The sequence below is a fragment of the Hirundo rustica genome, chromosome 13 (assembly GCF_015227805.2).
Source record: "Hirundo rustica isolate bHirRus1 chromosome 13, bHirRus1.pri.v3, whole genome shotgun sequence".
Lineage (NCBI taxonomy): Eukaryota > Metazoa > Chordata > Aves > Passeriformes > Hirundinidae > Hirundo > Hirundo rustica.
In genome coordinates, this window is record NC_053462.1 from 11555486 (window position 1) to 11677675 (window position 122190).

General features: G+C 39.5%; 3 protein-coding genes across 5 annotated transcripts; 2 read left to right on the forward strand and 1 right to left on the reverse strand.

Annotated features, from left to right (window-relative positions):
- The first annotated feature begins 62122 nt into the window (after positions 1 to 62122).
- Positions 62123 to 83152, forward strand: TMC3 (transmembrane channel like 3). The gene is made up of 22 exons (XM_040077664.2): positions 62123 to 62296; positions 63578 to 63721; positions 65025 to 65100; positions 67625 to 67706; positions 68086 to 68192; positions 69103 to 69201; positions 69285 to 69427; positions 70895 to 71042; positions 72310 to 72353; positions 72510 to 72657; positions 73422 to 73531; positions 73667 to 73745; positions 74243 to 74476; positions 76052 to 76180; positions 76866 to 76933; positions 77125 to 77253; positions 78085 to 78195; positions 78563 to 78688; positions 80107 to 80185; positions 80383 to 80425; positions 81000 to 81297; positions 82032 to 83152. The coding sequence occupies exons 1-22, from the start codon at positions 62187 to 62189 to the stop codon at positions 82870 to 82872; spliced, it is 3348 nt and encodes a 1115-aa protein (XP_039933598.1). The 5' UTR covers positions 62123 to 62186; the 3' UTR covers positions 82873 to 83152.
- Positions 83153 to 83925: 773 nt separating this feature from the next.
- On the forward strand, positions 83926 to 89082 carry STARD5 (StAR related lipid transfer domain containing 5). The gene is made up of 6 exons (XM_040077663.2): positions 83926 to 84040; positions 84176 to 84225; positions 84329 to 84461; positions 85851 to 85968; positions 86980 to 87073; positions 87600 to 89082. Exons 1-6 carry the CDS (start codon positions 83951 to 83953, stop codon positions 87745 to 87747), a joined length of 633 nt encoding a protein of 210 aa, XP_039933597.1. The 5' UTR covers positions 83926 to 83950; the 3' UTR covers positions 87748 to 89082.
- Positions 89083 to 91020: 1938 nt separating this feature from the next.
- On the reverse strand, positions 91021 to 121500 carry IL16 (interleukin 16). Of its 3 annotated transcripts, none has more exons than XM_040077277.2 (21): positions 121469 to 121500; positions 116979 to 117384; positions 109254 to 109390; positions 108470 to 108578; positions 106743 to 106836; positions 106063 to 106205; positions 104137 to 104247; positions 103638 to 103752; positions 103359 to 103432; positions 103053 to 103266; positions 101891 to 102008; positions 100584 to 100716; positions 99759 to 99846; positions 98532 to 99007; positions 96881 to 97016; positions 94542 to 95628; positions 93871 to 94054; positions 93559 to 93660; positions 92623 to 92875; positions 91631 to 91756; positions 91021 to 91382 (listed from the first exon to the last, which is right to left on the reverse strand). In XM_040077277.2, the coding sequence occupies exons 2-21, from the start codon at positions 117339 to 117341 to the stop codon at positions 91189 to 91191; spliced, it is 4257 nt and encodes a 1418-aa protein (XP_039933211.2). In that variant the 5' UTR covers positions 117342 to 117384; positions 121469 to 121500; the 3' UTR covers positions 91021 to 91188. The 3 variants fall into 3 exon arrangements, with proteins under 3 accessions (XP_039933211.2, XP_039933210.2, XP_058278353.1); XM_040077276.2 differs by having other exon boundaries at positions 96881 to 97019; positions 108446 to 108578; XM_058422370.1 differs by having other exon boundaries at positions 96881 to 97019; positions 103053 to 103269; positions 108446 to 108578; positions 121469 to 121499.
- Between the last annotated feature and the right edge of the window lie 690 nt (positions 121501 to 122190).

Sequence of the window (122190 nt, forward strand, 5' to 3'; positions counted from 1 at the left end):
TGCAGCACCAGAACTGAAGTTTAAAATCCCTTTTCCTCGGCACTCTCAAGCAGAAACAGACAAATGGGGCACAGGGCTGAGTTTGCCACTTCCATACATACTTGTGGATAACTTACTCTCAGGATATCAGATTTGCAATAACCTCAAGCCGTTAGAAATGGTTCATGAACATTCAGGCATGCATACATAATTCATGTTAACTGAATACATTTGTGTGCACGCTCATAAAACGGAAACAGGTTGCAACTTATTAGTGGAATAAATGGAATTGCTTCTTTATAGCGTGTGTTTTATGCTTCTCCCTAATTTAAACCTAGATAATTAAAATATAAAGTTGGCTGATAATTACAATAAATATTCCTATAACGTCTCTACTTGCCAGCTTGTACATAATCTTCCTTTGTTTCTCTTTAAAAACATTTATTCTATTTCATTTTGTTCAATATGTGCCATGAGGATTTAAAATCTGTGTACTGGTGGGTAACTAACTTCTAAATGAAGGCTTGAGGTAAAATATCAAGTTTTACCTGGGTAAAATTACTTTTAGTGGAGATTCGTTGAAAGGATTGAATCCACTTCACAATGGCTGTTGCTCTTGGCTAAATTCTTCCTACGTTATTAGGCAGCTTTACCAATGTTATGTCACTGTTGTCTAGAGAGATAAAATAACCCATAAACATATCTCGTGTTGAGCAGGAGAAATAGGGGTGGAAACAGGTGTTTCTTTTGCATAAAAAAATCTATATTTTATTTTTATAAAATATAAAATATCTATATTTTATTTATATCTTTTTATTTATGCTGAAAACAAAATAACTTCCGGCTATTTTATTCGACATGAAATGGTGAAGGACCACATCACGTGTGATATCCCATTAGGCTCAGAGAGATGTTTGTTTTTGGGAAATACTCTATGTGCCTCAGCACTATGAAGGAACATGCAAAGGCTTTTTTAGCACTGTTTTTTTCAGTGTTTAAAAATAAAAAGTCCTGACATAGCTACAGTTTTGAGCTTCACTGCAGTAAAAAATAATTTTCCCTATACTCAAAAATCAATGTATCTCTTAGGGCTTGATATTTTAGCAGATTTATAAGCCAGCATGGAAGTTTAAATCCTATTGCAGTCTGTGCAGGAAAAGTTGTCCCGTGGAACTTAATTTTCAGAAAGGCCTAGAATTTGAGTGTCTTAGGTGTCTACAATTTAAAATCTGTTAATTTTAAATAATTTAAATTACTTAATTTAAATAAAAGCCTCATTAACCATTTCAGATTAAAATTTTATTAGATGGATTTAGATCATAGTGATTTATATATTTGTAAATAAAAAATCCAAATACATTAATTATTTATTCTTCATAGCACTTTAGTACTACCTTATTTTTTGGAGTAAAGACCATATGAAGGAAGGTGAGTTTCATAGTCATAGGCCTTGCACCAAGAGAGGTAACTGAAGTTAGAGCAATTGGAATGACTTCTATTGATTATCTGATGTATTCTAATTTTTTTGCCACAAAGGGAAACAATTATAAATCTTAAATCTGTACACAATGATATGGGGAATAATGCTTATTTGTTCTTCTAATGTTCAAGTAATCATATTTGGAGGGTTTGATGTATGAAGTTTCTTATACCTCCGTCCTTCTTATTTTATGTGAGTTGAAATATCAATGGAAAGCAAAAATGCTCTGAGTTTTTTTAAGATCCACACAATGGGATGAAGCTTTTCCTTTTCCTTATGTCAACCTACATCCTCAGTATTTTCATCTTTGCTCTTCCTCCTTAGAATGAAAATACTTGTCCAGTTTTATCAAAGCCAACACCCAAAGCTCCATACTACACAGCTTTCTTGTTTAGAAGTGCTCTAAATTATCCTGCTTTTGTTGTGGGGTTTTTGTTGTTGGGTTGGTTTTGTCTGACAGAAATCTGTGAGCTTACAAATGCTTTCTCATGTTGTATTAATGAAGGCTGGATGCTACCTGGATATTGGGAACAGAAGACTGGAATGTTTCCAGATGAGCTTGGAAGTTTGGCTCTGGCACACAGCAATCACTGCTGTAATCACCCCAATTCTTCTTTGGCAGATTGTTTAATAGCAACCTGGGGTTACGTGGCCCTGAGTCTGATGTCTAGGTCAGACTGCCCAGGATGGTTGGAACTTTAATTCCCTTGCATTAATCCTTTTGCTGTACACCATGAAAGCATAGCCTGTAGCTGTCAAATTATATATGCACTGTTGGTGTAGTCTGTTTAAGTTCAGGAGTTAGCATCATGTATTCCAATTCAATTTATTTTTATATCTCATCTTTCACACAGAGGGTCTGAAAATGCTCAACAGTGAGAGACAGAATAATGAGATAATGCTTTACAGAACTGTGAAAAGTGACTTGCATATAGATAGCAAGCAAGGCAAAGGTTGGACTTGAGTGAGAGAAGACAGCTGTAATTTAAAAGCAGGAGTAGTATAAATACAGAGCAGTTCTGATAGAAGAGACTTGAAACATGTAGGGAAAAAGTTTAACTTCCTGTAAGGTCAGTAGTGGAATAGTAAAGCTTCTACATGTTCCATGATGAAACACGGTGCTAAATGATATTTTGCATTGCAGGAATTTGTGTCATTTGGATTGAACAATAATTGAAATGGCTAAATTTGTTACTTATGGGAGAAATAATATAAAGATGAAAAGGTAAAAATTTTTTTGATAGCATCTGGCTGATGATAGAGCTTCAACAGAGGGGCTGAGGGGCTTAATCAAGACATGATTAAACTGTGTGAAGGAAGGAAAAACATCAAGGAAGGGGGACATAAAGATTATTTTAGACAAAACTAATTATGGTCTGAGCAAGAATCATAACAAAAATATGGAAATAGGGGTAAACCTTCTGGTAGGGAATAGGGTCGAGGGGAGGTGATAAAAATATAGGTGTCTGTGGAGATGATTTAAGTACCTTGGGTTGGGTGGTCATCCCCAGATCACTTCACATGTCTTTCACCCAGAACATTTTCTCACTTCTCCCAACCTGCAGTATCCATCACTACAAAAGGAAAGTAGATTTTCCCATCATGGGATTTATCCTGGTGTTCTTTGCTAAAGTCTTTGTGACTTTCTTGGTAAGGTCTGAGTCTTGTGATGTTTAGTGAAGTAGTAAAACTGAGTTCTTAGCTGATGACAGTAGTAGTGGAATCAGAGAGAACTTTCTACCTTTGAACTCCTCTACAGAAAAAGACAATATACCAATAGTTTCACTTCCCCCACATTCCTGAACTACCTTAGTTGCATGCACACAATCCTGATGTAAACCAGATTTGAACTGAGGACCATAAATAAATTTACATCAATTGCATAAAATTGATGTACCAGCCTGAAAAAAGCATAGAAGCTGAGGGAATAAAAAGAGGTTGAAAGCACAGAGCCTTAAGCAGTGAAGAATGGCAAAGGTATACACAGCCTAAAAAAAGAAAAAAAGCTTCAAATACAGATTTTGCTCTTTGAGGACAGCATCAAAAGCTGACTGTTGGAAAGGTTTAGGAAGGACAGAGTATAAATAACCAGGGCTCTTCTGGTAACTCATCTCTGTTTGACTACGTGTAGGCTGCAGTCTGAGGTTTCTTGTGTCTCATGAGACTGAGTGAATAACTGATTTTTAGATAAAAAGCAGATGTCAATGTGTTATCAAATGGTTCATGGTCAGAAGTAGTTGGAAAAAAGTCATGGCAAAAAGATGAAGCTATGACAGTAGGAAAATATGTCATAAGGAAGATGTCAAGAAAAAGCAAATGGATCTTGTTGGGGACAAGGAGAGTCCTGCCTCAAAATTGTCAAGTGGATTTGGTTGGTCCTTGCTGACCTTCACTTAACTTCTGAAAAGAGCTGGATTTAGAAGGTAATCTCACTCTGATTTGCAGAGTCATGAGCATCTGTGTACAGCTTCCTGTAAATTTTTGATATAAACCTTAATATGCAGTGTAGCATGCTATAAAATTGAATTACTGCAGAAGTTGTTTTGTTTCCAAAGTGTGTTCCTTTAATATAAATGAGCTGGCTGGAAATAGTAGACAATTGTGGGGTGTTTCATACCCAGTGATGAATTTGTCATAGGACCACAATATAGCTAGTTATTAAATATTGTGAATATATTATTTACTAATAAGAAAGTCACGCTGTTTAGCATCATTATGCTAAGAAATCACAATGACCCTCAACATAAGTCCTGACACAAATTATTATTGTTTACACAAACCTCCCAGCAGCCTGCTAAATGCAGCTTGCCAGTCAAAGTTTTGTAACCGTGATGCCTCAAACCCTTTATTCTTTTACAGTACAGGGCTGTAGTGCAGATTACTGGTGTAGTGTATAAATAAGTCCTAATTTCTTCTCCCTTTCCACATATGTGTTATGAAAACAGAACAGATGTTTGAAATTGCCCAGGTAATTTGAGAGGATGCTATCTTGCACCTTCCCTCTATCCTTCTTATCAATAACTTTGTCACAGTTGGTGTAAAATTGTAGCATGTTGAGAAAGGTTTTGGATCCAAAAGATTTCATCACCTTTAAATGATAGTCAGTGGGGGAGCTTAACTGAGCACATGCACTTTCTGCTCTATGGAGTAGTTAATAAAATATGAACTTAGCACACAGTCTAATATTGATTTCTCTGGGAGAGACTGGATTGATATTAGATAATGATGTTGCATATGGACAGCAACTGACTTGAAAGATTTACTCAGCTTTTTGATATTCACACTGCATTTTCAGCGTATTCTGCAAATATATCAGAATATTTCTTATCTAACCAAAATGACTGCACCTGATATTTGTCAGAACATTCATCATTATTCTCCTTGTGCCTCAGTGAAATGTTTTAGGTCAGGTTTTGCAATTTAGGAGCTTGGTTAGAGAAAATGGTGATGTACCCTCTGAAATTCAGACAAGGAAGTCTTCCAATATACCTCAAAATAACAAGTGTTGACTTTCCTGTCTTCCAGAAACTGAGTCAAAGAATGCTCTGGCCATTCTCTGGGGAAAACAAAACCTTGACTTTCCATTCCCTGGCATTTGTAGCCCAGAATCTCAGCTGTATCTCTATAAAAAACATAAATATAGCCAAGAAAACATCAAGGAATGCAAAAAAAAATTGGTTAATATTAGGGTTAGGAAAGGAGGAGCTCTGTCAGCTACTATAGTGTGTTGGGTCAGTCCTTCAGTAGCTTTTGGTACTGAATGTACCCTAAGCACTTTCATTTATTAAACCACAGATCTAGTCAAAGGACCAAATATATTAATTAAAAAAAAAAAAAATCACCTTTGTTCATGTTATCTCTTTGCTGAGCTTTTAAGACTGTTGTATGGAATAATTCTCTGTATAATTGAGAAGAGTGCATCTCCTATTTTTGGATCCTTGTAGTTTTGCAGTAAACCCCAGCCAGCATTAGGGTACAGTACATTTAAAATAAATGGCTTAGCAGTGGATAATGAAAGCCTAGCAAAAGGACCAGGGTGGAAATGTGGACAAGAAGTTGGAGACTGGGCTCTGTGGCAAGTGGCATATGGAGGGGTGTAGTTAAGACTGGAATTAATGTTGATGCCAGGGTACCAATAAACTGTCCTAAATAGGGGGATGAATATTTTCCCTCAATAAAGTCTGAGTATCCTTTTGAAGAAGCTTCCATAGCTTAGTGTGAAATTGTGTACCTGATCCAGAAATAATTGAGAGGATGTTTGCCTTGTGGTATATGGTAGTCAGGCTAGATGATAGGAATTGTCTTCAATGGCTTCAGAAATATGACTGTTTTTCAAAGGATCTGCCTCATAAGATGATGAAGTCTGGTGATTTTTTCTTTGCCTTAAAGTTAACCACACTCAGAGTCTTCTGACATCAAATTCTTAAACATTCTTAATGCCATGGAAAGACATTTGCTTACCTTCAAGTATGGTAGCACAAAGAAAGTGTGAATATTTTTCCTTCAAATTAATTACACATTATATATATATATTGTTTTTCTTCTACTAACTTTTCTTTAAGATCCAAGGCTTAAATGACTGTTCACTAAGTTTATTGCTTTTTACATGAAGACAGGGTTTCTGAATGTAAGTCTACAGATAAAAAGCTGCCATATTGAAATTTGTTAAAAGAATGGCAAAAACCTACAGGTGGTTACCTATCCCATGGTGCATAATTATTTAAGGTGTGAGAACACCTTAAAAATCTATGTGCATTTCTAACTGCATACTTCATTCTTGGCATGTGGCACAAGTTCAAATGTTTTTGTATTTCCTTCTGAAAAGTATGTTTTTTTTTATTTACCACACCTTTAAAATAATGTAGACTGGGTTTTTTTTCAGAAGTTGGGGTAAGTTTTTTTAAAAATATTGATTTTACTTTCCTTTCATAATTTAAACTAATGTGAATACGGCCAAAAGGGAAAAGTTAAAGAATCCACCCGGGGATGTATTTAGTCATGAGGAATATCTCTGACAAATATTTCTCTTCCTGAAAGCTTTACTCTAGTGAGCCTCGGAGCTTTGGGAGCGGTGACGTGCTCTGGGAGCCGGGTGCTGATGTTGTCCTGGTTTGAGCCACCTGAACTGCAGGTGCCTCAGGAAACTGAGCCTTTTGCAGCACGGGCAGCACAAACCACAAAATCCCTGACCCTGCTGAAGTGACAAGAGGGAATCCGATGGGCTGCCACCCCCAGAAAAGGCAGCTCGATTGCCACTGATATTCTGGGAAAGAGATCTGGGATCTTTGACCTGGCGCGGTAAAATTCTCTCTTCAGCCTCCGCTTCTCCCCAGCCCATGCCGGGGTTTCCCAGCACCCGGTGCCCGGTCCCGCACCAACTCCAGGGGAACGCTGCCACCTACTGAACCCCACCGCAACATCTGTGTTCGCCAGTCCCTCTCCCCGGGCGGCGACCAAATCCTGCCTTTATTCATTGCAGGGAATGTGTGATGCTCGAGGTCCCCGCATGACACGGCTCCAGAGATCATTGGATGAAATTATTGCAGCCTGGCACTAACAGATGTGATTTTTCTTTTTGCTGCAAGCATTAGAACCTGTGTTCTAACACACGAATTATAAGAGATGGCGATGGAAGTGAAGATAACAACAGCCCACGTAGCGTTGCTGTTATCTGACCCTGATCTGAAGTCTCCACTGGAAGCGCTAAAATGCACTGCTAAGGATTTCTTTGGAAATTCACCATTAATTGGTGTGATAGTTCAGTCCCAGTCTCATAAAATTTAGAAGTGTCTTTAAAAAGAAGTAAACCAATAAGACTCCTCACACTTCCTACTAGATGCTCAAATGAATTTCATCAAAGATTGTCATTCAAAAAATTACAATTATCATTCCATAAATATGGATGAAATAAAGGATATATTTACCCCATAAACTCTTCTATTCTTTCCAGGATGAGTGAAATTTCAGATCTCTTCGTGGTTTTTCCTTCTAAACATCTTTCTTTCGGCAAGGCAGAAGGAAAGAAATTCCATTTTGGACATGTGCATATTCATTTTCAAAGGAAAACAGGACAACTTCAGTTTTGTATAAAAACCGAATCTCACTGAGTATTTTGGACACCTTTTAGATACAGCTTCAAACTTTTGTTTAAAGATGGTGATTTGGCTTCTCATGGATCATTTGGAGTAGAGGATGACTGTAGTAACTCCATGGAGAAAGATCAGTTTCTCCATAATATAAAGCTTTGTGTTTTGCATGCCTGTGCTAGGGGGAAAAAAGACGACACTGAAAAAAAAAAAAATTAAAATGGGAGAAATGAGGATCTTTCTGATTAGAAAAAATACGTTGAGAATTCTATAAAAGGGTTAGCTTATATGTGCATCACAGATTTGTGGTGACCTTGTATAAACAAACTTCAACATCTGATAGCTTGAGGCCTTTCCTTTAGGCAGCTTCTGGACCATTTGTAGAATTAAGATTCTTTATAGTTCCTGCCACACTTCAGCAAAATTATCTGCGGATGCTCCCTCAAAATCTGGCCGAAAAGAGGAAAATGGGTGGGGGGAAAAAACACAATAGAAAACAAAATTGCAGAAACATCAAATCCATATATTTTATTTTATTTTACTTTTTTTGATTTGCAAGACTTACTGTCACGGTACAAAGTAGGCAGCGCTGTTCTCTGCATCCTGCCTAGCAGAAAACCCTTGTTGAGCAAAATCAAACCTTGTGTCACAGTTTAGTTCCTGGTATTGTTAGACCACAGAGGTGACTCTTGGCCAGAAAATTCCCATTACTTCAGTACTCTCTGTAGTTACGTGTTCCTTTTGGTTGAGCGGTGTATTTCTTAAGAGCCATCACAACTCTTGTTGTGTTTTAGTGGAGGTAAAATCTCTTCAAGGTGGCAGGTGATTCTAGATATTGCAACATTGGAAATATTGGAAAAACCAGGCTGTGACTCAGTCATAGCAGATTCCAGCCCTACTCTTTCACCTCAGTTTTGCACTTGTTTAAAGGAATTATCTCATGGATTTGCTCTTTTTCCTCCCAGGCAATCAGAGCCCCTGCTGTAGCCCTTTACTCCAGGGATGGTGCGGATAAGACCTGGTACAAATTAGCCAAAATGCTCACTTGAGCTTGAGGGAAATAGGGGATCCAGCCCTGGTTTTTGTTTACCTACATCAGCACTGCTCCAGGCACCCTGAACTGGTTATTTAGCTTTTGGAAAAGAGCAACTGACATAATCACACTTATTTCGTGATGAAGCAGAAAATTCAGTAGAAACAAGCTGGTTTAATGTGCTTTTTAATGCTTTTTTCTTTGCCATCCTCCATAGTTTCCGTTCTTGGGTTCTTTTCAGGTGAGTTCTCCCACTCATAAATGATGACAGGTTTCAAAGGATGTTCAAACAGCTGGTTCTGATGCAATGCTTACCTTTTCCAGCACTGGCTTGAAACCCATCAAGGCTTAGCCATCTTTCTTAGGGATCAAGGGCTTAATTCTAGAAAATATTTAAGCATCCAAGCACTTGCGATTGCAGTGAGATTACTCATGGGCTTAATGTGCTTAGTACCTGGCTGATTCAGTCTATAATAGGAGGCTCTTTGTGCTGTAGAAGGCAATAATAAGAGGCTTGACTCTGCAGCTTGTTAGGTGAAGTTCAACAGTAAAGCTCTTATCACCAAATAGTTGGTATTTAGGGAATTATTCTATTTATTGTAGCCCATTTTCTTTGTTTTATTTCCTTGCACTATTTATTCAGAGATTTATCTTTTCTGATTATCATAAACATGTAGGTTTCTAGAGGTGCTTTTATATGTCATGCTTCTTCCTCTGTGCAAGAACAAACTGATGCTTTATTCTATTTGCAGCAAATTGTTGCTGAGTATAGATGGTGCAGAGCAGAGAACTTCATGTGTTTTCTTTGTTTCTTTGCAAAAAAATGAAGTGACAGGTGCTTAGCCTCATTTTTCATGCTAGCTTTGCCATGCCATTTTCACCAATAATGAAGGCAGCTGCCAGAGCTTGAGGAAATCAGGCGAAAAATTCAGCTGGCAGGTAAACCCAGTCACTTTAAGAAATGTAATCTTATGTTAGCAGATGGTAATTAAAAGGCAGAAGAAATAAAATTTTGTCTCAGTTTTCTGCACTGTTACATCAATTAAATCTGCAATAGAAATGCAAGCAGAAAATATAATTTATTTTCATGTGGCTACACAGTATGATTGTATGCAAATCTAATGATTTGTTTTGCAAAGACAATTGCAGGTTTTTTTGACCTAAGCAGAATAACTGATCATTTCCAGAGAGTTTGCGTGTGCAGTAAATCTTCAGTTTTTTAATATGCCTTATGCAATGAAAAGCATCTCCTTGTTTTCTTTCCGTTGTTAAACCTCAAATTATATTTTGCTCTCTATAGACTTCCAGCTTTCAGTAACACCAATTTAAATCTGGGCAGTTCAGTCTATCTGAGTGTGGAGAGCTAATCTAGCTCAGGCCTCAGCAGGGGTGCATCCTGTTAAAAGAGAATATCCAAAAAGTGCAAGATTGAACTGGGTAAGAGTGGTTATGATCTTGTAGGAAAATGATGTTTCAGCTCTGACAAGATTTCTAAGGATTTTCTGTTGTTCCTGCTGTTTGCAGACATCTAGCTTTGAGGGCAAAGCCTTATGAATTCTCATATGTTACTACTTATGGCTCCATGTGCAACATGTGCAAATCACTTGAAGTGTGAAATAATTACATAATTAAAGTTCATTATGGCAGAGGCGAAATGCTGGTGTAGCTATGTCACTGTTTCCAGGGCTGGCTGTCATTTGCAGGGCTTTTATGAGTCATGCACAAATATTCACCCAATTTTAGTAAAATCCACCCAGTTTTGAACATGACAGTATAATCAAACTTGAATGATATTTTAGTGCTGTTATTAATTTTTAAAAGACATAGGGTTATTTAGTTTAAAATTGATTGACCAGATGTTTATTTGGTATTTCTGCATATCCAAGCCAGGTTTGTCTATGGTGATGAAACCACACCTCCTTTCTTACCTCTCTTGCACCAAGTCTGCATTAAAGACAAAAAGAAATAACCTAGATCTGTTGTTTAAGAGTGCAGCTCCCAGTTCTGTCCATTGACTGATTGCTGATGACTTTGAACATAATGGAAATTTTATCACTGTAGATCCCATTCTAGTGAGACTGGCAGAGCAAGCAACATTTTTTTCAGTTTTTCTTAAGAGTTCAGTTGAGCAGAAATGCAAACACACTCCTTAAAGCTACAGTGATCAAAACATCACTTCAGACCAGTGAGTTAATTCTGGTTGTGTCTGATCAAATTCCTGCTCATTTCAACATATATAAATAGACGATCATTTAAATATCTGGGATTTTTATAAATCCTTATGAGCAACAATAAATATTAGTTTTGAATCAAAATTCACATTTATTTCACATTTCCCCATGGAGTATCTGTATGTGTTTGCATTTAAGAACATACGTAAGCATTTAAGGGAGAGATTTCACTTGAGCAATTCCAGAGAGAGAAAAACCCAGATGGGGGAAGTGAGGAGGGGGAATCTAATTTATTGAGGCAACCGTATCTGTCTTGCCAGGTGCAAACTTTCCAGAGTGGGATCACGTGCGGTAAGGAATGAATGGGATGGGTGTCAGATTCTTCACTTGATGCCACGCCCATCACAGAGAACTGCCAGGTAAAAGAGAGCAAATGGGGGGTCATCTTTATCTTCTGGCACGGACCCTGAAGTCGGCTTTTTCTGTCTCTTTCTTTATTCCAGGTCAGCAATTTGCCCTGTGGTCACTGGTGCTGAGCGCTGATGGGGGCAGGTGCAGCCCGGGGCAGTGGTGGAAGGGGAGCAGAGGCTGCAATTCCTGTCACAGCCCAGCCTCAACAGGCTGGCTGAGCATGGAGTGAACTTCAGCTTCTCTGGGGCCCAGGGGCTGCTTTTGTACATCAGGTAACAGATCCCTCAACACATCACTGAAGGGTGTGCAGCTGTGGGCAAGGAGAAAGTGGAGTGGTGGAGTCTGACTGTACTAAAACACCTCTGTTTGTGCACCTGGGCAGCAGCAGCTCGCTGAGCCTGTGGCTGGGGATGCCCCCTACAACTCTCAACATGTTTCCTTTGCTCTTGCTGCCATTCTGACCCAGAATGTTCTTGGTGGTTAAATCTTTGAGCTCCTGCTTTCCAAAGTCTGCAACTATTTGGATGTGGTGTGGTACTCTGAAACACATCTGTGTCCACAGAGACCACGAATACGTTTTCTCTAGAGACCCAGGCCAGGGCTGAATCTTAGACCTGGCTGAAAGGTTTGAGCATTTAACTCATCCTTTCAAATATCAGCTTGTAACTTCCATGTTTTTGTGATGTTTGCCTCACCACGCTGTTAAGCCTAAAATGCTTCTGAGTAACAGAGATTACAAAGCAACAAAATAAATTAAGGAATTAGTAAGGTAAGAGTACAAGTGGGAGAAATTTTCCCTGCCTGCTCTTTGTTAAATGGGAGAGAACCTGATAATGTTGGTTGGTATTATTATTTATTTTTTCCTTGGTAGCTTTATCAATGTAATAGGGCGTTGAGTAAGGTACTCCACCACTGTTAAGAATTTTGCTTTCTCTAGACTCTGACATTTAACCTCTAAGTTGTTCAGCTGCAGGTTTTAGATCTGGCAGCTCCATTTGTACCTGGCTTTGCAAAGGTAATTCTGTAAGAGACACTGAATGCCTGGGGTATCTGAGGATGTACATTGTTGTCTGAGAAGCCAGTGCTGCTGATTCTAAAATTTCATCTGTGCCCTCTGAGAAATGATCTTTTTATATACCCAAAGGATAAAAACCCTTCAGCTAAGGCCTTCCAAAAAATGAATGCTGTATTCTTCCCGCTGGGACTTTGTCCTGAAGAAGGAAACAGATGCTTCACTTGATTTCTCCTCTCACACAGAAATCAATAAAAAAGGTAATATGAAGTCAAGTTTTGAAAATGTGCAAAGCAAACTCAATGCATACGGCCACTGGGCATTCTATAAAAGACTTTAATGCCCTTAGGAATTTTGTGGCCTTATTCTTAGAGTGCTCTATGCGGGGCACTTGGAGAAACCCAATAGTCCTAAAATGCTGAATAGCCTTTCCTGATAAATTTGGGTTACTGGGTGTGTTACATCCATCACTAAAATCACTGAAAATAAATAAATACTGGCTTCAGTATTTATGCCCTGTCCCTTGTGAACCTTCTAAGCAGTTTCCTCCTCCATTTTCAGAGTTGAAAATTATGGGAGTGGTTTGAGAAATGGCAGTGGTGTTTGGACTAGGAAATGCTGTGGTCTGAAAATAAAATCAGAGGGTTAATCATGCTCTAAAAGAGGGAGGTGAAGTGAGAGAATAAGAAAATAGTTTGGATTCAGTTTGACATTTTCTTTTATCATACTTGCCCTCAGTCAGCTTGTTCAGCGATAGTAATTTCTCAGCACAATGTCAGGTACATAAAAGAATGTGACAGCCTTCTCTGCTAACCCAGGCTGCCTGATAGAAATTATCATTCATTATCATTGTTAGTGTAACTAACCAGCCCCAAGTCTGATCCCTTTCCAGTGGCACTGAAATGGCAAAAATCCCAGTCACATCAACACTCTAGGCTCAGGCCTGAAGCTCTATTATTTGAAGAAATCCAATGGTGATTACTGACTGGAGTTCTGTTATTTTATCTGGGATTTATGTTCTGTCTTTTAATGGAGTGTGTTAAATGAGAAGCTTTAAAAGACTAGCTACTACAAGAAAAATAATTTAATGTGATTTTATAGTTTTTGTATATGTTACCAGATGTAGCCAATCAATCAATAAAACAGCTTTTCTTTGAGAGCATTCTACTCCAGTGGCTAAACTTCCATAATTACCCTGCCACCATAATTACAAATTATCTAGACTCCTTCCTTCTAGTTTATTCAAGCTGATGAGAAACCGATAAGATGGAGTTTCAGTGCAAGTGACATCTTATCACTTGGCAACTTTCATATGCAGAGTATTTCAAAATCCAATCTCTAAGACTGCACATTACTTTGAGGAAATGTGTCAACAAAATGCTGTCAGCTCCTTGCCTCTTGACAAGCTGTACAGATTTCAGATGACTCTTAACCGTAACTTGTCCATCAAATCAGCAGATGTCCTTTTTGGCACTATTGGTAGCACAGTTAGAGTGGCTGGTGGCTTTTTTAAAAGGCAGGGAAGAGTTTCTGATTGTAACTGAGGCCTAAGATCTAGTTCAAAAGGAGCAGAGGAACAAGCAGTGCTTATTGCTGGTGTACCTGGCAACGGGAAGAAGGCAGCCCTGAAGACTTTGGCATTTTGCTCATTTGATCTCAGATAGGGATGGGGTGCCCTGTAGGACAAGAATGACTAATTGGAAGCTGCTTCTCTCAGCCCTAGAAAATGAAACAAATGCTCAGAGCACTTGTTGAGGCTGGAAAGTGTGACAGGTCTTGATGGTTTTTGTGGCTGTCACTGTAGTATGTGATTTCCACCCTTTCAAGAGGGACAGCACTGAAATAGCACCCATGTCCCTGTCTGAGGAAAGCCTCTGCTGCTGGCTCCTGTTATCCCTCCTCTTGTGGATTGGCTCAGCTGGAGAGGTCCAGCTGTTTCTATTTTCATTGAAAGGGGCTAAAATACACAGATTCAGCAGGTTTAATGTTTTACATGCCAGTTTAATAGATTGCTGGGCTGGAGCATCTTGTCATGGGTTGAGAGATGGTAGAGTGCCTCTCTCAGATTTATGCGTGTCCTGTGGGTATCCTCGTGCTGTACTATCCCAGTGCCTTTTTGGGCAGCTTTTATTCCCTGAGGCCACGGTGCATATGCTTCTCAAATAACACAAAACCAAAGGCTGTTTCTAGTTTACCAAACAGAGGTTTGTAGAAAGGAAAGCTGATCTTTTCTATCATATGGATTTCTCAGTTTCAAATTTAAACTGGTTGGAATACCTTTGAACAGTTACACTTCAAAGGATATTCTGTAAAATTTGTGTGCTTTGACTATCTTTGATTGCAAATTAAATCTGATTTCCTTACATTCTGTAACAGCTTACAATTTTGTTTTTCCTGGCACAAAAGCTCTTTCCGTTTGTCCTTCAGTTAGTCAAAGGTAGAAGGCTCTCCCTGAGAGAGAGATTAGTTTTTCTCACTAGAATTTTGAACTGCAGGCTGACAGTCTTCTCTGGCACACACTAAGCTCACCACCATCCTCAGTATACACAAAATCATAATCGAAGACAGATGCCTTTGCCTGTTATAAATAATCAGTGCTGCTTGCATAGACCAGGAATAATCCTTGTTTAGACTGGTCTTACTTTCTTTCTTGGACCTCTGTATTTCCCTTGGCCTTCCTTTTTTCTTTTTTTTTTTTTTTTTTTTCATCTTTTCTCTGTCTCTAATTCTAGATATTTGCCTAAGGAAATAAAAGGAATGGGGAAAGTAGATCTTGGCACTCTCCAAATTCTCAGTGGATTACCCTATGGAGTGAAATTAAATACACATGACATATAAAAGGGAACAGCCTTTTAATTTATAGCAAAAACCCCAGTTCACAATAAATCCGTTCTTTCCTGTTTGTTCATGTGCATGATGAGAACATGTCATACGCCTCTGTGAAGCTGATATAGGAGCTCTTTGTTCTGTGTAGGATTAATTTGTTTTGAATTGGTTAAAGGTTCTCTGTAAATATCAAATAGCAATTGTGAATACACTTTTAAATTGGTGATCAAGCTCACTTGCTTTTACAGCAAAACCCAGTACAGCAGCATCTATTTTAATAATTTCTTGTAAAGGCATTGTCCTGCCAACTATAAATTGGTGAGATTTCTGTCATGTCAGGGCTTGGATTAGAACCTCTTTTGGGGGAATATTTTCAGATCTCTTTGTGGAAAAATTCTGCTCTGGAGGTGGATGCCATTATGACTATTTTTAGCCCTGGGCAGTGCACAAAGCACTCCTGGTGCTGAGTTTTGGGTAAGGTTTTCAGCTGCAGACACCACCCCATCAACATGCTTCTAATTCAAATGTCCTAAACTTTTCCTGACTAAACTGTCTGAAAGTTTTGCTGTGGTGTTTTGTCCTCTAGGCTTCCAAATTCTTGTGCTGGTTAGATTTTTTAGGAATATATAGAGTGATAAGGCAGGGATTGTGAAAAGAGCCTCACACCACTAACACGTTGCTGCTACACAACCAGCCATGTTCTGTATTCTCATGTTCTCACAGGAGTTTTGCAAAGCCTGACTTTAAGAAATGAGAATATAATTTTGCTTTGTATTTTAATCCCAAGGGTTTACCACAAAAAAAAACAAAAACAAAAAACAACAGCAACAACAACAACAGCCAAAAAACCCACAAAACCCAAACCAACCAAACAAACAAACCAAACCCAACAACAACAAAAAACCAACCAAAAAAACCCCCACCCAAAAAAACACCACTGTCACTGTTTTGGTAGAAACCCAGGCTGATCACATTCCAAGAGATCCAGGTTTTTTTCCCCCAAAGGTCAGCTTGTTCATGGTAAAGGGATTGAGAAGCCTTTTTTTTCCTTTCTCCCTCCTTGGTTTTTGTTTGTTTGTTTGTTTTAAACATATGGGCTAATTCCAGTATTAACTGCTTCAATTCTTATTTCACCATGGAAAAAAAATGAATTGTTATAGTTGCTTGCCCATTACTATTTATAGCTTTCTCCTTTACTGACTGTTTTCCACCTCTGCACGAGACCATAAATACATTAAAGAGCAAAGGAAGGAATGATTGGTTTGACACATAGGCTTTCAAGCTTGTTGATATTAGTTGCATTAATTAAAATCATCTTATGGACTATAGGTTTTAATAACAGAAGCATCATCTGATTCAAGTAATGAATCCACTCCTGAAAAGAATACACACTGTTGGCATTAAGGTGACTTACTGATACCAGTGGCCACAAAAACCATGCCAGATAGGTCAGATGTGCTTAAACTGGCTCTGGAATTTCTGAGCAGAAATTCAGGCTCTTCCTGTCATAATTTTCCCTGATTTTCCACTTCTCTGGGAATTATTTAAGAATATAATAATACAAGTATAATGAGCTGAAATCCCTCTGCTTCAGCTGCCTTGGCCTTGGTAATACAATTTCCCCCTCCTCTGCAGTGAGAAGGATCTGACTCGATTCAGCCAATTTCATTTTCCTCTCACTGAACATTCCCTTGGCCAGCAGGGCAGGGAGTGTGCAAGGGAAGGTCCAAAGCAGTCTGCGTTTGCAAACCTGCCCTTTCATTTTACAGCCTGTGCAACTTTGACATTCTTCTCTTATGATACATTCTAGGGAATGAAAACCCTATGGAGCAAGGTACACGATCAAACTATCACTGAAATTCCTGCTCTATCTGGACTGCCATTGAGTCTTTCTGAAGCCTTTGAGTTAGGAAGTGACATGTTTCCTGAGAGCTGATAGTCTGTGTTTTGGATAAAGTCATGGCAGAAATGTCATACTGAAAATATCCCAGTGGATTTTTACACCCATTTAATCACCCTTTGGAGAAGAGAGGCGTGTATTACTGGTGATATGAATGCTGTGTATTGACTTTTCAGCTCTACTGGACATAGATTAATCATATTTGGTTAATAAAAACCAAAACATAAATTGTGCCTTGTTCTCTGGAAGTGGTTTCCTTTCTTCCCCCTCCTTTGTGTTTTCTTTCTTTCCACCCCGTTGTTTTATTTGTCTGTTTCTGATAAAATGACAAATTAGAATGAAAGCCAATTAATTAACTTTACAAGGGAATGCTGAATTATACTGTCTTTGGGTCACAGTTACAAACAGAAGCATCTTGTCCAGAAGCATAAATTTCACTAAAATGTTGCATAAAATCCGCTCAGTTAAGCCAATGTGATCTGCTTAAATGTTTGTTCTTGTGGATGAGGGAAAACCAGCTGATAAATATTTTAGGACGAATCGTGCAGTTACTACATTAAAGTGAATTAATATAATTTATACTTTTGCGATTGACCAGCACAAGCTATGTTGCTGTAAGCCACCTCTAAGCAGTCTGCACCTCCAGCCTTTTTTGAGGCTCTCTTTCATCAAAACCAGGCAGTTTTCCTGTATCCTTTGTCGTGGTCTGCATACACAAATAAGGCCATTGCCACTGAGAAAGTCCATTAGACTGATTTTTCAAGCACACAAAAAGCACTTTCTAGTGAGTAATTGTATATTTGACCTAACACACTGTGTTTGCAATCCTTGCAATTGATGTCAGTTGAAACTAAGCCCAATTTGTCCTTCCCCTCACCCATAGCAGGATAAACCAAAACCCATGCAACTATGATTTCATCTTAATACCTGTTACTCAGCTGAGAAGCTTGCCTTAATGCTGCTAACTGGTAGTCAGCTCATCTGTGTCAAAACAGTAAATGAAAAAAAAAAAAAAATTGCTGTTTGTGCAAAGGAGTGTAGCATCAAGGATTTCAGTGGGGATGCTGTAAATAAAAAAAGTTCCTTACAAAAATAACCAGTTATGAGCTATCTAAGGATATTTCACTCTCAGGCATGAGTTAAGTTAGCCTCTAGTAATTTATCAAAGCTCAGGTGTGCAGGACTCAATAATCCTGGTTTAGTTTCTCTAATGATGAGTCCACATCATAAAGTCATTTTGAAGAAGGAGGTTTTGGGGGCAAACACGAGGCAATAGATCAGAGCAAGGTGAGTGGCTGGCAGTGCAAAGGAGACCTTCAGCTCTGTTTTCTGGGAGGTGTTTGTGTGTGAGGTGTCAATGTGCGTATCTGTGCTTCAGAGGCAGGCGTGGCTGAATGGGGATGGCCAAGAGCAGGGACAGGGACAATATTACACTGTTGAGGTGCAAAGGTGGAAGGCAACATGGGATGTAACAGAAGCAAAATGGCTGTGAGCTGGACCAGCCTTCTTTTTCAGTTTGCTGGGATGTCCGGCACATTTCATTTTAGATCATGCCTGTCCTACTTTTTTGTAGTCTGCTTCTGCCATTTGCTTAGATATTGAAATGGCTTTTCTTACTTGTTCTTCATCTTGGCAGTTTTCACTCGGACTGCCAAAAAAACTAAAACCCTCTTCCTTATTCTTCGAAAGCATAATCAGGGAGTTAAGAAGCCAAGATTAGTCTTGCTAATGAATGTGTACAAGAGAACTCCTTTGGGGATTTCTGTTTTTCTAAGTATTTACTTAAAAGGATTATGAGTTTCTTACCCCCGCAGGAGATAGCTGGAGTTTGTCTCATCCTTCTCTGTGCTGTAGAAGGGAAGAGAAAACACCCAGTCAGTCGGGTCACTGGTTTTCCAAAACACCCTTTTTTCACTATTTTGGTGGTGGTAATGTTTTGCTTTCCAAAGACCCTACTGAGACACGGCCCATCCCCTGAGGAACTCTGGTCAATACTATCTGTTTCCTCCAGGGAGTAACAGCAGGCACGGTAGCTCTGTCAAATTAATGCGTGTCAAGGTCACCGTTCCTTGCAGGGGCTGACTGGCTTGCCTCGGAGAAAGGGCCAAGGGTCTCTAGGTAAACAGAAATTGCTGTGTGATAATGAGTGTAACATTCACAGACATCCAGAATCCTTATTTCAGGTTGCTTTAGGCTGTGTGAGAACACGTCTCAGCACATCTTTGTCTGATGTCAGCCTGTGCATTGGAAAAGGAGCAGACGTGAGCAGGTGGAATTTCCACTTGGGAGCAAAGAACGTGCACAGCAGCTCATCACACAGCATGTTAGCCTCTGTCCAAACAGGGTGAATGGATCCAGCCTGGTCAATGACTTTGTGCTGACTGCAGCCACTGATTACTCTGAGACCGTTCATAAAACATGGTTTAAACAGTAACATTTTTCAAGGGCTTGAAGCAATTAGGTGCATGGATTGAAATAATGCAGCGTCATGGTAGTTCTACATTGTGTGTCTGGAGTATGTGGTGTTTAGTCTTTGCTGTTGGAAGCCACCATCTGTGAAAACATTTTAACTGATATCATTCTGAAAGAAATTTGATGAGTGGCAGAAGAAAAAGAAGTTATTTAATTAATGATTTGGTAGCACATATGGACATGTAATCCCTGGCCAGGCGCATTCAGACATTTTGGGTCTTACATAAGCGGCATGGTTGGTCTTTAGATAGCCAATTACAGGCACCCACAACAAAGTTGATACTGCCAAAATCCCCTTTATTTCTGGAGGTTTTGGGGTGCTGTGCATGTACTTCATCCATCACCTCCTCTTGTGTTCCTGCTTTTGCCTTTTCAGTGCGGCAACAACCCCGTCAGCTGAGGCCCTTTGGATTGCTTTGATATAAACATTCAAAGAGATCAAAGAGAAAGCAAGGCTCAGCTGGTGGCCTTTCCCTTTAAAGCAGTGACTTTTAGGCCATGTCTCCTCTACAGATGTTTGCTGGCAGGACTGTGTCAAGCCAGGTTTGATGAGGAGTTTGATCCCTGTCAGGCAGATTTGTGTGAGCAGATGCAATTTTCTGGTTATGCTGCACGTGTTTGCTTGGCAGGAGTGAGCAGCGAAAGGGCCTGGCTGTGCTCATGGTGCAAGGACAACTTAGTCAGTCCAACAGGAATTTGCCCGTGGGGGACCCTGCCCCTGCTCATGCAGTAGTGCCCAGGCTGAACAGTGTCCATGGATGTAGCTGTGCTGCCCAGGAAGCAAAGCAGCTGAGCCTTTAAACTGATACTGCTCTGTTGGCAAAGACTCAGAAAGAAATGTAAAACAACTTTCTGGTGTTGAACTGTGCTCTGTTCTAGCAACCGGTTTAGCCTGTGCTGGCACAGAAACCATGTCTGAGGCAGGCTTTTTTCAGCTGGAATGGGTTTATCCTCTCTAGTTTAATTCTATCTCATTTGTTGGAAAAACCTTTCCATAAAAGCAAGACATCAGTTTCTCCCCCATAGTCGGGTTTTTAGTAGAAATCCTGCTGTGAAGATCAAGAAAGAGAAGACGGGCCTCTAAAATGGGACTGGCCTCAGAAGCCTTCCCATTTTTGTGGAAATGCAGTGCTTCAGTCTTTGCCAGAATGGATATACCCAGTGTTCTGAGATGTTTCTTCTTGGTAATGGCTTGAACGTGTCAGTAATTTAGGTACTTAAGAATTCCTTTCATTTTCAGGGTGTTGAGTTTGTAGTGCCAAGGAGATGCATTTTGGGGAAAGCAGCTTATTTCTGAATGACTCAAAATGGAATTATGGGCTGCTGAGAATGAGTTTGACAGAGGTGCTGCTTGGGACACACATCTGTTCCTACAACCAACATTCAGAACTGCACCTTCTGGAACAGAAAAAGAAATGGCTCTACTTTTTGCAATGAGAGCTGCTCTTGGCTTGGTCCTTCAACAAAATTTAGGCTGTGACACTGTTCTCTCCTGCCATAATCTAGACTTAATTATTTTTCCTTTTATTTGCTTTCTTACTGGTTTTGTGGTTTTTTTGGTTTGGTTTCTCTTTTGTATAGGCACCAAAAGTGGTCCAGGTTGTGAATTACATGTGAACTTCAATGCATATTACTGAACTCCACTACTGTGAATTCAGGTTAAGTACTATTCAAGCACAAATTTTGCTTGGTTGGGTTTTTTAGTAAGAGAAATTACCTTTACTGAAAAACAGGCTTATATGAATAATGTTCTCTAATGCCTTCATCTTTTTGAACACAATTGGAATTTACCCCTTTCCTAGACATTTTTCCTTTATTTTATCTAGTGTTTTAATTTTTATACTTTTGCTAGGTTTATTGAGCTTCCGGTAAAGGATTTTTTTTTTTTAATATTTTTCAATAATGATTTGAAGGTGTGGGGCTTTTTTTAAAGTATGGTCTTCAAGCCTACTTTTGCAACAACCTACTCAGCTGGGGGACTGATCCAAAGATCACTAATATCAATGGCAAATCTCCAGAAGGTTTCATGAGCTTTGGCTGAGGCCTTTTTTGTGAGCATGACAACGAAGGCATTTTTGGTTTTTACTGTTGCATTCTTAAATCTGAATAAGCAGAAAATTGGATTTATTGCTAATAGAAGCAGATCTACAAAAACAAAGGACCTCTAGTTCTCTACCATAAGGGATATGGTTTGGCAAGATGTAGAGCAGGTAGCTCTTACAATGTGAAAAATGTAGACAATTGGAATTAACTGAAACCAAATGTACCCTGGAAGCACGGCTGTAATTTATAATGCAGTCAAGAATGCACTGCAGACTCCTCAATCGATAAGCTAATGGGAAAAAAGCCTGCAATTAATTAAAAATCAACTGGGTCAATATCCTTTAAATGAAAGATATGAAATTGCTAACATTTGGATGGAACTTCTTTGCCAAGTATATTTATAAACCTCATATAAAATATGATATTTATAAAAAGAATAAAAGCTCCTTTCACTGTTAAAAGGCAGCACTCTGAATGCCTGATTTCCTTTTGCTCTAAAAATTCAACTGAACTGATTTTATTTCAACAAGATTTCTACTGTGCATAAAAGAGCTGAAGTAATCTTTTACCTTTAATTCAAGACCTTACAGCAGAGCACATGAGCTATAAATAGTACTCCCAGGGTGATGCTGCCCATGACTTCATGGTCAAAACATCTAAAATGATGAAAGTTTGTGGCCAAATGGTTCTCTTAGTAGATGTCAGGACGTGAAGCATTCTTACTGGTGATCTTGACAATCTAATATTTTGTTATATTTACAGAAATAGCCCCAGAAAGGGCAGTAGGGGTAGGAAGAGATGGGCTAATGCTGGCATTTGAAAGCAGCTTGTTGTCCGTAGGGTCTCAGCTTCAAACAACTCTGGGCCTTTACAATTTGCTAAACTGGAGTGCTACTTACCCTGAACATTTTTCATCTGGCATTGATCCTTTTTTCCATATATATTCTATAACACTTCTGCTTTTTATTAAAAAGGTACAGGAGAATCATTGCCAAGGAGGAAATAATATTACTAAACTTTTGAATCTCTACTTACTTTTTTTTTTTTTTTAAGATAAGTTTGTTTCATTACCTTGCTTTTTATTGTAATTTTGGGGGGTAATGGAAATTAGAGGATTGCATTGTAATTATATAACATTCATGAGGCTTCAACTGAAGAGTGACTACTCTTGAACTGTAACACATTCATTGATAGTGGAGAATTTTTTTCAAGCAGGTGGATAAAATTCCCTAAAAGACATTGACAATAAAGGAAAAGGAAGACAAGTTTCGGGCTTTATGACTTAGTTTCTGCCCTGTATCTTCACTGTAGAGGCTGCTGGATTTAATCTTTATAATTACAGATTTTCAGAGATATTACTAGGCTTCCTAGGTTGTCTGAGGTTCCTAGGTTTACTTGTTCGCATTAAAATATACCAGTCATCTTTGTTGCAGAGAAGAGCAATTTTTTTTCAACATGCAAACAAGGAAATCAAATTCTGCCCACACAATGCTCCTGGGTCCACCATGGAAGTCCAAACCACAGTATCCAGGGGAGTTGCTGAGACGTGATGTGTGAACAACATCCCTTTGTTTTCTCCATTTTTAGGGTAGAATGAGGCTGCACCTTCCAAGTCAGTGAATGAAAATATGAACATGTGGAAAGAGGATCTGGAAGAGCACACGGAAGTGGGTGAGCACTGACCCATCAAAAGGGGGTCTTTACCCAATGGCAAATGTCTGGAGCAACCCCTAGCAACAAGTACATGAAAAGTACGCCTCACATGGCTTCACCTCCAGACCCTTCACCACCATCCTTACAGTTCTTTGGATACCCTCTAATGTTTTATATTGCAGTGGGAAAAACTGCACATGGTGTTTATGTTAAAATTCTAGTCTGCATCTTGTAAACCACTGGCTGCTGGTTTAAAACACAAGAATGTGTGATACAAAAATATGGTAAGCCTTGAGTCTCACAGGCAGGGCAGGACGCACAGTCAACCACACAGGTGAGGGATGCAGTATTTTGTGATTTTAGAGAGGAATGTTTGACAGCTTCCATCAAATAAGGTGATGGTATTTGACCACTGTCATTGCACCTTCTGTCGTAGCTCTATCTCGGTGCTTTTTCTGACTGCAATGCAACTATCCTCACGTCAAGAATTCTGTGCCAATGTTTGAGCAGCATTGAGTTGCTGCTTTTCCACCTCATGAATCTTTCTGTTGTCTCCTCCTTCCCAGACTGTAATGGCTAAGGCACGGTGTCCTCATCTACCCAAATACCAGTCCCGAAGGACCGCAGTGAGGGGAGCCTTTTTGGAGCCTTGGCTGCTGCGTGGGTTTCATGAAGCTTCAATAAAACATCTTCAACCTGGGCAGAGAATTTCTTTTCAGGTAGCACATTGCTGAGCTCGGCTATCTCCGGCAAGGCTAAAAGCACTAAATCACCACCAGCTCTGTGATATTTTAGGTAAGCACGGTCTGTCTCAACATGAATGACATCCTTGGCTCGCAAAACACTTCTGCTACTTGGAACAAGAATGCGATCTGTTTCCAGTCGTCTTCATTCTTTCTTGTGACACAGTTTTTCTCAACATCTTCCAGCAAAACCTAGGGAGTTTATAATATATAATCAAACATAGACATGTTGGTGTATTATAATATGTCCATTAGTACAAAGGTAGGAAGTAAGAAAACCATGACAACTGCTCATGATTCCATCAAACAAGTCCATTTTGGGGGTACAAATTAGGTCATGATGATTGTGTGTTATCATGGAAACCAGAAATTCCTATACTATGTAACCCTTTCAGTATATTTTATATACATCCCAGAAGATGTCATGCCACTTATTTTTCACCTCCAGACTTTTAGTACTTGGTCATCTTTCATCTTTCTGGAGACTGAGTTCTGATTTGTGCTCCTATTTCTCACTTGCAGTGACAGGGAAAAATATTGGTCAGCCTCACCAAGAAGAGAAATTTATTATATAAAAGTTCAGGTTGTTTCTTTATTTTTTATAATTTCTTATATATTATATAAATGTCTGTAGGCTCCTTAAAAAAAACCAAAAAACCAACAAACAGAACATTTAAGAAATTCCCAAATGAATGAATAAATGAATGGCTGATACTATTTTAATAAAAGATAAAATTAATACAACACTGACAAATATATCATTGGTTTAGTCAAAATGTTAGCAGCATCACCGGTGATGATACAGACACATGCAAATTACCAGAGAAAATGTCTGAATTTCACATCTATAGAGATAGCTCTGCAAAGCTAATAGTGCTCTTATTCCAAACACATTCCACTTGCTCAGGAAGTTGAAGATTTCATCAAGATTAGAAATCTTGATTAAATCTGTACAACAAGAAATTCTGTTACAGTGACATTAGCTGATTTCCCTTAAACCTGCAGAAGCACAGCCATTTTTTGTCTGCATTTTCCTCATTATATATTCAGTATAAATTAAACATATGATACCTGCATTATTAAGAATGTATTTTTTATTAAGCTACAGAAAATAATTGTTACCAAAATTTCTTTTCGCATACAATTCATGAGGTTAAGTCTTTTGAAAATTAAAACACAAAACAAATACAACCAAGAAAAATCCAGTCAAACAAAACCTACAACAGTTTTACATAGAGATATCTGCATTTCTAGTCAACCAAAGAATGCTGCCTCCACAATTCTATTGTAGGTCATGCTTCATTTCTTCTGACTTTCTCTTCAGTGAATCACTGGGTTTCCTAAATACAAATGCATTACGACAATAATCAGGTTTTAATTTAAATTTAAATGCATTCCTTAGTGTATCAAGTCAAGCTGTCTTCCTTCCTTCTGATGTGGCTTTTTGGGGAAAGTGAGTGTAACTTCATAGAATTTTTTTCTGTCTTTTTCATTCTTTAGTCAGTCATTCTTTCAGAGACAGACTGAACCTTTTACAGTCATTGGCGTGGTGAGGCTGTTGGCATTGACTGGTGTCATGGTGGGAGTGAAAAAGGGTTGTAGTATAGTGAATTTGTGATTCAGCGCGGAAGAGCTGAGAGAGCTGGGAAGGGAAGACATCTTGAAAAACACTAAGCTTTAGGTATTTTCTTGTCTTCTGCTGTATGTTGCTATTTCACGAAATAGCAGTGATCAGTTGTTTAAAAGAGTAAAAGGTAAGAAAATACTTATCCCAGTATTGCAGGCTGCTTGTGCTCGTTTATTTTAATGACTAAAATTCTATGACATACTACAGTACTATCCTTCAATAGCTGAACAGCTGACAAAATAGAAAACCAGTCAAAGCAGCTTCTTTGGTGGGTTAGTTCTCACCATACAGGTGTGTCCAATTATCTAAATTTCAAAGGTAGTGTACGATTTTCTTCTTTCAAAAGGCTGGAGCAGGGCTAATCTACACCTTGTATGGCCCTTTTTTTGTTGTGTGTTATTTCCAGCAAGGGAGGTGGCTTTGCTTAATGCCAGCTGCCAACACAAGAACTCAAGCTCTGGACAGCAACAAGCCTCTGTCAGAAACATCTGCTGCGTGGGGAAGGCATGAAGTGGGGAGTGTCTCATGTGTGCGCTTATACCCGGTGGCCTGAGTTCAAATAAATAATGAAACAGCATTTCTTGCTTTGATTTCCAAGCGTGCTGTTACTTCGTTCCATCACCTTGCTCAATTCAGTTCAGTGTATCTGTATGTAAAATGCATTCCATAATATTTGCTTGATTTATTGTGATTAAATCCTCTGTTATTAGTTTAGGCCCGCTTTCTTCTTGTTACTTTATACATCATAAAAATCAAATTTTCTTCTTTGGAAGGAAGCATTACCTTCATACATAATGTAAACACGGTAACAAAGTAACAAAATTCTAAGAGGAATTCGGGGAAGCTGGGTAGCTGGGAACACAGAAAATAGCATGGACATTATTTGTAAAGAAAGCTGGAGGTGTTGGGTGATGAACCAACACCTGGGAATCCATCAATATGTAGATTATCTTGTCTTGCTTCTAAAGGGGCTAATCTGATTTTTAACAATTTATAAAAGCATTTTAGGAAACCCTTGAAAGCTTCCAAAAATAATTATATAAACCAGATGTCTTTAGTGTGAACTGTACAAAGTGAGCCGTAAAAAGCAATATCTGGTAAGAGTGGGGTTTTGTAAATGTGTATTTTATCAAATTGACAAATGAAAAACTTTGTTTTTTAAATTAAAATTTGTCATGAATTTTAATATAAACTAACTCCTGGCCTTTCCTCCTTGCATGTCCTCACAGGATTTCTGTAATTGGTTTTAGCAGTTACATGGAGTTATTCAAGTGCTTTATCTGGAATCAAATACGCCTTTTGATTTCGATTTAAGTTTAAAATACGCACATTCTTGATGTTAAGCCAGCCTATAATACAGCTCAGTTGTTTGGCTCTTATGAGTCAGCAGTGTAACAGCGCTACACGTGGGTTTCTTGAAACCAGCTGCTGAAAGGTGTGCTGCACACAACATTCTCCTGGATTTCTGATAACTGTTTTAACATCCTGACACAGTGCCTCACTGGTATAAACTGCTGCCAACCGTAGATTCAAATTTAGTGTGTCCCCAGCCTGTCTTGTGAAATAATGGCACAACGTGTTGAAACTATGCCAATTCAGGATACATGGAAAACTGCTGCTAGCTCTGGCTTGCTACTGTATATGTAAAACATTAAAATGATGATTAATAGGAAAATGATGGAATTCAGTCCTGCCCAGGGAGACCTAAAAGGGAAAGGAGACAGAAACAGGTATCACGGTTCTGATGCTTGATTTGTTTTCTTGGAACTTGATTCTCCTCTGCCTGAAATCTGCTATAAGTTAGGGAAGATCAATAGCATTTGATTGTGAGACTTAGGCAGGAAGGAAGTGCTCTCGGTTGTGCCAACACAGGATAATTTGAATTTGATGATATTTTTCTTCTCCTCTCTTTTCTCCTCTGCCAAAATCACCTTACTTTGGCACTGTTTGGTCTGTGACCTTTTCATCTCCCTTGTTTCTGGGGTTTGTTAGTTATTTTCCTATGTTACCGTCATCATCTAACCCAAGCACTTGCCACTGCTCACACATCTTTCTCCAAAGGCAGGAATCAGAATTCAAATCCAGGAGAAAGTGCCTGGACAGCATCAACAGCTGAACCTCAGCTACTGGGTAAAAGTTAGTAGACTGAGGAGTTGCTCAACACACTTTTCCCAGTTTTTTTAGCTTAGTTATATGGCAACTTGGAGACCTCTCGTGTCACAGGGAGACAGGTGAGAGAAGAAGGAAAAGAAGCCTCTTGAGAGCTTCACTTTAGTGTCTGAAAAGCTGTGCTTACTCTTATTTTGTCCCTTTAACTATTTCATCCTCCTTCCAAATGCCTCTGTTGCTGCCTCTTGCCTTCCTCAGCTGTAAAACAGCAATAGCACATCTGTTACCTGATGCTGAGGTGATTCTTGGTTTGAAATTCCTCTGAACACACAAAGTGTGAGGATTGCTTATCTGTTACTGCTTATCTGTTATTATCCTAGCAAGATTCCACCATGGGCATTAATTTTAATTGATCAATATATTTATTCATCAGAAATCCTCTCTCCCCTGTAGTTTGGAAATGGGGATGTATCTGAATGACATACAAGCAAAATCTGACTGGGGAAATGCTGGTATGGACTGGAGGTATGTTGATTTGTCCCTTTAGTGCAATGTTTATGACAGGTGAATTCAAAAGAAGAGAACAGTTATGTCACTTATGCAGAAGAGCATTCAGCAGAAAAAGATCTTCCCTAAAACTGCCAGAAATACCCACCATTTCATTCTGATCACATTAATCCCTCTGTATCTGGTACTTTTTTTTGTGATTGTGTTATAGCTGTGCAACAAAATTGAAAAGAAATAAGTAGCATGCTTGGGGTGGATTTCGTATCATTAAATTGAAGCATATCATTTCCTTAAAAAAGTTAACAAGGCAAGAGATTTAAAATGTGTGTTAATTTTAATAGATACAAATTACTGTAATCACATCAAGAAATAAATTACTATAATCATGTCCCCTTAAATCTTTCAGTGATTATAATGCCCTTGTTTCAGTGTCATGTTTCTAACAAGATATTAATTTCTTGTGGTGCATGGTCTTTAAAGGGTATAACCCTGTGTCTGAAAGCCCATTGCTCTTGGGTGTGACAACTTTCAGTGGCAGAAAACAAGATGGGCAAGGGCAAGAAAAGTTACAGTAGGTGGATGTGCCAAAAGGATAACTCTGAATCCATCCTGTCCTCTCCACTGGAGTGCCAGGTCATCCCTACTCCTGCCTTGGAAACATTTGTGGTGATTGCACAGGGATACTGGAATCCAAGGAGGCATCTAATGCCAACATTGATTTCTCCCAGTTTAATGAAAAGAGGCGTGGGGAAGGGAAAATCTCTCAGCCAGGGTATGGAGGACCCTGAGATCTGTGTGATTTGAAGGGTTTTTTTCCCTCCACTGCTGTAAAAGCATCCTGGAATTTACCAGGGCATTGCACACACAGTACACAGAGATCCTCTGTAGAGAAGCCTGTGCCCACGTTACTGTGGGTATTTATAATGTCTTGAGAAAATTGCTATGACACTGGTGTTTTTTCTACAAATTTAAGGGTAAAATGTTATTCTATTTAGCTCCTGTTTTCATAAAAATCCGTGTGGAATTTTGTAAATTAAAACAAGGGAAAGGAGTCTGCTTTGTAACATTTTTGGGATGGGAAAGAGAAGAGGAACTGTTTTGCACTTGAAGCTTCTGCAGCATAATCAGAGGGGTGTTCACAATTTATAGGTGTTTCCTGTGTCAGGGACTTTACCCCTCTTTCTTTTGGGTAAATTTTCAGGAAAAAAAAAATTGAAAAAAAAATGGAAGTGACTTTCAAACTTCTGATTTACTTTTTGTCAACTCCTTGCTTGATAGCAGCTTTGACCACCTATAAATTAAATAACGGTACTTTTGAGAAATATATAGTCCAGTGAAATATTTTTCTTACTTCTTCTTAATGACTGGGACTGTTCATTGAGAATAAATTTGTAAATACTGTTATTACCGTGGAGGAGAGTTAATAGCCTCTAATGGCTTAGAACCTGTGAACAATCATGCCCATGAGGATCTCCTTACACAAATAGCCCTGGTAAACTCAACAGGAGTCTTCATGTGGTAAAATTACTCATACAAGTAAATGTTTGAGAGGAAAATGTCATTGTTCCTCTCCCACATTCCTCCTGTTCCTCCATGAAAGAAAGCCAGCACATGAACATCAGAAGACATTTTTGGTCTAATATATCCCAAATAAGGATTTAATCTAGACTAAACAACTGTTTTGAATATTTGCTGTAACTATTATTGAAAATGTTTTGCATTTTTCTGTTCACTTTCTAGTTGTTGGTTTTTGATTTAAATCATCTGTAGTGTTTCTATTTAGTGTGTTCACTTGGTATTTAATGTTTAGAACGTCTGTTTAGTACACTTTAATAACCTCTACAGTTCAGCTGCATTTTACTTAAAAAAGCATTCTTTACTCTATAAAGGTTTTGGAATGAGTGATTCATCAAAGAAGCTAAAATAGCTCAATCTTGTGTCCTGCTAACAAGACACAAGATATTTGTTTAATTGTAAGTGCATATTCAAAGCATTTGCAATTAGCTGTAGTGCAGTTTTGAAAGAAATACTGTCTAGAAGGAGCTGTCATTTTTGGCTGACAGGAGGTTACTTCAAAAGTCACAATTCCCCTGCAGATACTGAAGTGATCCGATTGCACTTCTTGTTTGTTTATTACAATTAGTGTGTTTTGGTAGAGGTTTTTCATGGAGAAAGGAAAACTAGCTGATAAAACAGCAAATTTCCTGAACCAGGTAATAAAACTGATCACAGTAGACCTGTGAGTTTTGGGAGCAGGTGTGCAGAATTTCCTATGTGGTTTTACTGGGGTTTGTTTGTTTGGGGTTTTTGTTTGGTTTTTTTTGTGCATTTGGGGTTTTTTGTTTGTTTTTTGTCTACTGCATAATCCTTGATCCTAAAGGTAATGCAATAAGTAACTGCTTTTCATTTAGGCTGATTGTGAGTCAAGTCTGTATCTGCTGAGGAAGAGTTACCTGATGCACCCTCTAATTAAGTCTCTGCAGCAGCTTCCTCCTACATGAATGGGCAGGTGATTCCTGCTTGTTTTCCTCTGGTCACCAGCGCAACTGAGGGACCCAGGAGTGACAGGTACTTGCATTCATCTGGAATTTTTAATCACAGCTTAGCACTTGTCGGCTTCAAAGTACACACTGTAGGGAAATTAGTGTCACATGTGATGCAGCAGTTGTAGGGCTGCAAAGAAAACAGATTGTTTGATTATTTTTTTTTCTTCCATGGCTAAGGTTAACTGTCTGGACAGCTGTGAGTCAAGCCTTCAAGGCACGCTGCTTTATCTGATTGGTCTCAGTCTTGATCTGGCACATGAAAGGAAATGTGAGGAAATTTCCAGCAGAGATCATTTTGCAAGTCCAAAGATAAGGGCAAGGTCAAGTTCACTTGTGTTTTCACAGTATCTCTTTACAAACATCAACTCAAGTGCCACACAGACAATACGAGTTTCCTCTGGCAGTGGTTTGCACCTTCAGGAGATTTGTGTTGCTGGAGTGTTTTTCATTCTGTTTACCAGCATCAAAAAGACCCACCACGGTAAAGCAAGAGCAGTTGCCTTTCTCAAAAGGTGACTTTTCCTTCTAGGGACCAAACGCGTGGTGATTTTATCCAAGTTTTGATGTTTAACTTGCACAGGTGTTGCCAGCCTCTCACAGGGCTGCAGGGAAAAAGTTAGTGTTTAGTTAAGGAGTAAGTTGTCATTATCTGTGTTATATTATTTTAGCCCATAAGGTTTCTCCTGTAGGAAACTACCATTTCTTCCATGCCTTCAGAACTGTGGGAGTTACTGCAGGAATATAGGATATGGAAAAATAAAGCGGCTTTTTTCTTTTTCAAATTTATTTTTTAACCGTGTCCTTTACGGTTATTGTGAGTAGTGTGTGAAACTTGAGACTTGTGGCCTGAGGGTGGAAGGAGCTGTCTCTGCCCCATGAGGCTCACCAAAAACATTCCCTGAGTTATGGATGAGCATTGCCTCACAAACCCCAATCCTACACACTGTTCTCCCTCTGAAAACTGTTCCAGTCTCAGTGCTGGCTCCTCAATTTGTAAAAGTTTATCTTAATTCCACCAAGGTCTTGGTGAGATTTCCTAACTATCTTTTAATTTCTTAATTATGTATGTTGTTATGCTGCAATGCTTTATGTAATCAGTTTTTCTTATGGCAGAGTTGTTGGCTAGCGGTGCACTTGAGTGAAAAACCACAATTTAAATTTTCCTCTTAGCTGTTGCTACGAGCAGTAAATTCTGTGGTTAAAGGAAGCAGCATACTTTGCACTCTTCCATTCAATCACCTCAAATGCTGTTTTGTGGACACTGTGCATGAGGAACAGGTCTGCACACTTGTGACTGCAGTGTAATGTGATAGTTCTCAACATCTTCCACAGAGGAGCAGAAGTCGTGAGGGTTTTTCTCTCCTTTTTCTGAGGTCTGCATTTGTCTTCATTTCAAAAAGGAAAGTTGTCACCCCACAAGTTAAAAATCCATACAGTCAAATCAGTTGGCCTTCTTTCATTAAAGTGTTTGCTGTATCTACCATGAAAACAGAAGATTATAAATTGGCTATAGAATATCTTGATAGCTGTCATGTAAATTATTTTACCATTCACATCAATAAGCACAGTCAGTACACTGGGTAAAGAGATGCTTTTCTGAATCTTTCTGGGATCTCTTTTCAGAGAGACAATCACAGTGCTGTAACCTATAATATAATAGTGAAATTATGGTTTTATTTTATTGTAAATTCTCCAAGGTTCTAGTCTGTTTTTGGATTTTGGAATGGGTGGGTGGTGGTAGTTCTTTTGTCTTTGGAAATGCATCTTTTATAAAGAGGCACCGCCCTGGGATGCTCGGATCACTTGGATGGTTATTAGGGAGAGCTGTGTGCAAGCTGGCTCTAAATTAAACCCTCAGTCCAGATCCCCACTGTGCTCTGAGAGGAGACTCATACTAAAAGGAGCATGTCATGTCCTCATGTCTCCTTTGCTGACGTTAATAAGGGCTGGGATGATTTCCTGGGGAATAATGATAGGTGCATGTCCAGCTATGCACAGCAATCAATACAGAAGTGTCCTCCCTGGGAGCAGAGTGTGCCCAAAAGGTTCAGTGCTTGGTGTTAGGGCAATTCCTGCACCATTTTTATCACTTCCTTTATTTTCAAAAACGGCCTGTTTCAAAGCATTTCTCTGCTCTTCTGTTCTGTTTTCATTTTTTTTTCCTAATACCATGAAACCGTGTTTAACTTCACGTAGTGCTTTCTTCCAGGGAGAGCTGAACTCCATACAAATTTATCCTGATCAATCTGTGTCCAATCTGTTACTGGCTTGATCAGATAGAAATGGATGATATCAGTGAAGCTGGCACATTGCTCCTAACCTTTCCTGATGGTTTATTCAATACTTGAAAATACCAAAAGTCTAAATTTAAAGGAAGATCTATAAAATCACTGTCCCTTTTCCAAGAGATATATAATATGTATCTCATGTCTCTAAAAGTCCTAATTTGAAATCATGTGGTCTTTATTCCCATTTAATGACTAGGGTATGACATATTCCCCCAAAATATACCCCTAGCTTTCAACTTTTCCTCATTATTTTGCATGCTTTTAAAAATAAAAGTAATGAGCATTTGCCTTTTAGTGAACTTGTCCTTCCTTTTCAAAACAGTGACTTTTTTATTATTGACTTTCAAAGAGCAAATCAATCCCACTAAACTGCCACACTTTTATCCTAATTATTTTTTCAGTTGCTGCATTTCTTATTCTACATCTGCATTAGTATAACTTCGGCTTTTTCCCTTTTAAGTGTAGCATTAATACTCATTTATGTCTTTTTACTTTCCAGCTTTATGAAGCCACTATTGACTCTCACCTTTGTAAATGTCTGCCCTCGATGTTTTAAATGTTTGCAATAAACACACAATTTTGCTGCTATCATTAGAAGCCATTAGCCATAAATTAGCTACTTCATTTCAAGTTCAACTTTCATTTCTCCTAAAGTATCATTCTTTCCTGACCAGTATTACACTGGTAGAGTAGGGAGATCAATTTCAAAATTTTGAGAACTGCATCAGTGTAATTTTGACTGCACTCAGGAGAATGTATTTTCTTCCTTTTTCTTGGCTAGTGGAAATCCTCTGGATATTTCTGACAGTGTGTGCCCCCTGGAATGTCTCTGCTAAAATATCCAGACATTCCAAGACGTTGGTGGCAGGCTCCTGAATCATAACTGTAGTAAATTTCTGGTGGGTGTTGCTGCCTTTTTAGATCTCTGTGGAGGTTCACGCCTTCCATCCGTGCAATCAGACTCTGCTGTCGTGACTGTGACTGTGCGTGTGAAGAATCAATTGTCCAGTAAGACAATTCATTTCAGTGATGTGTTCATGTGACCTGCACAATTCTGAGGTGAGAGCACTGACAACAAGGAGAATCTGGCTAGATATGAGCTCTTATTTTGGTCCTCAGATAAATATGGCAAGTGTACTGTAAGCATGGGTGGACTATATGAAAGACAACATTGTTTGTGTTTCTCTGATAATCTGCAGTTTAGGTTCTTCACTGAGTTTGAAAAGCAAAGATGAGAAGGAGATTGTTTTGGAGAGAAGTGATGGCCAATCCGGGACAGGAGTCAAGAAAACCTCAGTGGTGTCATGATTCAACCACAAGGAGTTAAAAAAAAATCCGTCAATATCTTCCATAGAAACCAAATTTATATTTTAGAATTTCTGCATGTTCTGTTGTTGATTTGCAATTGATAATCAGCATCCACACAGGTTTATACCAGGTGAAGAGCAGAGGCTGCCTAGGTCTCCAGGGAAAGCCCACTGCACAGCGTGTACAGCAGCTTTACCTCCCTGTAATTCAGTTTTCCATCCCTTTCCTCTCAAACCTGTGTGGATTCCTCACCTGCCATTTGTGCTACAAATGTGTATCTTTTTCTAAATTTTGAGAAGACAAGTGGTAGCATATTCTCACTGGAACAGGAGAGATACTTGTTTGATACTTGGCAAGGTGATCTCAAAGCTTTAGAATAAGATTAAAAAACTTTGGTCGAAGTGAGGCCAGAGCAATACCGAGTCATCTTAGAAGACCTGACTTTAGTTACAGAGCTCTGCTACCCTCAAACACATTGGGAAACCACACTGATAAGCTTTGTTAGGGTCAGTCTGTGGGGAGGTGCTGTAACATAGGCTGCTTCAGAAATCCAAATGTTTTGTTCTCTGATTTTTTTTTTTTTTTTTTTTTTTTGCATTCTACCCAAATTAATAATTCCTTTGATAAAGCTGCGCCCGATTTGCACACAAATGTGCCAGTCCCCTTCTGTCCCTGTCTATCTTAGAGGAAGCATGAGGAATTCAGATTTTCCTCACTCAAGTTTTAGTAAAACACAATAATTATTTTTAAATAGAAAATAGACTCAGGCTAGGGATCTTGCATTTTGAAAGGCACCATTTAAAAAAACCAAACCCAGATGGTCTCTTGTACCCATAATTTCTTCTTATAAAATGCAATTTGAGTTATTCGCAGTGGGTTCACAATATCTTTTTCTCTAGGCATAAGCCATTTTTTTTCCCCTCCAGCTTACAGAGGAATCTACACTAGATAATAAATACTTGATGCATGATTTTTTGTTCACTGTGAGATGCCTCTTAAATATACACATTGTTTACATGTACATATATTGCAAGCTAACCATAATGCAAGCTAAATTGTCATGTGCATTATTCAGGTATTTCAATGTATAGAATCCAATAATTCTTTTACACAATTGACAGAAAAAGTTTTAAGGGTGCAAATTTCCTAGTAAATTAATCCTTCAATATTTCAATACATGCTCCACTTATGGCCAGTAGGAAGGATAAAATGCAGTGGCCTTGCACTGGTTTTAGGACAGCTGTTGTCTGTGCTCTGAAGGTTGATACACATCCACATCTGTCCTCATGCTTTCACAAATTGTTCAATCCCAACGTTCGTGCTGTATTGGACTTTTTCATTTTAATAAGATGTAAATGTATTTTTAAACAGCAATTGTGTTCAAGGCTCTCCTTTTTAGAGGTTTAAAGCCTCTGAAGGGGCTTTCTGGCCCCTGATTTCTCCAGGTCCTGGAAGCTTAAAGCCAAATGTTCCCATTAGGGTGGTTTAGGTGGATATGGACTCTCAGGAGGGATGTTCACATGTGTTTGATGTTCAGCAGTAAGGAATGGACACAGCACTCATGTCTCTAAGCCAGTCTTAGCCAGCAGGCTCTTTGCATGGGCTGACTTCTGTGCGGGGTAAGCATGAATCCCGGGACTGTTCCTTTTGGTGATAACAGAAACGAATGTTGGGAAAATTAATTCACTGTATTTCCTTCTGGGGCTTTTTTACATCTCTGAAGGAAGATGGAGGAAATCCATACATGAAAAATCTACCAAGGGATATTTAAAAAAGATAACATCTGACTGTCCCTGAGCCAGGAATTGCTGGGACTTGGGAGAGGACACCTGGGAAAATGTTGATTACTCTCCTATTACAGTCTTCTGTGTTTATCTTTTGTCACACAAGATAATCTGGCTTCAACTAGTACAGCTGTCTGCATGTCTTGCAATTCAGATTTATATGGAATTATTGATACATAGTGGATATTCACATGTCCATTTTAACTACTATGCGGTGCAGTTCTTCCTAAATCCTCTTTAGAGCCAAAGGAGAGAAAAATATTCACGCAGAAGGTGTTTCAGAGAAACCTTGGGTTCTCTTTGTCCAGGTAATTCTCTCTGCAATGGTAGCAGAGGGAGATAAAACAGCTGAGCTGGCTGATATATACTGCCTAGTGTTGTGTGGTTTCCACACTGAATGTACCCCCTTAACACAGGCCATGCACAATCTGTGGCAAAGTCCTGAGCAACGAAAATTCGTTTTGTGCTGTTTCAAGATACCACATCGGCTTTAACAGCTAGTGACAGTCATAATGCAATCACCCTTTCATGGCTACCAGGAGAACAGGACACAAAGGGGCTTTTCGCTGGGGGCTCTGTGGCTTTTCTGTCACCGTTAAGCTGCAGTGTAAAATTCTCTGTATCCCTTAAGCCCACGAGGGGCATCTCCTGACCCTCCCTGGTGCTCAGCAGGGTGGATGGGCAGCTCTTTGTGCCCGTGAGCAGCTGCCATCCCGGTGGCACAGAGCCCAGCGGAGGAACAGCGTGCAAGGATTCACCGGAGCAGGGTGGGGTGGGAGCGAGGTCCCGCAGTTTGGTGGCTCTGCTGTCAATGTTTGTGACAGAACTTGCCCCTTGAGCTGTGCTGGAGCTGCCACAGATCCTGGTCCCATGGGCCTCCAGCCCCACCTGTTTTCTCACTTTATGAGTGTGAAGCAGCAGAATAACAAAAGAAAATTTCTGACACTTTTCACTGGGGTTTTTTCCCCCTCTCTCTTTGTCTGGGATTATGCTGACTATAACTTAAGCCCTAGTGCCCTCTTCTGATCTTGAAATAGGTGTCAGTTCTCAGCACACCTGTCCCTGCAGCTCCCGCTCAGCAGCCAATTGTTTGAAGTTAGGCAAGCATTTGGGGACGCAGATATTTTAATTTGTAATCAGCTTTAAAGCTTTCAACATTTACTCTGATCAGAAACAGGAGCTTATGCATAAATTAGCCTTTTCTATTAAAAAAAACCACCCTTTTTTTTTTTTTTTTTTTGTCTCCTGGCAGGAGCTGTAGGCTTGATGTGAAGTCCACAGAAGTGAAGGGATAAACCCTTATCAGCTCTGGCCCAGCCCTTCACACAGCACGTCCTCTGGCCAGTAGAGTCACTTGGGCTGAAAGAGGTAAACTATTACAAGATCTTCAAGGAACAAAGACTAATTAAGGATAATCTTGTAGAAAATGTTACCTTTTTCTGGGTGTATTTAACGTGCGATATAGTGGTGGTAAGTGATAATTGTGCAATTCCTTGGCTTTTCAGTGCTAGTTACCCAAATTTAGTTTGTGTCCTTATATGCAGACATGCGTAATGTATATTAGGTATATCTCTGACACTCAGCTGCAGACTGTATGAATTAGTTCATTCATCATTTCCAGGCTGCCACCTCTGGGATGGAAGGCAGCAGCTGGCAGGGAGCACACAGCAGTTCTGCACAGCAGCCTCAGAGCCAAGCCAGAAACCCTGCATCCACTTTGTATTGAAGGGTGGTTCCACACACGGGGAACTAGAAACCTCTTCTTTACAAAAACACACGTTTGCTTTCTAAAATTGTATTTTTAACTGATAGCCGTTGGGGAAAAAAACCAAAAAACCAAACAATATTTGCCCATAAGGCACACGATATACCCAAAGAATGCTAAATGCTGCTAAATCTTCTAACACTAAATTGACTGCAAAATAAGGTTATGAATTAATTTTCACAGTCCTGGCTTTCCTAGACTGTGGCTGTTTGCTTATGTTTTAAGCAGATAATATTCTGCAAACTGAGAATTGTGCAACTGCAAATAAACATCCTCTACTGACCAAACTACTTGTTGATAATTTTAGATGGGAATTTTTGAGAGACTGATGGGCAGATTAACACTAAAGGCCTCTCTAGCAAGCGGTTTAACAACACATTAAGCAACAAAAGGGATATTTATAGCACTTTGCTGAAGTATGCGTTTTCCAGCTCTCTATTGCCATCTTGAGTCCCTGACTGCCTTCAGCAGAAATAACAAATTGGGGCGTGACACCGACAGAGACAAAGGGAAAATGCATTTCCACTCCTGATGACCGGAGCCTTCTCCAGTTATTGGGTGAAAGTCATCAAGTATAAGAGAAACAGCATTATTTACGTTAATTGAGATTATACACAGTGCCACACTACAGGGAGAGCTGAAGGGAAGCGCCAGGGCAGCGGGATGTTAGCGCAGATCTGCTCCAAGGGGGTGCAGAATGAGGTTCTTGGAAAGCAGCTGAGCTTAGGGCCCCTGGGGGATTCTTGGACGTGTGCATCCTGCAGACACCTCTGGCTGTCAGAGTAGCTAGTAAGAGTTTAGAGTGTGTTTGCTGGTGGATTGTAAAATTCTGAAAGGACTATTCTTCCTCCTGTGTAGAGGTTTTGATACCATCCTCTTTGTCCTATAACTGTCCTTCACAAATTTCTCACCTTCCTCTGAAAATCTCTAAGGTGGGAACTGCAGTACCTGATCCATCCTATGATATTTTAGTATGTGGATCCTAAAGAAAACCTATGGATTTCCAAGTTCTTTGGGATAGGTATCACCAAAAGTGGCCTCAGGCCTTTCCTGTGTGGGCATTTCTCTAACACCTCCTGCTTTCTACCTTGCAATGTTCAGACTCCTTTTCATTGGTTTATAACTTTCAGAAGTCATTATTATTATTATTATTATTATTATTGCCTATTCTCTTCCACTGCCTTACCTCACACTTGGTAGCAGTGTTTTCAGCCAGTGCTCAGAGCTCAGTATTTTATGAGTAATGAGTGTCCCAGGCAGCAGAAACACATTGTGAGATCATTGTTACTAATTGAATACTTGCTGGGGGATCCCTTCCCCTCCAATGAGTGCTGGACATAGACTAAAAATAGGTTGCTAAAACTTGATTCTAATAAAATCTACTGTCCATAGCCTATTTTATAGTCTGAAGTGTATTCGGGTGTAATATTAGTAATCCCAAGTACTTTCCTCTTCCAAACAAAGGACACAGTTTTAAGGTGCCATTAAAACTCCTTTTTACTAAATCTCAGAGCAGCAGCTGACAGTAACACAGTTTGAGCTGTGGTCACACAGGGTTGGATTAAACCCTGAGGAGAACAGCCTGAGCTGGATTTTCCACCCTGCCTTCTGCTGCTGCTGTACCGCAGGAAATGTCGGTGTCCCCTCTTGCTTTGCTGGCCTGGGCGTTTCTGCAGCGCCAGGCTGGCACAGAGGGCTCCCAGACCCCCTGCCCGGGGCTGGGCTGAGACAGAGGTGCCATTGCTCCATGCCCAAACTCCAGAAAAACTGTGCAGGAAGTCAGGCCTCTAGGCTGTTACTCCATAGAATAACTGGCACAAGTGAAAATTGTGTGTTTTGTGAATATTTTGTGCTGGCTGCGTCTGAACAAATGGGTGCTTCCCCAGGGCTCTGGAAACCTCAGGTGATGAGGTTTTGTACTCATTTCAGTACTTGCTTTGCCCTCCTAGGATCTGGGTGGTTCTTCAGGTGTTGGTAATTTATCAACCTTAGCATTTCCTCAAAAGAATGGTCTCATTTATTGGATTGTGCCTTCTGTACTCTGCTGGCAATGGCCTTCCAAAGAGGTGCTTTGGCACACCCATCCTGGGCTCCCAGAATTCGTAGAGCTGATTATTTTTAATGACATTCTTGGAATAATCTCTGGATGGTGTATATTTGCATTTGTATTGATGTCATCACGCTGCTGCAGTTCTGTCTTCAATACTCCTTTTTATATATTTCCTGCAAGTGCCACATTAAATGATCATGGGATTCTTGGAAAAGCAACAGGAAATTATATAATGGTGCCCACAAGTCTGTGTATTGACTTTTCCACAGACTTGCTGGACTCTGAGCCTAAAAATTGTTGGTAAAACAAAGATATTTGATCTTATTTTCTGCTCTTGATTCTTACTATCTGAGAAGTTCTGGTCTTTTGCTGTTCTATTACAGAAAAACAAAAAAGATAAAAAGAGCTAATTTTAGTGATTATTGTAGATTTGATTATAAGGATACTTGTTTAATTTAGTTGCTTTACATTCTTAAGTAACTATCAGCAGGAATTCAGATGGACACACTCTGTCATCTGCAAGTAAGCTGCAGCTGGCACTGAGACGAGCAGAAATGTCTGCAATAGGATCATAACTCTGGTATAAAACTTGTAGGACGCTGAAAGAAATTATTGCCTTTTAAGTCTCCTTCTAAGTATGTTCAAACCATAAAGCAGAACCTATAAAAATGGAGGAAAGCTGCAGGGAAAACTGTGGCATTGTTTCTCAGTAACTTTACACAGGTCATAAGCTGGGGAGGACAAGGCAAAGGAAATTTGCAGAAATTCTACAGAATTGCAAAAATCTACAGAAAATTGTAGAAAAACACCTGATGCCAATCACACAAACAGGAACAGCTTTGAGGTCTGGGCTTTTGGTCATGTCTAAGGGGTTCTCAATGTGCTTTGTGGAGTATTTTGAATATTTATAGCTGAGAAGTCAAAATCCTTCTCTTTGTTGGCCTGAAAATAGCTCTGCTTTTGAAGATACAGTGACTCTTTCTGGTTTATTGTGGTGATTTTACCAAATAACTTTGCCTCTTACGGGTTTAGTTTTTATCTGAGGGATAATAGATGCCCTAGATGCTGGAAATAAACAACATATTACATTGCTTAGAGCCTTCCAGTCTCATTTAGATAATTCCTTCAGTAAATGCCCTTCTCATCCGGGATGATTCCTCCATCAGTTTCCCGGGCCAAGCTGGGTTTTCAGCACATTCCCGTACAAGTCTCATCACTGGGTGAATCCAAACCCGTGTCTGTTGTATTTCTATTACACCCCACGTCTCAGTGCAGGGCACTGCGGGGTGGTGAGAGCTCAGTCCCTTGTGACCTGCCAGGAGCCCTGGGTGCTACAAACGAGGTGCCAACCTGACAGTCACAAACCCAAGGGAAGCCAAAGAACAGTCAGCCTGCTCTGAAACCTGCAGAGAAGCCTTTCTATGTCAAAATATCTCCGGTACCAGGAACAGCCTAATCTTACCAGGGCGAGGTCAGGAAGCGCCGCTTTACCCTGCAGCACAATACTCGACTCAAGCAGCAGATGAAATTAATCTCTCCTGATCTCTCCATTGGGACTGCTGGATGGCTTCCAAGGCTCGAGCAGGCCTGTGGAGCATTAGCTCGAGCACTTCGGGGTTCCTGTGCTCTGAAAAGAGGCACATCCTAGAGATGCTGCTGCAGTTCTCCACTCACAGCGCTGGCAGCTCTGCAGAGAGCGGAGCACAGGATGCTCAGACCTCAGCGCCGGAGATATTTTTTACTGAGCCTCATCATAGGACTCAAACCTAGTGCAGCTGTCCTGGTTAGAGCTCACCAGTCCCACATTTCACCCTCTAGAACAGAGACACTGACAGTTGTCCTAAATCATTCAGCTCTTACGTGGTAATTTAAACAAACAAACAAACCCCAAAGACATTTGGGGTGTGACTACTGAGAGTATTTTAGCTCTGCAGGTACGAAATTCTCACACCTGCTGTAATTCCTGAGATTCCTGCTTCACAGTTAATTGAAGCTGGATTTTGATTTGTGTTTTCTGAATGAGAACAGCCCCTCTGGCATTTATTTTGTTAAGACACACAACTTTCTGCACAAATTTGGAAAAACCCTGACACTGGCTCAGTGCAGTAATACACTGAACAGAAAATTTACTGAAAAATTATTAATTTTTCCCCCATCCAGCACAGAACCCCTGTTTTACTGTGCTACACAAGCTATTTTCTCCCTTCTCCCTACTCCCTTGGGAGTTTAGACTGCTTGGAGAGACTGTGAGCGAAAACAAAAGGTATTGGAAACCTCTAGTGTATTTCCTGAAAAAGTAATCCTCTTTAGTTGTTTACTTAAATCTTTTCCCAAAGTAGATTTTTGTAGCCACATTGCTCTACTATCAAAAAGATTTGATTCAGCAGAGGAGGAAAATGAGAACAACGTGTTTTGTCATGATTGAGAATGAAGAAAAATTAAGCTTCTTTCCATTGTAAATATTTACACGTTGAATAGTGTAAAAATTTACTTTGAGGTATTTACAGTAGAAACACCTACTGTTTTTTAAACAGCCATAATGTTCTGAATGCTGTTGCTAAAGCTTAGTTACTCTTTCTCCTTTGTTTTCTGACAGATTGTATGATGAAATGTCAGGTAATTCACATTCCGAGCACGAACCATCATCCTGTTTTATTGGTTTAATCAGTGTGAAAGGAATGATTTAATTCACTATCCAATTACATTCCTGAGTATGTTCATTTTAATAGGCTCAGTATTTCCCTAATTTATCTGCTAATCATTAGAAATGCATTTGGCCTCAGCTCAGGGGCTGCTGTGTCCTGGGTTTCAAGCTGGGATTAGCACAGTTCTGAGGAATCCAGAGCAGGTCTGTGGAATGGAATCAGAGCATTTCGCACACACTCAGGTGAGAGCAAGGGGAGCTGATGGTTTGTGTGCTGAGGGCTGTGTGTGCTCATCTCCACGGGCACCCACAAAGGTCAGGATTGTCCCTGGTTGGTACAACTTCCTTAGCAGGGTTTAATTACCAGAAAAAGTGCGCCCAATGACAGAGAAGTCAGTTTATTATGCAGTTAAACTGGACTTGCACTTGTATGTTTTCAAACTGGGTGAGTACTTGTAAGTACTTTGATTGTAGTGGCTGTACTGTAAGCATATTCTGTATCTTCTCTGGAATAAAAATTATTTTTCTGAAAATTTGCCACCTGGTAGGAGTCAGGAAAGGGTGAGATTTGCTTGTAGAATTATCACAAACTTGTTCAGCACAAATCTGAAAATTGAATTTATAAATCAGAGATTAGTTTTGCTAGGGTACTTTCCCCACAGCAAATTAAATGCCTTGAAAACATTGCTTATCCCTCTTAACTAACAGAAAATACCCTTAGTTATTATTTATTTATGGAATTATGAATATTATTGATTTCTACAGTGTTATCTATATAACTAGATGTTTAACAGAAATGAGCTAAGCCCAAGCAGTGAAATTAAAGTGATTTTTTTAGATGTCTAAAATTTGATCATGTTGTTTGGACCTGCTATAAAAACAGTACCAAGATTTCTAATAAGTCTCTTATGTACACTGCTATATAAGAACTTCTCTTGAAAGTAATCTTTTTTAATATATGATTAGGTAATTCCATAAAACCTTGAGTATTTATTTCCCTACAAAATGCAGTGTTTGGACATGATATAATGCTCTGTTTCCTGTTGGTTGTAATCAGACCAAGAAAGCCAAGCTTCCCAGACCCCTCCGGAAACAAGCTGATTCTCAAAAAGAAAAACTGTCAACAAGAGTTATTAATGTCCCCAAAAGCAAACTCCTACCCTGCAAGATAAATAGAAATAGTTCAGTCTTCTGCAATAGTGTCAGTAGAGTTAGATAAGTTAGAGAAGAGTCAGATAAGATCTGGGGTCAAGAAGAAAAGATAAATTACTAAAAGTTACCCTATAGTCAATATAATATTTTGTTACAGCTACAATATTTAGCAAAGTCCATATAGACACAACACAGTTTTGGTAACACCCATGAGAGAAATGATGTCATTTTAACAGGGCTCCTTTAAGTGAAATATCTGTTTTGATCCCCTCTTAGGGAAACACATTTTCATATTCCAGGATGAAACACTTGTTGCTTTCAGCTTTTTATGTTTCTAGATCTGCAGCGAGAGTTGATTGACAAACAGCAAATGCCATATGCCTCCTCCTCACCCTGCAACCAGAAGGTTGGGGTTAAAAGTGAGAGGGAAAAATGGGAAAAGAATAAATGAGAGCACAAGAAATTTGGCAGCATCATAAATCTGTACGTACAATGAAGTGCTGAATGACACATTAAGGCAAGTCAGCTTAATTATAAATTATATGTGGTAAATTTCAGGATAAAAGCATTTTGGAAACTAAATCCCATATTGGTATGTTGCATTATCCTGAAGTGACCCTGGGCAGCCAAATGTTCTTGCAGCCTGTCCTTGGCTCCTTTTTGCGTTATTCAGGTTCCTAAGCCAAATTTGCAAAGTTAAACATCTGAGCTGTAAATAAAGATCCCTAAAGCCTACTGTGCTTTCCTTGTTCTAAGAGTCCCTTCACAGTATGGCCTCAATTCAGCTAAGTACTTAATATGTACTTAAATCCCACTTAAATCAATGGGATTTAAACATTTGCTTAAATGCTTTGCTAAATCATGGCCTATTAAACTGTCTGTGTTGGAGATCAAACTGTAATTTATATTGCTGTGATTTCTTCTTCTGGTGTTAAACATGAGACTCCAAACTACATTTCACTGTAGTCTTGCTTGACTGGAGCTCAACTGTTTAATGGGAATGTGAGCAAGACCTGTACTCCTCATGTGTAAGAAACAGGTTTTATTTATTTTGGTCATCAGCTGTTGGAAACTTATGTTCCTGATAACGTGAAGTCAAATAAGCTCTGTTAAGAGGCTGAATGCTTCTCATACACCATCATTTTCCCGATGAATAGCACAAATTTTTTCTTTTTCAATGATGAGTGCAGCTCCTGGTTAAACGTGGGAACATACAGTTATTTGCACAGAATGTAGATACATAAAAATATTTGTAGAGGAAGGGGGAAGATTTTTATTCTTTTGCTGATTTATTGGCAATCTCTTCCTGGCTTATTTTTTTTTTTTTTTTTTGCAAATGCAACTATGGTTGACAAGGAAAAGAGCCTTTTGTAGCTGAGGAGGCAGCAAGAGAAGGAGTTGCCAAAAGAGCTGTCAAGACTCTTTAATTTGATGTGTGGAGAAAATATGTCAAAATTACTGCAACTGTATATAGTATAAATTTTTTAGAAGAAAGTCAGATGTCCCACTATCCCTGGGATGCCCATAGAGATTACCCTGGCCTTATCACAGTTTTTTTGGAAAAGAGTGAGGATGAATGGTGGGAAAGTGAGGACACTTCTTGACTTCTTCTCTTCTCTGCTTGTAGTGGAAATCAGCCAAAAATACAGCTCATATGCCAAGAAAGCCCAAATGAAGAGAGGAGTGGAAAATACCAGATGCTTAAATTCGTCTTGGATTTTCTCAAAACTGCTAAGCTGGTTTTCTCCTTAATTAGCCAAATAAGGGATGGAGCGCATTTCTTTTTCATGTACAGATAATTTTTGGATCCTGTGAGTTAACCACCTCTGGGGCACTGCTGTCAGAGGAAGAGACAGATGTTGGTTTCCTAGACACCATCAAGAGAGATAAGTGCTGCAGAGGACATCCCATACTCCTCACCCACAGCACTGCTGCCCACCCAGGATTCCCCCAAGACGGAGATTCCTGAGACTGCTGTTGTCTGGAAGTCACTTTACATTGTTGTCCTGAGAAGGAATTACTCTCAATGCATGATTTTTTCCAACTAGACTAGATTTATCTTCAGTCCAAGAGCTGTCTTTTGTTCAGTGCTCAGTTTGTTGTGTCACTTGTAATGACTACAGTAATATCTGGAAAAAGAGAGAACTAGAAAAGCCGACAGCACTTGATTAGTCTGCTCAGAATATCTGTTACAGCCCTTTCAGACAGCAGATGAAGGTACTATGAACACATACAATTTCATAGTAATCTTAATATTCTTGTTATTTCCATAATTTTAGATGATATTCAGATATATTAATAATGATGTCATACTTAGAAAAATGAAATATATGCAGGATGGCTTATGGTTTAAAACAAATGGGTATAAGGGTAACATTTATATTCATAACATATTTGAATATTAATTTACTACTACTATTTAAAATCCATGTGTCATCATTTGAAAAAGAAATCCTACTTCAGAATGTTAAAAATTCCAAGAAATTTTGAGTTCATTACTGATTTGAAATTGCTTGTTATGTATTATGAGCTTGTTAAGTATTTATATACATATATATATGTATGTATGCATAGATAATAAAATTGTTTCTTAGCAGGTTTCTAAAACTCTACAGTTAACCATCACAGAACTTCAGTGAAAAGGAGAAAATGGTAATTTTTTGAGCAGGGTAAGTAACTCTTTTCTCATACATTATCTGCTGTTACGATTTCTTCAAATCTGTGTGTTCATTGAGAAATCTTTCTTTTGCAGCTTCCTTTGTTCCCAAGCCTAGATAAAAATTCTAACTGCTTTTATCTTAGAATGCTTCAGCACACTTTGTTTCACCTCAAAGGCTGATTTTTGAATTGCACATGAAAGTGTTCTATGTTTTCACGTTAGTTTTTTAAGATTTAAAGATTCCACAAATATTTACAACTACCCACTCTTTTCTCACAACTATAAAAAATTTATCCCCTCTGATTTTCACATTTTTTATCACATATTGAATTAAATTAGAAGGGAAAATGGAAAAGAAATTAAATTGCAATTATATTACTTTCTTCAAATGATCATAATTTGATTTAATTTCAAATAAAATATTAATCAAGTGCTAACTTTTCTTGGTGGTAGATGCCATTAATGGAACAGTTTCCCAGGGAAACAGAAGCAAAGTCATTAATTGTCCTTTCTGCTTCAGTAATGAGATCTCTCTAAAATAAACAATTTTGCCTGGTTTAGTATTTGTCTCATGTATTTATGCCCAGTTCTAGAACCTAAACCTATACATGGTATGTTCTGGACCTTGTTTAGGGTCTCGTAACTCTCTGACTTAATTGTCACACTTTTTAGAGGTTTTAAACTGCAAGCAAGCTACAAGAAAATCCGTTTTAGATTCTATAATAAGAAATAGAGGGGAAAATCATACACATGTCTAATTTCAGTGACACAATGACTGAAAGTATTTTTAAAAAAATAAATGTGAAAGATGTCCATATGCAAGTTCTCATGAAAAGATTTAGAGGTTCAAAATTAGATAATTTTAATGTACTCTTATGGTTGGTTTTGAGTTACAAAATTGAACTCCAGAAATGTCCCCCTGGCTAAATGAGGCTTTTGCAATGTTGAAATTAATCAATCAACTTTACAATAAGAGCCAAGCCTCAAATCCACAAGCATGAAACAACAGCTAGTAATGGCCATGTGAATTGATTTCAGAAGGTTAAATGTGCACATTCAGTGCTTAGAACAAAGTCCTTGTGGCCTTATTCAAAGGGGCTATCTATGTGACTCACATACTTTGCAGACACTGTAATAATGAAAATTAAGGAATTGGGTCTAGATGAGGCCATGAAGGTTTATTCATGGTAGAAATTTAGATCAGAGTTGGTTTTTTTTCTGATGAACAAGGTCCATGGTAGTCTGTCACTGAATAATTTTTTTCCCTCTTGGGGAAGAAAAAAAAAAGGTTGCAAAATCCCAAATGTACTAAATATATGTGTGATGGTAATGCCTTAAGTTTTAGCTTTTATGTTTTCCAGATTCTGTACTGCATTAGTATATAATTCTGAACTTCATATAAAGTGTTACCAAGTTCTCCTCACAGTTTAGTTAGACAGAACAATCCTTTTGCAGCCTGAGAACCAAGGACACCACTGCAGCTTCAGGCCCAAAAAGTACAAACAGTGAATTGAGGAGAGAAATCTGGGGGATGGGATTTCATAACCTGAAGCTGTAATTGGACAATTAACCCCAATATGTAAATGGACCAAAAGTTATAAAAGTGTGAAAACGAGTGACCTGTTGTCCATCTTGGTGTAGCCTTGGCCAGGTTCTTGTACTGCTCAAAGTCCATCCTTTGAAGGCCTTTTTAATAAATGCCTGCTTTATTGCTTTAACCCTTCTAGCCTCTGTTCTAGGTGGTTTCTTAAGGCATCAATGGTAGATTTTCTTCTTTTTTTATTGGCTAATGTTTGGGCACATTTAAAGGATAAAATAGGACTTTTTGTTAGACCTAGATGAAAATTAAAATGGACAGCAGCAAAAATTGTTGGCTTCTATGCTGAGGTTGTGGTTGAGGCTGGCATCAATTGTTTGTTTAAACTTTAGAAGAATCCGTCCAAAAAATGGGTTCACGGTAAGAAGAGAATGTAAATCTGTAAGTAGTCATGCCTGAAGCCAGGCTGGGTAGAAATAGGTAGGGTTTGGTATACTGTTCAGCCAAAGTTTGCTCCAATATTGGCATAATTAATGGATTTGAACAAGTGTAGCAATTCTGAAGGGCTGAGAAATTTGACAATGAGCTAGGCTTCAACCAAGAGTGGGATAGAGATGGATTTTGGAGAAATCATATGTTGGTTTTCTCTGTGGGACATTCTAAACTAAGGCTGTTACTAGATATAGGCTAAAAAAGGCATTCTGGGTTGTTTGGCATTTAATATCTGTTACAGAAGAGTTTACCAGGCTAAAATCAGCACTATGTCCTTCAGACCTCAGAAAATTACAGTTACCATAAGGGCATGTAGACCTCACGGACTGAAGTGTTTGTGTTACCCATGCTAAAACTGTTTCAGACAGATGAGGTAGAACTTGGATTTCAGCTGCTCACACTCCGAGGGAGTGGGAGTCCTTGGCTGAGGTTGCTGTCTAGGTGCTCTTGATCTTCCTTGTCAGGGCAACGTTTCCAGGGCTGGGTGACCAGCCAAGCTTTTCCTGCTCTAGCTTGTGTTTAGAATTATGCATATGTTCCTTGGCTGAATTGGAGCTTAAGACCTTCAGGTGGTGTCAAGCTAGGAAATGGGCATGGCCAGTTACCAAAAATCCAGAATGAAAAGGAATGGGTGGTGTAGCGAACAGGCACTGTGAGCAGTGAATGGCAGCCAAGCATGGGAAAGATGGAAGGTTTGACCATCAGCATAGTTAACACAAAAAGCCTAATTGCAGAAAACAGAGATGCAGTGGCTTCAAAAGAACTTTCCCCCCAAAAAAGACTGATTTCAAAAAAGCAGAAAGAAAAAATAATCTGATGCTGATGGTTTGAATTGTGTGGAGCATACTACCAAAAAACGAGCAGAACAAAATGCCAAACAGGAAGCGGAAAAAAAAAAAATAAAAATCTAAAACCCAGGCAAATTATTAAATTCAAATTTTTTTAGATAATTTTTAATGACAAATGTCACAAGGATTTGCATTTTTGAAATACGGAATTTTTGAATCTTGCAGTGGCTGCATGTATTCGCGGTACTTTGAGACCTTTAGCTGCGGGCTCTGCGATGCCACAGCCTCTGCAGCCATCTCGTGGGGACAGTGTGCCTGGGCACCCAGCAGAGCCAGGCTGGGCTGGGACACGGAGCTGGGCAGCAGCACAGCCTGGCTGGGAAAGGCTCAGCTCTAGGCTTTGCTTCCTGCCCACTGAGAATTTCTTCTAGGGCGCAGTAGGCAGAGTCCTGCAGCACATGCCAGCGAGTAGTGACTGCAAATACTGGTAGGCGATTTCCCATTTACATTCAAATCCTGGGGGTTCCCCCCCTCCCTAATCACCACAGAGTTACTGTAGGAGGAAGCATGCAGAGCCTGGGGCACTGGCTGCAGAGCAGCTGAAGGTCCCTCTCATGCTGAAGCTCCATCTATTGTGCTCTGGTAGAACACAGGACTTCCCAAAGGAGCCCTGGAAGGGCTGGCTGTGCTGGACAGCAGCAACGATAAGCTGCAAGGCTGAACAACCCATTTCTGTTTCCTCCTCTTGTCGACTCAGATGCCTTCTCTTATCCTGTTCTCTCTGATTATACCCTTACTGATCCCATCCTGCCAGCTCAACCAGCCAAATTCAACTTGGGGGCCGTATTGCCTTTTTCATAACTGTTTGACTGTCTTCCTCTCTATGTCCTCTTGGCAATTTTTTGCTCTGCAAATCAGTGAAAGAAAGGCTGCTCATTTCACTGGAAATAGCTATCATTTTCCTGAGGGTTTTGTTTATTCCTCTTACAGAAAGGCAGAGACCAAGCAAGCTGATGTGTCCTGACAGGATCAAGTGATGGAGGTACAGGCCGTTCACTTCATGGATCCTTCTCTAAGGATTATTAATGCCTCTTGACTGAGCTTATCCCACAGCCAGCAGTCAGCCTTTTGCCCCAGCAGGTGCTGTTAAATATTCCAGGTGAAACTTCCCTTTCTGCTTCTGTTTGGGACTCAAAGGTATCACAGGCTGTTCACCCAGGCAGGTAGAAATCTCTTCACCACACCCAATACAATTTCTCTGAATTCCTTAGGGGAAGTTCCTGCAGATCCTTTGCAAGCTGGCCCACCACCACCATTCCCAGGTGAGCTGGCCATGTTTAACCAGCCACTTGACAATGGGAGGATTCCAGTCCCCAGGTTTGGTTCTTAATGACTTTGTTTCCTTGGCCTGGTGGGCAGAGTGGAAATGATATCTTGGTGATGACAAGTGCCCGTGTATGAGAGGTCATGGCAAAGGGCTTTGTGAAGAGCTGAGTAGCTGCACAAGCTGTAGCCTTTGTTGCCTTCAAAAGTCCTCTGGCTTTGGTCCCCCATTGAAATTTTTCTCTCAAATGTGCTTCAGAAATGTGCGCACAGAAGAGAATTTAAAAAGAACAAAAAAACTTTTCTTGCTGTTTGATCAGGGAATTGCAGTTTATTGTAGCACACATTAAAATGTTCAGAGACTGTTATCCCCAACAGATGAACTTGGAATGAAAAGGATTAAACAGCCAAACCACCTATGTTTGTGTAAAAAGCACCATAAATTGATTAAGCAATGTTAACTGGATCTGACGTGTGGGATAAGATATGAAAGCTAAATTGAAGTGTAATTACCAGAGGAGTAATTATTGATGTTTTACTACAGATTTTCAATTTTTTTTTTCTTTTTTTTTTTTACTAAAAGAAGATCTTTAGACATCTCAACATTTCCCCTATAACTTCTGTTCCTAGGAATCTCTCAAGAATTTTCCTAACCTGGCAATTTCTCTTCATGTGTCACTCGTGTTATTTGCTGAAACACACGTGGCCCGTGAACAACCAGTGAAAACTCATTGCTAAATAATCTTTTACATATTCTGAGATCTGGGCATTTAGACAACATCTGTTTATCACAGCAGTGTCTCAGAAGGATTCCTTTCAGGCTGCTTTGGATACAGTGTGAATCAGAGCATCCTGGGTTCCAGCATTAGGTCTGATGAAAGCTCTTCCCCTCCAGTCCTTCCTGTTGCTGTCTGCTTGCTGCATTGCTACATTTCCCACTTCGATCAAGTTGTACTTTGCAGACACTTTCCCAAGTCAGGGGACAAATGCTTTAGGCATTGCTTTCATGCCTTGACTTTTCTTTCCATTACAGAATTTCCTGCGAGGTGCTGCAGTGATCACAGGGAGAATATGACCATCAGGGACGGGCGTTGGAGAACTTTTACCTTCTAAAATGGAGATTTATGATCCAGTGAATTGAACCGTTCCCTTTCAGGTGTTCTTAGTTTCTAATCAATCTACAGCAAATCACAATGATGTGCAATGTTCCAGGAAATCAGTGTATATCATCTCAAATGATAGAATCTTGTTTAGCTACATTCATCTCAGATTCCAGTTGTTTTGTCTCTGTGCATGTCTGTGGATTTATTCTGTTGGCTTTTTTTTCCTGAGAGAATACAGGTTCCTAATCTCATTGATCTGGTTTCTTCATTTTAGGTCATGTTACAAATTTCAAATCAGGTTAAAAGAAAATCAGATTAGTTTCTTGTGCTTAAACAGAACACTTAAATGTCTGGACTTGGTACTTAAAAATTTATGTTTTACAGAACTTGTCTGCTTTGGGTGTGCAGAAGGAGCAGAGAACTCAGTGTTGAATGCACCACCCCTTAATTTTATTTCAAGAAGACTTTTTACAATAAATAAACAGTGGATTACTAATAATCTGAGAAAGTAATTTTCAGAGTATGCTCTGGCAGTTGAAATATCAGTGCTATTGCAACTGTTTCATTTACCTTCTTCAAAAAGGGCTATGAATGTGACAAACCACATGTTCTGCACTCCAAGATTGTTTTATGTTCTGACACTTCCCATATATTGATTTTATTATTCATCATTACAAGAAGAAAGAGTTTTATGAAAATTAGACAATGGAGTCACATTTCTAGGAAACATTACTCATTTGAATCACATGCCTCTCTTTAGTATCAAAAACATCTGATTACTTATGGGAACTTCACCTTTCAGCAGAAGGTTATTTCTGTTATTTCTCTAAATAGGAGCCTAAATATCCCTTCTCTTTGATTTTTTGTTGGTAATCGTTAATAACAATAATATTTATTTTTCTAGCCACCTGTGCATATTGAGCACTTAATGTGGCACTGTATAGTTATGCTATACTGAAGTAGCAGTGCTTAAAACGTTCACTGAAGATTTAAGCAAAAAGGTTCAGGTAAAAAACCATTCCATTCTTATTGCTTCTGATATTAATAAGTAAAGAAAAAAACCTCCAACCCTAAGTGAAAAAGTAATGCAGTTTATATATTTCAGAGAGGAAGAAGGAAAATAAAAACATTTTGAGTAATATATAGGGTTGGGGGTTTTTTTTCCTAATTAATTGCTCACAGCTTCTTAACAAATGAAAAGAATTGTCTCTGATTTTTAAATTCTGATATGGACTTCGAGTGGGGATTTAACAGCTTCTAGACTTTTACATCATTTTCCTTTAGTGCTCTCCTCTTCCCATGGTCATCCTATGCTCTGCAATTAAACCAGATACCCATGACTGTATCTGGAGCATTTATTTAAGAGGGTTTTTTCTTAGCTAAAAACACCTTCTTTTCGATGTTCTGCTTCTTTCCCAAGAGTTAATCTAGATTTTCTTGGAGGTAAAACACTTTTCCCAAAGGGCCCCCTTAGCTCTGAGAGCAGCCGTGTACGAGGGAGCAGCTTGGCCACGCGGTGGAGCGTTCGGCTCTCTGCAGGGAGAAATCCAAAAGCTCCTGGCTGCCAGCATCCTCCAGCAGAGAGGGATGTTGCAAGTCCTCTGAGTTCTCCTGGGAGCACCGATCTTTACTGTGATTTATGCTCATGCGTGCAATAAGAGGTGGGAATGGCTTTTGAGCCCTCCCAGCTCTGGAAACAGCATCTAATGGTGAAATTAATTACGGGGGCGTTTAATTCAGGCCAGCAAATCCACTTACCCTCAGCATTAGGACTGCACTCTTAGCCTCCTGTTGCAGGTGAAGGGGTTCTCATCCTACTGATCACCCCTGGATGCACCAAATTCTTTACACACACACATTGATGTTTCAGAGAGGAGCAGACATGTACACATTGATGTTTCAGAGAGGAGCAGACACATACACACACACATTGATGTTACAGAGAGGAGCAGACACATACACACACACATTGATGTTACAGAGAGGAGCAGACACATACACACACACATTGATGTTACAGAGAGGAGCAGACACATACACACACACATTGATGTTACAGGGAGGAGCAGACACATACACACACACATCGATGTTTCAGAGAGGAGCAGACATGTACACATTGATGTTACAGAGAGGAGCAGACACATACACACACACATTGATGTTACAGAGAGGAGCAGACACATACACACACACATTGATGTTACAGAGAGGAGCAGACACACATAGATGTTTCAGAGAGGAGCAGACACATACACACACACATTGATGTTTCAGAGAGGAGCAGACATGTACACATTGATGTTACAGAGAGGAGCAGACACATACACACACACATTGATGTTACAGAGAGGAGCAGACACACATAGATGTTTCAGAGAGGAGCAGGGTGCTGTCCTCACCCTCTTCCCCCATGGGGCTGCTGCCTGCAAAGCTCATTATGTGCTTTGCGCTCCTCCAGGCTCACCCTGTGCAATGCTTGACTTGGATCACACTGTGGGGAAAGGCTAAGGACCAGCAGCAGATGCAGGAACATCACTAAATAAATTGCTAATACATCCTCATTAACATAGAAGCCTTTCCAGAGTGGATATGAAGACAAAGAGCCTTTGGCATTTGTGCAGATTTAAGGGAACATCTGTGTTTGTGATGGCAGAAGATTCATTGTGTGATAATAGAAACGGAGCCTCAAAGGAAAATCCTTTCACTCATAAAAAGTAAGACTTCTTATAAGAACTTTAACTCATGTTCTTTTTGTGTTTTTTTTTTTTTTTTTCCAGATGTCACCACTTTCATACCTTTTTCATTCCTTTTGATAGACATGTTATCTAGTTATATATATATATTTTTATATATATATATATATATACATCCTGAAAGGACTAATTCAACCATAAACAAATATTTTCAGTAGTTCTGTTTTCTTGTTCACCTTTATGTGCTTTGAGATACAATACAAATCTAAAGGTCTGCACAGGCTGAATCAAATACCTTCCTACCTTGGAGTTGGTTTAGTCTAATTCTTTAAGCATTAAAACCAGTTACCCAATTAAATAAATCGGTATTAGTTACAGCTAAGATGATTTACAAGCTACAAAGAAATTGCACTCATTTAATTAAACCTAAAAAAATATTATTTAATTCTGTTGATATATTTTTTGCATTTAGGTGTCACCTTAGAAATATTTTTAAATTGTGAAAAGAACTGCACATCTTAAAACCTTGAGAAAAATATATGTTGCTGTTTAAAAGTGTGAAAATTAAATACTGTAATGAGAACTTAATGATTGTACCATAAGCAGGAAATACAAGAAAGTGGAGTGAAAAAAAAAAAGAAATCAGACTTAGTTTGTTATGTAATAATAATGAAAAGCTAAATATTAATGATCGGTTGTGAATCATAATTTTCTTATTAAGATTTAAACTGTTTTGTTTGAGCTGAACCTTAGAGGCTGCCCATATGTATCTTCATAGCACGTCTCAAATCTTAGATGGGTTAATTTAGCAAAGCCCATGCTGGTTATTAAAGAGCTTTCTCAAAACATTCCACCTACAGAGGAAATAAAATGTACCATGAGACCAGTGAACACAATAGATGAACTTACAAAAAGCAGCGTGTGTTTAATGTGTGCTGGCAGGAAGGAGATCATTACCACAGTAACTAAGAAAGTCTCTTCACTGCTTTATGATTTGAGGCTTTTCTTGTAGCTTTTAGCCTCAAACACTTGATGTCCATAACCTCAGCGATAATTAATTCAGCAGCAGATAAAAGTATTTGCATGGGGAGATCCTGGGAAGAAGGGGCTATTTGAAATATATGTATCAAGATTTTGTTAGTGTGTGCCTAATGTTTGTAAACTGCATTTTATAGTGTTTTTATAATCCTTTTGCATGAAAGTGGCACACATAAAAGCGCCCCCCCCCTAAATGCAAGCAACAAAAAAGTCCAAGATCCTCACTTGAAAAAATGGGTTAAGAAAGGATCCTCCCTTGAAGATGTGAGTGTTCCATGTGGTCTCCTAGGACCTGGGCTAGGAGCAAAGGCTTGTGGGGCTGATTTACCATGCACTGAAGGCAGGGAAAAAATATGATTTTATTCATCATTGCAGAGTTCCCACTGTTCAGCTGAATCCCATCAATTCAGAACACTCAGAAGTTCTGTAGCTTGTCTTTTCCTTTTGAGACTGAAAAGCTATTATGAGAAAACTTGTTATATTGAAAAAGCGAGGGTGCTAATGGATTATTAAGTGTCTGGGTTAATCTTACTAGAGATGTTTTCATTGGGATAACTCAATTTAATATAGTGTAATAGAATTTTCTAGTATATGTGAAAGTCCAAATGGTGATGTGTAAAAGCAAAGATGAAAAGTCCCTTTGAGAAATCTGTTTGAAAGCTGATTATTTGAAATGGCTGTAACCTTATAACTGCTTATCCTAGTGATGAGATAATGATATAATTTAGAAGTGGGAGGCTTAGTGATATATGTTTCATTTAGATTCTTCCTAATAGGTGACATTTGTTGAAAGCTGACTCTTGAACTGTGCTGTATGCCTTTGCTATCTATCTGCCTTGGAGCTGTTGGAGACTGTAATTGCATTTTGCTTCATTTCCTGTATAATTTATGTGAAAATCCCTCAGTGGTAGGAAAGTACAAAGTCCAGATAATGACTACGTGACAATAAGATTTAGGATGGTTCTTTAGGTTGCAGCTTGAACTGCCCGTGACTCAGGCACTTTGAAGGTCATCTGATATTTAGTAGGCTCAGGCAGCACAGCGCTTCTGAGACTGTTTAAAATTAATAACCTTTTGCCTACTTTTAATAAACATCAGTCTGAACATCCTTATTTTTAGCTGTAGAGGTGTGTCTTTGGGGTAGGCTAAGAAGAAATGACCAATTTTATTGCATTGAATTATTACAGCATTTAGCCACTATCACATTGTCTTTGTTTGAAGAATATTAAAAATATTTTTCTACAAGGGTGTAATATTTTGAAGTCTCCAAAGCTTTTCTTTTTTCAGAATATCTCCTTCATAGTTTCTTGGTCTATTTCTAGATCTAATTTTTTTTAACTGATGTGTTAGGTGCTGAATTCAGGTGATCATGTAACCACAGCCTGGTACCCCCAGCTTTCCCAAGTACAGTGTGGATGCAATATCCTGGACAGCAGGAGGAATAAGCTCATCTCTTAGCAGACAGTAATTTGAGTAGCTCCATTTGTGGTTTTTCCTTGGACAAATGATTATTGCTGTTTGCTAATGAGTTAAGTATTGTGTACCTAAACAACCTCCTAGCTTGTAATACAATTAGTAACATTCCTTATGCAGTGAATTAAGCTCACCTGAATTTCCTTGCCTGTTTTTTATATCTACTTTGTGAAGATGTTAGTCAACAGCTGTAGGTGAACTAATCCTACTATTCTAATGCCAAACCCTCTACAATGAGGGTGTGATTTTAGCCTGGGAAATTGAGTGGATGTTACAAAACCCAAGGAAACTAGAAATAGATTTTTATGGATGTCTGCTCCAGATACATCCCAGCTCTTCCAAGCTTTTGACTAGCAAGGTTGTCCCAGATATCATCACTCTGGAAAGTCCTGGTTATTCAGTGACTTTCTGCCATTGTCAGTTCCTGGAACTCTTCCTCTCTTCTTCTAAAATGAGAAATTTATTCTTTTTTTTTTTTTTTTTTTTTTTTTTTTTAAATTTATTTATTAAATAGTCTAAAATTATCGTCTTCATTTTCACTGACTCCTAGGTCTGGCTTGTAGCGACTCACGCAAGTCTGGAAAATAATTTGGTTACAGTGCTTTCAGAAAGGTCCCTGGTGAAATGCACACGTCCGTGGGATGCACATCATACTGCTGGGTAGGCAAAGCTGCACAAAATACTGACTTCCTCATAGCAGAAGAAGCTGCAGCTTATGTATTATTCTTGAAAAATCAGTTTTCTGATGGTGCTTAATCACTTTTTTGCAACCTGAACATAGAGAGCCCCAAGTCCCAGGGAGCCAGGCAGACCAGGGCAGGGCTGCAAGCCAGGGCATCAGCTGGACTGGCTGTAAAAGTGTTAATGCCTGTTCTGCCCCTCCATGGGTGCTTGGCTTGGCATGGGGCTGTTTCTGTTTGTCTTCAGCCCCTTCGCTTCCTTTGGTTTTCTTCCGCAGCCTCTGTCTCAGCAGTGGTCTTTAAAACACTCCTGAAAATTTCCTGATTTCAATATACTCTCTTGTGAGTTATACTGTCAAAGAAATGTGTATTTTAATAGTCATGATACTCATCCAAGAATAAAAATAGTCATCTTATGATGCTGTAAGATCAGTTAACTGCACAGGAGAAGCTTTTTAAATGGAATTTTTTTTTTATGTGGGATGTGAATTCACAAAGAAACTTGAACTACAATGGGAGCATTCCCCTTGATCCAAGTGTGATAAATGTCAGCAAGAGTTATGAACATGCTGAAATTGAAGAGCAGAACCTACTGTATGAAATTAGACTGTCCAAACAATCTTAGGGAGAGAGAATGATTTACCAGAGCTCAGTAGATAATTTTTATTCTCAGTAAGTGAAAATGATGGCTTTGGCACTGTTACCCTGGAAATCCCATAACTGCTCTTATGTCCAGCTGCATATCTGTGTTACCTCTGGGGACTAAACAGGTGGACTGAGATTGCAATTTGAGAATGAAATGCCTCTCTTTGAAGTCTAACTGTGCCTTTTGATCTTAGTTCTTTCAGCTCTACAAGGAAAGGTCCTCTAGCTAGGAGGAGTTTCAGTGTTTTCACACAAACTTGGACTCTCTTCAGCATGATCACCTATCACCGGGGTCTACAAATGTTTTCAGCATTAGTGATAATTAGTTCACTTAAAGATATACAAGCTGTCTTGGTCAGTGTTTCCAAATGCTTCTTCCCCTCTTTGTTCTATGTACTTCAGGATCTGGAGGGATAGTAGTCTCTTTTTCTTACAAAGATGACTGGAAAACTTGTCCCTTTCTTAATTTTTTTACCTTGAAATTGAGATTAGTGATGTTTTGAATCTCCCAAGCAGGGAGATTTTTAAAAGGTCCCAAGCTGAATTGCAGTGCTGGAATGATGGGTAAAATTTAAACTCTACCTCTAAGGGAACAGAGTATATAGGAAAGAATAAAGCCTACTGTTTCCTTGAATTTTCAGTAAGCAGAGTTCACCAGCTCAGCTCTTTCCTGGGTAAGTGTTTGAAAATGCAAAATGATCCTATGGATCAAATGTGAGTCTTCCTATTACACACAGAGAGCTGAAAGTTTTGCAGTAAAAGGCTAATGTCCTGTTTTACATCCTGTTAATAGCAATTGAAATCAAATCTATAACCCCTGTAGCATTCACTCAGACTAAAAACAAACCCAAGGAGGTTTCTGGATTCAATAGAGCATATTGAAATGGGCAGCTGGGTGTTCTGGTTGCTGAACTGCTGGCTGAGTTGAAAAGCAAAACCAAAACTCTTTGTGATCTGAGTTAACACTTGAATTCTTTAAAGAAGTTATTGCAGGCATCATGGACAACAGAGGATGTTGCCAGCTTCAGGGCTAAGCTCTTGAAGCCTGCTCTCTGTTTTCCCTGCATCTTTCTGTCAGATGGGCTTGGAATTCATAAGTCTCTTGCTGCTCATTGTGCTTTTAGTGTTTGGTAGTAACTTCACAATGATGTATGTGCCCCAAGCACTGGCACTATGAGAGCTGTATAGATGTCAGGCTTAAATTGTCCCTTTGTTTTTTTTAGACTCTCAGCCTTCTTTTAACAAAGGGGAACAAAATTTGTCGGCCTTGCTGACATGTTAAGCTACACTAGCCTATTAAATCCATGTAAATCAGTAATGTTAGTGTTTTAATGGGTTTGGTAGTGCTGTAATGCCATGACATTACAGGATACTGCTCTATTTGTGAAATAGAGTCATCTCTAGGAACTATAGATGATGTTATATTTTAATCTCTCCACTGTGGTTCTTTCAGATGAAAAGTAGGACATCTAAAATCTCAAGGGAAACTATGAGGCAGGAATGGTAGTACAGAAGGAGGGATATCTGTGTTTCTCTCCTGCAGATTTTGGAGATCCAGCTTATGTCTTCTGGGGAATTCAGGCCATTATTGTGTCAAAACAAGCCTTTTGGGGCATTTCTTTAGTGAGTGTTTATCTGCAATAGGAAATAAATACTTGTGCACATAGCTGGAATAAGCAGGGAGCTAATGGACTGTGGTGGAGTGGCCTGACTAGAGGGGCACCTTTCCTCATGAGCTCAGGCAGCAGAACCTGGCCCCCAGTGCTGAGCCACTGGCTGAGATGCAAAGGAAAATAACTACAGCCAGGGAAGGGCATTTGAACTAACGGATTCCTGCTTTGAAATGATATAATTGAAAATGTATCTTGTGGCATGTCAAAAAAAGTGGTGATGTGGGTGTGTTTGCAGTTCTCTGAGCATCAAATCTCTAAAGGGCGTTCCTGGCATCCAGAATAGTTCTTTTGTTTCTCCAGCTGGGAAGAGGTGATAAGACTTTTAATGGAGATGTGCTTCTGGGTTGATATCTATTCCTTCTGGCTGTTTGCTCTCACTTGTTGAATGGTCTGACAGAGAGAGGGTAGTGGGATGTTTCCTTTGTCATATGAAATGGAAGCCAAATAGGAAAGCCAGAGGTTTGAGGATTTAGGAATGGTACAGAAAGACAGATGTCAAAGCTCTTAAGAGCATTTGTTTTACAGACTTCAAACGAAAAATAATAAAACGTAGTGCTGAAAAAAGTAAATTTTTATGTGATCCATCCATGGTAAGATGAAAATGGGAGTCCAGAGGCTTTAGTCTCTATTGTGGCTACAGGAGATAGGTGTAAGAGATGCTCAGAGTGAAGTTGGGACCAGAGAGTTCAGTTCACAGAAAAACCCACAGAGTAAGTGGGTTTTAGCAGGTTTTAATAGTCTAATAGTTTAATAGCAGGCTTTAATATGCCACATTCTGTGGTGCAGACTGCAGCTGAACTCTGAATAGGGGCATTTTTTTTACCATTGTGCTTTGTGCTAATGGAACTCACGGATTTCTGGGGAAGCTTCAAACCAGAGCAGAAAGCAAACTCTGTTTTATTGTGAGATACATTTTGGAATTGCAGAATCATATTTATCTGGTCCTTAATTGTCATCTCAGAAATTAAGTGAATTACACCAAATGGACTTACTCTTTCAATACTGTATCAAAAGACAAGTCTTGTGACTACTTAGCCCTCTAGTTATTTAACTAAATAAGTCTAGGACAATATACACTAAAAAAGTAAAACTTCTCAGCAAGTAGGAAGAATTTAGCTTAACTCAGGATGGAGAGAAAAGCAGCCTGTGCTATTTTCTACAGGAAATTTAGAAGAGAGAACTAAATGTTCTTTTTGTCAGACACTGCAAACAAAAGTTAACTACAACAGACCATTGATTTATGCAATCAAAATTGTTGCTGCACTTTGTGCAGAGCTATTAAGGCGAGAAAATACCAAGTTAGGAACAAGTGAAAACTCTCTGCAAACTCTTCCTTTCACTCCCACTTTCTGGGCATCAAATTATGGCTGCAGGAACTATTAATATCTAGTATTTTTGGACCATTTTGCTGGGTTTTAAGAATGGGACCAGAATATCTGTGACTTCTATGATGGAGGGAAGCACTGAAAATTCACTTCCCTGGCCCCAGCAGAACCTGGAGCAGTTTATTCTATCCTGGAACCAAGCCCAGTATCACAGGGATGCTGACAAAGAGGCTGTGTTGGTGCTGACCATAGAAAGGGTGTCAGGGGACTGTCCACCATTAAAACTGGAAACCCTGGGGGAGAATGTCATTGTGTGTTTCTGTCACCGTGAAACACAAAGAAATCACACGAAGACAAGAGATTTCTGCAGAGGTTCTTCTGATCCAGCTTCCAGCTGAAAGGGCGGAGAGAAGAGACCCCTTTGTTTATTCTTTTACTTTTATACATTTGTGGGTCTAGCAGAAGATTGGCTTTTTGGGGTTTCCACCCCTCAGCCTCAGTGGCCAGACGAATTGTCAGTTACAATTGTTTTCAGGTTAGAAATATGCAAACAAAGGACAAAGAATGAAAAACAAAGGGTTTGTTTATATTACTTCTGTGGGAAAGGTAGAAGAACTGCTCTAATATTCTACAGTAACTAAAAGATCTGACTCCATTTATGAAAATCAAAAGGCTAATAAAGAAACTCAGAAAAACCAGGGTAACATGTTTCTCTGTTACTGAAGGCCAAAACACAAGTTTTTCCTGAGCAAGAACCTTGTTTCAAACAGAGGAACCAGAAACATCAACTGCAGGTACAGAGAGGAAACACCACCCAGAGCGGGCCAGTGCCGTGTACTGGGATGGCACTTGGAGGGATGTCCCTCAGCCACAACAAGAGAAATTCAGCTGTGAATTTAGGGTTGTAGCTGGGCCGCCTTTGAACTCTGCTTCCCACCTCCATCTGGGCTCTGGGGCAGTGGCGTGGCTGCCGTGTGCTGCGGCTTTAAGGCACTGCCAGGCAGCGGTGGTTTCTCCAGGCTGTGGAGCACCAGGCAATGATCCCCTGCTCCACAGAGCTCGCAGCACTCGCTGCTCTCTGCTTAATAACATTTGGCTGCTGCTGAGACGCCTGAGCAGCGAGCTCCAAGCTGCCTCCCAGCACGGCAGAGTCCCACCTGCCACCATGGCAGCAGCGCCCGGCTCCCCGGCGCCCAGGGCTGCCAAGTCCTGCAAGAAGCAGCGCACCGTGAAGCGGCAAACCGGCATCTACACCTACCAGGAGCCACCCCACAGGTAAGGGATCTCCCCTCTGCTTTATCTAGCACAGCAGTGGGATCTTGTCTTTTCACTTTTGTGCAGACAGAGCGTGTGTCAGACCGGAGAAGCTAGTCTGTTTTGGCTAACAGTGTGGGAGCATGGAAATGAGAATAAGGAAAATCCTTCTCTGTATTTTAAGATGTGTTTCAAACCTCCGTGGTTTTTCTTTTATTTTGTCAAAGTCACATTTCATACTGAAACATAAACGCTGTACATAAAGCAAAGTAACTCCAAAGAGTTCAGGGTACAGCATGGTAAGAAGTCTCTTATTCTTTTCCTGCGTAATTATAAATTTCCCTTGAAAGTCCCCTGAGACTGAAGGGGCAGGACTGCAGACCAATGGATTAGTGGTCTGATGAAGTATGTCCCCCAAATATTATTCCATGGCATTGTTTAGGTTATGATTTATTTCTATGTGATTAAAAGGCTGCCTTTTCAGATAAACTGCAGAGAACTTTCCCAACAAGTACATAGTAATACAATTGGGAACTTCCTGGCTGGTGGTTGCTGCAGTACTTCAGATCCCTTCGTCATTCAGGGAGAAATGGTCACCACAGGTTTTTAGACCTAAGCCTAAGAATGAATATTGCTGCTGTTCCATAGACCAACAGGGAATTGCAAGAGCTGCAGCTTAGCAAACGTGGTGACAACATCAGAAAAGATGATTTAATAATCATCCACAGAAATCTACATCAAAGCACATGAATCTTTTCACAGGGACAAGTAATTCTTGGTATGTGGGGTCCCACACCCCTGTATCCCTCAGCAGTGAATAGGATTAAACAGTGACCATGGCTGAATCACCTGCTTCCCTCATTCTAACAACAAAATATTTTACCATTATTGAAATAAAGGTAATAGGTATGAGTAATAAATGAATGTTATCTGCTCTTTCTAGAAATGTTTAGACAGCACCATGTTCCAGAAAAATATACAGAGAATCTTGCTAGCATGATGTACAAAGTGCATGCCTGGAAATGCTTGGAGAAGAAAGACTGAGATTCATGGTCAGGAGTGGGGATAATTTATGACTGAACAGCAAGTGGTGGGGAGGGAAAGAGTTATGTCCTGGAGATGGAGAAACCATCCAAATTGTGAATCAACTTTAAAACAACTAGGTCATGTGAGTTCCCTAGCTCCCTGTTCTTGCAATGCTCTAATAGGTTGGATCCTGTGCAAATCAACGCCTCGCTAGGAATCCAAACGGGAATAACTTGTCTCCTTTTTCCTCTCGTGGGGTGTGTGCTGGGCTGCCAGCAACTCGGATGATGACGCTGGTGAAGAGAAGGGTGAGAGCCATGACCCAGAGCAGATCTTTCAGAACATCCAGTACCAGAAGGAGATTATGTCCAACATCCGCTGCCGGCCGTGGCCGATGAGGCAGAAGCTGAAGGCGCTCAGGTAAAGGTGCCTGCACAGAGGTTTTCAGGCTCGCTGACTGTGACAGCACTTCCAGCCTTTTCAGCGTAAGATGGAAGGGTTTGAGCACAGGAATGATTTAGAGCTGCTAGGAAAGTGTTCCACGAGGATGCTCTGGGGAGATCTGAGGGCTGGCTGAAGGCAGCAGACTCTGGGTGGACAGTCTGTAAGTGAAATTGTCTCTGGTGCATGCCTATGGCTCCCTTTGGAGAGTCACAGCAGAAAGAGAGCAAGAAATCATGCTTTGGCTATTAACTACTAAAAGAGACTGTCAGCTATTCAGTGGTCTAAAGGAAAGCTGTTGGTAATGCTTCTTAAGATATTTTTAAGTTAAATTGTTTCACAGTGTCCCAAAAAGGAGAACCAGTCTGCCTTTTTAAGGTAATTATATGGCATGAGAGCAGAAGCTGGTCACATCTTCAGGCAACATACTGTAAACACAGTAAATAATGGACACTTGTAAGTTTAAAAAGTATGGTCAGTGCAGTAAAAACATGTTTCACAGTTTAGGATTTCAGTTATTATAAATCCAGATTTCCAATGAAAGAGCATGTGATTTACTCTCTGGGACACCTGTCTAAACTGTGTCAGGTCTTTCACCTGATGATCTGTGTGATGCTTGGGGTTTTTTGCCCTTTTCATCTGCCATTTCCTCTCAAGACCATGCATGGTGCTCAGATGGCAATGCAGCCATGAGGAATTCCTACACTACCGAGCCCTTATGTAATCTGGGAAGCAAAGAGAGGTTTTTCTCTCTTGTGCAGAGTCTGTGTCTTCCTGCTTTCCCGTTCCTTTTGATCAGATCTTGGTGGTCCCAATCCACCTTCTGCTGAGGACAAAGACTGTGTATGACCAGATGAATATGCACCTCTTTGCATCTCGCAAGACAGCTACTGCATACCTGCAGAAGAGGTGTCAGTATCCACAGAAGATTACCAGACTGTAAAGGGGATCTTGCTATTTTACTCATTTGGCTTCTACCATTTTAAAAGAAAGACTTTGAAACAAAAGGACAGAAAAATAAATAAGAGGGACAGAAAACTCTCCCTGCAGTCAAACACTTGAATGCTGAGTTGTCTCAGAAAAAAGTCTGAGTGGTTTTAAAGTATCAGTAAAAAGCTCAATAGTCAGAGACATAAAGCATTGCCGGGCTTAGGGGCTGATGGTGGGACAGCCCAGGGCTGTATTTCAGAGCATTTGACCCCTTTGGTAGTTGTGCTTGTGCAGAACAAGAGATGTGAGCAATGGGAGCAGTGTAGAGACTGAACCTCCCCCTCTTGTGCAGGCAGGCGAAGGAGATCGTGCTGAAGTACGAAGGGAGGCTCACGAGAACGAGAGGTTACCAGGCTGCTGGGGCAGAGGTACGGCTGCTTTGTCCTAAATCTCTCAAATTTCTTGTTCCCACCAATAACATTTGCAGCTCTGATTCAGAGAAGTGTGTGTTTGCTATGCACTCCTGATGCTTCAGCTCAGGATTGCAGAGGGAGAAAAAAGCAGTTAAAAGCTTCTTTATATTTTTTTTCCATCTTTTCTTTTTTTGTTTTTACTGTAATTTTAGTAATTACATTTTTGCAGACTAATCTCATGTGTTGAGTGATGAATATCCTTTATTAATACAGTATAAGCTTTCTTTTCAGACAGTCTCCAAGTATTGATGCCTGTTAGAGGGGGTGATGTGAATGGGACAGCAACAAACATGATGCAGTGTTCTCTGAAGAGCAATTTCAACAAACTGGGGCCACAGTTCAATAGCTTAGTATGAAAAATGTGTCTAGTTTTTAGTTTAGAAGACAATTGTACAATAGCTTATATTAAATACATTATTAAAGAAGGGGTTTTGCTTGCATAATACTCAGAGAATTTGAATCGAATCTTAGCAAATCTATATACACCACTGAAAATACACACTGGCCTGAGTTTCTGGAAATTCATAATATGCAGGAAATTGTATTTAATAACCAACCAAGAGAAGACTTCTTTAGTCATCTAAGCAGTCAAGAATATTTTTGTCATCATAGCAAGTAGACTTTTAATTACTAATTTATGTTCATTCAAAAAGGCAGGGTTAGGCCAATAGACCATGCATTTTATTCATGTGATCAAGTGAAGAGCTGCACACGTTTCTGGTGCCCTGAGATGCTGGCCCAAAGAAGCAACGTACTCTTTCCAAGTTCTCCTTGTTCCGTCTTTCTGTGTGTGGTAAATGCAGTGGAAGTAAAAATGTTGCTAAAATAAGCACTATTATTTGCCTTTGATATAAGAAGAACTAGGATTTTAACTAGAAAGAGAAGTGCTAAATCAGAATGTCAGTAAATCAAAGACTGCTCAGTGCTTGTTCATATAATTCTTCCTATACAAAACCAAAAGCTTTTATCTTAGAGTTCACAGTGAGTAAAAGTTTGTGCCTAGTCTAATTGCCTCTATTGTATTTGCTTGAAGACATTCAGCACAGGGATGTAATTCAGCAGTTAATTAGTACCAGTCATTATGTGTAGGGGATCTGTATTCTTTCATCCTAGCACAAATTAGGGGCTATAGCCTTTACCAGTGGGCTAAATTCAGCAACAGCAAAAGAATGAGCTGCCTTTTTTTGGTGGTTTTTTGTTTTTGGAAGAGATATTTTTTTCCCCACATATTTTTTTAGAAAACAGCACGGTGACCAAGGAAACAAAAACTGTAGCACAGCAAAACAAGCACTGCATCATCAAAATTAAGACATGTTTGACATGTGCTAAGAACAAAATGCAGCTACTAGTTGTATAAGTGTTTACGTAAGCTTTTTAAATTTTCAAAATATATAGTGTTCATGATTGGATAATCCACTTATGGTATTACTTATGAAAATTGAAGTTAAAATACATTTTTATTATCTCGACACTGAAAGCAATTTTCTTTTTTCAATTCAATTATTTTACACTTTTTACAATTTCTTTGTGGTTGTTTTTTGGGGGTTTTTTCCTAATTAAATCCAGATGCCCATACTGTGGGTTCTAAGAGTATAAATTATCCATTCAGATATGTAGTAGGGAAGAAAAGAGATGATAGCTATCAAATGATAATTTTAGTAAATTTTACTTCACTGTGGGCACATTGGTATTCTTTATAAATCTGTAGCACAGCTGGCACAAGGTGCTTGGGACCTTTCTCAGCCCTGTGAACCCTGTTTTCAACAGAAAGTTGCAATCCCAGCAATTCCCATGTAGTTCCCAGCATCTACAATTTCTTCAATTAAAGTACTTCCCATTCATGTAATTAAATGCCCATATCATCTTAAATATTAATTAATTTTGGCCAAAGAGACTGATAATATTTTCAGTAATTAAAAGGTTATTTACTCCTCTTTAATTTTAGGAGATGAAATTGCATGATAGAATATTGACACTGTTATTAAAAATGCCAAAAGTATAGGTGGGATTTTAATAGCTGTACTAAAAATACTTTATAATGCCTGGAATACATTTCTTTTTTTCCTGTCAATACTGTAAAGTTATAGCTCTAACTCAAAAACTGCTCTCACTTTTGCACAGGTGGATTTTACTTTTTCTCCCACAAGTGTACAGTGTGTTCAGGAAGGTCCTTTGACCATGCAAAAATGGAGGTTGAATAAAATACAAAATATAACAGCAGGATTTCTGCAGGTGTTGGCTGCAGTACATTGAACGGAGAATACAGCAGTAACATTTGCTGCTGTTGAATAAAAAAGCTTACTTTTCCTCTAATAGAATTTTCTCTGAGGCATTATCCTCCTAATAAGACCTTAGTTATCAATGTTTGTAACAATTCTTGTGATAAAAGATAAGACATGAGCAAAATGCTCAGCACTTCATTTTTAATTTTTTTTTTCCCATGTGAAGAAGTATCATATTTCTCTGCTTTTTTTCTCAGCTTTGGAGAAAGTTTATTCGCCTTGCATATAATTTTGTGGTAATCTTTATTCCTTGGGAAATGAGAATAAAGAAAATTGAGAGTAAGTATAAAGATTTCATGGTATTAGTAAAACACTTGCTAAAGTACTGAGTCTTATGATGTATTTGTTTAATGTACTGAATGAAATAATATTTTGGAGGGAATTATATGCAGCAGTGAATTCTTTATTTAAAACTTTGCTTTTTAATCTTTTCCTGGTGCCTCAGAAACTGCACAGTTCTCACTGATGGTCTTAGTTGGGGAGTAACTTGAAAATTCAGTTTTCTCCCTTTGGGATTCTGAAAATGAAAAAATTCTCTACTTTACTGAATAAGAGAGGTTTTCCTTTTTGGCCTGTTATTCTAACACTTCATGGATAAATGATACAAGCTTTTATAGACTGTTCAGGTCTGGTAAGCGGTTTATTTTTGTGGTTTAAGGTCATTTTGGGTCTGGAGTTGCCTCTTACTTCATCTTCCTGAGATGGCTGTTTGGAATCAATATTGTCCTTACCATAATGACAGGAGCATTTGTAGTCCTACCAGAGGTAATAAGACACTTAATATTTACAGAGAAACGCTTACTGTTGCACTTTCCTTTCTCAATGGAACAAATACCACACTTAAAGTCATGCATCAGTTTGAAATGTACACTGTAAAATTAATTATTTAAAATAAGTACCCCTATTGAGAGGTTTTTCTCTGCCAAAGGGTAACGGATTTTTTTCTGTTAGTGTTAAAGATGGTATTTTGTCAACGTGGTACTAATGCTTTTAGGGAATATGTTTTTATCTGATTACTAAAATAAAGAACCCATTCTTAAAAGACGTAGCGGGTGTTGAGTACATCCAAGCCCTATTAGTGTCATTTACAGGGAGAAAAACGGAGCATCCCTCTCCAGACTCTGAATTATTGTCCATTAGAAAGCATTTCCTACAAGTTCTGAACGGCCACAACTTTGTTTAGTTCTTGCACATGAGTAAGGCAATTTGTTAACTTTGTTAAATTATTCATAAACATTATTTTACATCACCTACTCTGTGCTTTAATAATTTTATTGGAAAACATGAGAATACCTGATTTTATTCTCACTGAATGAAATAAAAAATACCACTTGAACAAATAAAAACTAAACCAGAAATAAAAAGGTATTCATGTTCACTTTTTAATTTTTAAGGAAAAGTAAATTTAATCCTGAACTATCATTTTGAGATCAACCACTGCCCCATTTAATTTAAAAATGTTCATATTGAAAGCACAGTTTTAAAGCTGGGGCAGTGCTGACCCAGTACCTGCTGCCCTGGGAGTACCACCCCTGTGGGCAGCTCTTGCTGGGTTCCACTGTGCAGCCCTGGCTCAGATGGGCTTGTGCAGCTCCTGAGACCTTCTCTCTCTTTCCCATCCTCTGAGACCTCCTCTCTTTTCCGCGTCTCCTGAGACCTCCTCTCTCTCCCGCAGCTCCTGGCCGGAGCCCCATTCGGCAGCACGGTCAGCAAGACCATTCCCAAGGAGCACATTGCATCTGCTCAAGACCTGGACACCATCTGGTCACTGGGGGCAAGACTCAAACCACTCCTTATTTTATTGTTCTGTTGTAATTGTTGGTTACTGCTCGTACTGATGGGCTCTGGTCTTTGCAGGGCTACCTCCAGTACTCTGTTCTGTTTTATGGCTATTATGGTCGTGACAGGAAGATTGGGAAAGCTGGATACAGGCTGCCACTTGCCTACTTCCTTGTTGGAATGGCTGTGTTTGCTTACAGCTTCATCATTCTTCTAAAAAAGTAAGAATGCCCGCTTACTGCTGTTCATAAACTTGTGTGTTCAGGCAATCAGCAGTGGTATTTTTACTCCACTTCCTCTGTATTTATTCTTTGTAGTTCTATTAACATGCTCACCTCTGCTAGTCTGATGGAGACAGACTGAGTTCAACTCTAGACTGCCCTTTATCTTGTGATAATTTCCACTCTCTCTTCCATTTCCCAGCCTATAAAAGAAGGGCAGCACAGATCATCTGTGTGCTTTGTCTTTGTGCAGTTTAAGGCCTGACACCCGTGGAAGTCCTTTCCCCTCCTTTCTGTTACAAATATTACCATAACAGAAATTTATATTTGAAGTGGAATGCTTTCAGCATTATAAATATTCCCCTCTATTGAAATACAAATATAGAACTACCATCCTAGGTGTAATATCATTTGCATTGCTTTAGTGGATATGTGGCATCCCACTGGAATGTGAGCATAATTTCTTTGCTGTGGAAGGGCCAGGAGTAAGTAGGAGTTACTTAGCAGAGAGAGCAAGACTGCCTGTGCTGACCATAAATCCAGGGATGTACAACGCTTGGAGAAGGGGCAAGGTCACTCTATCCTCTCGTGATTTGCTTTCTCTTCCCTTCTGGATACCTATTTATCTGGCACAGTGCAGTCCAGGGACGTTTTCAGTGCTGTCTGTAATAACTCTCAGAGGTCAAACCTTCCCTTTTCATTTATTTTTAATCTACCTGCTGGGTTGTGCCAAGGGTCACTGGTACATTTCACACCAATCCACACATCTGCAATTTCTAGATATGATCAGCTCTTCTCCTTCTGATTTAGCTCAGTGATTCTTTGCTTAGCTGTGTACAGCTCCCCTTTAAAGCTGTCCTTTCAGATGCCCTTTCTCTCATAAGCTATTAATCTTCATTTCATTTCCTATGTTTTGCAATATTCTGCCGCCTTGCTCACCTGACATGAGTAGGAGGGGTTTTCTTTCTTTTTCCCAAGGTGTGTAAAATGGAACAGGGTTTCTATTTGACAATGACATATATATTTTCAGGATTAAAACCATACAGCAAACAAACAGATCTTGTGCACAATCACTAGTTATGCTAAACTAGATTTAATTCCAGTAACAGTGATCTTAGTGATGATAAATTCCAGCTGAATCCTACTTAGAAGTTGTAAAACTGAACTAGGTATAAGCTCATAGTTCTAGCAAGATTTATTTGCTTTATTTGTCAGTTATAAAGACTGTAAATATTGAGATGCCCTTCCACAGTGAGTCATTTCTCTCTAGATGTAAAGTTCATGAGCTGCACCTCACCCTGTTTTATGTTCTTCCGAAAGCTGCCAAGAGTGATACTAATTTCTGCAAACCTTTGGTAGCTCTAAATGTATAAACAGCTGAAAACCATGAACCAAAGCAGTGAATTCCTTTATTACCATCTTCACATACCAGAAGCAGTTAAATACCTGTTATTTTTTTTTTTACAGAATGGCAAAGAACTCAAGAATGAGTTTAGCAAGTGCCTCTGATGAAAATTACACTTTCTGCTGGAGACTGTTCTGTGCTTGGGACTATTTAATAGGAAACCCTGAGGCGGCAGAGAGCAAAGCTGCTGCCATAGTCAACAGCATCAGGGTGAGCAACTGACCTTTGAATAATTTCAAGTTGATTTACTTGTTAATCTGTAAACCACGTAGGTTTCTCCTCTCATCCCCTTGCACTTCCTATTGGTTTCTCGTATTTATTTACAGATCTATTTGCCTAGGGAAGGGCCAGTATCACATCAGTGTGGTATTACAGGCACATCATATTCGCTGACCTGGAAAGGGGACCTTGTGTCCTTCCTCAGGAGAGTTTTATTTAATGCACCTGTATGTGTGACAAGAAGTTAGATAACTAGAAACAAATCTGCTAGTGATGAAATTTCATTGAGTGTTGAAATAAAATTTGTGTTAATAATTGATTTGGCAGGAAAATAAACAAATTTATAGAAGGTAAAATTGTTTATATGCAAAGTAAGTGCTTTTATGCCTCAGGGAAGCCATGTACAACAGCTCATATTTTACAAGATGCTTTTTTACATGATAATAAGTTTTATATCTCTCTCTTTGGTTTATAACTTCCTGCACACAATTTATAGTTTTTTTCTTCTTTATTTTATCAGCTATTAATCAAGCTCCCCAGGGAAATGGCCATGGCATCAAGCCTGTTGGAGTATCTGGATGATGCTTTTAGTCAAATGGCTTAGTTTTAAGTATTCCTCTGAGCATCAGGAAGTTGGATTCAATGGTCTTTATGGGTCCTTTTCAACTTGAGATATTCTACAATTCTATGGTTTATTTCATCTCTCCATAACAAATGGAGGGACATCTTACAGGCCTCTCAATATCAGAAGACTGTTAAAAATACAGATGTTTTGCATCTAGAATTAAAGAGTATATGTGGTTTTATCAGAAGTAATTTATTTCCCAAATTTGGTGTATTATCATTGTCAAAACAAAAATTCCTTCAAATTGTGCAAAGGATAACTTAATAAGCTATGATATTTAGTTTTTTCAATGACTGAGGATGACTTTTGACAGTACTGTATTATATGAGTGACACCCAGATTGTAAAGGCACATCCTGCCAAACCATCTGGAAGTGTGACCCTTTTGTTGTATCTCAAACGTGCATGGCTGAAAGTGCCTGAGTGTCTGATTACCGTGCATTTGTTTCTCTGAAATCTCCATCACTTTTTAATATCACATACGAGTGCTACAAATCAATGAGGACAGTGGTACTTATCTGCTTCCACCTCCAGGATGTGATTTTTTTTATTAGTATACTTTAATTTCTGTGAAAGATATGTGCATTATTTTTGCTGTACATTATTAAAATGGTAATGCTGTGTTTCTTTCAAGGAAGCTATATTGGAAGAGCAGGAAAAGAAGAAAAGCAAAAACTTGTATGTATTTAAGATAAGAGATACTTTTCAAAGCACTGTTGCAATGCAGATATCAGTGCTAATCTGCTTGTCTTCTGCTTCTAAACCCTGTTCAAAATGACTCCTGGTGTCATAAGACAACCTGCTGCATTGGTTGTATCTTTCTTTTTTTCCTAGGGCAGTGACCATAAGCTTAAGAATTATTGCAAACATCCTGGTGCTTCTCTCCCTTGCGGGAAGTATTTACATCATCTACTTTGTCGTGGATCGATCCCAAAGGTTAGAGCGCACCAAAAAGGAATTGACTCTTTGGGAAAAAAATGAGGTACACTGTCTTTATGCCACCTCTGTGTTAGAAGCAGGATTGCTGTCTGGGAGTTTTCTGTAGCAATATTAGGCACAGAGGTGAAAGGAGCAAGAGATGAGACTGGAGAAAGGAGGAATTAGTGGGCAGATCTGGATCTGCCTTGGTGAACTTGCTCCCTCAGCTCTCCAGCCAGGTGTTAATGCAGCTGGACTGGACAGAGGGGGGTGCAGGTGCTCATTTCACAGACACTGCAGTTCTAGCAGGTCCCTATTTTGTGAGCACAAACCTTAATCTCTCCTGTCACTTATAAATCTACTTTTTCACCCAGGACTGAGCTGAGGAAACACTGGGCAAATGGAAAGGAATTGACTTTGATAACAGCGATTGATCCGGTATCAGGGGATACTGAATGTTCTGTGACTATTTCCAGTCAGAGGAATGAGTGAGAGTAGGAGGTGAACAGGAATGAAGAAGCCACACCCCCATTTCAGAGGAAGATCCTAGTGTCATATTTCCTACATGTCAACTTTTAATTTCAATTAATAAAGTAGAACTTTGAAGCTACAATATCAAGAGTAAATATCCCAAGTGGTATTCCAGACCTATAATTTTTGATCATAACTACTGTTATTACTAATGTCAATAATAACTTTTTAAAGCATCCCCTCCAAGAAAAGCAATTGCTAAAACATATGCCTCAGCAGTATTTCAATCAGCCCTCAAGATTCCACAAAAGTCCTTCATCAAACTCTACAAAAATGCTGCATGTTTCTGTTCCGTAGGTCAGCGTAGTTGTGTCGCTGATCACAATGATCGCACCCTCTGCTTTTGAACTTGTGGCAGCTCTGGAGATGTATCATCCAAGGACCACTCTTCGCTTCCAGCTTGCCAGGTATGGGCATTATTCAGTGTAAAAAAAATACGTGGAGAGATGTGTCCTGGTTCATGTTTTAGTACAGCCAAACCAGAAAACATATAAGAAGTCAAAGGTTACCACTGCTGGTAACCCGTATTTTATTATTTTCAGGGTTCTTGTCCTATACTTGGGAAACCTCTACAGTTTAATCATTGCTCTCCTGGATAAAGTGGACAGTATGAGTGTCACTGTAAGTTCAGCTTGATGTTTTCTGATGTGTAAAGCTAGTAGACTTCATAGGCAGAATTCTATTTATTGTGAAATATACAAAGTCAGATGAAAATTTGTTTGAAATTGATTAAAATATTATGGCTTGATAGGATTGTAAAGTTTAGATAGTAATGTTTATTTACAACTATTTATAGGGTCTTTTTAATTAGTCTTTAAGGATAACTGGATCCATATGATTGCTGATGTAACAAGATAAATTTCTGTGCATTGCTGAACTATTAAAACAAACAAAAAACCTCATGACTGCAGGTCAAATATTTCTACCTACTGAAATTAGCTTGAACTCCTGCCCTTTGGTGTTCCATTTGACTCTGTCTATTGACAGCTGTTCAACAGTTGCCTAACTGCTCCTTGGAAATACATGAAGATATGTCTGTGTGTGCATGCTGTAGAAGGTGCAAACATCTGCTCCTATGTACAGTTAAAAAGTACCTTTTGGGGCATTTATTATTTCAGGACTCTGATGTGAACAACAATGCAAGTAATTCTACCACCTCCTTAGCAACCAACACCCTTTCCAAGGACGATAATTTAACCATTCCTAATGTACACATTAAGAGAAATGGCTTTGTCACATCGGAAGAGCATCACACACAAGGCCTGACCGTCTCAGACTCACTGGTCAACCAAACAATTTCCTTTAACACCCAGAACCCACAGGATCAGTGCTGGGAGACATATGTTGGCCAAGTACGTAATTGTTTTATTGTCACCAGCTTACTCTACTTAATTCACATTTAACAAAAATTTAAAATCATGTTGTGCTCTGTTTAATTTAAAACCTTTTCTTTGTATAGATTCCAGAATTTAGCTAAGGATGATGTAGGAAGAGCAAAGACTGTACAAAGTGCTATGGCCATGGATACAAGCTTTAGGGTTTGTTCAATAACTACAGTATGTTTAGTGCTGCTCAAATGGGTTTTTGTCAGGCTTTGGTCTCTGTCTTCAGCTCTGCACAGGCAGATCTGTACAGATCTATGATATGGATCGTATTTTAACAGGGTGCATCCTTCTAACCCCTACAGAGAAACAACACTATAAAGACATATAGGGAGCAACATGCACTCTGTGCAGATTCAGATTGCTGCCTCAAGAGATGGAGATGCAGGCCTGAAAGAAGCATGAGATTGTGCTCTTGGTCATTTGTACGATATCAGAAGTCTCTATTCTTTCTGTCTCAATAAATCTCTAGACAATCAAATGCTCTTCACTTTTTCAGAGAGAGAGAACAACAACACAAAGTTTCAAAATCCCATCAGTTTGTAGAAATGGGGACAGTTGGACAGCAGTGTCATGTTCCCACATTTGGGGTGCAGAAAATCTGCAGATTTAATACGATGCCTTTTGCTTCCCTACGTGTTAAGGCTACATTAGTTGTGACTTCCATTATTTGTCTAGAGGGAAATTTTAACCACAAAAATGGAGAAGGTATCGCTGATCCATCTGACACTGTGGTCTCTGACAGTGTCACACTGATGTCTAGGCCACTGGATTAAGAACCATGTGCTTCTGATTTTCTGAGCTTCTTGTTCCAGAATAAGGGATATTAAAGGTCTTTGAACATCAGGAGGAAAAGACCCCTCCGAGGTTTATTAGCCTGACTTCCATTCTTGTATCTCTCTTTAGCACAATATCATGGAAAACAGAGGGTTTGAATATTTGCTTTTTTCCCCAGAATGGCCTAGAGATGTATAGAACTGCATTTTTTTCTATTTTAATTGTGTATTTTTAAAGCTCAATTAAATACAAGTTAACTGCATTTTTTGTAAGCACTAAACAATTTTTTTTTTTTTTAATATAGCTTGATGGTCCTATGCCATTGGGTTGTGGGTTTGTCTGATAATAAGATTTTTCTCATTGTGAAACACTTTGCAAATATGTATTACAAGAGTTATCTTAATAAAATAATGGGTGCAATAGAAAAAAAACCCAACCCATTTCAATTTAGCTAGATACATTTTTAGAACATTGAAAAGAAAGTCATTAAAAATAAAGTTTGATACCATCAGGACTAGAATTTTACTGCTGCAAGCAATAAAAGGCACCCTGGAAGCTTGATTATATTTATTCTCTTTAACAGAATGAAAACAAGTAAGGAAAAAGTCAAACAAGAAAATTTTAAAAGGAAATTATTTATATAGTCAATTTGTATTTTATCAGAATACTAAGCTTGAGCCAAAAATACATGTACAAATGCAAAAGAGCCATATGCAGTCCATTTGCTTTCAGAATGACTCAGTATGTGTGAAAAAATGTGTATTTCAGGAGATGCTCAAGCTTTCAATTATCGACATGATTTTCACAGTCGCAAGCATTCTGCTAATTGATTTTTTCCGTGGACTGTGTGTCCGATATTTGAGTGATTGCTGGTGCTGGGATCTAGAAAGCAAGTTTGTAAGTAGAATCCTTATTTTATCAAGCTAAGATGTTGAAGATGGGTAGGCTCCTTCCCTCAGTACTAAATGTCCTTAAAGTCTTTCCACAGGATGAATAATTTCTCGGTAGCATACATCTGTAGAGGCACACTGAGTTTAAATTGGAGGGTACAGGGTAAATGTTGAGATTAATGTTTTTCTCAAGCCTACTCACATAGCTGTGGTGCAAAAATTTTTGGTTTACACAAGATCATAAAGCAGTTCCCACAGTCTAAGGTGACACAGATGTGTTCCCCACATCCTCTTTTCTGCAGCTGTAACACCTTTACCTAACCTAGATAGTGGTCCAAGAAACAGTAACCAACAGCAAGCAGCTCTTTAAGAAAATTACTTAATTTTCTTAATTGGGTAATACTTGCTTAGCAAGAAGCTAACCAAGAAGCAAGAAGCTGGTGGCATGAAAGGCTGCAGACTGTTCTTTGTCCTTAAAGAGGTGAAGTAAACTAGAGAGGAATAAATTAATTTAATCAATGGCTGCAGAGAAGGTTTTGCTTTGTTCCCACTGACTGCCAGCAGTTGGGATTTGATCTGGATGTTTCAGGCTATGTACTGTCTGCAAACTGATTCAGTCAAATGCGTAGAATAAATGGTCTGAAAACAAGATTAAGACAAAGGTATTCACCATATACTGTGTTTTTTTGTAGCCAGAATATGGAGAATTCAAAATTGCAGAGAATGTATTGCATTTGGTCTACAACCAAGGAATGATCTGGTATGCAGTCCTTACGTGTTTTTTCTTGTCCTTTGCTGGCTGATTGCTAGGTCAATCTGATGATTTAAATGAAACCTATTAAAGTAAGATATTGACAGCCTGGTGTGGGGTTTGGGTTTTTTTAGTCTATTCTATTGCTATCAAAATGACTTCTCACAACACTCAGCACTGACATGATATGATTTTTCCAGGATGGGAGCTTTCTTTTCACCTTGCTTACCAGCATTCAATGTACTCAAGCTGATCGGCCTCATGTACCTGAGGAGCTGGGCTGTGCTGACATGCAATGTACCACATCAGCAGGTTTTCAGAGCATCTCGGTGAGTCAAAATGAGAACAAAAGATAAGGAAAAAATCAGATGCAGGCAATGGAAATATCTTTCATCAATATGAAGAAAATAACAGGAGATTTTAGCTCTAAAAGTTGGCAATCAAATTTCACACCGACTCCTGATAGCAAAGGTCTGAGGAAAAAATACATAGTTATTGAGAAACTGGAGGGCTTGTGAAGTGGGGTAGTTGAAGATGTGCAAGAACTAAAAAACATGTCAGGTAATATTCCTAAATAGTTATTTTGGCCTAAAATAAATGCTTTATTTCCATACAAGTCTGACAGTGCATAATTACCTATGTGTTAACTGTTGTAAGTCCTATTTCTTGATGTCTCTCTCTTTAAAAGCTTTGCAATATCTGCTTTTTGTCTGTTGCATTGCACAACGGATTTCCTAATTTTTCTTCTATCATGATGAATATCTTAATAGTTTATTCAAAATTGAAATAATTTTGGACATCTTTAATTCTTAATCATCAGTTATTTCTAACATTTTTTTTTTTAGATAAATTGACTTCTGCTGCTGTTCTTTTTCTCCCCAACACAACTTGGCAGTAAGGGCAGCCTTTGTCAAAGGGTTCAGTAACCAGTTCTCTGGCTGCAGCAGTGGTATCTGGAAAGCAGTACAAATAGAATTTTGATCATTAAGAGTCTGATTAAACCAGCTCTGTTCAGACTTTCTAATTATAGAAGAATGATTTTAATCTCTCAGACATGTTGATCTTGAACTGGATAGGTAGATTCAGACTTGCACCTTTTTTGTTGCCTCTGGTTTTCCCTCTGATTAGTATAATCTGAAACATGTTACACCTTCTTGCAGATCCAATAATTTCTACTTGGCCATGTTGCTGTTTATGTTGTTCTTGTGCATGTTACCAACAATTTTTGCTATTGCCCGATATAAGCCATCCTTAAGCTGTGGCCCCTTCAGGTAACGTATAATGGATTTTATTTCCCCCTCTTAAAACAAACTTACCATGTTTCATAATACACAAATTACAGATGTAAATTCAAAACAAGCTGATAGAACAATGTTTTTCTGCTACCAATATTTTACAGTTTAAGGTTTAATCAGATGAATAGGTCAAAGTTATGAGTTGATTTGCTTTATATACATAATTTCATTAGTTTATATTTACATAAAGTGCCACTGAGCAATCTCCCAAACATCACGGTCTTGTGTCTCCATTCAAGAACCCTCCAAGCTTGTTTTTCATTCAGTGCAACACTGCTTAACAAATATACTCAGGATTTCTTACAACTTAATTTTACCTTTTTTCCTCCCACATCTCCTATAGCGGTCAAGAAAAAATATATGATATTGTTTCTGAAACGATTCAAAATGATTTTCCCACATGGTTCAACACAGTGATTACTTACATCAGCAGTCCTGTGGTTGTCCTCCCCGCACTACTACTGTTATTGTAAGTACTTTGATTTTCGTAGGCAGGTTAAATTGATTGTATTAATACTGGCCTTATCTCTGGAGAGTCAAATGTAGATACTGAGGAACAAACTGCACTGTTGTAGTTTTATTAGAAATAACTGAAAAAAACAATTCCAACACCTCACTGAATGTGTGGTATAAGGACCAGATAAGAATGAAAGTATGTTAAAAAGACTGTCAAAAGGAATTTCTCATTGTGGGATACTTTGTTGGAGCAAGTTCACTGTGTTGTGTCAAGGCTCGCAGTGCTGATGGTTCCAGGAAGCTTAAGAACCTTCTACCCTCTAAAGAGTTCCTCAGAAATAAATTTTCCATGTCTTCATGGTCATTAGTTCAGTTTATGACAGTGAACAGGGCTCAATCTGTCATTTAAAAAAGCTGTTCAGTCATGTTGATTTATGACAAGATAAATCAATTATGAAGTTGTGCTCTTAAGTGTTAATGTAATATAACTTGCTCCAGACTCTCCAGTGGAAGTCTTTTCTTACTTGGGTTATAAATAATTGTTCACAGTTGGGAAATAATATTGATTTTGAGCTGGTTGAAATTCACTTTGCTTCTCTGAAAAGTTCTACTTTGTTTTGTTTGTAGCTTTGTACCCTTTTTTTCCTGTGTAAACTGTAGACAAAGGTAGACTTTGTCCCACTGGTGGCTTTTCAAATCAGAAAGACCAAAGCAACATTTCCTACTTGTAACTTTTTTCCTCTAAGGTCCCAGCCATGTAATATTTACAAATTTAAGTATTCCTGTTGACTGCTTCAAACTGATGGCTAAGCACATATGTAATTGTTTGTGGTATGAAGTCTAGCTATAAGACTGTCTGAAAGCCAGTGCAATCCATTATGTCAGGCCATAATCTGCCATGATCTAATCTCATCTTTGCCAGGGTAAACAAGGTGTTATTTCAGCCAGCCAATAAAATTACACTGGTGTGGTTGTGCAAACTCAGATGTAACTCTGATGTCCCTATTCTGCAACCTAGGACAGGAAAAAAACCCAAAAAATATCTGTCAAAATGATTTCTCCAGAATTAAAAAAAAAAAAAAAAAAAAAAAAAAAAAAAAGTAATAACAATAAAAAAACCTTAACAAACAAAACAAAACTAACTGGAAATGCTTCCCAGGTTGCACACACAATGAAAAGACCTGAAAAAACCACCCCCCAAAAAAACAAACCCAAAACCAGGTTAAATTTGAAATTCTGTTACATCTGTTTTCAGTGTCATTTCTTTCTTTCATCTATATTTGCTTCAAAGAAGGCTGTAATCCATTATTACAGTATAAGGAAATGCTACACAGCAGCAGCTGAATTTGCACATCATTTTGACCTACAAACCCTCAAAAAGAAACTGTCAAGAATGTCTGAAGTCATTCATATCACCCCTTTTACTTCTAGCATGCTAATCTACTACCTACAAAGTATTGCAAGATCATTAAAATTCACCAACAATCAACTGAGAATGAAGATACAAACAGTAAGTATGGTGAAAAGAACTTTTGCATGTAATTTGGGGAGTCTTCAATAAAGTATGAGCCTAATTAAATCTCTAAAGTCACTTCTAGTGTTTCACAACGTAAAACAAATCCTCTGTTTTTCATCCTTACACAGCAGGGGATTTACTCTCTAATCCATAACAATTTACAGATTCTCATTCTTCTGAATGTATTTTAGGAAAGAACTGAAGATAAGAAAAAGGTAGTTCAGATGGCAGTAGGTAAGTTGGTGACCTTTAGAAATGCCACTATTAATAAAGCATTTGGACCTAAACCCATTTTGATTTCTCATATATATAGGGAAGTACAACTACATTTTTAAAACCGTAGTTCCTGTAGAATCCTCCTTTTAGATGGTTTCTGAGCTAAGTTTGACTCAATCTTGGCAACACTGAAAGACACTGTGCGTAGTTTAAACCTGAGTTCACTTGGAATCTTTGGAGTGGGTATTTGCCTACTTTTATCACCAACATGGAAGAACCTGGGATGCATTTTTGATGATTCAAATCATCTCAGATTTTGCATGCAGTTCTGGTAGGCAAAAGAAAAATTTGCTTGCCCATTTTGGAATCCTACAGTTCAACATTCAGTGTTTTTTCTGTGTCTCCAGTACTCCATCTGCTATGTACTGTAGAGTGAAATCTACCTCTTTGTCACCAAGTCTCCCAATGTGACACAAGTTTCTCTTTTTTGAATGCAGACAGAGGGTTCTATTGGCCTTGGATCCCTAACTAAAGGGGGAATTTGAGCCACTGAATTTACACAGCAATTTCTATAATCATTTCTGTTTTCTAGCCAGAATCCAAAATCTGGATGCTAATGACAAAAGACCAGAGCAAGAAACTGATATTATCAGCCAGGAGTCCTCCGTTCGGTCCTCAACACCCCGAAAGAATGGCAGTGTCTTGAACTTTGAATCTCCTGTGAGCAAAGGCACCAGAATACAAACCATTTCCCAGTCTGTGCCCCAAGCTGTTCCATCAACTGATGCTGTGAGACCTGCCAATGCAACTCCCACAACTTCAACCTCTTTAACACCAGCTCCCTCTGCGTCAAGTGTACAGAAACCAAGGAATGATCATATCACAAACAGGTAAGACTGCTTTGATTTTGAAATGGTATTTCTTCCAGCAGCTCCATGCCATACCTGTTTATTTACAAAAGAGCTGTGCATTCAGACTGTCTGGAGCTGTAAGACAGCTGTAAGAGGAATTTTTTAAAAGCAGATTCATCCACAGGTATTACTGAAGTAACTGGTGACACCACATCCTTAACTCTCCCTTAACAGAGATGGGATTATAGACCCTTTGAAATTATGTAGCTGATGGAGTTTACATACAGCTCAAGCAAAGGTAAATACTGGACTTGCCCTCAGGCACATAACTAAAATAGTTTGGGCAGGATACCATCTCCATGAACAAAACAAATACAGAGTGAAGAAACTCTCTGCAGAATGCCTGTGCAGCTTTAGTTGTAAAACAATCAGTCTGGCATATCAGTAGATGGATGCTTTAAGCTGTCTGTTGGGGTTTTTTTTCAAGTGGATAAAGAACAATTCTCAGAACAATAAGAAAACAGAAGGGGAATATAACTTGAGAACAATTGTGTCACCTTTTCTTAGAGAAGAACAAATATATATCCTTATTTCTAGGGTATGTTTCTCAAAATGATTCTAAAAACTTGGAACAGTGGAGATATGATATTCTCCACTGTTTCAACCTAGTCTTTGACTACCAGAGTAGTGAATTCTTTTATATGTTTCAATTCCATTAATTGATAAGTGTGTATATCAATATTTGCTCTCTTCTTCTTTCTTCTTTCCTAAAGATACCCAAGCGTTGTTCATAGGAGCACGAGTGAGCTGTGCAAAACAAAGCCCTACACACCAGTCACTTTCAAAAAGCGCACTGAAGACGTTCACTCTGACCCTCTCTTCAGAAAAGCCATTCGGCAGGTAAATTCAGATGGCCTTGGGGCAGGGGCTCCTGTGTTTTTGGGATGTAGACCATATGCTACCAGGTATTTTCTGGTTAATGAAAACGAGTCCCGCAAAAAATCGCTCCGTTCTACCTCCCGACTCCAAAGGCATTTCAGAAAGGAGGAATCAGGAGACATTATTGAGTTGTATCCACGCCACGTCAGAAGATATGTGGTTCGAACACCACACCAGATGTATTCCCCTCATCCCAGTGAAGATGAGGAGGATGAAGAAGAACTTGAAAGAGAATTCATGAACAGATCCCATCGCCCTCGCTCACTGTCTGACCTTCGCCCAGCACCACGCTTTTACATTGGGGATCGCACTGATGGCCACATTCTAATGGGCAAAGATCTAGCCAGAGTGCATTACAAATCCTGGGATGAGGGTTTTGAGCTGGACCTGGACAGGCCTCCATATGCTTACAAGAAAGTACACCTGAACTATCCTGAGCCACATGTGAAACCAAAATCAAAGCAAAAGCTGGAGCAATCTCTAACAGAATCTGATTCCATTTCCATTGCATCCAGCAGTGATCCACAGAACAGCAGCAATGACCAGTACATCCAGGTCATTCATACCAAGGACAAGTATCCAAAAGCTGGGGCAAAACTTGCCAAAAAGAAATCTAAAACCAGTGTTGATCTAAGTATGTCTGAGCCTAGTGAACTGGTGTGCTCAAATGTCTGAGAAAGTGCCCCAACCTTGTATTTTGAGCCAGTGTATGTGCAGTTGTACTTTACTTGCTGTTTGAGGTCTATCAGAGTAACTGGGATGTAGTTTTTGTAAGAATCGTGTATGCAGCCACTCGAGGTGTGAAAAGCCTTGTGTTTTACTCTTTATGGTACCTTGCTTTGATATCACAATTGATGTCGCAAATTTTAGAAAAGAAAGTTATTCCAATTTATTCCTTAATGTTATGCCCTCAAAACCCAAGATCTCTGCCTCCTGGAAAATCAAAAGCTGTGTACTTGGGGCACTTCAATTAAACCAGTACAAAAATACATCAGATGAGGGTCTTTTTATCTGCTACAGCCAGAGCTGAAGATTCTTCCTCAATAAATTCAGCAGGGAATCCGCTTCCTGCAAACGGTGTTGCTACTCAAGAGCAGATCTTTGTGTGCCTCGTTTGAATGTGCTGTGGCCCAAACAAATTAGGAAAAACGGTTAACTAGAGAGAATTGTGAGTTTCTTTAGCGTGTATCACGTGGGCAGGGGAGTTACTTGACAACGTGAGTCAGATTTCTAGATTAAATCCTAGTCCTCTGTTAATTTTCTGGTGGGCATCGGACCAGCCTGGTAAGATTCTCCGTGGTAAACTTTCCATCCGTGGCCTTTAAAAGACTCATTTCATTACTCGCAGTTTCTAAATTCTATCCCGTTTTTCACACACCACTGCAATTTCGCACTTCCTTTAGATACTGAAAATTGGTTGGTTGGTGTTTCGCTTGTTTCTCTCAGCGTCACTGGGACCGGGATTACACCAGCGACGAGCGCGGGGCGGCCCTATCTCCGAGCAAGCACCGCTCCGCCTCCGATCCCACACACGTTACCACATCCCCGCCGTGCCGTCCCCCCTGAGCCAACCCCGCTGTGCCATCCCCGCTGCCCGGGCTCTGCCCGTCCCCAGCCCCGCGTTCGCTGTCCCGTGAGGCGCGGCCGGGCCGGGCCGGCGTCACCCTCAGGTGAGGGGCGGTGCCGCCATCGGCCCAGGGGCGGCGCGGCGCGGGCGCTCAAAGCGGCGCCGCAGCGGCTCCGCCCGCCCGCCATGGACTGCGTGGAGCGCGCTGAGGCGGCGGCCGAGCAGCTGCGGCTCTACCAGAGGGACCCCGAGGGCTGGCGGGGCTGCCGCAGCACGGTGGGTCACGGCGGGTCACGGTGGGTCAGGGGGCTGCCGCGGCGCTGCCGCAGCACGCTGGGTCAGGGGCTGCGGCGGGGACGGGCGGGAGCCGGCCCGTCGCAGCCCGGGGTCTGAACGCTTCCCGTCCCGCAGGGTGAGGTCGCGGTGTCCTGGAGACCCTCGTCGGAGTTCGCTGGCAACCTGTGAGTACGGCTCGTTCCCGGGGCGCGGGGTCCTGCCCGCCCTGCTGCCGCGGCCGGGCGAGGTCTGGAGCAGCGCGGTTCGGTTTCGTTTCGTGCCCCGCAGGTACAAGGGAGAGGGCATCCTGCCCGCCAGCCCGCAGAATGTCTGGGAGTGCATAAAGCCGGTGGCCGGCGGGCTCAGGACAAAATGGGACCAAAACGTGAAGGACTTCGAGGTCATTGAAGCCATCAGTGATGTAAGTTCCTTTAAAACTGTTCCGGCGAGATATATGAAGCGTCGGGCCTTATGAGACAGCCGATGGTACGTGCAGGGAGGTAGCGAGTTAAGGTGTACTCTGTTTCTGGCTGGATCAGCTGAACGATACTGGGATAAAAACCCTTTTCTCCTTTGTGGGTGTTTTTTTTTTGGTGGGGTTTTTTTTTGGTTTTTTTTTTTTTTTTAATTTTATCTTTTTTCAATAAATTGTATGCATTTTATTAACATATATATTTATATAGATAATAGCTTACCTTTCTGAAAGGAAAGGAAAATCGTTCTTGGCTAAATACTGTGTACTTAAGTATGCAAATGTGTAACGTATCTGTGTATAGGTATAACATTAAGTATATAACATTAAAGATTCTTGCACAACATTGTTAATGCTGCAAATCAAGCTAAGCATGATTGTTTTTAGCAAGCTCAGTGTGAGGGAAGAGAAGGTTTAGCAAGTACATAGACTTAGCTAAGCAGTGAAGCATTCACATCATCAGCCATCAACTCAGTTCCCATCTTTCACCATGGTAGCAGTGACACTCTGCCCTGCACATCACACCCTGCCTTTAGCTGGCCTCAGCACCCAGTGGTTTGCATGTCATTAAAATGGAGATGCTACACTTTGAGCAGACAGATGAGCAGGGCTGTGTATGAGCAGCAGCTTCTACTGCCACAGTTGCACAGTCTAATTCCTTTTCTTTTTAAAGCATGTTGGAAAATTAAAAGAGCATTGGATTTAGATCCCCAATCTGAAGTTGTATGTGCTTGGAGGCAGCCAGGTGCAAACACAACCAGTCCCAGAAATGTTTGCTGAAGTTCCAGGAAGTTTGTTTTTCTTGGGGGAATCCTCTAGGCATTTAGTATTCATTATGGACAACTTCAGGAATGCTGCAGCCTGCCACTTGAAATTCACAGATGTGCCAGCACCTCCCAGTGTGGTAAAAACTTCTGTTTTGGAAGCCAGTCAGGGCAGTAGATGGTAGCATTAATGTTTGTGCAGTGTAACAAACGGGGTTATCAAGTTGTGTCCTGTGTACACTACACAAAGTTATCTTTGCTGGCGTCCTGGGGAGGACAAGGGTTTTAACTGTCCTGGGAGCACAGGTGTGCTAGATTTGCATTTCAGTATCCCTTGTGGTATCTGTCCCTTCTGAACATGGAAGCAATGCCTTATCACTGTTTCTTTTCCTGTCCTTCATTGATCATGATAGTGCCTTTTGACTGTGCTGATTGACCTTTTGTTCAACAAAGGATGTAGAACAGCTCAATGGAGTTTAGAAGGTATAACTAAAAGAGTGCCAGAAAGTACAAGGATTTTTCTGTTCTACTTTTGAAAACATCAACTAACATAATTCTGTTCTGTGATTTCCAGACTGTCTCTGTATGCAGAACCACAACCCCTTCAGCTTGCATGAGGATTATTTCACCAAGGGAATTTGTGGATGTAATAGTAATGAAGCAATATGAAGATGGGACAATGCAGTCTGCTGGTAAAGCACTTGTGTTCTGAACAGGTTCATGTTATATTTGGAGATAACCAGCAGCTACTGAAAACAACTATAAAATAAAAGCTACCAGAAATAAACAGAAAATTAAAACTAAGTAACAAGCTGTTCAGTAGTTGTTGACATGATCTTGATCAGAAGAGAAAATAGTAATGTCTCTACATTGTTGTTCCCAGAATATCTAAATCATCATAATATTCAGATAATGATAAGGCTGGCCTATGGTTTATTCCCTTGCCATGCTTTTGAGATTAAATAAGTATTTAATTTACTGCTAAATTCTAGGGTATTTTGAATGGGATTATTTTGTTGTCTTAAGAGTCTATAGAACTTTCTAAAAGGAGTCTCATTTAGGCTAAATCCTGTTTTAACATTTTCTGCACAAGTTTCAGTGAAGCCATTAAATAAATGTACCACTCCTGGATGTGAAAATAATTGGTTTTATGAAAACAAAAAGGGCTGATTTTTAAGGAACTGCCACTATATAGAAGGATTTTGGTTTTATTTGTTTTTTCACTTTCATTCTGTTGTTTAACTGTTACAAGTCTGAGATTTTATTACCCCACTGTTCAGGTGTCCTATTTCCAGTTCAGAAAAGCCTTGTCAGGAATTTATATACTTGGTAGAGTGCAGCTTGTCAGCAGCCAAGTGATGTATCTGTGTGACATGGATTTGTTGGAAGTGAACCAAATGACCTCTCAAGAAAAGCAGTGCCCTCACACAGCGTGGGTTCGATGAAACTGTCGAAGTGCCGATGCTTCCTCTTCAGAGTTCAGTAACAATTGCTTCTAAATTCAACGCTTCTTTGATTTCCCCATTCTAAGGCCAGAGTGGTCTTTTCTGACCACTTGTCAGCCCCACACTGAAAAAGTTGTACTGTTCTTTTTAATTACATTTTGAATAGTGAGTTTGCTTCCCATCTGGAGCTTTGTGTGCCAAAGACTCTTTCCTGTATTCTGGAAGAATGACCCTTTCCTTCAATGCTTTTTCTTTCAGCCACCAATGTGGAACACCCACTCTGTCCTCCTCAACCAAATTTTGTGAGAGGTTTTAATTATCCCTGTGGCTGTTTCTGCATACCTGTTCCAGGGTAAGAAACAATCTCTTTGAATGTTACAAATTTTAAAGCCCTCTATCCACTGTGTGGTGTCTTTATGTGCATGATTGCATGTGACCTGTAACCTCTTGGCAATGGTATGTTTCTGCCTTCTCAGTAATCATTGTGATTGAGTGCCCTTCTTGTTCTCATTTTTGTGCAATGAATTAGTTTATCGTCATTTCCTGGAGGGAAGTTCAGTGTTACAGAAACTGTTATCATGGTGCAGTTCTTCCTGACCTCCTTAAATTCAGAAATTCAGCAAAACATACAGATGTGGTCTTAATTTTTGGTAAATAACTATCTGATTGATGTGCCATAATTTGTAGACAGAGTCATGTAGCTAATTAGGGCCTAGATAAACTTAATTTTGTAGCTATATTCACTGAAATTTATCTGTTTGTTTAAAAAAAAAAGAAAAGCTTTTGGAAGTATCTACTCTAATGCAAATAAGAGTCACTGGAAAGTTCTTAATGCTCTTAAAACACAGGCTATAAAATCACTTTCATTGTCTTTGCAGGGAGCCAGACAGGACTGAGCTCCTCACTTTCTTTCAGACGGATCTTGGTGGCTATCTTCCCCAGACAGTGGTGGATTCCTTTTTTCCATCTAGCATATCTGGATTTTACAGCAACCTGACCAAAGCTGTTAAGGCATTAAAAGCATGACAAGATGAGTTGCTGACATCACCAGCTGAGGGTAGGAAACAATCTGTCAGCTTGTGGGTAAAAAATACAAAGTTAGCCTCAGGCTTTTCTATCCACTAAGGTAGAAAAAAAGATGACATGAAACAATGAACTGAGTACAATACATTTTTAGAGCAGCATTTTCTACCTGACTGCATGCAGAACCGTATATTCTTGTGTAATATGAAATTCTTCACTTTAATGATCAGAAAAATTCCGCACCAGAGGCTAGCAGAATCCTGGAGGCAGCAGTGGTGACTGTGCAGGGAGAAGATGGACTGGATCTGTTCTTGCCCGCTCTTTGTCAGTGTCTGTGAGGTGAAGCATTGCTAAAATCCACTTAACACCACAGCCAGGTGCAGGTCAGCTCTGTTTGGTCTCTGAAGCTCCCTGTAGATTCCTGAGGGAAAATGTTTCTCCCCCAAAGAAGATGTATTCCTCCTGCTGCCAGCACTCCTAGAGCTGCTAAGATGCCTCGGTGGGTCCAGCCAGCAAATTGTGAAAAGCCAGAACAAATGGGATTATGTAGAGGATGTCACTTGTTTGTTCCAGCAGACATCAATGTTGATGGTAAATATGCCGTAAGTGCTTTTTTTTTTAAGTCAGGGTCCAGCAGTGCTAATGAATGCACAGGTGTGTGGGCTGGCAAATAGACACACTCCCTTTCCCCTCTCTAGTACCAAAACCAGTGGTTTCACAGTGTCATGGAACAAACTGAACCGACATAGAGGCAATAAATAAAGAGGATTAAGCACTTTACTTGCTATTTTTTAAAAGGCACATGCAATGACCATTTTGAATTGTAATTGAATGTTTTTTGGTTTCCTGTGGTGAGAGGTTTTAACGGGTAAATCATCTTTTCGTTAGCTTTGCCTTGACAGGCCATAAGGATGATGCTTTTTTCTAGGACTGGTTTGCCTCCCAACTTTACATTGGGAAATCAGCGCCTGATTTTGTGTGCCAAGATGTGTCCGTTTTAAGAGATATCTATGGTTGCTGCAGGAACGTCAGACATTACTATGGATTATATATAATTACAAAAGTAAAAATAATTGCTGAGTGAGGAAGTTGAATGCAGGTTGTGATTTTACTGTGATGACTTGATTATTTAGCAAGGTTAATATGTTCTGCTTTCTGTCCCTGTATTTTTTTACCTTTGGTATAGGGCATGGACTAGCACAATATGTTTCCCACTGTAAACCTCACCCCATGGATTAGTTTTTTAAGAAGACAGTTTTTAGTCCAGTCTCCTTTGTATACAAAGATGTAAAAACTTGTGTGAGTGTGGTGAAATAAATATTTTTGTGCTACATCTTACTGTTTTTCCTGAATCATCCTTTGAAATGGTTCCTCATACACCTGTTCTGACATCAGGGAAGCCGAAGAGCAGCTTAGAGCTCCAGCATCTCTCTGAATTTTAGGAAAACAGAGGGAAAAAGCCTTCCCACTACCTTAGGAAGAAGAGTTTGGTGAGAACACTTACCCTCAAGGTTCTTTGCCCTTGGTTGGTTCTTTATTTCCAGTTGCTGTTTTATTTACTTAGGAAGAATAACAAATTCACTGAGAAGAGATGTGGGCCTTGATACTACAGAGTCTTAGACATATTTTTAAGTGTACTGAAGTTAGGTGTGAATTACAACATCTTGGCAAATCTTGCCAGGATTTATATGAATTTAATTAGTAGAAAGTTCAAGAAGCGCAGCCGAGGTCACCACTCATTATTTCCACAAGTAATGCAAATTATTTTTGCAGATAATATGGCTTCTTATTAGCTATTTATAAGGGCTTTTATTGCTTAGTGCAATAAAGGTGGTGGGACCAGACACTTCACTGGAATAACTTCAAAACCCCTTTTCTGAGTGCTCAACACCTTCTATCCAGGAATTAAGAACCCTTCACGTTCAGCCTTCTGCCTTGCCAAATTGGAATTGGAAATGTTTTGGCAAAGACTTTTATGTAGGTAAAAAAGTATAAGAAGTATGTAGTTCAAAAAAGTATAAGATTTACTCTCATATTTTTCTCTTATTTTGGTTGCCACCCAACTAATAATTTTTTTGTTTTGAGACAGAAGTTATTTTTTGGGAAAGAGCTCTGCTGAGTAAATGTTTGGAAGTGTGGGGACAGATGGCTTGTCAAGAATTTTCTTTCAAGGATTAATTTACAGTTGTCTTGTGAGAAAAGGCCACGGCAAGTTCAATGTCTGGATTTAATTAATACCTTTTCCTGCCTATCCTCCTTCCCTTTCTCTTAATTGCTGGTTTTGAGGCATTGTGTTAAGTGTATGGAAAACAGCCCCTGAGCTTCTTCGCTTCTTCCTGGTGAAACTGGGTAACTGAAGAAGGGTACAGAAAATTCCCATCTCTGGGAAGGTGAACAGCCAAGGACAATAACCAGATCAGCCATGTGGCTCTCAGCTCGGGAGTCACACATCCATCCTGCCCTTGCATCTCTCTCCCTTTAATGAAGCAGGTCAGAGAAGACCAAGTGGGTCCATGAGCCCATCTTGCCATAGGTACCTGTGCTGCTGGTAGAATTCCATACAGTGCATGTAGGAATCACTGAAGCGTAGATTTGTCTCCAAGTTATTTAGCCTTTTCAGAATAAACATTTCAGTTCAGAAGTACTTGGATTCACAATTACGCTTGCTGGTACTTTCCCTTGCAAAATTAACACATTTAAAAGAAAAAAGTGTTGTTAGAAGGTGAGATTTTGTTTTGAATGGCCTTGTTATTGTCCTGCTGAAGTCCTCTTGAGACCTCTGACCAGGGGAAGACTGGGAAAACTTCCACTACATTGCCCTCAGCTTCCTGCCTCCCCTTTGGAATACCATGAGAACTCCTTTCCACCCTGTGTTTGCCTGCTGCATTGAGATGGCTCTGTCAGCTGCTAGTAGAAAGTCACTTTTACAGGTTTTTGGCTGTCCTGAATGGTCTCTTTTTAATAGGAAAGCTATAATTTTCTAGGGAATGTTGTTTTGACACACAACACTGCAACCCATTTCTCTGCCCTATCCATTCTCTAAGGCAGTGTTTAGCTGTAGACTCGTAGACACATTTCTTGTTTCTGGGAAGGTAGGGAACAGGACTTGGAGAGTAACACCGAAAATTTAGCACAGGATCTGCTTCTGATACTTGTTAAGTTAATAGGTTAAAATAGGAGAGTACTACAGCTGTCACATATTTTATTACAACCAGTATATTATTAACAAAGTCATTGTTTTATAATTACAGGCTTTGTAACATCTGTTTCTGAAGGTTGAAATTAGTTAATTTTTAGTTAATCCCAGACAGCTTTCTCTGTAACTGGCAGTAAGATCCAGTATACTCCTCATGGATGCTTTCTGAGTATCTTGCTGTGGCAGCCAAGTGCCTGCAAGTAATAAAATCCTTTGTTTGAATATTGGCAGTAGTCTAATCCCTCCTCTTACAGAGTTTTGGATGACTTGCTGGTAACAGAACTGCAATTCTTCCTCTTGATGATGGCTGTGATGGGCCCATCAGGTAATGCCTTGATTACATTCCATGCCTCAAAACGAGTGAGTCCTTGCATGGCAGTTGTGTGCACTTGTAGGAGCTCATCGCCAGGCTGAACAGGGCTGCTCTGTTCCAGTGCGGTCCCTGGGGACAGAAAATGAATTTCCTTTCATTCTTTCTGTGGAGGAAACTTTAATGGATCTTTCACTTACTAGTGAATGGATCAACAGCCTGTTTGTTATAAACCACCTGGTCCCAGCAGGCAACAAATTGCTGGCACCCAACAATATAATGCTGCATTTGAAAAAATAACATTTCCATAGTTATAAATCAGCAGTCAGTTATGAATCCCACAAGCCTGTCTGAGTTGGGAACATGTTAAGTGTGTTTACCTTTAAATATCCTGTTGATGATGATAGGTTTATCTCCCTGAATAGAGCCTTTCCCTCCTTCCAGACTGAATCCTAAACCAGCAGGTGTTTTTTGTAGAGTTACAGTGCAGATTGTATCTCCAGTGGCTGGAAACAAATGGAAAGTTACGACATGGATAGCACACAGTCTAAAAAGTTCAAACATCTGTTAGAAAAAATTAACTTTTGGATTCTTTGCAAAGGTCCTATAAACTGCCAAATTAAAGAGAAAACTAAAGCTTTTAATTTCTCATTTTGTCATTTTAAGGCCCTCTGGGAAGCTGGGGAAAGAAAGTTATGTTTGAATTACTGGAAGAATGGAAACATAAGGCATTTACAGGAATTATAAAAATCTGTTAAATGAAAAATCTAAGGGAAATATTTGACTTCATATTATTTACTAGTTATTGACTACAAGGCTGCTAATTTGCAGTATGGAAATAAAGCTACAGATGTCCACATCATGCTTTAGGAAAAAAAAAAAACAAACCAAAACACTGAAAGTGGAATATTCTGCAAAATTTTGACCTAGCTGTGTTTCAGACATAGCCACCTGCTATATCAAACAATAGCACATTGTTTTTCAAACTGAAATTCTCTTTCATGGAGAACAAGTCTTGTAACAATATTAGGATAAAGAATCACTGTTCACTGAGTTGTCATTATACCTTCAATTACATGTGTTGCTACAATAATGATCTTTGTACAGCTACAGAAATTCACATAGAGACTCACACCTGCTTGGGTTTTTTAAGGAGTTCTTTTGTCTTAGAAATCCATTAATTCTTTCCCTTTTCAGTAAGGTAATTTCAAATATTTCAATGTCTATTTCAGGAATGTTTTATTAACTGTGTTGTCTTTAATCAGGGTTTACAGATTTATGCAACCAGTGTTGGTTTTAGGAACACCTGAATTTCAGGTAATGAATAAACACTTACCAGGTGGGGGCTGCAGGATGATGCCACTGAACTTACCAGACTCTTGTGAGGCATCACTTGCTACTGATGATGTACTAGAGCTGACTGAAACACTGGGATTTTTTTCTCCATCTTTGGATTTTCTGGTGACAACAACAGCTTGTCTGGGTTGTCGTGCCTGTCGCATGACTGCTGAGGCGTCACTGTGAGTCACACCTTTCAGAGACTTCCCATTAATGGAGAGTACTTCATCTCCTTTCTGAATAGTTCCTTCCTGACAGGCCAGTCCATTGGGAAATACTTTGTGAACCTATTGAAGAGCCCAGTCACCACACACACACAAGGGAAGAGGAAAGAAGGACAAGTCACTAAGTCTCCTAGTTAACACTTTACACTGTGCATTTTTCATTTTTTGCCAGGAACAAGTTGCTTCTATGACATTTCAGGATGGAGGACTGAATGAATTTGCATGGAGAAGTTTTCCTGTGCACATCCCTCCTCAAGCAGCCAGGGGAGCAGTTTGGCCCTGGTACCAGACAGCCTAAATCTGTGCTGCCTGCTATGTATCTTGCATATTCTATTTCCTGACCCTCTTGCTGCTCTGCTTATGAGAGGAAGGAGGTGTGAGACTTAGCTCTAATTTCCAGACCCCTGTCGTGTTTTCACCCACTTCATTCTTCCAGGCCATCCTGAATAGTCTATAAGCATGTGTGTAATATGTTGGTTATTTCCTGTGAGGGCTGTGTGTTCTGCCTCAGCTTTCAGAGCTGTTGGGGGGGAGGTGCCCAAGGAAGAGGACACTGCTGTCAGACACCTGGAGAGGCAGCTCTGTGCAGAAGGAACCTGTTTTCACCCACTATGGTCCTTCCAACCCTAGCAATACAGCTGCCTGCTTTGATTATCTAAAAGCCAAAAACTGTAGTAGAAAACCTTCAAGGTATGTATTTTCAGATAGAGCGTTGATTTGGGAGTATTTTTTAAGATTCTACTTACTGTTACCACTTTGTTTTCTAGATCAATGCCCCCTGCCAGACTGAATCCAAGCCCAGTATCTTCTTCTTTATGCAAAACTGTAACATGAATGTCATCAAATTCCTAGGCAGAGAAAGGAATAAAGTCAAGAACGTCAAAAAAGTTATGTCAAAATGATTGGAAAGTCTGTTGTGTGTTTTATAATGAGATTTAGTGGCATAAGCATAATATTAAGTTGCAAAGATTAGCCAGATACATTCACTCTACAGCTTTCTGAAAATCATGCACAAAAAAAAAAAAAAAAAAAAAAAAAAAAAAAAGAGGCAGATTTACCTTTAAAGTTTCTTCATCTAGGGCTTTGACTTCCTCTATAAGTTTTGCCAGCTCCTCAGGGGAAAGCAGAGAGATGACTGACTGTCCCAACACACCGGATGCTTGAGGTGAGCCCTGTTCCTCTTTGTCTTCCTCCTTCCCTTTGTCTGCCAGGCTCACTGTGTATTCTCTCAGCTCCGAGAGGCTGTCCCATTGTGACAAGAGCAAAAAAGAAACCTTGAGCTATGAGAGGACATACCCACTAAAGTAAAAGGCAATTTTGTAGCAGTCATCTTTTCATCTTCTTAGCATGTAATTTGGGGGGTAACTCCTACAACTATTATAAATATGGGCAAATGGAAATTAGTCGTGTTAACTTAAAGGAAGTAGAATCCATTGCATAAAAGAATAAGAATAATCTCATGGCCTTAGGCAAAGACACTTAAATCTGCTTTATCATGGAGATACTAGAAATAATGCTCCTTGAATAGGAGGATGTTTGAAATATGCATGTACGTATATAATACAAATTAAAACCAAAATTAACAGTCATGAGTCATTTAACCTTCATGCTCTAAAAAGTTCTTAACTTAGTCTGTGCTTTACTTCTGTGTTCTGCTGCCTTAGAACTAATCTGTCAGCTAACCAGTGAAGCTGATCTGTAAATCTGAGTTTTAAATATGATATCTTACTTTAGGGAAAACCCAGTGTCCAGGTGATGATTCTCGCTTGCCGGTGAGATGGAAGCCCCATCCTCCTCCATGGAGGACTGAGCCACTGTGTCCAGAGTTTCCCATGCACTGTTTCCAGAAGAGGCTGGGAACTGAGGAAGGCAAAGCAATGATTTCATTAAAGCAGATGACACCTGACTGCTGATGGAATAGATTTTGCTACACTTCTCATCATACGGCTTCATTATCTCACAAGCCTGGGCAGCAGTAAGAGGGAAGCTTCGTGACCTTAGGCTGTGTGCTTTTGCTACTGACACAAGATGGGAGTTTGCAATGGCTCCTGGAGTTAAGAGACTTGGTGACTTTTCAGTGCTGGCATTGCTGCTTTTCTCTGAGCTGGTTGCAATCCCCTCCCTGCGAGAGGAAGATCTATCCAGGCTCTTTGTGGCCACAGCCACAGGTGGCTGTTGGTGGCTGTTTTCGTGATGTTGGAGGAAGGGTTGGTTTGAACAGACTGGAGCTGCCTCTGCCCCTGCTGCAGCGGGAGAAGGTTCTTTCTGCACCGACGGTTTTAGGCTCAACCTTCGATGGGTTTTTTCAGGTGACTGTGGAGCACTCAAGGATTCAAATGAGCTTATTCTTTGTTTTATTGATGATCTTCCAGGAGACACACGTGTTAAGCTGGATTGCAGTTTTTGGCTAGAAGTACTGTCATGGTTGGCAGGACTTTGATCTGCCTGTGGCTTGAGATCTGAATTTGCTTTTCTCAATCCTTTCAGACTTTGGCGGAACCAGGTGGGCTTAGGTGCAACAGGAGGACCCTTTTTCACACTGTCATTTTCATCTGATTTTAGCACTTTGGAACCAACTAATTCTGATTCTGATTTCTTCAGAACTGTCTCTGAGCTGCTTCGATTTTGATTCTCTTTTTTCTTGTCTATGCCAGGTTGCAAATCTAAGTGGACATTGTTTTCACTCATGGTAGGATTAAATAAGCTTTTTATGCAGTCAGAAATTTTAACCCAGGGGTCTTCTGTTGTATCAAGACTATAATCTACCCGTGCTTGTCTTTTAAGCACAGGCCTTTGTATTGATGAAAGTGGTGTTCCTGTAATAAAGAGACATCGATTATAAACAACCATCCATCCACTTCTCCAGCCCTTCTCACTGCATCATTATTAATTCATTAAGCTTGAATTTCATTCAAGCCTCTGATAGATTTTTTTTAAAGTTTCTAAAAGGTTTAAACTTTTTAAAAATTCATAATTCTTGATGTATACGTTCTGAATCCAGAACTGAAATTAAATTAAAAACAAGTCTCTTGTCCACTTAAATACAAGATTGCTTTTTTCAAGGGTTTACAAATACTGAAATTCTGGGGTGCTGAAATCTTGATACAGGCTGTAACAATGCAAAGAGAAACTTAAAAGTGCAATGTTGCTTGCAGCCTAGAGAAAAAGCTGGTGTTACAGTAAATTCTTTTCAATAACATTTTTTATTTTCTACATTTATAGGTATATCCTACTCTAAAAAGACTATCATAGGAAGATCTTTGATATTTATGCTTCCTCAAATTTCCTCAGGCATTTCCAATTGATTTTTCTGATCTATAAAAGCTTGATTCTAATATGGGAATATTTTTTAATTCATAGAGGCATAAAACATTTTAATATTAGACATGGTGGAGCTGAATGGCAGCAAACTTCTGTTTGTACAGCTGCACGGGCACTGTTTTCTGCTTCAGTGTGAACTTTTTTTTTAAGGTAACATTTTTACTTTTTTTAATGATCTGAGCCATAACTTACAGAAATACATAAACCTTCATGTTGTAAGAGACCTCTTGAGACTGTCTTGTTCCCTTAACACTAAATTTGCTTAATTCTAACTAGCACAGCAGGAAAGTAACTTAGCAGTGGTTTGTACTATTGCAACACTAGAGCCTTAAAATTGTGTGTAAAAATATCCTTAGAAATGATAAAACTAAGGTTTAATATCAGATATTCAGTATAACTAAGCAGCTTCATCTGAAGCGATGCAGCATTATTGTACCTGTCCACTAACAAATTTACAATAAATCATTTCTTATGCTGCTTTTTATCTAGTTTGTCTTTTATACAAAGATTAACCAATAATTAAAAAAATAATAAATCATCTCTTATGCTGATTTTGATCTACTTTCCCTTTCTTTACAGAGATTAATCAATAATTTGAAATTTCATCCATTCACCCCAGCATTTACAGATATGGTTTGAAGACTACATTTAAAGAGAAAGAGAAGTCAGCTCAATACCCATTTTGGAATCCAAACTAAATACTACACACTTAGTTGGGGAAAAAAAAGTTCATGGAATTAAACATACCGAATTTTTCTCTTCTTTCTTGATCTCTGCCCTCTGGAGCAGCTGTGTGTTCCTTAGCATATGCTGTAGGAGAAGTGGTGAAGACACTGTGGGTTACATCAGTTTGATGTCCCTCTAGCATTGGCTCTCCAACTTCCTGCTGAACAAACAGGAAAGAGAAGTGTGTCAGAATGCAATTATGCAAACCACACTATATATGAATTTGAAAAAAAGGTCTGAAAAAATACATGAATGTGGAAAAAAACCAGAAACCCCATTTAAAATTGTGGTATGCAAGCCTCAGACAGGCTAATACAAATTTGTGGGAAATAAAGGTTAAAAAAATTTTAAAGCACTGATAAAACCTTCTCTTAATGATCTGAAATACATTCTGACAAGAAACTTTCTCTCTTGGGTATATACAGATATACAGAATGTCTTAATGGAGGAAGTGGTCTTCCTGAACAGACCTTGATTTTTCATGGATTTTATTGATCTTGATATTTAGTTTTTTCTCGCTGTCATTTAGAATGACAAAGTATGAAGATCAAGAAGTTGCAGGGAGAGATAAGTTCAACAAGTACTTATTTCCCTTAATTTTACTTCTGAAATTTGATTTTCTAGCTGTAGTTTCTACCTAGGGGATGGTAAAAGTGACCTTACCTAATATGCTTAACTGAAATTTTCTTGGATACTAACATTATCTGTGTACTTCAGTTTGCTCTGTTTAATTTTGTATCTTTGTATCTTTGCAGCTTGGGAACTGTTTGGGGGCGTTTTGTGGGTTTGTATATTTGTTTGTTTGTTTTTTTCCTTTGCATCGCATTGAGAACAGTTCATTTCTACTGGCATATTACTAAACCTGGGGAAAAGAGGTTTCAGTTTTAAACAAACCACAATTTTGTTTCAACATGCAGATCTCACAATCCTTCACGCTCATGCAAAAGTGAAACACTCTCTGTTGTCTTAGACAAGAGAGGGAACTGAAATTTAGTAATGTACAAATGTACACTCTTTTCAAGTACTGTAGCTCATAAACTAATACGTACGTGCACCACTGTTTAAATGAGTTTATTTAATACCTCTTGGTCTCAAGAAATGTATCTGAGGCCAAGATTCCCTGCTGTACATAATGTTAATGCTTTCTTCCAAGAAAAATCCACTACTGAAACAAAGAAATTATTGCTTCATGACTACTTCATAAATGATATGACTCTGTGGCACAGGTTGTTGGGGTCAGCCACGCCAAGCTGGCATCAGAGGCTGTGTAAATCCCTCCAGTCCCAGCCGAGGGCATAACCCTGGTACCAGAGCATGCTCAATACCACCAGTGGCACATGCTCAGGAAGAGGGGCAGGGACTCATGCATTCATGCAGCTGCTCTCACTGGGATTTTAACTCAGATACCTTAGTATGGAAGATATCCTTCAGACAATTCTCTGACTTCTGACCTTCTTTAAACATAACATTTTGTACTAAACTGGCTTCACTGATACACACCTTATTTTCAAAACAGAAGAGCCTCATCTTCTTCCCCCAATTCTCACACATATATATATTTTCCCTTTTTCCTACCCCTCTTCCTGCTGCCATGCAAAGCCACTTTGCCTTCCTCCTTCCCCTGCCTCACAAATATGCAGACACAAGAAAAATGTTATAAATCTTTCTTTACCTGAGCACTTGCAGAAGGTGATACAGCCACTTCTGATACAAGATTTTCTTTCCTGTCTGCATTACCCTGGTCACCACAAGCGCAGTCCTGCTTGAAGTATTTCCTTGGTGGAGGTTTGGGCTTTGATGATTTAGGTTTTCTAACGAGGATCTCTGATGATTTCTTAGTGTTTTGCAAGGCTCGAGCGCCTTCGCTGCAGGACGGAGGGGAATTTCTCCCTGAATTACTGGCAGAGAATGAGTACAGCAGCCCAGGTTGCTGGGTGATTGGTACATCTACACTGTGTACTCTTGCTTTCAAGTCTGTGAGCTGGTGCACAGCAGCAGTGGCACACGAGGCCCGGGGGTTGCAGCTGCTGTCGCTGCTGGAGCGGGTCATGAGCCGCTGTGCCCTGCGGCTGCAGTAACCCGCACTCCTGTCCATGTGCTTCTCACAGGGGTGTCTCCCGTGCCAGCTCACTTCCAGCCTCTTCACACCTGGATCAGGAACACGTTCAAAATGTCTGTTCAGTGCAAGCAAAGTGCTCACTTCTAAGATTTAGCTGATTAAATCTGCAGCTAAATATCATCCTTGCTGGATACAAAGGTATGATTTATGCATTGAAGGCTTGTAGGGTCAAAAGTCAACAGCCAAGTTCCTGAACACCCAAATATTTTCCCTATATATAGGTATGTCAGCACTATAGTTTTACTATACTATAGTTTACTATACTATATGCTATACTTTATGACTGTACCCATCGGTCCTTTAGAAGACACTCAAAGGAGTATCATTCAATACATTACTGGGAGAGGATGTCACATCAGAGCTGGGCAAATGGCTCCAGCCATGACTGCATATCCTTTCCTCACAAATAAGGGATTAACAAGGTTTACCCTAGGACATCACCTTCATTGTGCAGTTCCTTGTTGTCATAGTCCTGTCACCTACAGTTGTTTGAAAAGCTCTGAGCAGAACTTCTAAACCAGAGAGGATGAGTAACTGTGAGAGGAAGTTTGCACAAAAAAATGCTGTCGGTAATCAGACAGACTTGGTCTGTTCTCATCTCTCTGGTAACATAACATTGGAGACACGTTAGGAGAGTTGTCCTGTGAGGTTTCCTCTTCTTTCTTTCTTTCTACTCTGGGTTACTTTATGTTTTCAAGGCTTCTAATACAGCATGTACTCATCTTTGACATCTTTTAAATCAAAATTACCATGTCTCAGTGAATGCATTTATTCCCTTACCTTCAGTACTCCACTGGTGTCTCTCCTTTCCAAATCTGTTGCTCTCCACAGCTTGTGCAACAGCTTCCTTTAACTGTTGCTCAGACACCTAGGAAATATCATGTCATTTTACTCCCATGAGGTGAGTTAATTGCACACCATTATATTTGTACATATCCCAGTATATATTAAGTATATCTATGGATGTGCTGGTTTTAGAGGATGTTTAGGTAAAATGGGACCTTTCAAAGATATACATTCCTTTGCAGATTTCACTAGAAGTGGATTCCTGGATTTACCAGTATAAGGTAATTCAACACAGCATAGTTTATGTAACATTTTAAACTTGATAATAGTTTATACAGTATTTAGTGTTAGGAAGCATTTTGTAGAAAAAACCTTGCAAGAATAACATTGCACTTTAATATTAATTTAATTACAAATATTGGCAGGAGAAGAACTAAATTTTAATTACTGAAGACGATTTTATAAACATTTATTTCTTTTTGGGAAGGTATGTTCCCTCTCTCAAATTATTTACTTCTTATTGTCAATTTTTTCTTACATGAGAACTATGTTTTGGGTTATTTCTTAAATGTTGTTTCTGTAGTTTCCTTATTCACTGCGTAGAACCTCGTGTAAGACTGTCACCAGTGACCTTCAAATCTTAGATGATTCTAGTTAAGATGGTGCATATCTCAGATCTTTTTGTGTGCAGTCATGATCATAAAGAGATCAGCATCTTTGTAGTCAACATTTTCCCACTTGTGTTAGATCAGCACTTGCTCCCCCTTAGTTCTCAATATGTGCTATATTGAAAGTCAGAAAGAATACGGACTCTGCTACCTGCGGTTCGGGGTGTCTGCTAATAATGATTTGTACTGCACCAGGATCACAATGGCTTAGCACAGCATAAACTTCATTAAGGGTTGTATTTTGTACTGAAGTTTCATTAATTTCAAGAATTTCATCTCCACACCTAGACAGATATTAAAAAAAAAAAAAAAAAAAAAAAAAAGAGGGAGGATGTAAACAATGGAGATTTTCTCCTGACCTTGTCTCACCCATGTGAAAACATACAAAAAGCAAATTCATAAGGTTGACCTCTAATTTGCTTACAGATAAAATCTGTCTTTCTGTTCTGTTAGAGAAAATGGAATGGGAGTGAGTTGGATGTCAAGGGGTTTTGATGTGCCATGTTGCATGCAAACTCTGAGCTTCCTGCATGTTCAGCTGAGCACACTTGGTGTTCTTTCTGCTGTCTGCAGCTCAGCTGCTGCTTCCACCTACACCTTCCTTCCTTCCTTTCCAGTTAACGCTTCACTTTTAATGTCTTTATATTATGTTAGTGCTGTTTAAGTCCAGAAAGGATGTTATTTTTCTGCTACATATGTGAATAACTCATTAAAAGAAAAATTCTGATGACAAATTATCAAAGTCTACTAAGCTGGATCTTTCTTGATGAAATCCAAATTTGGCTCACATGGAAACTGAGATTGCCTTGCTCTGCTCTAATTCTCTCACAATTGAAGAGTCTGACTGAAGGCACTGATTTGTATCATGCAAATATTCAAATAATTTAAGACTATAGTTCTTTCAGCTAAAGTATTAGAGAGGAGGGTTACAGAACACTGAAACCTAAAAAAGACTCCATTGAAAATGCTGCATTCTGTTCAATTCTCAATATGTTCAAAACTACTATCTGGTCAAAAATCTCTGAAAGTGAATTTCTACACTCTCACTAAGGTCCATTTAAGCAAATTTGTTTTTCTATTGGGTAAGAAGTGATAGAATTTGAGGAGCTTGTATCAGAAAAAAATCTAGTGCTCAAACAAGCATTATGCCATATGCTTAGTTTTTTCAAAATACTTTTTTGTTTGGAAATCTCCTCCAGTAGCAATGCTACAAGCTTGTCTGACCTTTAAAGTTAGCCCAACTTGGGCGAGAGGCAGTGATTTCACTGAGTGGCTGTATTTCTGGAAACCCCACAAATCCTAAAGACACATGCACAACCCTGAGAAAAGCACACATGCTTTAAACCCCAAATTCCCAGAAATCAGTATTTCTTCCTGCCCAAATAGGTCAAAAATAAACCCATAAAAAAGATCAGTGAGAAACTTGTGGCATAAGACAGGCAGCCTTTCTCATCCTACCTGAGTCTCCCATCCATATGTGCCACTGAGCCTGGCGAGAGGGTGTGAATAAAGATCCCTGAAATACACTGGAAGTAAGGGATGCTACACAACCCAATTCCAAGGCCAACACCTGGCTCTGAAAGAATCAGTAATAATTAAAATAAAATACATAAGAAACAGTCAAAACAAACCATTGAAAAACATTTTAAAAAATTAATTAAATTTAATATTCTGCACAAGCCAAAACCAAACTCTCATGTTCATGAATGTTGTGCATTCAGTATTTGTTGCTGCTTCCACTGCACTTTTCTATACCTTTCTATCATTTAATTGTGGGGTTGTTATGATGGCTTTTGTCTCCCTTATGATTAAAGTGTAACAGACACAATGGAATGCAAGTTTATTTTGAAAAATTATCTGTCATTACAGAAGAATTTGAATGACTTTACAAGGAGACAGAATTGGAAAAAAAAATAAATCAAGGAGCTAAAATTAAGAGGAAAAACAAGTTAAAATTAAGGATATCTGGCTACTACTAGCTATAAAATTTCAGTCCTCTCTCTGTTTTATATAATACAGCTTAAGATTTCTGTGAGTTTACCCTCTTTGTTCTGGACAGTCACTGATGTCAGATCCCATACTTTCTGTTCGGTAAGTGACTGGTACCTCATAGGGACTTTGCTTTGTTTGTTGCTCTGATGTTCCCGTATTTAAAGTTCATTTCATTGTGCCAGTGGTTTTTTATAAATGGAAGGTTATGACATTTGGAGAGGAGGTGAAAGAACTATAAGAAGATCTAGATACTTATTTTATTTGGTTTTAAGCCTTTTCAAGAGTGAAATTAACTGCTTGCATAATTACGGGTAAGAGTTGCACAGTCTGCTCAATAAGAGCCATTTGTTGACAAGAGCTTTACTTTTTCATGTGAAGGATATGAATGTGACTCTAATGCCTGAGAGAAAAAATACCTCAATAATTAGCTCTTGAGGACAGATGGTGTTCAAAATCCTGCTGTTGATAGATACTTGTTAGCACTGACAGGCACCAAGATCTAATTTAGAGTATTAAAAACCATAGTTCAGGAAAAGAATCAGGTTAGGAAAGACATTCAGAGAGCAAAGGAACAGTGGTTTGTCAGCCAGGGCTTTGTTGGCAGTGCTCAGTTAATGTCAACGCTCACCTTTGTTTAGGGTAACTTCCATTATGACCCTGTCATTGGGCTTTGTAGGGTTTAATGAGAATGCTGCATTTTCTGAACTGAAAGAGCTGTTCTCCTTGGTTATGCATGTACTGGAGCTCAGTGACTGACACAAGAGGGGTGACTGACAGCTGGAAGCAGAATGAGGTGTGCTGAAGCTTGTCCTGACAGTAAGTGTCAGAAGACCCTTTTTGGCCTGCTAGAAAGAACAGACAATGAGTGAATGGGTTGAGCTCACGTGCACGTTGTGTCTAAAAACAGAGGTTGTTCTGGAAGAGAGTACATAACCTTGAATTTCTGTAAAGCATCATAATGTGTTAATCCATGCATGGATTCTCCATTCAGTTCAAGGATTTCATCACCTGTTTTGAATGAGAAAAAAATTATATTATTAGTACTGTATTGTGCAGTAAGTTACATGATAACATACATGCACTCAAAAGGACTCTTGCAAATGCAAAAATCTATGCAGGTGTAAAAGACACTTATGGCTTATTTCAACTTCAATCTGTCTTTCAGTGTCATTTTATGGTAAGTGGGAAAACGGAGAGAAGGGGTATTTCCCACCTTCTTGTAGCCTTCCATCAGCAGCAGCAGCTCCACCAGGAAAGATGGTTTTGACATAGATGCCTATTGGTCCATAAATACTGTCTTTACCACCAACGATACTGAAGCCCAAACCCTAATTTATGGAAGAAAAAGTGTGTGAGAAAACACATTTCAGTTCTCATGAGCTATTGTTCATTTGCAGTCTCTTCTGCATTACCTACATGGGCAGTATGGTCAGTGGAGTAGAATAATACATGAAAAAACAGTCAGTCACATTCCTGTAGTAAGAGTCAATGGGAATTTCAGCAGAATTTTGCTTTCTGTTTGTTCCGATCAATTAATCCACTATTATATGTGCATAGGAAGATGTCTAAATTATTTTTTAAATTTTTGCTTAGTTATGAATTGGCAACACAAAAGTAGCAATGTTAATACCTGCAGTCACTTCTCTGCACTTTGCAGATCACATTTGTGAGGTGAAGTAAAAGTCACCATAAATCAACAGAGTCAGTCTTACCTTCCCTTGTCCTTTCATCAATACAATGTTTGAAATTACTGAAGCCTGCGAGCCACAGGATGTGTGCACTAGTTGAGCTGTACTTAGGGATCTAGATGGCCTCGAAATTGCCTGTGAACATTAAAAAACCAACAAAACCCACAGTTTTCTTTTATGCATAAGTAGAAATTCTTGAACGTACATTGCAGCAACTTGTTTATTTGTATTTTTCTTCCATATAACTGATGGTACTAAAAATTCTTTTCTTAAAAAAAAAATTCTTTCTAATTTTCATAAGCCGTTTGTTGTTCAGAAATTCACTGCTCACTGAATTTGTCCTGTAGGGACTAAATTGGGGAAAAATTAGGATGCTGATCCTTGAAGTGGTGCAATGGTGTAGAAAGATATATTTGTGCTCTGGCTTGAGTCCCCATGCCAAAACCCCACATGTAGTCATTGGGGGACATAAACAATTATTATCATTTTTGCCTTGAAGAACTGAACTAGAATCAAGATATTCAAAATATTTCCTTCATCTTGTGATTAAAAAATTTATCCTGGCACATACCAGACCTGTTTTCATCATTTCCCACCAAACATGATTTTGTGCTGGATTTCCTGAATTCAGCCTCTGAGATTTGCCCAATTTTAATGAGCTTTTAATGAAATATTTAGTGAAATATTTAATGAAACCTCCTATTTCAACATGGTATTACAAGATAATTTAAGCACTGACAGAAGTCATTACCCAAAGCTAATTATGCATGAAGTTCAGCAGGGTCATAGTTAATTGCACTCATTACACATCTGAGAGAGTTCAACACTCTTTTTTTTCTTTTTTTTTTTTTCTTTTTAATGCAGCAAAGTGAAACTAATGGGTGTTGAAAAGTGGAAAATCAGCCCAAATTTTGGCTTCTGCATATGCGAGAGTCTCAATTTTGACATGAAAGCAAGATTATCTATTCAGCATCAGATTGGTAACGGGATTAAGAGGTGAACAGGTGTGCAAGACCAAAAACACGCTCTCCAAAATGTATTCCTCTCTCAGAACAGGGTGAATGTTTATTCTGATATGAGTCTTCTGAATCTGAAATGGGAAATTTTCAAATTTTTTGCTTCTGTGTGAAGAGATGTATTTTTTAGTTCTGTTTGTGGTGGGTAGCAATACCCATAGCCAGGATGTTGCCAAGGAGCCTCTTCAAATGGGCAGCGTGTGCCACGCAGGAGCTTTGATGAGAAGGAAACCCAGTGAATCCCTGTGGATCTGTCTGTGTGCTCGGTGTGGTTTGGTTGGGGTTTGTGCTCTGGTTTGCAGCCTCCTTATTCCTGTTAAAGGCTTGGGTCTCTCAGGGTGAGTGATGGGCCAGGAAAAGGCAGGGAGCAGCAGGGAGGGAGGTGGGAGCTGAGTGTGAGGAACTTTGCCTCCATCTCCTCCTCCACGTTTGAGCCTGGGGACCTTTGGACATAAATATCCCAACCCTCTCCCAGCCTCTGGCGGGTCACTTGGCATCCATGTGGAGAGCACAGGAGCCAAGTCTTCAGCCTCCTTTAACAGGGTGTTTAAATCTGTCTCTTTCAGTGGGGGCCGTGGTGAGTCTGTACCCGCTTGTGGCCACGGCTGGGCCAGCGCAGGTGGCTGAGGAGACTGGTGGCACTGGGGTTCTTAACAGGGTGGGGTAAAGCACCCTTTGGAATTCAGACACACCGTAGAACCTGCTGTGCAAAGGGAGGGAGAACCCGGAGAAATGGGGCTTTTCTGGCACGGAGCCTTTCCTGCCCTCCCACCCTCACAGGGGAGAGGTTGGGGGCAGAAAGCAGGGGAGCAGAGTGACCACGGGTGCTGGCAGGGCCTGCAGGGCGGATGGCTCCTGGCAGGGAAGCGGCGATGCAGAGCGCCCTGCCGGGGACAGCGCTGGGCGTTTCTCCGGTGACCCCTGCAGCACTCACCGGGGCTCTCCCTGCAGGGCAGTCCAGCTGCTGGGACAGCGATTTTCGGCTGGCCTGGAGGGCGTGGGGCTGTCGGTCCCTGAGGGGCGCAGCTCTGCGGGGCGCGGGGCCCTCCGCATCCCCGGCCCACAAGGGGCTCACACCTGCCGGGGCACGGAGAGAGGTGTGTCACTTCACAAGGCTCGGACACCTTTCAATCGGCGTTTTAGGTGAACGCTACTTAGAAATGCTTTTTCCCCTTGTAAATCTCTTTGTGAAGGGATTGATGTTTTCAGTTGTCACCTTAGGGATAGCCATTAATGTTAAATGTCGTAAAAAGCAAGCATTCCCTACCAAAAAGAGTGTTGCCCTATTTAGAATACACCATTAAAAAAAAAAAAAAAAAAAAAAAAACCAAACACCAAAACCAAAAAAACCCAAAACAAAACAAACAAACCAACAAACCCCAAACAAACACCACCACAACCCCATAAAGTGCAAACCTTATGCACCAAACCTGGCTGCAGGGTGTTGTGAATAGAGAAGCTGATGATTTTATGCATCAGCAATTCTTAGCTAAGAACCCCAGAATAAATTTGGACAACATTTCTTTTAGCACCATAGTACCATCACACAATGGGGGCCTGTGATCTGCACTCCCTGAGTATTACGAGAAAACAGATTATTGCTCTTCAACTTACTGGTGGAGTTACTGCGAGTCCGCTGACATGCAGCCTTACCGTGCAGAAAACCATTCTGTATTTCCAAAGGCCTTTCCTTACATGTTGGTGTTGCCTAAAACAAAATAAATGAAAATCCGTCAAACAAAACCCATTGCTATGCAGGATATTTCTATAGTGGTCTATTCTTAAAAAAACCAAATTTCTTCTAATTTGGCTTGCACAGATTTCAGCCTGAATTAAAAAAAAAAAAAAAAAAAAAAAAAAAAAAAAAAAAAAAAAAAAAAGGAGCAAAATTAATTATTTAAATAAATAGGAAGATAAAGGGGAATGGAGCTCAAAAGTTTGCCATAGAAATGATTATAACAAAGTAACAAGATAGAAATAGATTCAGATCCTTAGACAAAATGAACAGAAAATTAATTGGGCACTCCCAGTTGGTCCAGACAGATTAATAGTTTGATGGATGGGTAAAATATAGCCTTGCTTATCTAATTTCTGGAGATAGCTCATACTTTTCAGGCACTCAAGCACCTTAGGTAGGTGTTAAATTAAAGAGGAAAATTCTTAATCCCATCTATGTAATAGTGGATAGGTGTCTAACTTCTGATTCAGGGGGATGTTTTTTAGTCAAAATACAGTCTGAGCATTTAAAAAACCCAAGGACTAAGTTTTAGAGTTTTCAAAAAAATTATTACCTTCCAGTTGGAATCTCCTGTTGCTTTTGAAAATATCGCCCCTAATTCTAGCATTTAAAAACTTGTCGATAAAACATTCAGCTTTCTAAATGAAGGTATTTAGAACTGTTGGAAAATAAATATGTGATCACATCTGAAAACCAGTTGATGTTAGGAATAACTTCTGGATAGTTCCTGCAAGTCCTGATCCTGTTCCTGTGACCCAATTAATTTGATTCTGAGGTAATCCCAGTTAAGGGAAGAATATTATTAAATACAGACACCATATGGAAACTGATATAAATAAAACAAAATGCCAGATTTTTGCTCAGTGATATTCTACAGGAGCTGATACAGTCACAAGAGCAGCATCAGAGCACGATCTGTGTGTTCTAATCTAACTGGAGCCAACCAAGACAAACACTTTGTTTCAGAATCCTGATTTCAGGAGTTCTGTTTGGAGATACAGGACCTAAGGAATGCTCATTTTCCTCTTGGACAGCAGGTGGGGGTATTGCCAAGTCTCAAAATCCTACTAGGGCTTTCCAGTCCCATTCCGTTAGAGAACTCTTCAGAATAAGAAATACAGAGAATATCCTTACAGATGAATTTTGAAAATGATTTTGCAGTGTTTCTCTTACCAAGCTAGCTAGCTTGAAAAGTCTTTGCTATTAACCATAGACCTTAGATCCACAGAACTACTTTGTTATAAGGCTTGTTCTCTGGCTTTGCCGGGATTCATGGATCTTTCCTTAAATCCATTTCTGCCTTTCTTCAACTTCTAAGTGGAAAATTAACATTGGTAAGCTGTGTGTGTTTCTAAAAGAAGGGTTTGAACAGCCCTTGCTAAATTTTCCCAGGGCCTTGTCCTCCCCATAGCCTCTGTTTATCTGGAAAAAAGCTATGCTGAAAGTCACCAGAGTCTGACCACAAGAAGTTTGGGGTTTTGTCAGGAAAGGCAAAACCATGTTCTTCAATTGTCTGATGAGCAAATTCCCCTCCTCTCTAAAGTCAATGTCCAATCACCCCACAGTTGCTCATGCTTACTTTGTGAGCCATCAAGATGTTCACCAGCTGCGTCGTTGGGGGAATGACAGACTCAGCCTCCTTTCCAGACAGGTCTTTTAGTGATTGTACATTTAGTGTTAACAGTTCATCCCTTGGGCTCAGGCAACCATCCCTTAAAGAAAAAAAGAAACATTTGTATATTATTTCACACAGAATAATATGGCCCTGTTCCATATGCTACCTGTCTCACTATCTGAGGAGTCAGCTGCACTTCTCCCCTTGCCTTGACCTGTGCTGCCATGAGGTGCCCAGATGTGTGATACACCCCATCCCCTGCTAGGATTTTTTCCTGTTGCTGCTATCTTCTGCGTAGTCCTGGTGATCACTGGCTGCCTGGTGATCACACAGCTAACATTCAGGCAACATATTCCTCCCTTCTCACTGTCTTACACTCGAAATTTGATCAAAGACAACATTTACTCCCTGCCAGGAACCTTGGCTCACATTGCTTTCCGGTGGCCTTGTGGGACTGATGCCACCCTACACTGCCCTTTAACAAGGCATTGCCATTGGAAAACCTGATGTTATATACACTCTCTTGTTCTTCCAGGTTTTATTTCTTGGTGTAATTGAGCAGCTCTAGATCCCTGAGTGGTCACAGTTTTATTTTTCTAGAATCTTGACCTGTGTCTCCAACTGGAAGCAATGTAAGGAATTATTCCCAGACGTCACTTCATTTCTCTGGAACTGAGCTTCAAGGCATAGCTTGTCACAAAAAGCTGGTTTGTGCAAAATCCATGCAAACAAATGTCTCTGTAATAACTTGCTAACTCCACATGTACTGTACCTGTTTGCTGGGCCTTCAGCAGGAACGTGGCTGCCTGTTAACCCTTTCCAGAAAGATGCACATCTCGGACTCCTAGAGAGCTTGATTCCTGAGCTGCTGTTCCCTGATTTTGAACACAGCCTGCAAATGCAGCTGTCCTAATCCAGAAGATGAAAGGTTGCATGAGCGAAAATGTACTAAAGCTGTTAAAAGCTACTTACACTTATTCTGAGCCTTTTTAAGAAAGGCTTAGAACCACGTTGCCTCCCAGGAGAACAGGAGCCTTTAACAGTGTCCATTTGAGAAAAAAACAATTGTATTATAGAGTCAGCTTTTTAAAAAAGTTATTTTCCTTGGGACTTCAATGGCTTCTGGCGACAAGAAGGAAGAACTACAATATAGCGTCCCTTTGCATGAGGGAAAGAGAACAGACTTTTCATAGTAACCGGGTAAACTTTGCCTATGCTAACTATTGTAAGAAATGACAGGGAGGAAAATAAACACATGACAGACAATTAAGTGCTCTGGAAAACAGAAGAGGTCTGTATGGAAAATAAGTAAAATAAGTGTATACAAAACAGTAGAAGTGCCACCCCTACTGGCTCCACCCCTACTGCTGATTTGTTAAGTGGGGGCAGGGGACCAGAGAGGTGGAAAATTCTTTGTCCACTCCAGACTGGTTGAAGTTGCTGTAGTCTGCATTGCATCTGGATAATTGTAAGCATATCTTCAGTGCAGTTATGAATCATTAACACAGGGCTATTCAGAAGGAGAAGCAATGTCCTGAGACATACATGGAAAGCAAAGAATGGAGCAACTAAGCACAAGAAGCACAAGACATTTGACTAGGAAATACACTCCCGTGGCACAAATATGAACACCTAAAATTTCTAAAGAGACAAGGAAAGCTGGAGAGTTAGCACACAATTTCTTTTCCATTTGCTTAGTATTTCTCCTGATTCAAGTATTCACTCATTCTGCTCCCAACTGAACCCACCTCCTCTGCCCTCGCCAGCCTCTCCATACTCCACAAAGTGAAGAGGGCTCTCAGTGTTTCCTGGATCCAGGCTTGTTCCCAAGAGATTTGTATGACTGAGGTATAGATTTCTGAAGGGGAGGCAAATTTCATATGTTAGGACAGGCCACAAAACATAACAGTGGTCAACTGTCTGTGTTGCTCCCAGGGCCCCTGGTCAAAATGGCATAAACTCTTTCCAGTAATCTGTAGTCCTCTGAGAGCACAAGGGAAGCTCTGTAGCCACTTTCACCATCAGTAGGGCTTCATTTCTTCCCTAGGCAGAGTTCATCCAGCCCTGAGGATGAGAATCATTGTGCTCCTTCACCACAAATCAATAAGGATCACATCATACCTGACTGACAGCAAACACAAAATGCAAATTTACAGCAATGTCAATAAAGGTCATTATCTTTCAGGCTGGCTGCCGAAGCCTGGCTCCCACTCTGAAACCTGCCGGAGTAAATCTAAGGCTGTGAATGAATGAAATATTTAACTTGGGGCCCTGGGCTCATTGCAGGCTGAATTCAGTAGGTAATGGATAAGGGCTATACTTGTATTGACTGACTTGTTAACTCTGTGGGTTTGCTTACATTCCAGATTGTCTGCCTTTAATGAGGAGTGTCTGAATTTTACGAAGCCTTTTTTTTTCATCAAGAATTCTACTGGTGAGTAATATGCTGGTAAAGGATATAAGCATGGACAGAATTGTATCTTAAACCAGTTGGCTTGAACTCTAATATTAGTTTTGGAGCTTTTATATTTACTTTTCACCCAAGATAAATATCTTGGGAAATACTTACTTGAGATCAGGATTACATTATGTTCTTTTTTTTTTTTTTTTTTTAATCTTATGGCAGTTCTTTGAAGACTTCGGCATGGTAACAAAATAAAGATTAACATTCTGGTGCCTTAAAATCTGAGATCTTGAGTAGCAAAAAATATGTTTGTACTTTTCTGTTTGTTTGTACTGTCCTTTATTTCAAGTATGATTTATGACATTGCAGGTCAGATTTTGCATACATGGAGCCTGCATTAAAACCCACAGGGTTTTCAATAAGGTGGTGTGCTTGCTGTAAAACACAAGAAATGTATGATAGATATTAAAGGTAGGAAATTATTTTGCCATTTGGCTGAGTATTTCTGAGATGTCAGCTGCTTGTGGATTAGGGCTGTTGTGAAAGAATAATGGTATTAAAAACTCAGTGTCTAAAAAAGTAATTTCCTTTTTTTTTCCTGAAGTCAGAATTCAAGTTTGGACTTGCCAGCTTCTCTTCGTAGGAGTCTACTCTTGTGAAATTTTCCCTTGAAAGATTTATGTATCTTCTCACAGACACCTGTCAGACAAACACACACAACTTTGCACAGCTGTTCTCCACACTTCGTTTTCTTACTGATTTTCATTGGTCTTTTCAGACTGTTCCCAACTCATCTCTGTTAAAAGCTGAATCACGCCTTTGCTATAGCTTGTTTGCAGTATGTAGCTACCGTGTTTATAAATATTTTCATAATTAATTGTCCAAAAGTGAAGTGTCTCTGCCCAGTTTGACAGGGCTTCACAGAGAGCAGTGGGTTTGGCTCTGAGGATTTTCCTTGCAGCACCATGCAACTCCTTTGGGGAAGGGATTGTATTTTGTACAATGGGACACGTGCCAGGCTGGAAATTCTGCGTTGTATTGGGACATCCATGTGAAATGTCACCAAATCAAAACTGATATGATGATTTTTCCAAGAACAGTAAGTTGCATGCACTTAGTCACGAAGAAAGTAGAGGTTAAATCCCTTGTACACTGCAGAAAAATCTTGGGAACAGTTTTTGTTTAGATATGTAGTCATCTTACCCAGTTGGGCTACATTTCAAATTATCTCTGTGTCTCAGTCATTGCTGCAATTCATTTAGGTGGATTACTTAAAAAAAAAAAAATTGGTCTATGGACATGTGGCAAATATCTCTATGTTGTCAACATCTGTATTTTTTTGGTCCTGGATATAGATCATTATATTCATATCCAAGTTATTGCAACATGACAGAAAATTAGCAAAAGCTGTTCTTCAAAAAAATAAATGTTTGACCAATTCTTGTGCCCGAAGTAAATTTGCTCTGGGTTTAGTTCTTTAATATTCTTTTTCCATCTCTCTGATTATTTTATGCATAGAAATAGTACTGATGGTTCCAAGAGTAAAGACAGTATTTATTTTTGCATCTTTCTCCTTTTAAAAATGTCGTGTTTGTTTTGAAAGGTGATGTATAGGTCTGAATACAGTGAGTACTGAACATTTCCTAAAAAAAAAAAGTCAGGTTTGACGTGGGGTGGGTGGATCGTAGGTTAACCTTGTCTCTTCATTTTTAGAACATATTTAAACATATATTTGCTGCCAGTGAATAAACTCTCTACTTTGTCTCCCAGCATTTCAAGACTCTGGGGAAACTCTTATCTACATTATAAGTTCAACTCAAAGCAAAATTTGTATTTAAACTGAGTCTGCTAGGCTGAAAGATAAAACTTACAGGAGTTTAAGAGCCTTCTTGAATTTTCCACAGGTGAGAATAGATTAACTTTTCTTGTGTTTAGATCTGGAAAAGTAATTTGTACATTCAAGCAAGCTCTCTCTTCCTGTTCCTGTTTTTTGTCATCCAAAATGCAAAGCTTCTGAGGATGTCTTTTATCTGCCATTTAAAAGATTCCTTTTTCCTTCGTGCTTTCATTAGATATTTCTAGTTGAGTCCCATCTCAAAACATCTAATTCCAGATGTTTAGAAATAAGAGTAACCATGGCATCCGTAGAAAACTGAAAAACTTTTGTGCACTCTTAAAGTAAGACACAGTAGTTAGATTGTCTGAATTGAAATGTTATACAAGGCTGGTTCAAGTAAGGTCTTGGACTCAGTTAACCAAGTCCATGACAATGAGCTAATTGACTGCTGGTTTAAAAAAAGGGGGAAAAAAATAAAAGGAAAAGAAATAGATCTAACAGCAGTACAATAATGTATTAAAATATTTAGCTTTTCTGGTCTTATGACTGTGAAACGGCTGGGATTTCCAAGAGAATATGGTCTTCAGGGATTTTCTTCAAGTAGCAGTTTTTTTCTGCATCAGTTCTAACAGAGAAAGGGCCAGAGTCTCTCTGGCATAAACTCACTCCACTGGCTCTGATGTACCCTAGCCCAATGCCTTGGTCTTTTAAAAATATTTATAGTAGATGTAATCCAGCAACATATTCCCTTTGAAACCAGTAAAATGGCAGAAGCTGGAAAGAAAGGATGATGCAAGGAACAGGGCGTGAGACCAAGCTTTGCCCTAGATTGGCAATTCAGCGCATCAGATGTTACAGAAGGACCTTTCCACCCATCATCTGCCCTTTGGTGTGTTTTCTTGGGAACCTTTGCTGGCTTGCATTTTGCAGCACGGGGAGCATTAATGGAACAACCCCTTGTTCTGAGGATGACCTGGGTGATGTGCAGCAAAAGTAAGAAGGCTGGGAAGACAGAAAGAGAGAAGTATGAAAACTGAGGAGAACACGTAAATATCTAAATAAAAGCAGTCTCCTCTCTTGGCTTTGGTTTTCCATCCTGCCCGTGGGCTTGTGTTTGAGACATTACAGTCTGTTGCCATAGCACTTGTCCTGGTACCAAAGGGCCAGCTAACTGGTGTTCGCATCAAGGCAAGTTAATAAAATTATATTCTGCTGATGACCAAAGGAGAAAAATTACCTTTTGCCTTTTCCTTCCTTCAAGCAGAAGGTCAGGGACCAAAGGAAGAAAAGGCTCAGAAGTTTCTAGAACCAAATAGAGCCATGTTGTCAGTTCAGCTTAGCTCCCATGTTTAGTTCATCAGAAGTCAGCCCTTTTCTATTCTAGTTTATTCTAGATGCTATTTCAACCCTGCTACCAGCCCCACTGGTAGCTCTCAGTGCTTCCCAGGGTTTGGGGGGTCTTGGGAAGACATAATGGAATGCTTCTTGGAGTAGTAGAAGTGGTTCTCGCAACATCTCTCACACTCAGCAGAGCCTGCTGTTCTCTGAAGGAGCTGATATCATCTATTCCTCCCCAGTTCTCCAACAACTGGAGTGATTTCAGTCGGAGCAGGCAAAGACATTTTCCACGGTGTTAACTGTGTCTATGCTCATGGTATCAGATGCTGTGTACCATTTCATTAGTTTCTTTTCTTTCAGGCCATGTGAAAACTGATGGTTTTGTGAGAAGCAAACTGTAAAGGAGGTCTGCTTGTTTATGCATAGACCAGTTTGCAGTCCACCATAGCAGACCAAGCACACCTCATCTCAGAATGTGGCTGAACAAATTACACCAGGGGTAACCCTGGGCCTCTAGACACAGCAAGAAATAGTCACTACAAGTGAATAATGGGTCATAGAAGCCAAATGAATTAAAATATGTTCATCTGCTCTCATTGCTGACAGAATATTAGAGAAGGGAAAAAACCCACCTCTATTAAATCCTGAAACACTGATTTGCTAAGGGTTTATTGCATGTGGTGAATCCCATGCAGTCAATGGCTCAGAGAGGCACTTAAGGTTTTCAATGGAAAAAAAGGAATTTGCATTTTGAATACTGATGTTATAGGTCCCCCCTTACTCTGGAAAAGAAATGCACAGGGAGCATTAAATCATGCAGCGCTTTTAAGCCTTCTTCTCTCCTTCCTTGTGACAGCAATATTAAGTTGTTCAGTTCTGGGAGAGTTATTAACACCTTCACAGTCATGCTTAGGGCTGGAGGTGCTGGAAAGCAGAAGAATAGTGGAATATCCTCAAGAACACCACAGAAAGAATGGAATCCATTTTCTTGAACAAAGACAAGGATTCTTCAGCTCTGAGTCACACATCATGAATTTCTGAAGTGTTGCATTTAGATGAAGAGAGAATTACACTGGGACATGAAAAGATGCTTTTTTGACTTTTTAATGAGAGAAGGCTTAAGCTTTGTAAGACAGGGTACAGGAGGGTTGTTCTGACAGGGTTGTTCTGACAGACTTGTGCCATATGGAAGGTAGAGATCACTACTTTCATACTCTAGGGGGAAAGCCTCAGCAGCAGCAGCACAGGACAGGGTTGGTGTGACTCTTCCCAACGTTCATCCTACTTAGCAAGCCAAGATACAACTTTATAATCACTCATTGATCCATGATTCTGAAAGGTATGGAAGATTAGCAAGTAGCATTTGAAGAGGTTTAGATTGCTATGAGAGCTCTGGAGTGGGAATTTAATGTTACTCATAGTCTACAGCAGCACTGAGCAACCCAAATGCTGCTGTGAGGGACTGAGCTGCCAATTTATGTCAGCATCTCACACACGTTCTTCAGTGATACTGAGGCTTCAGCCTAAGAGTGGATTTATATCCTTAGCAGTTCTATTTTACACGTGCAAAGACATTGTGTGATTACTCTGTTCCCCGGATCCCTATTTTAGCTGCTTGTCAGCTATAAAAGCAAATGATCTAAACTTACAGTCTGCAATAAGATACTGAGTAGTTGCATATGGATATGGATCACAGCAGTTATTGGAGCCCTGCACACTTAGGAGATGCACAAGGAAATAGACCATGGCAGCTGACACACACCTAAGTGCTTCAACTTTGGAAGAGAGAAGATGAGTGAATGCACAGGTGCCAGCTCCTTCTTCCCTCACAGAGACATCAGTAGAGTGCACATGGACTCTTTCCAAAAAGGAGGAGATGGTATGGTTTTGCAGGGGACTGAGTGAGTTTGGGGACTTGGGTCTTGTTTTCTGTCAGAATGCAATAGCAAGTTGGTTTGGTTTTGTCTTCCTGCTGGGACTTTACCAAGGGTGAAAACACCTTGCATCCATCCTGCTGCAGTCTTTGCAATGCTGGACATGCTGTGGTCATTATCAAGGGTAAGGGGGGACTCTGATTTTCAGTAGCACTTGTGCCACTTTGTGTTTAGACATAGATGTCTAATTTTTGCCAATATATATTTTATTTTATATAAAATAGAATATGCAAGAAAACTATTTAGGTGAAAGAATAATTTCTTTCACATAAGTACATATTTGCACAGATCAGATAAAAGGCATGTAATAAAGGAGGTGCCAGGATGATACTTGCAGTGAGGTCCCTTTTACACATCACAGCAACAGGTAGAGAGAAAGGTGAAAAATTAGTCTATCCTACTGAAAGAACTTTCTAAATCCATTTAAAATATATCGCTCAGACTGAAAAATTGTTCAGATTGTTAGGGCTCACATAGCTGAATAAAGAATAACATTGTAGTATGAGGTTCTTAGACTTTTCACATCTCTAAGAAACGTGACATCTCTAGTGATTATACAGCCATCATTACCTTCCTGAATCAGAGGGAAGGAGCATCTGCCTACTGAATCTCCTGTGTCTGACACAGTATTAATATAATTCATGCTTACATGGCTTGTGAGATATCATGGTATCACACTACAAGTGCACTTTGCTACAGTGACAGGTTTATATTTTGAGCTGAAGGGTCTCTTGCAGATAGAACATGCCAGCTGTACTTGTCTGGACACTGATAGTGGCCTAGAGGCATTGATTCAGCAGACTGTGCATCAGCACAGCAGGGAAGCCAGTATATTTTAATGCCTTTTATGCAGAGTAGAAACACTGCAGGCTCATAGGCTCTGAAAAAGCCAAGTAGAAACCAAAGTTCCTGAGAAATATTAATTAATCTGTTTAGGAGCTACTGCAGTGGGAAACATTACAGTACACAGCATGAGTTGCTTACCTTGGTGAGGAATTTTCTTCTCGTGTTGTTGCAGTTTTCATTTGCTGCAGCTTTGGACTGGAGGATGCTGGTGACCACACGTTGAGGATCAGGTGGGCCGTCCTCTGCCTCTGATGTGTGCGGCAGCTGTGTTCTGGGACAGCAGTCAAAATCCTCTTGACCCCAGTTGGTAGAGATCTCAAAGGGATCAGGGCATTTCTCATCGGGACTTGACCCATCATCACTGGTTTTGGCATTGCAGAGTATAAGTGATCTTGAAATGGAGCGAAACTTTCTTGATTTCCTGTTCCCAGCATTGTTCTTTTGATCCATCTTCAGAGAGCTGCTGCTCTTTTTCCTATCATTCTCCCATTTATGTGGCATGATACTTTCAATAATTTTCTCTGCTTCTGTGGTGCTAAATATCCTCCAGGAAAGGAAATATAAAAGTAAGTTGTAATATACCCCACTTTCTCCCACTTAATAACCTACGCTACTGGAAAGCCCTAATGAATAAATCGAATCAACAGAGCCTTTCAGTCTGAGAACAGCCACGTGATATCTCATGACTTGCTAATTCTGCCTCTGTGCAGAGCTCTCCTAGATCCTCCTTCACCTTTTCATTCTCTTGCCATGATACCCCAGCAGAGTGGAGTGCTTTTAATAAGTGTTTGTGATGCTGCCATTGTCTGCTTGCTTTGGGCATCTGCTGAATTTGCATGTTCAAATACCAAATTGAAAAGGAAGATACTTTAAAAGCATTATTCTATCCTCCTAATATTCTTTGGAAAGAAGAAGCTCCTTCTGAAGTTTGATTCATGAAACCATTATAATTCAAAGAAGATTAATCAAATTGTCAACTCTAAGTTCTCTGCCTGGCACATCTGAGTTGTAAGTGGTTTAGCAAAAGTAGATTTTAGTCTTGAGAGAGTAAGGAATGTCAGGCTGGCATAAAACTTCCACCTTTGAATACCAGAACTCACTTAAGACTGTGCATTTAAGAGTAACAGAGAGATCCAGTGAAGCACTTAAGATGTGAATATCTGATTAGGGATTGAATTCTATAAAGGAATACAGCTCCAGTACATCAATCAAAAAGTGTCTTATTACAGAAATGATTTCTTTCAGCACATGATTCAGCATATAAAATTAAGATAAATTGGAAAAAAAATATACAATCAAAATATAGCAAAATTTGGAGGTTTTGTAAAATGAATAATGTAATGAACATTTAAAATAACCAAGGGGAGCCATTAAAACACTAGAAAAACCTTTCTATAAATGCTTTGGTAAGTATGTGTCAGTGCTGAAAATTCAACAAGAGGTCATCTAAATTCATTACTTTGACTCTCTCACCTAAGTTTTATCATCATATTTACTACACAAACTTTTCTCTTCTCCTCATAGAACCTAAATGATACCAACACCACCATTCTAGAGAAAACACCAATTGAAACTTAATTATTTGCATGAATCAAAGATGTTGTAGGTGTTATACACTGAACTGAAAATCAATGTAATTTGAAAATCACTTCTCAGGTATACTATTGAGAGAAAAAATTGTGTATTGTGCACTAACCTGGGTTGTTGTGTTTGGTTTGGGAGTTTATTTTTCCCCTGTTTCTATCAGAATTAGGTAGATATATATGCACTTTGTACCTAAAGTTCTACTGGCGATACAGAAAGGAAGAAGGCAGATTTTCTATGGGCTCTTTACAGCCATGACAATAAAAAACAGGTCTAAAAACTCAGACCAAGCCAGATTTGGATAATAAATCCCAGTCAATATTGTAATAAAGCTGCAAGATTATTTGTCTTGGGTATTTTTTCTTATACAATTAAAGAGGGAAAAGCAAAAGCAGATGATAAACACTATGCCACTAAGCACCTCCCTAAAGGAACTATATGGCACTGCTGGAGAAATCCACAGTTCAGCATGAATCTGAATTTGCTTGACTTTGTAAAAGTAAAACAATTTTTGGGTGCAGCAGATATGTCCCAGGGAGAAGGATGTTTATTTGTGCAGTCTTTTCTGGTGTTTTTGGTAGGTAATGCTTCTACAGCTTTTCATCATTACTTATTTTCTATTATACCAGTCCTATTATTGCTCTGCTCCCTTATGTCTCTTTTTCCAAAACAAAATCCCTAACGCTTCAGAAACTCATGCCCTCATTATTGGAACTCCTGAGATTTCCTAGCAAGACACTATTTCAGGGCAAAGTTTGAAAGTAGCCAGAATATGTCAAGATCCCCAAAACTGGTATGTTTTCTGCATCTCTCTGTGTGTCTTTGGGATCCTCTCCGCTCCTGTGGGAGTCTGACCCTGCTGGATTGGAACAGGGGAATGGAAGTCACTGGGCTCCCAGCCTCCCTGACATGAGGGAAGCTTTCAGGGACAAACTGGATTTGCATATTCTCTTCAATTCACAGAACATTATACATTTTTTCTTTTTTTCAGAGTAGCTGCTCTTGTGAATGATGAGTTTGGTGTGATGAGAACTGCCCAGGAGCACAGCCACTCTCTCTTCCTGTGACACAGAGCACACGAATGTAAGTTTTGGAGATCTTGTTTGTGACTTTTAAAAAACACATTTTTAGTGTTTCGATAAGCCTAAAGCTTTAGTCTACCATCATATACATGAAATAAATTTTTGAACTCAGAAATCCCTGTTAGCATCTCCACTGTATTAGGAAATTAATCTTGTTAAAGCCTATGATGTTGTGTTTTCTCTATGTCTCAATGAAGGTAAAAATGCAATCTGGCCCATTAGACCAGAATGTGGAGCTGAAAAAAAAAGGATGGCTGGAGTGAAGGGAATTTCTGCAAGTCTCTACTCTCAGCACCTGGGTAGGAAGCAACCGAGCTGAGGTGAGTGGAATGTGAATCACTTGAAAATCTGCCATTGGGATCAGTGCTACTTCTGTGATACTGGCAATTGGTATTAGACACTGGTAACACCATCTACCCAAACTGCACATTCAGAACCAAACAACCCTGCCTATGTGGGGAGACTAAAAAAAAAAAAAAAAAGAAAACAAAAACAAACAAACAAACCCCCCCCCCCACTTTTGATTCTAGTATTTAAATTTTGTACACACATTAAACACACTCTTACTTTTCTCAAAGAGGAAGAAATTTTTAAAAAGCTATTAAGCATTTGGATGAGCAGAGGACTTGATGGCTTAATGGTCAGAATGCAGCTTTCTGGAGACTGGCGTGCTAGAATGAAATCCTTTCTTGCTCTGCCTGAAGGTGTTGAGTTTAAGAAGGGAGAACTGCCATCAGTACTAAATGTCCAAGAGATGCCTCTCTGGCTCTGCTAAACATCTGGGATGCAGGGATGCATAGAAGCACCTGTTGAAACAGTGAAGGAAACACGGGTCTAAGTGCATTCTGCTTTCCCAGCCCCCTGTAAAGCTCCTGAGGAATTTTATCTTATGCAGAGAGAGCTCTGCTCTGCTCCATCAGCTGTTTCCTCCTCCACTGCCCCCATGAGAGCTCCATCCACTCAAAGACCAAGTTTAACCCTGAATGACTTACCTAACCTCACAGCGAGACAGGGGCTGACATGAACATAAACCCACTAGACCTGAAGATTTCCTGTAGCTCTTGCTACAGGTATTAGATCACAAGTCCTAACTAAGGCAACATTCTTTCCAGAGCCGCTGATTCAGGGTTGCATAAGTGACAGAAAGATAGGAGGTACCAAAAACATAGTCTGTTTTCCAATAAAAATATCCAGAAATTTTATTTTACACAGCATACAATATCACAAGTCACAGAGAAGTTTATGATTCATTGCCATCTTCTACCAAATTTAATTCGAGATATTGATGGCATGGACAATTACTTCAAAGTCAATTCTCCAAATCATTCATCTTTTTCTCCAGTGCACTCACTGCTTGACATTTTCTTTTGCCATTCTTATACTTCCAGCTTTCCTGATGGAAGCTGTCTGTGGTTTGTAATGCAAACCAAATGTTACTTCTCTGTTTCATTTTTTTCCCCCCCAAGCTTTATTTTTCCAGCTTTAAATCCTAAAAGCCCAAACTCAGTCTGTCTTCTGCAAACAAAATACATGATCTGAGCTGCGGCCATTTGGTTCAAATTTTTGGTTGGATATTAAACCGAGCATTTACAAGATACAAATAATTTGGTGTAGCTCCCAGATTGAATGCGAATGCTCTGCTGTTGACCAGGCAGTAGGAAAGAACAGGGCTTTACTTGCAAGAACAAGATGAGTTTTACATTACCAAGTGCTACCAGCATCCTCTTTTAATCTATATCTTGCATCCTAATTTAATCTAGATCTTGTCTTACTCAGATTCATTACTGAGCAGCACTATAAGCACTGAACTATTGCAGATGTCTAGGGTTTCCCTGCAGTAGGAAGAGCTAAAGATTTGGAAATTTTCTAATAAAGAGTAAGAAACTCTTAGAGAGTTGAATTAGAAAAGAATAATTAAAAAAATCTTAATGGTAAAATAAAAATTCAAAAGGAGGAACTTACAACAGCAAGGCGAACAAACCTGACTCCTGCAGAAGGCTGTTCCTCTTCATAGGCCTGGCAAAAAAAGACAGAGTGAATAATTGAAAACACACTCTCCTGGTGCCACGTGACTCAGTTTCAGTAATTCTGCTCAGTACATTGGAACGGAGCTATTGTTTCCTAATTGCAGAAAATGTCAGCAAGGCTAGATAAACAAAAGCAATGGGATGCAGTGTTGGGGAAACTGTTTCCAGCAGGCTCCCAGCTACCCAGAGATGGCAGGACCATTTAAGGAGTTTGTGTCATTTCACAATGTTTTCACCCGTCACTCTCTGGTCTAAGGATTGATGGGGTTCAGGTATGTTAAAGCCACCTGAGGGGAGCTGGGGCAACAGCAGAGTCTGTGCTAATCCAGTGAAGGTCTTCTGTTGGAGGCTGAGATGGCAATCCAGTTTCTTTTATTTTTCAGCTCATATTTTAACATTAAGCTAGTAAGAGTTTCATAGACAGATTCTGCTCCAGGAGCAAAACATAATAGGTGCCGCTTTTGAAAGCCAGACCCCTGCATTGTTCACCATGAACACAATCTCTTTAACTTTAAGTTAAATATCTTAAATAGTTCTTAAATATCTTCTCCTTTATGGGCTAGACTGCAACTGATCAAGGACTCAGAAAATTGTTGTTTATCACACAGTTCCTGTCAGTCCCCACCTGTTGATCCTCAGACAGAGATAACAATCTTG

What these genes read in the sequence shown, in the direction of transcription:
- STARD5 (XM_040077663.2), top strand. Translation starts at nt 83,951, where the DNA reads ATGGACTGCGTGGAGCGCGCTGAGGCGGCGGCCGAGCAGCTGCGGCTC. An exon ending in TGGGACAATGCAGTCTGCTG is followed by an intron (nt 85,969 to 86,979) that starts GTAAAGCACTTG and finishes TTTTTCTTTCAG; the next exon opens with CCACCAATGTGGAACACCCA. An exon ending in TTCTGCATACCTGTTCCAGG is followed by an intron (nt 87,074 to 87,599) that starts GTAAGAAACAAT and finishes TTGTCTTTGCAG; the next exon opens with GGAGCCAGACAGGACTGAGC.
- TMC3 (XM_040077664.2), top strand. Translation starts at nt 62,187, where the DNA reads ATGGCAGCAGCGCCCGGCTCCCCGGCGCCCAGGGCTGCCAAGTCCTGC. An exon ending in AAGAAGAAAAGCAAAAACTT is followed by an intron (nt 72,354 to 72,509) that starts GTATGTATTTAA and finishes TTTTTTTCCTAG; the next exon opens with GGCAGTGACCATAAGCTTAA. An exon ending in AATGATCATATCACAAACAG is followed by an intron (nt 81,298 to 82,031) that starts GTAAGACTGCTT and finishes TCTTTCCTAAAG; the next exon opens with ATACCCAAGCGTTGTTCATA.
- IL16 (XM_058422370.1), bottom strand. Translation starts at nt 117,341, where the DNA reads ATGCCACATAAATGGGAGAATGATAGGAAAAAGAGCAGCAGCTCTCTG. An exon ending in GACACTGGGTTTTCCCTAAA is followed by an intron (nt 94,055 to 94,541) that starts GTAAGATATCAT and finishes ACAATGGGACAG; the next exon opens with CCTCTCGGAGCTGAGAGAAT. An exon ending in CATCAACAGGATATTTAAAG is followed by an intron (nt 91,383 to 91,630) that starts GTAAACACACTT and finishes TTCTGTCCCCAG; the next exon opens with GGACCGCACTGGAACAGAGC.